Source organism: Microtus oregoni, unplaced genomic scaffold, assembly GCF_018167655.1.
Source record: "Microtus oregoni isolate MIOR12 unplaced genomic scaffold, Mior012 000116F_ref0000321, whole genome shotgun sequence".
NCBI classification, from domain to species: Eukaryota; Metazoa; Chordata; class Mammalia; order Rodentia; family Cricetidae; genus Microtus; species Microtus oregoni.
Genome location: NW_024544745.1, coordinates 162255 through 306433, shown reverse-complemented (window position 1 = coordinate 306433; position 144179 = coordinate 162255). Strand labels below are relative to the sequence as shown.

Here is a 144179-nt window from a genome sequence, read left to right as displayed (position 1 = left end):
CAAGCCTGCGTATATTTTTAAACACACTGTAAACCATTTAGAGGTTTTTTTTCTTTGAATCTCTCTTTACTGTATATCTCTCTTTTTCTGATTACATGAGTCTTTAAGGAGAGGGTTAAAGCAGTGGCTTTGATGACTGGATCCAGCCCATTCCTTAGCTTTTCAGCCTCATGGCAGAGGTACCGGCAGTCCATTTTTATTGCCACAACTCTATGGTGTTTCAAGGTCCTTGCCAGCAAACAAGCTGCAGCATTCTGCTCACAGACCACACTCAGTCAGACTGCCTGCCTGAAAGTGTCAGAGTTTGCTCTGGAAGGACAGACCAGAAAGCCAGCATTTTAAAACAGCACAGATTTTTCCTGCTATGGCTGAAAAATGGAAAGCACGTGTTCAGCTTTTCATCAACACCGTTTAAGTGTTTCATGGCAGGACCTCTTAAAAGAGCTGCAGGGTTTTGCAGCTAAAGCTGATTCAGGAAGCCTCTCTTAGATGAGAGCACTTGGTTGCCTCTAGCAAGCAGAGCAGACCCAAGAAATTGCTTTTACCAAGAAAACATGCTTTCCTCTATTTGTTCCCAAGCTTTCTTAGGCTTTCTGTGGATTCAGTTATCTATGTCTGGGCGCCATTTGTAGTGAGGAGCTGTGGGCAGGCCTGCTTTTTGCCCCCCCCCCCCGGCTCTCTCACTGCTAGCTTTACACCCAAATTAACAACACACAAATTGTATTCTTTTAAACACTGCTTGGCCCATTAGCTCAAGCCTCTTACTGGCTAACTCTCACATCTTGGTTAACCTATTTCTATTAATGTGTGTAGCACCACGAGGTAGTAGCTTACCAGGAAGAGTCTATCCTACTTCCATCTTGGGCGGGAGCTCATGGCGTCTGCCTGAGGCGTCTGCTTCATTGCCTTCTTCCCAGCATTCTGTTCTGTTTTCCCCACCTACCTATGTTCTGACCTATCAGGCCAAGCAGTTTTCTTTATTTATTAACCAATGAAAGCAACATATAGATAGGAGACCCATCTACATCAAATAACCAGCACAGAATACTAGTGTGATTAATCCACTTTTCAGTCAACATTGAACATGTATTAATCTCTTGTTCTATTTTTGTGAAGAGCTATCATGACCACAACTACTCTTATAAATGAAGCCACTTAACTGTGAGCTTGCTTACAGTTTCAAAGGTTTATTCCATTATCATGGTGGAGATCATGGCAGCATGTATGGTGCTGGAGCAGGAGCTGAGAGCTACCTCATGATCCACAGGCTGAAGGAAAGGTAGACACTGGGTTTGACTTGGGCTTTTGAAGCCTCAAAGCTCACCCCCAGTGGCACACTACCTCAAACAAGACCATACTACTCCAACAAAGCCAAACATCTCAGTTCTTCACAAATAGTGCCACTCTCTAATGAGCGCACATTTCAATATGTCAGCTGAGCTTATGTGGGATATTCTTATTTCAGCCACCACAGGATCCTCTTTTAAGCTTCTATGGTTGATCCAGAATTCACTTGCACTGCTGCTGCTTCCTTTTGGTTGTTTGATTCCGTTGCTCACTTGTCAATTGTGCTGGAGAGTCTCTCATGTACTATACAGACCAGCTATATTTCTTGTACCCATGACCCCTATGCTTAGAGTAATTAGAATTCTGGCTAACATAAAGAGCCCTTTTCAACTTTTTGAGGGAAAAACAAACAGGTACTCTCAGTTTTATACTGAAGCTTTATAACATATACTAGTGAGCTAATAACATAGCCAGTAGGAAAATAAAGGGACTCTTCTTATAGTGCTGAATTCCACACATATAAAAACTACTTCTAGTAACTGAATCCATAGGTATTTCATAAGGGGCCTTGAGAAAAGGAATTTTAAATGTCATTGATTATTAACTGTTGTCCAAAGTTAAGCTTAGTATTCAGTATAAATAGCTTTTGTCATTTCTGAAGTATAATTTTGATAACATGTAAATAAAATATTAAGACCACCTAATCTAAAACTGCATTTCTAGGCCTAATCTCTTTCCCAGAAATACCTGCAACCTTATTTCATACCTCCTGAATCAGAATTCCTTGGCTGAGGTCCAATTATCTATATTTTTCTTTGTGTCCTAATTAATGAATTTAATGACATATAGGAATCAATGACTTGGAAATAAGTGTGCATGTATAGTAATGTACTTGAGAAATAGATTTACTCAGATACAATATTCTAAATAATTTTCATGTATACCCAGGGTGTGATATATCAGTGAGTGATATTCATACAGAGATTTAGTCCCAATCCAGGAGCCCCGGGGTTTTGATTTTGTTCCTGAGATAGATTTCATACAGAACTTGAAATACCTTGCTCATGTTTGAACAGATGTTATTTTGCATATTGCCTTAGTCGGAGTTCTATGACTGTGAAGGGACATCATGACCATGACAACTCTCATACAGGCTAGCATTTAATTGGAAATTGCTTATAATTTTAGAGGTTTAGTCCATTGTCATTATGGCAAGAAGCATGGCAACACGTGGACATCCATACTACTGGAGGAATAGCTGAGAGTTCTCTATCCAGATCCACCGACAGCATGGAGACACTGAGACTATTGAGACTACCTTGAGATTTTTAAAGTCCAAAGCCTACCCCAGTAACACAGTTCCTCCAATAAGGCTACACCTATTCGAAAAGGCCACACCCAGGTCTTCTCAAGGAATAGCACTCCATGATGACCAAGCATTCAAATATATGAGCCAGTAGGTGCCATTCTTTTTCACAACACCACACATGTGAAGAAGTCACAAGTGTCAAATTTTTTATTCTACTGTTATTGCCTCTGTGCAGTCAAATGAAAACTGATAAGAAAACATAGTTGGCCTCCTTATTGGAAACTTCAATTTTGAGGAGTTTTGGGGTCTTGGTCTTATTGACCTCACATAAAAATAATTTCTTCCTCAGTGGAGTGAGAACAGTGCCTCTAGGTGTTCTGGCATATTTCGTTGCAACATAAAGCTCATATGACCTTTATATGATTTCCATTTATGTAGTATAAAATAAACTTTTAAAATACTTAAATTTGAACAAATCCCATAGGAGTGGGACTGAAACAGCCACCTTGGCTTGAGAAAGCAAGATCTGGTGCAGGATAATTGTGTGTATTCTGTCAATTATATTTTAAATAAATGCTGATTGGCCAGACAGGAAGTATAGGTGGGTCAACCAGACAGGAAGTAGAGGCAGGGTGATGAGAACATGAGAATTCTGGGAAGAAGGAAGCCCATTCCTCCCAGTCCTGCCCAGACCACCAAAGAAGCAGGATGTGACCTGCTCTGCTGAGAAAGGTACCAAGCCATGTGGCTAACATAGATAAGAATAATGGGTTAATATAAGCTACAAGAGCTAATAAGAAGCGTGAGCTAATTGGCCAATCAATTAGCTGAGAATAATAGGTATAGAAAAAGGATCAGTTTAACTCAAAAGCACAGAAAATATATTTAACAGAATCATAGAAGAAAACTTTCCCAACCTAAAGAAAGATATGCCTATGAAGATACAAGAAGCTTACAAAAAACCCTGGCCTGGGTCTGGAAAAGCCTGGGATAAAACCGGACTCTCTGAACATAGCGGACAATGAGGACTACTGAGAACTCAAGAACAATGACAATGGGTTTCTGATCCTACTGCATGCACTGGCTTTGTGGGAGCCTAGGCAGTTTGGATGCTCAACTTACTAGACCTGGATGGAGGTGGGGGTTCCTTGGACTTCCCACAGGACAGGGACCCCTGATTGCTTTTCGGGCTGAGGGGGGGGGACTTATTTGGGGGAGGGGGAGGGAAATGGGAGGTGGTGATGGGGAAGAGACAGAAATCTTTAATAAATAAATAAATTAAAAAATTAAAAAAAAATTAAAAAAGGAAAAAAAAACAAATAGTACGGATCAAAAAAAAAAAAAACTTCCCTTGCCTCATAATAATCAAAACACTAAATTTACAAAGTAAAGAAAGAATATTAAGAGCTGAAAAGAAAAAAGGCCAGGTAACATATAAAGGCAGAACTATCAGAATTATACCCGACTTTTCACAATGAAAGCCAGACATTAAGCATCATGCAGACATTAAGAGATCATGGATGTCAGGCCAGACTACTATACACGACAAAACTTTCAATCACCATAGAAGGACAAAACAAGATATTCCATGACAAAACCAGATTTAACAAATACATAGACACAAACCCAGCCCTACACAAAATACTAAAAGGAAAACTCCAACCCAAGGAAGTTGGCTACATCAACAAAAACATAGACTATTGATTGTCTCATAGCAGCAAATCCGAAAGAAGAGAGAAATGAACATTACTAACTATAAAAACTTAATTAACAGGAGATAGCAATCACTGGTCATTAATACCCCTTCATATAAAAGGACTCAACTCACCTATAAAAAGTCACAAGCTAACAGATTGGATATGAAAACAGAAGCCATCCTTCTTTTGCATAAAACAAACACACCTCAAAATCAAAGACAGACATCACCTCGGAGTAAAGGGTTGGGAAAAATATTCCAATTAAATGTACCCAAGAAACAACTGGGTGTAGCTTTCCTAATATCTAACAAAATAGACGTCAAACTAAAATCAATCAAAAGAGACAAAGAAGGACATTTCATATTAGTCACAGAAAAATCCACCAAGAGGAAATTTCAATACTGAACATCTATGCCCCAAATCAAGGGCACCCTCATATGTAAAAGAAACACTTCTAAAGCTTAAATAATACATTAAACCCTATATGCTAATAGTGGGAATCTTCAACACCCCCCTATCACTACTGAACAGGTCAGTCAGACAAAAAAAATGAACATAGAAATAAGGAAACTAACAAATGTTATGACTCAAATGGACTTATCAGACACCTATAGAACATTCCATTCATACATAAAAGAATATATCTTCTTGTCAGCACCTCATGGAAACTTTTCAAAAATTGACCACATACTCGGTAACAAAACAAACATTAACAAATAGAAAATAATGGGAATCACTTCATGTATCTTATCATATCACCATGGTTTAAAACTAGAATTCAACAGCATTACTAATTACAGAAATCCCACAAACACATGAAAATTAAACAATGCTCACCTGAATCATCAGTGGATCAAGGAAGAAATAAAGAAAGAAATTAAAGACTTCCTAAAATTCAATGAAAATGACCACACAACATAACCAAATTTATGACACCATAAAAGCAGTGTGAAGAGGAAAGTTCATAACACTAAATGCCTACATAAAGAAGCTGGAAAAATCAGAAACTAGTGAATTAACAGAACATTAGAAAACTTTATAACAAAAAGAAGCAAACTCATCCAAGAGAACTAGATGGCAGGAAATAATCAAATTGAGACCTGAAATCAACAAAATAGAAAGAGAGGAAGCAATGCAAAGAATCAATGAGACAAAGAGTTGATTGAGAAAATCAACAAAATGGAAAAAGCTTTATCCAAACTAACCAAAAGGCAGAGAGAGAATAACCAAATTAACAAAATGAGAAATGAAAAGGGGGACATAAAAACAGACATGGAGGAAATTCAATCATCAAGCCATACTTCAAAAACCTATACTCCACAAAATTGGAAAACTTAGAGGAAATGGACAACTTTCTGGATAAATATCACTTACCAAAATTAAATCAAGACCAGATAAGCAAATTAAACAAACCTATAACTGCTGAAGAAATGGAAACAGTCATCAAAAAACAAAAACAAAACAAAACAACAACAAAAAAAGCCCAGGGACAGATGGTTTTAACTCAGAATTCTATAAGATTTTTTTTGGGTCTCAAAATTCTGTGACAGATTTTTGGTCAAGTTGTTTCCATTAAAAAGTACTGATTTTGAAAACTAATAACATAAAACTGCCACACACAAAAAAATGGTCCACAAAACATTCTCCTTTCCTTCTGAAAGTTTTACGATGCATTGTTATCATTAACCAGTCTTTAAGAACTAGTACCAATACTCCTTAAATTATTCCATGTAATAGAAACTGAAGGAACATTGCCAAAGTCTTTTTATGAGGCTACAATTACCCTGATTTCTAAACCACAGAAAGACATTACAAAGAAAGAGAATTACAAACCATTCTCACTCAGGAACATTGATGCAAATATACAAAAAAAAATACTGATAATTTGAGTACAAGAACATATCAGAACCATCATCAACCATGATCAAGTCAGCTTCATCCCAGAGATACAGTGATGATTCAACATACTAAAATCTGTCAATGTAACTCACCATATAAACAAAATTAAAACCACATGACCATCTCATTAGATGCCAAAGAAGCTTTTGACAAAATACAACATTCCTTCATGATAAAGGTCTTAGAGAGAGCAGGGATACAAGAAACATACCTAAACATAAGACAATATACAGCAAGCCAACAGCTAACATCAAACTAAATGGAGAGAAACTCCCAGCGATTCCACTGAAATCAGAAGCAAGACAAGATTGTCCACACTCTCCATATCTATTCAATATAGTTCTTGAGTTCCTAGCTAGAGCAATAAGACATCAAACAGAGTTGAAGGGGATACAAATCAGAAAAGAAGTCAAGCTCTCACTATTTGCTGATGATATGATAGTTTACATAAGAGACCCCAAAAATTCTACCAAAGAACACTTTCAGGAATGTAGCAGGATACAAGATTAACTAAAAAAAAATTAGTAGCCATCCTGTACATAGATGATGAAAGGGCTGGAAAAGAAATTAGTGAAACATCACCCTTCACAATAGCCACAAATTGCCATAAAATATCTCGGAGTAACTCGAACCAAAAAGTGGATGACTTGTATGACAAGAACTTTAAATTGTGGTAGAAAGAAATTGAAGAAGACACCGGAAAGTGGAAAGATCTCCCATGGTTTTGGTTAGTAAAAATGGCAATCTTACCAAAAGCAATCTACAGATTCAATGCAATGCCCATCAAAACCTCAGCAAAATTCTTCAGAGACCTCAAAAGAATGGTAGTCAACTTCAAATGGAAAAGCAAAAAACCCAGAATAGCCAAAACAATCCTGTAAAATAAAAGAATTTCTGGAGACATCACAATCCCCGACTTCAAACTCTACTACAGTACTGAATACAGCCTGGCATTGGCATAAATACAGACAGGGGGACCAATGGAAGCAAATCGGGGACCTGGATATTAATTCACAAAACTATAAACACCTGATTCTTGACGAAGAAGCAAAAAATATCTAATGGAAACAAGAAAGCATATTTATCAAATGGTGCTGGCATAACTGGATATCAATATGCAGAAGAATGTAAAATAGATCCATATCTATCACCATGCACAAAACTCAAGTCCAAGTGGATCAAAGACCTCAACATAAAGCCAGCCACACTGAACCTTATAGAAGAGAAAGTGGAAAATACACTTGAACTCATTGGCACTGGATACCACTTCCTAAATATAACCCCAGTATCATAGACACTGAGAGAAAAAATTAATAAAGAGACCTCTTGAAACTGAAAAGCTCTGTAAAGCAAAGGACAGGGTCAACAAGACAAAACAACAACCTACAGAATGGGAAAATATCTTCACTAACCCCACATCAGACAGAGGTCTGATCTCCAAAATATACAAAGAAATCAAGAAATTGGTCATCAAAAGAATAAATAATCCAATAAAAAAATGGAGTTCAGACCTAAACAGAATACTCTCAACAGAGGAATCTAAAATGGCTGAAAGACACTTAAGGAAATGTTCAACATCCTCAGTCATCAGAAAAATGCAAATCAAAACAACTCTGAGACTCCATCTTACATTTGTAAGAAAGGTCAAGATAAAAAACACTGATGACAACTTATGCTGGAGAGGTTGTGGAGAAAAGGGAACAGTTCTGCATTGCTGGTGGGAATGCAAGCTGGTACAACCCCTTTGGATGTCAGTGTGGCAATTTCTCAGAAAATTAGGAAACAATCTTCCTCAAGACCTAGTAATACCACTTTGGGGTATATATCCAAAGGATGCTTAATTGTGCCACAAGGACATGTGCTCAACTATGTTCATAGCAGCTTTGTTTGTGATAGCCAAAACCTGAAAATAACCTAAATGCCCCTCGACTGAAGAACAGATAAGGAAAATGTGGTACATTTACACAATGGCGTACTACACACAGAAAAATTACGGCATCTTAAATTTTGCAGGAAAATGGATAGAGCTAGAAAACATCATTTTGAGTGAGGTAACCCAGACACAGAAAGACAATGATCACATGTACTCACTCATAGGTGGTTTTTAAACATAAAGAGACGAAACCAGCCTACAAACCACAATCCCAGAGAACTTAGACAACAATGAAGACACTAAGAGAGACATACATAGATGTAATCTACATGGAAAGTAGAAAAAGACAAGATCTCCTGAGTAAATTGGGACCATGGGGACCTTGGGGGAGGGTTGAATCAGGGAGGGGAGAGGCAGGGAGGGGAACAGAGAAAAATGTAGAGCTCAATAAAAATCAATAATAAAAAAAGACAAGGAAGTTGAGACTCAAAAAATTATCGAATGGTTTATTTAAATGGGCAGAATTAATATTTTAATTATACTTAAGTAAACATTTTTTTAAAATTCAGATTCCTAGGTCCTGAGTCAGACCCACTACCCCAAAAGTTCTTGGTTTTGAAATTCTTAAAGTTGTGTCACCTTAGCCTCCTGCAAAAATTCCAGTTCTCACTGAATAACATATCTGGCAGAGCAGAAGAATTGTATGATTATGCGAGTGAAGGGAAAAGGAAGAATAGTGAGCTAGATAACATGAATATTTTGTAAACCTATACAGACAAAAGATTAAGCATTGCTTACTTTATGACCGTAAGCAAATATGTAGGACAAAGACAGAAAATAGAGATCCTTAGGAACAGATTCTTTACCAGGTCTCTGGCACATCAAAGTCCTACCTTTGAACTTGCCAAGGAGTGAAATGAATATCTTGGCTGTTTTATCAACTTCCACTGTCTACTCTTAGACATGACTTTGGTCATGGTATATATCTGTGGCAGGCAATGGCTTACAAGCACTGCACTTCCTGTTCTACCTCGGACTTTGGTCCACAAAAGCTCAGAATGAAGAAATTCAAACTGGCTGCTGTAGTGAATACCAGAGGAGAAATAAAGGACTTAGATCTCAGATTCAGTTGAGCTAATTCTCTACTGATTGCTTTGATGTCTCAAAAAAAGTTTCAGAATTAAAAAAAACTTTCAGTCTCTGAGTTGTTTATAGAAAAATTCAGGGCAATTAGCAACAGGAAGCGTATGCTAAGAATAGGCAATTAAGTTCATTGGATTATTTTTTATGTCTAACCTTCCTAAGCACAAAACATTAAATCCAGTAACTCACACCTTCATCAGCATTTAAGAATTTCACTGTTGGTTCTCAAAGTGTACAAATGTACCAGTTACATTGGTAAGTTATCTTGGAACTTCTAGAAATGTCAATTTGGGACCTTTATTTGAAATTCTCTAAATGGCATCTCAGAGGATGGTGCCTAGAGATGTTGATATTAGCATGTCTTCTGTGGGCTTCTGAACATGGAACTACTGAGCCCCTGCTCTTAGATTTGAACAGTGAGTGAGCTCAGCCAATACTATTGCCTCACACAGATGTTACCTGGGGAAATGAGTGACCTTCAAATCAAACAAGAAAGACATTCCATCAAGAATTCCAAGAATGGGATGTTTTCAAAAGGTCTACCTTTATTTTTTTTAAAAAAAATAAAAGACTGCTACACTCACTTGTCATATAACCACCCACTACCACAGCTCCTCTATATTCTAACACCTTCCAAAATTCATTTTCACAATTCACTGCCGGTCCTTTTATTCAGAAGGGAAAGCGGTCCATCAGTTAATACTTGTTCTGCATAGTTGTTCCATGTAAAATTATACTAAGGATATCAGTAACTGTACGGTTTTGCCTATTAAGAAAAGCAAGCCAAGGATTTTCTCATTCTTGTCCCCCATAACCACTCACAACACTTACTTGCACACAAACACACATCTTAGGACACATACCCAGGCTCCCTCACCCTTTTCTTCACCTCCTCACTCTCATTTGGGTAAATGATTAGCAAATAATACTCGAAAAAGTATCAAGACTACATATTTGATACATAACATTATATATCAGGACACAAGTTTAATTATTACAAGGACAAGACAAACGAATATTGTGAATTTTGTAATAGAAAACATGAAACCAAGCCTCCATGAAAACAAAAAAATCTGTAGTACGGTTGGCTGATGCTCAGGTCCAATGGACTATATGGAGATGTTGATACTTCATTATTGTTTGTTTGTTTGTTTTTACAATTGTTTGTCTTATTTAAATCTACTATATAATGAAAGCCACGGTAAATATTTCAGCATAGGAGTCATCTAGTTTGGATTTCTGCTTTACACTGAGTCACACAGCTTCTACTATAAAACATTGGCTGTCTTCAGTCAAACCCATGTATATACCTTACTTTCCAAACAATCTTCAATTATGTTGTGCAATCTGCATGTAAAAGCTACCTATTAAAAGACCTGTAATAGCTGATGATGTAGCTTAGTGGCTGAGCATTTGTTTAGAATGCAAGGGTCCCTGTATTTACTCCCCAGCACTCTATTGGCAAAAATGACAGTAAGAGGCTTGGATTTAGAAAACGGGGCTGCTCTGTGTAGAATCAAACACTGTGATTTCCTCCCTTCATGTCTGGTTGTGAAGTACTCATAAGTCAATGAGAAATAAGAGTAGGTAGATGTAGTAATAGGGGCGGCGGCACCCTGCTGCCTGCTCGGCTAGCTTATGCCCGAAATAACAACACACAAACTGTATTCATTTAAACACTGCTTGGCCCATTCTCTTCTAGGCTAATTCTCACATATTAATTTAGCCCATTTCTAATCATCTGTGTGTAGCACCCCAAGGTGCGCTTACCGGGAAGATTCTAGCCTATGTTCATCCTGGGTCGGAACTTCATCCCGGGAGCAGGGCATGGCATCTCTCTCAGGCGTCTGCTCCAGAGAGGAGAGCTGTCGAGACTGACCTCACTTCCTCTTCCTCCCGGCATTCTGTACTGTTTACTCCACCTACCTATGTCCTAACCAATAAAATGGACCAAGGCAGTTCCTTTATTAGCCAATGACCTTCCTCCATCAGGTAGATTGCTTCTTCCTGAACTTCTTCATCTCAGCCTAGTTTTTGCATAACTGTTCACACTCTGGTTTTTCTTACACAGGGAAAATGCCACTAGTTACAAAATTAGGTAATTTTACAAGCAAATATACAAACTGTATGTCAAAAGATATTAGGGATAAACTAAAATGCAATGAAACAACGTTATATACCTAACAGATAACTAAAACTCAAAAGGACAGACACAATCAGTCATGGGCAGGATGCAGAATAACTGGAATTTCCGTATTCTGCTTTTGGAATTGTAAATTACTTCAGTTGCTCTGGAAGCAGTTTGATATTCTCTGGTAAAGTACAAATTTGCCTATTGTAAGGCCCAGCCATTTTGATGCTAGATATTTACTTAAGAGAAATGAACACATATATCAAGAATTGTAGTGAATTGTAATTCCATTCTATTTATAAAAAATCAAAACTCACATCCTTGGTCATACTCTCCCTCTTTCTGCTCTTCAACTGGACCTTGGGAGCTCAGTCCAGCACTCCCATGTGGGTCTCTCTATCTCCATCTGTCGCTGGATGAAGTTTTTATGCTGATATTCAAGATATTCATCAGTGTGGCTATAGAATAAGGCCAGTTCAAGCACCCTCTCCTCCACTGCCCAGGGTCCTAGCTGGGGTCATCCCTGTGGACATCTGGGACCCCCTTTAGAGTCAAGCCTTTTGCCAACCCAGAATGCCTCCTTTAATTAATATCTGTCCTTTCCCCATCTTAACCATTCCACTCAGTGGTTGATCCACCCACTGAGACAGTGTGCCTAATCTAATGGTAGCTCATCAAAGCCAGCTGGACTGGGACTAAACGAGCATGGGATCAAACTGGACCCTCTGAATGTAGCTGATATTTGGGGCAGGCTGAGAAGCCAATGATAATGGCACTGGGATTTGAATCTACTGCACGTACTGGCTTTTGGGGATCCTATTCTACTTGGATGCATACCTTCCTAAGCTTGGTTGGAGAGTGAGGGCCTTGGATTTCCCACAGGTCAGGGTACCCTGCCCTCTCTTAGGACTGGAGGCAGAGGGAAGGCATGAGTGGAAGTGGAAATTTGCATTCCTATTATTTAAAAAGTAATAAAAAATCAGAGGAAAAATAAACTATAATATTTATAAAATAGAAAAAATCAAAATTCAAAAATCTAGCCATACTATGGAGAACAATGCATGAATATATATAAATATATATGAATATATTTAGTATGTATATGTGTATATATAGCATGTATATATACATATATGTGTATGTATATAGTATATATGTGTAGTATTTATGTATGTACAATACATACATATATATCCATACATAGTAGAATGCAGAATTTTTAAGTAACTAATAAACTTCAAACTGTGGGATAACCTAAAAACATTACATGAAGCAAAAAACAATATAGCAGAGTATAAACTGAATGATTTCATTTGTATAAAGTTCAAGACCATGCTAAATTCAGTTTGTTGTTAGAGAAATAAAAGTCATGGTTAGCTCAAGGGAAACTTTTGGGGTGCTATCCGTATCCTCTGTCTTGATTGAAGTGGTGCTTCTAAGAGTGTACATTTTTGTCAAAACTTATTTTAGAATATTATGGTTTTTAAAATATATCTCAAGAGTAAGAGAATATAGAAAATATCAGCTAAGAAAAAAAGTTCAATACACGTAGTATAAAAGGTTATGTACGGGACATATAAAAAATCCCTGCTTTAAAAGTAAATGTCAACAGTAAAAGTACTCAGGAAATGTCAAAGGAAATAGAAAACTATATTATAATAAATTTAAATTAAAACTATTGTTGGGATCATAGAAAAATGTTAACTGTTTTGTTTACCATGTTTAGATTAGTTACAATAAGCACAAAATATTTTTAATTAAAACCACTAAAGTTAAATATAAATTTCCCCCAAATAAAAATTAAAATGAAGTCATACCAATCACATGGAACTTCAACTACATTGAAGTGTTACTGCAGACTCAAGATCAAGGGCAAGTTAATAGTTCAGTTTGAGCTGGGGGATGATAAAAGCATATATCTCAGTAGAAAGCTAGTCAGATAAAAGATTGTCTTACTCAAGGGTCACTCAGCCTTTTTGTTCTATATAGACCTTCAGCTCATTGATGTATACCCCCGACATTAGAGAAAGAAATCTTTTCTACAACATGGACCAATGCAAATATTCATCGAAGGAACATTCCTAGAAACACCTACCATATTATCTGACCAAATGTCTGGGTAATCTACAGTCCAGTCAAGTGGACACATAAAATTAAATAGAGACCATGTAGCCACATTTTTAAAAGTAGTTTGTATTCTGAAGTCTTTCTAGGATAAATAGACTGAGTCAAACAAGTAAGGCATGATATTGATAATAATAAAACTGTATTATTATGTATTATTCAACTGTCTTGGATAAGTTATTGCAATTTGGTAGACTTCAGTTTTTTATCATCTATAAAATGGTTCATAATCTTCAGGACTGTGGTAAATATTGGTAAGTATAAGAGTTGATTTACACAAAACCTTTAAAATGAGACCTGGCATGTGATGTAGTATTTGCTTGTTAAATAATGTGCTAATAATGATTATTAATTAAAATGTAAATTTCAAGAACAGAGAACACAGGAATTTTGACCTATTTTTCTCTGAAATGACTATCAAAAGTACTTAAAAGTTTTTTGCATATAGAAGGTGCTGAAACATTTGTAGCAGCAATTAAATTATACAATAGTTTATGCATTTCAAAGAAAAAACATTTCTTATTTGAGGCACCTGTACATTTTTCTCAAGTCTTTTTTTTAAAATTTTTTTTTATTGAGAAAAGAAGAAAAAAACAAATAAAAAACAAGTTTCCACCTCCTCCCAGCCTCCCATTTCCCTCCGGCTCCTCCCACCCTTCTCCCCCTCCTCCCACCCTTCTCCCCCTCCCCCCACTCCTCTCCCCCTCCCTCTCCAGTCCACAGAGCAGTCAGGGTTCCCTGCCCTGTGGTAAGTCCTAGGTCCTCCCCCCTCCGTCCATATCTAGGAAGGTGAACATCCAAACTGGCTAGGCTCCCACCAAGCCAGCACATTAAGTAGGATCAAAACCCCATGCCATTGTCCTTGGTGTCTCATCAGCCCTCATTGTCCGCCGTGTTCAGAGAGTCCTGTTTTATCCCATGCTTTTTCGGTCACAGTCCAGCTGGCCTTGGTGAGCTCCCCATAGATCAGCTCCACTGTCTCAGTGGGTGAATGCACGCCTCGTGGTCCCGACTTCATTGCTCATGTTCTCCCTCCTTCTGCTCCTCATTGGGACCTTGGGAGCTCAGTCCAGTGCTCCTGTGTGGGTCTCTGTCTCTATCTCTATACATCAACAGATGAAGATTCTTAGCCAAGAGGAAAACTATATGTTTTTCCTTGGGTTCACCTTCTTACTTAGCTTCTTTAGGTTCACCTATTGTAGACTCCGTGGCCCTTATTTATGGTTAGAAACCAATTGTGAGTGAGTACATCCCATTTTCATCTTTTTGGGTCTGGGACACCTCACTCAGGATAGTGTTTTCTATTTCCATCCATTTGCATGCAAAATTCGAGAAGTCATTGTTTTTTACTGCAGCGTAGTACTCTAATGTGTATATATTCCGTACTTTCTTCATCCATTCTTCCATTGAAGGGCATCTAGGTTGTTTCCAGGTTCTGGCTATTACAAATAATACTGCTATGAACATAGTTGAACAAATGCTTTTGTCATATGATAGTGCATCTCTTCGGTATATTCCCAAGAGTGGTATTGCTGGGTCCTGAGAAACCGAAACACTGACTTCCACAGTGGTTGCACAAGATCGCATTCCCACCAGCAATGGATGAGGGTACCCCTTCCTCCACAGCCTCTCCAGCAAAGGTTATCCTTGGTGTTTTTGACTTTAGCCATTCTGACAGGTGTAAGATGATATCTCATTGTTGTTTTGATTTGCATTTCCCTGATTGCTAAGGAAGTTGAGCACGACCTTAAGTGTCTTTTGGCCATTTGAAGTTCTTCTGTTGAGAATTCTCTGTTCAGTTCAGTGCCCCATTTTTTAATTGGGTTAATTAGCATTTTAAAGTCTAGTGTCTTGAGTTCTCTATATATTTTGGAGATCAGACCTTTGTCTGTTGCGGGGTTGGTGAAGATCTCCCAGTCAGTTGGTTGCCTTTGTGTCTTAGTGACAATGTCCTTTGCTTTACAGAAGCTTCTCAGTTTAAGTAGGTCCCATTTATTCAATGTTGCCCTTAATGACTGTGCTGCTGGGGTTATACATAGGGAGCGATCTCCTGTGCCCATCTGTTGTAGGGTATTTCCCACCTTCTCTTCTATCAGGTTCAGTGTGTTCGGGCTGATATTGAGATCTTTAATCCATTTGGACTTGAGTTTTGTGCACAGTGATAGATATGGGTTTAATTTCATTCTTCTACAGGTTGACATCCAGTTGTGCCAGCACCATTTGTTGAAGATGCTTTCTTTCTTCCCTTGTATACTTTTAGCTCCTTTATCAAAAATGAGGTGTTCATAGGTTTGTGGGTTAAAATCCGGGTCTTCTATACGATTCCATTGGTTGACTTCTCTGTTTTTATGCCAGTACCACACTGTTTTCATTACTGTGGCTCTGTAATAGAGTTTGAAGTCAGGGATGGTAATGCCTCCAGAAGATCCTTTATTGTATAGGATTGTTTTGGCTATCCTGGGTTTTTTGTTTTTCCATATAAAGTTGATTATTGTCCTCTCCAGATCTGTGAAGAATTTTGATGGGATCTTGATGGGGATTGCATTGAATCTATAAATTGCATTTGGTAGAATTGCTATTTTTACTATGTTGATCCTCCCAATCCAAGAGCAAGGTAGATCCATCCATTTTTTGGTATCCTCTTCAATTTCTTTCTTCAATGCCTTAAAGTTCTTGTCAAATAGATCTTTCACTTCCTTGGTTAGATTTACCCCAAGATATTTTATGCTGTTTGTGGCTATCGTGAATGGTGAAGCTTCTCTGATTTCCCTCTCTGCTTCCATATCCTTTGTGTATAAGAGGGCGACTGATTTTTTGGAGTTGATCTTGTATCCTGCCACATTACTAAAGCTGTTTATCAGCTGTATAAGTTCTTTGGTGGAGTTTTGGGGGTCGCTTATGTACACTATCATATCATCTGCAAATAACAAAAGTTTAACTTCTTCCTTTCCAATTCGAATCCCCTTGATCCCCTTATGTTGTCTTATTGCTATTGCTAGAACTTCAAGCACTATATTGAAGAGGTATGGCGAGAGTGGACAGCCTTGTCGTGTTCCTGAGTTAAGTGGGATGGCTTTGAGTTTCTCTCCGTTTAATTTGATGTTAGCTGTCGGCTTGCTGTATATAGCTTTTATTATATTTAGGTATGACCCTTGTATCCCTAATCTCTCCAAGACTTTTAACATAAATGGATGTTGAATTTTGTCAAATGCTTTTTCAGCATCTAATGAAATGATCATATGGTTTTTTTCTTTCAGTTTATTTATATGCTGGATTACATTGATAGATTTTCGCATGTTGAACCAGCCCTGCATCTCAGGAATGAAGCCTACTTGATCATAATGGATAATTTTTCGGATGTGTTCTTGGATTCGATTTGCCAGTATTTTGTTGAGGATTTTTGCGTCGATATTCATGAGTGAGATTGGCCTGTAGTTCTCTTTCCTGGTTGAGTCTTTGAGTGGTTTTGGTATCAGAGTAATTGTGGCTTCATAAAAGGAATTTGGTAATGACCCTTCTGTTTCTATATTGTGGAATACATTAAGGAGTATAGGTATTAGGTCTTCTTGGAAGTTCTGGTAGAATTCTGCATTGAAACCATCTGGTCCTGGGATTTTTTTGGCAGGGAGGTTTTTGATAACAGCTTCTAATTCTTCGCGACTGACACGTCTGTTTAGATTGTTCACCTGGTCCTGGTTTAGTTTTGTAAATGGTATTTATCTAAAAAAGCGTCCATTTCCTTTACATTTTCCAGTTTTGTGGCATACATGCTTTTGTAGTAAGATCTAATGACTCTCTGAATTTCCTCTGTGTCTGTGGTTATGTCCCCCTTTTCATTTCTGATCTTATTAATTTGCGTGTTCTCTCTCTGTCGTTTGATTAGTTTGGATAGGGGTTTATCAATCTTGTTGATTTTCTCCAGGAACCAGCTTTTTGTTTCATTGATTCTTTGGATTGTTTTCTGTGTTTCTATTTTGTTGATTTCAGCCCTCAGTTTGATTATTTCCAGTCTTCTACTCCTCCTAGATGAGTCTGCTTGTTTTTTTTTTTTCTAGAGCTTTCAAGTGGGCTGTTAAGTCTCCAATATGTGCTTTCTCTGTTTTCTTTAGGTGGGCACTTAGTGCTATGAACTTTCCTCTTAGGACTGCTTTCATAGTGTCCCATAAGTTCGAGTATGTTGTTTCTTTATTTTCATTGAATTCAAGGAAGACTTTAATTTCTTTCTTTATTTCTTCCTTAATCCAGGTATGTTTCAGTAGTTGACTGTTCAGTTTCCATGAGTTTGTAGGTTTCTGGGGGTAGCATTGTTGTTGAATTCTAACTTTAATCCATGGTGATCTGATAAGACACAGGTGGTTACTAATATTTTTTTGTAACTGTGTAAGTTATCTTTGTTACCGAGTATGTGGTTAATTTTCAAGAAGGTTCCATGAGCAGCAGAGAAGAAGTTATATTCTTTCCTCTTTGGGTGGAATAATCTATAGATGTCTGTTAAGTCCATTTGATTCATTACCTCCATTAATTCTCTAATTTCTCTGTTAGGTTTCTGTCTGATTGACCTGTCCATTGGTGAGAGAGGAGTGTTGAAGTCTCCTACTATTAGTGTGTGCGGTTTGATGGCTGCCTTGAGTTTTAGTAATGTTTCTTTTATGTACGTGGGTGCTTTTATATTAGGGGCATACATATTCAGGATTGAGACTTCATCCTGAAGATTTGTTCCTGTTATGAGTATAAAATGTCCCTCTCCATCTCTTCTGATTGATTTAAGTTTGAAGTCAACTTTGTTAGAAATTAGTATGGCCACACCTGCTTGTTTCTTAGGTCCATTTGCTTGATAAGCCTTTTCCCAGCCCTTTACTCTGAGTAGGTGCCTGTCTTTGTGGTTGAGGTGTGTTTCTTGTAAACAGCAGAATGTTGGATCCTGTTTTCGTATCCAATCTCTTAGCCTGTGCCTTTTAATAGGTGAGTTGAGTCCATTGACATTAAGTGATATTAATGACCAGTGGTCGTTAACTCCGGTCATTTTTTTAGTAGTAGAGTTTGTGTGTTTCCCTTCTTTGATTTGTGTTGTTGAAGGGTCTCTAGATGTCTCTAGATGTCTGAGATATTGTGGTCATTGTTGGACTCATTGGTTAGTGATTTTCCTTCTATTACTTTCTGTAAGGCTGGATTTGTGGCTACGTATTAATTAAATTTGTTTTTATCCTGGAAAATTTTATTTTCTCCATTTATAGTGAATGAAAGCTTGGCTGGGTATAGTAATCTGGGCTTGCATCCATGGTCTCTCAGTTTCTGCAGTACATCTATCCAGGACCTTCTGGCTTTCATGGTTTCCATAGAGAAGTCAGGTGTAAGTCTGATAGGTTTACCTTTATAAGTAACTTGGCCTTTTTCCTTTGCAGCTCTTAATATTCTTTCTTTATTCTGTATATTTTGTGTTTTGATTATTATATGGCGAGGGAATGTTTTTTTTTTTTTGATCCAGCCTATTCGGTGTTCTGTATGCTTCTTGAACCTTCATAGGTATATCTTTCTTCAGGTTGGGAAAGTTTTCTTCTATAATTTTATTAAATATATTTTCTTGACCATTGAGCTGCACTTCTCCTTCTTCTACTCCAATTATTTTTAGGTTTGGTTTTTTTATTGTGTCCCATATTTCCTGAATGTTTTGTGATGAGAGTTTGTTGGACTTGCTGTTTTCTTTGATCAGTGTGTTTATTTTCTCTATGGTATCTTCAGAATCTGAGATTCTTTCTTCTAACTCTTGTATTCTGTTGGTTATGCTTGTTTCTGTAGACTCTGTTTGTTTACTTAAATTTTCCATGTCCAGCCGGCCCTCTGTTCATGTTTTCTTCTTTGTCTCCATTTCAGTTTTCAAGTCATGAACTGTTTCCATTATCTGCTTGATTGTTTTTCCTTAGTTTCCTAGGGTATCATTCACTGATTTACTCAATTCCTCGAACTTTCTGTTATACTTCTCATCCATTTCTATAAGGGCGTTTTTTATATGCTGTTGAAGGGTGTCAATCACTTTCATGAATTCTGTTTTTTCTACTTCTTCTTGATTAAGGTGTTCATGTCCTCCTGTTGTGAAGTCACTGGCTTCTGGTGGCTTCGTGTTGTTTTTCAGATTGTTGGAAGAATTCCTGCATTGGCGTCTGCCCATCTCTTCCTCCCAATACTCCCCTTCGGATCTTCTTTTACAGGATCAGGTCTTCTTGCCCACTGATGTACCTTCCCAGTGATGTCACTCCCCAGAGATGTTTCTCCACAGTGATGTTTCACTTGGGGCCCAGATCGAAACTCCTCGCTGCTTGGTTAGCTAGCGAACAAAGGGCCCACCCTGCTCGCTGCGGGCAGGCTATGGGAACAAAGGAGCTACCTGCCACCCCTTTGTCCTCCCGGTTCGGGTTCGGTCCCAGCGCCCTAGCAGGCTGAGCAGGGAGGCGCTATGCCCCAAAGAAGGGAGGGCTTTCTCAAGTCTTTATCTGGAAAAACTCCTCTTAGTCTTGTAAAAATGGGAAGGGGTGTTAATGCATATTTTAATATCAGGACAGGAAGAAGTCTGACTGCAAATACCATAGATATAACATCAAAGTGTAGAGATAAAACTAGGTGAAAGATTGAGAAGTCAGGTCTTGCTAGGATATGATCCTTGGGATTCTCTACTCACTATTGCTTTATGCACATGTTCCTGCTAAAGCCAACCCATTCTTCTATGGAAGCAAAGACAGGTATTGATCTTACAGGAGCTACTAGAGCTCCTTACACTTTTATGCAGTGGCCAAGAGAAATGTGGCTTCCTTTACAGGATCAGCTTTTGGATCTGTGTAGTTATAGAAGGGAATAGATCACAAGTGTCTAATGAACAAAGTTACAACTGGGAAAGCCATCCAGAGCCAATATCACAATATTTTCTCAAGATTTGGTAAAAGACATTGATTCCTAGACATTGTCACAAGAAAGCAAAGCAGTCCAGATACCATGTCACAAACCAACCACAGTAGCTACCTGGCTCCTTCATTCTATGCTCTGTTTATAACTATGTCTATGAGAAAACAGTATGATAGAAATAATTAGTGAGTCTAGTGATGGGGAGGAAATGAGTAATTTCAAGGCATAGTAAAATTTTAATTGTTATAGCAGACATTCTTATTTTCATGAAATATCCAAATATATATTTTAAAATGCACAGTTTGGTTCACGTTTAGACCAGCATCCAATTTGTAAGATAAATTTGTCTAGAAAGGATATCTTTGAGAACATACTTAAAATACTGCATTTCATGTAATGCCAGTATTTTACACCCATCAATGGGCTCAATGGAATATCTCAAAGAAGTTTGTTGTCTTCCTTCAATCACAAGTATGTGGAAGATCAGGAAGTGATGTAATTCAAGGATCATAGCTCTCCTTCCCCTCAGAAACAATTATCTGTGAAGGAGAAGGCCTTTGTTAAAATATCAAAGTAGTGTACAAAACTGAGAAAGTGCACATTAAGAAAGGGAAGAGAGCTGGGCAGTGGTAGTGCACGCCTTTAATCCCAGCACTCGGGTGACAGAGGCAGGCAGATCTCTGTGAGTTCGAGGCCAGCCTGGTTTACAAGAGCTAGTTCCAGGACAGGCTCCAAAGCTACAGAGAAACCCGGTCTCGAAAAACAAACGAAAAAAAAAAAAAAGAAAGAAAGAAAGAAAGAAAGAAAGAAAGAAAGAAAGAAAGAAAGAAAGAAAGAAAGAAAGAAAGAGAAAGATTCCCCTTGCCATTCCCACAAACTGGCACAATACAGTTTTAAACACAATAAAGTTGGCCTGCACTTTCTGCGATGGGGGAAACAGAGAATAAGGTATGCATGTAACCTCTCTGGCATTTTTGGTACACATTGTTCAAGAATCCTACTTCTGTCTCACCTCACAAGGAATACTAGAGGTACTGGGGTGGACACCCACCTAAGATAACTAAGAAAAAGAACAACAAAATGTGTGAGAAGTACTAGGAGTACAAGTATCACCACTGAAGGAAAATCCATAGGAAAACCTAAAATATCAAAATACTATCATGATGGCACATAAGTCAACTTATTATGTGTAATGATGATCACAGAAAATTAATTAAAGTACAGTATAATAATAAATAAATATAAGCAACATAAACTGTGTTGTGGCTAGAGAGACAAAGCATTTTTAAATGTAATTGAAGTTATGTAACGGTAAACAAATTCACAAGAGAAGACTTGTAGTAGACACACAAAGGATTAGCAAAAAATAGAGTATCAATAAACAAACCACAAAGAAAGATTATATGGACAGTTTAAAGTGTTATAAAACAGACTTAAAATTAACAAAATAAAAAAGCAAGTCTTCACCAAAAGATAATTATGTTCAGTATAAATTGGTTATATTTCCCATTGAAAAAGTAACTGAATGGGATGAAGAGTGAAAATATATATTATTTACAACAAATTTCACCTTAAATATAAAGACATACATAAAGGTAAAAGGATAGTAGAAATATTCTGTTCATCTATTATGCAAGAGAGGGCTGGGTAACTATATTTACATTATACAAAGTCTAATTAAAGTAAAAACATGGCAAGAGACAAGATGTTAACAAAATTATAACGTGTCAACTGATCAAAATGTGTAACAATTATAAATATATGTACAGTGAACTATATAAAACACACAGTGACACAATTAAATGGGAAACAGTGATACAATAGTGACAGAGAATTCTATACCCTAATTTCAATAACAGATTATCTAGTCAAACATTAATAAGAAATAAATATGCATAATACTTTATATAGAATAGTCCAAACAAAATAGAGAAAGCATTCTTTAAATAAGAATAATATACACATTTCTTTGATGAGTACACAAAACATTATCTAGAATAAATCACTTGCTATGATTAAAAATTAACATTAAATTATTTCAATATAAAACTAATATATGAACAACTACTCTTGAGCTTGAATATCTGTTCTATCATCATATGTTAACTCAAAAAAGTGTTTTGCTGTTTACCTCATCACATATATGATTTTTCTTATATCTTGTACCTCTTTAGTCAATACCTACTTTTATTCGTTTTAAGTAATTTACTATTACAAATAGGAGTAGTATATAACTTGTAAAATAATATAAACATGATGGGAAGTGGCAGCACACACTTTTAATATTGACACTCAGGATGCAGAGGTAGGCGGATCTCTGTAAGTTTGAGGTTAGCCTCACCTAAAGAACAAGTTCCAGGACAGCTAGGACTGTTACACAGAGAAACCTCCTTCAAAAAATAAAACACAAGCATATAGCATTCTAAATACCTTTTTGCAAGCAAATGTTACTGAAAACTCCTAAACTGGCAGAATAGAGGAGGGAATATGGGGGGGACGGATAGCAAACCGTAAAGGCCATTTGAAAAGCCATATGAAAACATACTACTACAGAAGCTTCGTAAAATAATACACATATAAAAGCAGTTTAAATAGAGTTGCCATATAAAGGGGGAGGGAGTAGCTATACCCCCAAAACATCATATGCTGCCACATAAAACCACCATTACCAGGAATAGGTATGTCTTTCTGAGTCATTGGCCAAAGGGGATCCCGTAGACTCCCCCAAATATTTTGGGCTATTGCTAATGTTATTGGTTACCATCTACAACAGTAAGATCCTGTTGTTGAAGACATTAACATTACACATTTGGAACACAAAAAATGTCTAGCTAGTACTCAAGGGGATGTTTTGCACCTACTGGCATTCATTGGACTGGAAAGTGCTACATACACTACCAGAAACAGCAATTATCAGTCTTGCTCAACTATAATTGTTGCAGCTACATTAATGGCATGCCTGCAAGATATGCTCAATGCTGCAATAGTGTGACAATTATTATGGGAGTAGCCAACAGCCTTTTCATTGGATTTAAGGCCTGCACCATGATGTGGTAGCCTCTTCCTGACTCTGTTAATGAAGCCAACAAGAACCTGAGAGTAGATAATCCATGATCCCTACAAGAAAGCCTAATATTATTATTATTCTAAAGGAATGTAGCAATAAAATGACTCCAAATGACCTGTTGCTATACCCATAGGTCCGTGCATTATTAGTGAACTCTCATCAGAGAAGATTCTTCCTGTAGATATAAATTAACACAGATACCTGTAAGGGAGTGACCAGTGAAACCACTAAACTAGACCACTCTCTTGATAGAAAGAAAGATTTATTGGGAAATTCAAATATCCAGGGCTGTGTTTAGGATGGGCTGGTGGAGGGGGCACAAAAAACTGGTAACTTCTTGTCAGTTGTAAGAGTAGGTATGTTGCTGCAAATGGGGTGGTGGGTGGCATGTTAGCCACCCTGGAACTAGCATAAAGACTTTGATTTCTTGCACGCTTGTTTGAGTTAATAAGGAAGCAGAAGCCCCATTGGCTATAGACGGTGGGTGAGGGAAATAATGGCTTTTTCTGAATAACAGAAACCCACTTCACAGTGTTTCTGAGGAACATAGCGCTTAGGCTTTTGTTTATTTGTTAGCAATTCTTCTGTTTCACTGGTTATAATACAGTCTGAGCTGAGCTTAGAAGGTTAGTGGGTACATTGTCAACAGCACTGCCATTTTGGTGTGACCCACTTTGGTCCTAATGATACCTGCAACTAGACAATATGGAAAGAGTGAGAGACCTTGAAGTACTCAGTCCTAAATTGGATGTCTCCATCAAGCACCTCTCCCAACGCTCAGGACCAATTTACAAGAGGAAATGAGAAAATTGTGCAAGCCAGAGGTAATGAATGACTCCAAGGAAACAATGTCTTCCAGATGCAGCAGGACTGACATACGTTTGAAGTCAAAGACTGTGGCAATATACAACCCGCACAGGTTCAAGCCAAACAGGGCTAAGTAGTGAAAGGAGGAAGTGGACACAGGGTTCCACCCCTAACCAAGAGGTTATTGCAATTGATAGATGCTGGGAGAGGTAAAATCAATTTTCATCAATTCAGTGACACTAGGCAGATCAAGCATACTCCAGAGCAAGCCACTTACTCAGAAGCAGTAGGTGAACACATGACAAGTTTAATGGGTTTTGTGAATATTTTTAAGAGAGGGTAAGTTGGCTGGGTGGATAGGTGGAGGAAGGTCAGGAAAGACTTGGGTGAGAAGAAAGAATATGATCAAAATACACAGTATGCAAATCTCAAAGAAGAAATAAATACAGGTCAAGACTAATTCCTCAAATTAATTTTTTATATGGGGGATTGGGATGTATAGCAAAAGATGACCTCAAACTCATTATGTTGCCTATGCTGGCCTTAAACTCAACTCGCATCCTATCTTGCCCTCCCTACTTTTAGGGTTATAAATATGTACTCCCATATTTTCCTAAATATCATTCTTTTGTTAGAGAAACTGACATGCATTAATATGTCAGCAGTAGAAGGATTGTAAACCATGTTAGCACTAAAAATAACTTCTATTGGGTTGAAGGGAACAATCAGCAGTTTAGTAAAGCAGTTATTGCTCTCTCAGAACACCTAATTCAGGTCCCAGCAAACACATGGCAACACAAAACTGTCTGTAGCTCCAGTTCCACAGGATCTAATGCTGTCTTCCAAGCTCCAGAGACACAGGGCACACGCATGGTTTGAATACACATGTGCAGGCTAAACACTCAAGCACACCAAATAAAAATGCATCAATGTGAAAATAATTTTAAACGGCATGAATATAGATACAACTTCAAGGACTGGAACTGCAAATCAATGACAGAACAATTTCACAACATACACACAGTCCTGGATCCAATCCCCAGAAAACAAAAACATTAAAAAAAAACAGAGAGAGAATCTGAGAACTCTTTTGTTAGCCAAGATTACAGAAATTGAAGTCTTCATTATACAATTTTGTGTAATTATTTTAATATATGTGTTATATGTAAGAATCATATATATGTCTGTAGAAGGAGCTGCTGGCAGCCCTGCTTTTCATCCTGCCTGGCTCCCACATGGGTAGCTTAGCCCTGGAAATACCAACATGGAAATTGTATTCTTTTTCTTTTCTTTTTTTTTATTGAAAAAAAAATTTCTGCCTCCTCCCAGCCTCCCATTTCCCTCCCCCTCCTCCCACTCTTTCCCCCTCCCCCCACTCCTCTCCCTCTCCCTCTCTAGTCTGAAGAGCAGTCAGGGTTCCCTGCCCTGTGGAAAGTCCAAGGTCCTCCCCCCTCCATCCAGGTCTAGGAAGGTAAGCATCCAGACTGGCTAGGCTCCCACAAAGCCAGAACATGACCAAACAGTGCCTGGCCCATTATATCTAGCCTCTTACTGGCTAATTCTCACATCTTGACTAACCCATTTCTAATAATCTGTGTAGCACCACGAGGTGGTGGCTTACCGGGAAAGATTCAGCATGTCTGACCTGGCGGCTGGCTCCATGGCGGCTCTGTCTCACTTTCCTTCTTCCCAGCATTCTGTTCTGTCTACTCCGCCTACCTAATTTTCTGTCCTATCAAAGGGCCAGGCAGTTTCTTTATTAATCAATGAAAGTAGAAGGCCCACCTACATCATATGTCTATATTATAGACATTCTTTGGAATAATCGGTGAAGTGCTATAACTAAAGTATATCCTCAGTTTAGAAAAAGCAAATATTTTAAACCGTTGGATTTGCAAATGAAATTCTCTCTCAATTATTAGAGACCCCAACAATCAAAGCTAGAAAATTTTGAGAAACAAAATAAAACACATGAATTTAGTAATTTCTTTGTATTTTGACTTTGTTTTGTTGGGTTTTTGGTTGCTTTATTATTTGTTTTAGACAGCAACAGAGAGAGGGAGAGAAAGAGTGTGAAGTTTGGTGGAAAAGGAGGTAAAGGGATGTGGGAGGTCTTTGGAGAGGGAAAAGAATATGAATTGGAATAAAAAACTGAAACATTATAACTTTGATAGTAAAAAATTAACTTTCTAGAAAGTAGTAAATAATGAAAAATAGCAAATTCACATTATAATGTAATAATTCTATCAGATTTTTGAAATATGTGAAATTTTCAATTTAATAAATTCTTTTTTATAATTGTTTCCAACTATATATACTATCTAAAATATCACCATATAATACGTTTTGTGCGTGGTTTTTCAAGACAGGGTTTCTTTTTGTAACAGCCTTGACTGTCCTGTAACAGCCTGTGCACCAGGTTGCCCTTCAAAACTCACAGAGATTCATGTGCCTCTGCCTCCCAAGTACAGGATTTAAAGATGTGTGCTATCACACTATGCCTATATAACACATTTTAGGCAAGGAAATGTGGTAAGTCTTGTGTTTTCCATCAACTTTATATTTTGAAATAGTTTTAGACAACCAAAAATTTTGCAAATTTGATATAGTTTCTATGTATAACTCACCCAGTTTCTCACTGTAGTATTTACATTACAATAGTGCATATATCTTTTGCTTTCTAAAATAAGTGTTTGTTCTCCAAGATACCAGATTCCTACTGAGATCTGAAAATATAACACATTTGGTACTATTTGGTACTCATGCATTTGGAGCTAGACTGAAACTATGTACAGCTTTTCTCACAGCTTACTGACAACAGTCTATAGGACTTCTTTGCTTATGTAATCACATGAGTTAGTCCCTTATATAAATGGAGAAAAAATCTTTCTAAATGCCTGTTTATAACCTATTAGAGAACTATGATGAATACAATATGTATTAATTTCAAAAGGTTATTGGTAATGAATACAAGCTAGCTACATTTTATACATATAAAATGTTATAGTAAAACACATCACTTTATACAGTTGACATGCTAATAAAATGTTAGATGCCTTTTCTCTCAGCACTTGGGAGGTAGAAGAAGCAGCCGGATCTCTGTGTTTGAGACTAGCCTGGTCTAGCGAGCAAGTTCCATGACAACCAGGGCTGCACAGAAAAACCCTGTCTCTAAAATACCTATAAAACAAAGAAAACAAACAAAGATAGTGATTTAAAGCAAACTAAAGAACTGGAATTGATGCATTTGAAATTCTTCTGTGAATATAGATATATAAATACAGAGACATATACACATGGGATATCTTGTAGAATTGCCTTTAAATTTCATCCTAGACAAAGGTAAAGATACCTGACAATTATTATGCACAAATATATTAGTAATTATCTTTTATTGTTTAGTACCATTCCACATAATTACACATTTGTCATAATTAGTGCAGAGAATCACTTGAGTGGGAAACTTTCCCACTCATCAATTAAACTGGTTTTCTAGAGTTCTGGGCAGCAACATTCTCAGTAGTAACTTAGAAACCTTTTGTCCTACACTTTTACATAAATGCATGTTCTGCTTTTATGACGGCATTTATTTTCTCTTTGGGGAAACTAACAACTCAGGAAGAGAAACTGCAGAGCCATCGGCAGGTGAGAGGATGACAAAACTTTACCAGTGCTCTCTCTCTTTTACTCTCATAGGATGCTTCCTCAGCAACACTGTGATTACTTTTTAATATTAGTAAAATGAAAGACAACAACATTGTAAAGTTCGCAATCCATGTGTTGCTTTCTGTAGTATATCTGGTAATGGTGCTGTGAAGGAGATAACCGAATAGGGAAACTTGTAGAGGCCACCTTTGCTTCATCTATGTACATGGGGAGAGAATTTTTAAGAATTGATACAGGCAGAAATGAAAACAGTGTTAGCAATTGAGTCTCTTAGTTGCTCACTATTCTTGAATTTTGCTGAGGAGATCATGCACTCCTTTTTGGAGAAGAATGCTGTTGGTCTATGGTGGATTCAAGATCTGAGAATGTTCTGTCAATTCTTTGCATTTTGTAGTAGCTTCATTATAGACAGTAATTGTGATTTTATAATTGTATGAGTATTACTAAGATTATGTTAGTCATCATAATGCTTACATTGCATAGCACTTTGTGGTTATCAAATTCTCTTATATATGCGACTTCTTATCATTCTAGCTTGGCCTTATTTATACTGAAAACAATGCCTGGAAAGGCACATATTGTATTGCAGAAGTGATTCCAGGAAACAGGAGAATGGCTTAGCAAAATACCATGGGAAAAGAGGAAAATTAAATGCATCCAAGAAATTATTATTTTGAGAATCTCTATGGTTGACTGAGACAGTGATGAACCTAAAGGAGCATGTCTCAAAACTGTCAGCCCGGAGGAGAATGGAGGCATTTATGCCTCAGGTCTGGCTTCCATTGATGAAGGGTAGGCTGAAAGACAGCAAGTTTGATGGTATTGCTGAAATCACAGGATCAAGAGATAGATACACTGAGTTAGGGGTAAAGCACTGTTGGCAAAATGGGTGAGTGTATGAAAAGAAGTAATTTGGGCATTATTTGCTGGACAATGATGTAAGTTCTATGATTTGAAGTGACTAAAGAACTATTGTATGTATGCCCTCATAGCAGCACTGTGAAACATGGAAATAATATTTTTTTCTTTTATTTTGTTTTATTACTTTAAAAAATACCAATCCAAATTCCTACTCCCTCCACTCCTCCCACTCCCTCCACACACCCAAACCTCCTCCAATCCTAAGAGAGGGCAAAACACCCTGACCTGTGGGAAGTCCAAGGCCCTCCCAACTACATCTAGGTTGAGCAAGGTATCCATCCAAAGAGAATAGGATCCCCAAAAGCCAGTACATTCAGTAGAGACAAATCCCAGTGCCATTGTCATTGGCCCCTCAGTCTGCCCCAACTGTCAACCACAGTCAGAGGGACGAGTTTGATCCCATGCTCATTCATTCCCAGTCCAGTTGGAGTCATATTTGGGGGAAAACAACTGTACAAATAATTGTTATACTGTTTTAATAGCTAATATGAAGCCCCCCCCTACTTTCTTTGTATGGAAAATGTAGGGTTCAATACCATTTATCCCCTCTATTATGAAAATTGAAAATAATTGAATACCTTCAAAATGTTTTGATAGCCCAGAAGAATGCAGCTGTGTAAATACAGGACTGCTGCTGAGGTTTTGCTTCCATTTGAAAGCAAAATGAGACTTTCATCATTTTGAAACATTGAATTCTACATCGTGCAAAGTTGAAAAATAAATGGAGGACCAATTTTATCTCTCATTCCTCATGCACATCTCCCGCAACTTTAAAGAGTTTGGCACTCCTCATGTATGCATAATTACACAGCGTAATGATAAAATTCCATATTTTAGTTCATGTATAATGAGCCTCAAAAGCCAACAATGAACTAAAAATATTCGTAGAAAATATTATTTTCTAATTTTAAAATTGGTAATTCAAAGCTGTTTCTGTTTATTTTATGCACCAAGACAAAGTACTGGTCTGATTCCCTTGCAGAATACTTTGCCCCCACCCATCAGGATCCTGCATTTCTAGTGTTCTTTGAAAAAACTCATGTTAAACCTCCATTGTATCCAGAGCCCTGTGAGACACCATGCTCTGTTAATACACCCATTCCACCTAAGAGGAGCTTTTTTTCTCAAGTGACGTTTGTGAATATGGATAGTATAAAAATGCCGAACTGGTAGGCTGCTACTTGTTCATGATCTAGGCCCGGGGGAAAGTAATTTCTTGGAATGATTTGTTTTCTCCCAATGAATAGACAAGATTTTGATTTACCAGCTGAACAATGGACACAATATTAGGAATGAAACCCCAGATCATCACATTCATCGAAGAAATCAGGTGTGATATTATTAATTATGTTAGTCTTTGTCTTATTTTTATTTTATTTTTTTGCTTTTTTGTGTTTTGTTTTCTATGTTTTGTTCTCTCACTTGTTGCACTCCGACCATGGGTTTCCCTCCCTCCTCTCCTCCCAGTCCTTCACCTCACCTCACTTCTCCCCCAGATCCACTGTTCCTTTGTTTCACTTCAGAAAAGAGCAGGCCTCTGAAGACTATTAACTAAACTTGACATAACACGTTACAGTAAGACTGGGCACAAACCCTCGTATCAAGCCTGGATGAGGCCACTTGGTAGAAGGAAAGTGATCTCAAGAGCAAGCAGAAGATTCAAAGAGAATAAGCCCCCTACCTTAAATGTCTCATTGTCAGGGATTCTGTCTCAGAAATAAGAAAAGTTACTAATATAAAACCCAATATATTGGGGTTCAGAGACGTCCAGAAAGCTGAAAACGTGGAGGTTCATAAAAGGTGAATCACCAGGAGAGGACAAAGAAATTCTGTGTTTTGTCCTCATATATCAGCCTTCGCATATCTCAAAGTATATCCTTTGTAATATCCTTTATAATAAAGCAGTAAACATAATTCCCTGAGTCCTAGGAACCATTGCAACCCATTAATCAAACCAAGGGAAGGGATATAAAAACTGATTTACAATCAGCTAATGAAAAGCACAAGTATACAGCTTAGGGTTTGTGATTGGTATGTAAAATGTGGGTGACAGATAGTCTTGGAGACCTCAATTTATGGGCTCTAATGCTTTAATCAGGCAGACAGAGCTGGACTGTGTTAGAAAACTCAGCTGGCATCTACTGCAGAACTGATTGCTTACCTGCTGGCAGGAAAAAAAAAATCCTCATATCTCTTGAGGACACGAAAATAATCTGTGTTTTCAGAGTGTGAGGAGAGAAGAAAAACTGTTTTGTCCTACACAGCAGGTCAAGGTAATCACACAAAGAGAAAGACAGACAATCCCAAGGCTGCATAAACAGTTGACAGCTCACATCTTTTCCTTTTCTTTCTCCCTCTCCCTTGTCGTCTCCCTTTTATTCATCGCATGTGCAAATTGTGTGATAAGTTCTCCTCAATGTGCAATATTGTCATACACTTTACTAATGAGAACCCTCATAGTCGGGTAGATAAAATAAATTATTCAAACTCGTCCAGTGTCTTAGTGTTTCTTTTGCTATGATAAAACACCATGACCAAATGCAACTTGTGGAGTAATGACTTTATGTCTGCTTAGATTCGGGTCATATTTCATCACTGGGGGAAGTCGGGGCACAGACTGAAGGCAAGAACCTGAGTGCAGAAACCTAAGCAGTGTCTATGGAGGAATGATGTTAACCAGATTGTTACTCACAGCTTATCCAGCCTCCAGTCTTATACAACTTAGGACAAGTTGGCCAGGGCTGGCACCCTCCCTAGGCTGGTTCCGCCAACATCAATCATTACTCACGAAAATGTCCTACAGACTTCCCTATAAGTATTTTGATGGACACATTTTCTCAATTAAGGTTCCTCTTCACAAATAATTCAAGCCTGTGTCAGGTTGACAAAAAAAAAAAGAAACAACAACAACAAAAAAAAACAACAACAAAAAACCTGACTAGCATGCAAGATTCTGAGTGTTTGAGCTATATTCAAACCACACATTCTGGTAGTATTCTGATTCTGATGAAGAAAACTGTGGGTTTTTTTTTTGTATTTAGGATTCTAATTTGTTATTAACAGTTTTCTTATTGATTTGGTCCATACACAGCACCATTCTGGTTCTCACTATGGTCCTTGGACACAGTACCAGGTTTCGACTCCATCCTGGAAACATGTCTAATTCAATAGCCCTTGACATCGCAGTCTAGAGTTCAGAAACTTCATAGTTTAAAGTGTTTTATAGACACATCAAGAATCCTTCTCTGCTTATTCATCTATTAAACCATTTTTTTTTCTGATGCAATATGCCAGAAACTAGAAATTCAGTAACAAATTATTTCTTGTTGGGGGAGAAAAGATTTATTTCAGCTCACAATGGCATGTCACAGTCTGTCATTGAGGGAAGTTAAGGCAGAAACAGATTTAGAGACCTTGGAGGAGTGCTGCTTACTGGCTTTCTCTCAAAGGCTTGCTCAGCCTGCTTTCTTTTTTCTTTCTTTTTTTAATAAAAGAAAACAAACTATCTTTTTTTTCATTTTACATACCAATCCCAGTTCCCACCCCCTCCCCTCGTCCCATCCCCTCCACTGTAGCGGCGTAAACGAATGCAGACAGAGTGTAAAAAAAATATATATATATAGCTTTAATGTAGAAATAGACTTACAGAACCACCATTCCCGCGGAGACCAGGAAAGCAGAAGCGAGAGCTGGGAGCTTGCTCGCCAAATTTATACGCAGACATTAGCCCGAGGCGAACACGCCCCTTAAGGGGCGGGACTTATCCCTACATCTCCCCTTTTTGTCTAAATAAGACAGAACTAAACCAAATACAACTACATACAATAACAACAAATAATAAATACAACAAACAATATTGAGAACAAAAGCTTTGCTAAACATTCTATCTCAAGAAGTCCAAATAATGTAAAGAGTAACTACAATTATATAATCTTCAACTCAGTCAAAGATCTGAGAAGGGAATAAACACTACTCAACAAACGAGAAATATCCAAAATGTGCAACAATTGACAGAGACAACTGACTACCTGGGCAATCACCCAAAGTCTCGTTTGCAACGTTGAGTCAACCAATTTTGGCTAAGGCCTAACATAACTGACATACCATTATTAAAGGCAAGGAACTTTTCAAAACTATCTTACCCTGTCTTGGCAGGATATGACAGTCCTGTTTTATCCATTGATGCACACTCTGTATCTGTGTCAGTGGTTGAGGTATGGGCATTTCTTTGCCCCAAGGCCAGTTCTGCCAAATAGAAAGGCTCCAGATGGAGTGTTTTTGGTGCTCAACATTCTCTCGGGAATAGAGCGGTGTTGCCAGGAGCAATTGTGTCTCACTATCACGAAACTCTGAGTTAGATTAAAGGCCATTTTCTACAGCTCTTTGAAGAGGTTGAAGATTATCTATCTATACTGAGTATAATCTCTATATATCTAGAGAACCTGATTAGTCTAATTATAAATGACAAACTTAGATGACAATTAGTCTATATAATTCTCAATATCTATCTAACTTAAAGACTAAGACAATAAACGACTGTGAAACAAATGAGGACAATGACCTCCAAATATAAACTATGTACAAATATACATTGCAGTAGGTAAATATATATCAATACACAAATATTATATAAGTATCTTAATCAGAGGTAGAAATGTACACTGCAATATGGTAAATATATACTATATATATATATATATATATCAATACAATATATGTCAATACATAAAAATGTTTTAAACAGAGGTAGAAACATGCATGCGTACAATAGTCAATATAATTTAACTTTGTATCAATATACAAGAATCTATACCAATATATTTGTCTATTATCCCATCATCCCTCTTTTTTTTTTTCAAAATGATCCCTGAGCTTATAAAATTCCTCCCCCAACCCTCAATCATATACTAATTATAATCAACCCCTAAATGATGTCCCTAAACCCAAGGGCAAACTTTACTGGGAGAGGGGACGTCGTTCTCTAGAATTACTTCCAGCTGTCATAGTGGCGACGTTCTTTCTGGGGGATCCTGTGAAAGTAAAATGATGGTTAAATTTCAAGATAATGTCTTTTAAAATTGCAAATAGTCTCTGAGTATTTTCGTGCAGGTCTGGCCAAAATGTTGTATAAGATGTGCACCATTTCAGCTAACCAAGTTGGAACTGTCTTGTGCAGCTGGTACCCAAAGCAGGTCTTGTAGTAGCGCTATCAGTATCATGACGTCATATCAACCAGATGGAGTTGTTGTTATGGGGCCCCATCTTCTTCCTGGAAACTTCAAATGTCACTTCAGGAAAAACTCATTGTTCATTATGAAAAACTTAAACATTAATCATATAGACATATATAGACATATATATATATATTCAATGAAAGACATGATAGATATATTCAATGAAAAGTATGATAGATATGAAGAAATGCAAAGATGTTTTCTAAACTCATATTTCTTTCTGTCCCATATCATGGCTCTTGACATGAGACAGAAACTCCAGAAACTCTGGGTTTTTCTCTTACTAACAGGCTTGGAATTGGAGAGGGACTGAGCCAGAGTCCAACTTCAAAACCAGCTTTATAAATTTAGAAATATGGTTTAATATTACTTACACAACTCATTCAGTTGTCTTGATATTTCCTATTGGGCAGGTATTTTTCCATCTGTCAGTATCCAAACATCCAGGGTCCCTTGAATTTCTCAAAGATGAGTGTTTTCCTGTGGAGATAAGAACAGAACCCTGCCCCCATTCTATATGTTTTTCTTACCACCTGTATGAATATCATCGTTGTGGATGAGTTGTCATTTCTCCTTTCTAAGAGGTTTCTCCTCTTCAAATCGAAACTTTATTAATTTTGATGGTATCCACAAATTTTCTTCTCCTGTGGAAACAAGAGCAAAACCCCTTCCCCAACGTAGCACATCTCCTGGCTTCCACTGAGAGGTCAGCACATCTTTGAAATAAATCGGTTGATTTAGTTCAGCAGACTTTTCCATTATCCAATGTCTTTCTGCTGCTGTCGTACCTTTCTCATTAGCGTTAAGAAAATTCAAGGTTAATAAAGCATTATGTAATCTATTTCTGGGGGTATTTTCAGTCCCTTTCTGTTTGTTCAGCATATCCTTTATAGTACGATTTGATCTTTCTATAACTGCCTGACCTGTAGGATTATTTGGTATACCTGTAATGTGTTTTATATTATAATAATCAAAAAAGCGTTTCATTTTCTTAGATACATATGCTGGACCATTATCTGTCTTTATTTGCGCAGGTATTCCCATGATGGCCATAACTTCCAATAAATGTGTGATTACTGAATCAGCCTTTTCTGAGCTCAGGGCAGTAGCCCATTGAAAACCTGAATATGTGTCTATGGTGTGGTGTACATATTTTAATTTGCCAAATTCTGCAAAGTGGAACACATCCATCTGCCAGATTTCATTCCTTTTGGTGCCCTTTGGATTAGCCCCTGCAGGCAGTGGCGTTTGGTTATAGAAAGAGCAAGTAGGGCATTTCTTTACAATCTCCTTAGCTTGTTGCCATGTAATTGAAAACTCTTTCTTCAAACCTTTGCTATTAACATGATATTTTTTATGAAATTCAGAGGCTTGTAGCACACTACCAATCAATAATTGATCAATTTCTGCATTACCTTTTGCTAGAGGACCTGGCAGACCCGTATGGGATCGGATGTGTGTTATGTACATAGGGCAAAGCCTGTTCCTGATCAAATCTTGAACCTGGAGGAACAATGAGGTTAGTTCAGTATCATCAGGTATAAATTCAGCAGTTTCAATATGTAAAATAACTCTTTCTGCGTATTGTGAATCTGTAACTATATTAATAGGTTCTTTAAAATCCCTTAGCACCATAAGAATGGCATATAATTCCGCCTTCTGGACAGAAGTATACGGACTTTGTTCCACCTTATCCAAGTCTTCTGATTTGTAACCTGCCTTCCCTGATTTATTGGCATCAGTATAGAATGTACGGGCTCCAGTTATTGGAGCATCACGGACGATTCGAGGAAGAATCCAAGAAGTTCTCTTTATGAAGTTAAGCCGCTTGCTTTTTGGATAGTTGTTATTAATGTCTCCCAAAAAATTAGCACAAGCTCTTTGCCATGGTTCATTATCTTCCCATAATTTCTTTAGTTCATCAGCAGTGAAAGGCACTATAATTTCTGCTGGGTCTATGCCTGCTAGTTGACGAAGTCTCAGCTTGCCTTTTATAATTAACTCAGAGACTTTTTCCACATAAGTTTTCAGTTTCTTACTTGGTTTATGTGGTAAAAAGATCCATTCCAAAATAATATCATCTCTCTGCATTAAAATTCCTGTAGGAGAAATTTTTGATGGTAGTATGACGAGAATACAATCGAGCTCTGGATTCACCCTGTCCACATGTGCCTGTTGTGATTTTTCCTCAATCATTGTCAGTTCCTTTTCTGCTTCAGCTGTTAATTCTCTGGGACTGTTTAAATCCTTATCACCATCCAAGGTTTTGTTCAAATGAATTATTAGATCAGGTGTTATTCCAATAGCTGGTCGTAGACTGGAAATGTCTCCTAACAGTCTTTGAAAGTCATTAAGAGTCCGTAGGCGATCTCTCCTAATTTGTGCTTTTTGTGTCTTAATTTTATGCAAACCTATTTTATAACCTAAATAATTAACAGAATCTCCCTTCTGAATCTTTTCAGGAGCTATTTGCAATCCCCATTTAGGTAAAAGTATCTTTATTTCTTCAAACAGTCTGTTCAAGGTATCCATGTTTGAATCGGATAACAAGATGTCGTCCATGTAATGGTATACTATAGATTTGGGAAATTTCTTGCGTATTATTTGCAATGGTTGGTTCACAAAATATTGGCACAGGGAGGGGCTATTTAACATACCCTGGGGGAGAACGGTCCAGTGGTACCTCCTCGAAGGTTGAGAATTGTTATAAGTAGGCACTGTGAAGGCAAATTTTTCTCTATCTTCTTTTTGCAAAGGTATAGTGAAAAAACAATCCTTTAAATCAATAACTATGAGAGGCCATCCTTTTGGTAATAAAGAGGGCAAAGGAATTCCAGATTGCAGAGGGCCCATAGGTTGAATAACCTTGTTGATGGCCCTGAGATCTGTCACCATTCTCCATTTACCTGATTTTTTCTTAACCACAAATACAGGAGAATTCCAAGGGCTGGTAGATTCTTCTATATGTCCAGCATCTAATTGTTCTTGTACCAGCTGTTCTAAAGCCTGTAACTTTTCCTCAGCTAAAGGCCATTGCTTTGTCCATATTGGTTTCTCAGTCAACCATTTTAGAGGCAAGGCTGTTGGTATCTCTGAAGGGACATCAATTGCTTGTTCTTTTACAGCCCGAATGGCCGGTTTTCTCAGTTTGTAATATCTTTTAATATTATTCTCAGAAATATAGGCTCTAGATTTAGCAGGAATGTTAATTTCAGTATTCCATTGTTGTAATAGGTCACGACCCCATAAATTCATTGCGATATTGGCTACATATGGCTTTAATTTTCCTATTTGTCCCTCTGGCCCTATACATTCAACCCATCTCGTGCTCTGCCTTACTCGAGATAGGGTTCCAATTCCCAGGAGCTGAACATTTACATTCTGAAGAGGCCAATACGGATGCCAAGATTCTGGGGTAATGATACTTACATCAGCACCTGTGTCCAGCAGGCCAGTAATAAAAATGCCATTTACACACACTCTCAGTTTAGGTCTTTGATCATTTATAGAAGTTTGCCAAAACACACGTAACTTATCTTTCTGATCATTATTGCTTGTAACAGTAGGCATGGGGCTTCCTAATTGTCCTGATGAGGCACGTTCTCTGCAGAAACTGGATATGACTGAACCATGTTTGCCATGGGGGCCTGTGAGGCCCCCCCTCTCACGTTTCCCGGCTGTATCAGGTTGCCTTGTCTATCTCTTGTAGACCTGCATTCATTCGTCCAATGTCTGCCCTTTCCACATCTTCTACATAAACCTGAAGGCTGAGTCCTCCTATTTCTGTTATTTCTAGAAGATGCATTATTATTATTATTTCTGAAAGATGCATTATTATTATTATTATTATTATTATTATTTCTGAAAATCCGTTGTCTACAATTCCTTTTAATATGACCCATTTTTCCACAATTAAAACATTTGGTATTCTGGTGTCTCCTTTTACCATTGGAAATTGCTTCTTCTACCCATGCTTCAGTGCCATAATCAAATGTATCAACATTGAGTGTATGCAAGACCCATTCTTCCAACGGTGCTGATCTGAGCTTTAAAGGACCCAAAATCCTTTTGCATTCCACATTTGCATTTTCATAAGCCAAAGACTCAATCATTATACGTCTTGCTTCTGGGTCAGATATTCCTATTTGTACAGCCTTAGTTAATCTTTGTAAAAAGTCACTAAAGGGTTCTCTCTGACCCTGTTTAACTCTGACAAATGATTCCATTCTCTGTCCTGGGTCTTGTACCCTGTCCCAAGCCCTTAAGGCTGCTGTAGTACACATGGAGAGTGTGTTTTCATCCAAATTAGCTTGTTCCTGAGGATCGGAAAAGGGCCCTTCACCTAGAATTTGATCTAGGGAAATGTCAATTCCCTTCGCTTTTTCCTGCTGTTCTAAGAGTCTAGCCTCTTGCCTGAATAAGCATTTCCATTTCAATTGCGGTCCACTCTCGAGTACCACAGAGCTCAGCTGGAGCCAGTCTGAGGGGGTTGCTCTGCTTGTCGTGGCCCAAGATCTTAGCATCTCTTTAACAAAAGAGGCTTGCATCCCAAAAGTCATGACAGCCTGTTTTATTTCCTTGAGATCATTCATACGCACAGGCTCCCATGTATCCTCCTTGATGACCCTAGGGTTTTTGGAACCAATCACCTTCTCTGTTGTTATTACTGGAAAGGCAGGTAGAGCTGTAGGTAGAGCTTTGTGGAAATTGTCCCGGAGAGACTTACCCACAGATGTAGTTAAAATTTGCCTTTCTACCCTTTGCTCTTCTTCATCAGAATTTAGAAATTCCTCAATCTTTTCAATTCTATTCACCATTGCCTTCTGCAATGTCTGAATCTCCTGTCCAGAATTATGTTTCAAAGCCTTCATTGAGGATTCTAAAGTATGAAGTTTGTCCGTTAGAGATAACATCTCATCTTTGGACATAATTTTTATGGCATAAACCGTGCCTTCTTGTATTGACAATCTTTCCGTCAATCTGTCATAAGCTTTAGACAAAATCCGATTGTCACATTCAGCAGTTTTGATTCTCTCAGTTAATGTTTCATTTCCTACAGAAAGGGACTGAATCTTATGGTCCAGATCAGCTGTTCCCTCTTCCATACTAATGAATTTCTCCTTAACATCAGCCTGAAGAACTTCAACCTGATTCTTGAGAAGATTGTTATCAGCCTGGAGAACTTCAAACTGATTCTTGAGAAGATTGTTATCATTCTCAATTGTTTTTAAGCGTTCAATCTCTACCTTAAGAATCCTGGATTCGTCTCGTAAAGACTTTATCATATTTCTATTATCAAACCATTTGGTGCCAATGAAAACTACGAATCCCAGAAGGATCCATATATGTGGGGTGATAGACACCTCTTGTAAAATCTCCCACATGGTACAATTAAAAAAATCATTAAATTCTTGAACAGTAATGTGTTCAGACATTTTATTTATAAAAGAAAATTTTTTTACCTGCAAAGATCGGTTCCTGCCAGTGGTGGTCTCTGTGTTTTTGGAGCCTGTCCTAGAACTAGCTCTTGTAGACCCTGCTGGCCTTGAACTCACAGAGATCCGCTTGTCTCTGCCTCCCAAGTGCTGGGATTGAAGGTGTGCACTACCAAGGCCTGGCACGCCTCAAACTCACAGAGATCTGCCTGCCTCTGCTTCCCAAGTGCTGGGATTAAAGGCGTGCTCTACCACTGCCTGGCCGGCCTCAAACTTGTGATCCTCCTGCCTCTGCCTCCTTCAGCAAATCCTACCGGCGTGGGCCACCACAACTGGCCAAGTCACTTTGTAACAGACCAAATCTGACGCTGTGGCAGCTTTTGTTGCAAAACCGCAAGTACTTGAGCTTCTGCTAATTCAGGCAGTGGGGTTCCGCTGCAAAACTTAGCCAAGGCACGCAGAATGGGCCTGTGTCGCCGAGTGTGTCTCGGACTCAGCACTGGGGCCGGAGTCACGAACTGAAAAACAGCACCGGGGAGGGTGCTGTGTTAGCTAGCGGGCTACCCGCTTGAGTCGGGGGCAAAATAGCCCGACGTTGGACGCCAAAATGTAGCGGCGTAAACGAATGCAGACAGAGTGTAAAAATATATATATATATAGCTTTAATGTAGAAATAGACTTACAGAACCACTGTTCCCGCGGAGACCAGGAAAGCAGAAGCGAGAGCTCGGAGCTTGCTTGCCAAATTTATAGGCAGACATTAGCCCGAGGCGAACACGCCCCTTAAGGGGCGGGACTTATCCCTACACTCCACCTACTCCCAATCCTCCTCCCCATCCACTCCTCAGAGAGGGTAAGGCACATTGCTTTGTGGAAGGTCCAAGGCCCTCCCCACTACATCTAGACTGAGAAAAGTATCCATCCAAAGAGAATAGGTTCCTAAAATGCCAAAACAAACAGCAGGGATAATTAAATCCTGGCGCCTCTTTCAGTGGCTTCTCAATCTGCCCCAACCATGCAACTGTCAACCACATTCAGAGGGAGTAGTTTGGACCTATGTTGGTTCCTTCCCTGTCTGGCCAGAGGTTTTGAGCTCCCATTAGCTCAGGTAAACTCTTTCAGTGGGTGTGCCCATCACGGTCTTGACCTCATTGCTCATATTCTTACTCCTACCCCTCTTCAACTGGACTCTGGGAGTTCAGCAAATAATTAAAGATGTTTCTCAAACATTTATGTAACTTATAACATGTATTCTAATGGAAGACACAAAAATACAAGCTGAATCATACACATGTACACTGCCATTTTGTACACAAATGAGTGAAATTGTTTTAATTTTGATAAGTATGGAAAATGAAATTCATAGGGTTTCATGTGACAAAAAATATAGTCATTTAGACAGTGAATCAATATCCCTTCTATCATTTGAATAAGTGTCTAACCAAAAAGGCCTATGTATTGTAGACTTTATGGCCACTTCTTTAGGAAGCTGTAGAATTGTCAGGAGCTGGAGACCAAGGACACCCTTGGTCTTTGTGAGGTTGGCATTAAAGGGGACATTTGGACCACAGGTCCTTGCTCACTCTCTCATATTCTTCTTAGTCATGAGGTGAATGATTCTGTGACAGAGTACTTCAAGAGTCTGCTGCCTTGCCGCAGACCAAAGGCAAAGAAAAAAAAAACCATTCTCTGAAACTTATAAAACTGTGAGCCCAGGTTTTGATCTGGGCACCAGGAGAGCCATCACTGGGGTGAGTGAGTGCAGCGGCAGTGGGGATCAGGGAACTCAGACGTTCCTCATCCCTCCTCCACTTCCTGGTCATCCTGCAGGGGCTATACTGCCCGATAACTCCTCTCTCTTTCTATCCAACCCAGCTTACATCCAGAACCCCCAACCCCATGTCTCCCTCCCTCCCTCCACTCTTTGGCGGCATAACACCTCCCAGCTCAGCCTGCTCAGGCGCTGGGACCGAACCCAAATCTGGAGGGCAAAAGGAAGGGTGATAGTTCCTTTGTCTCCATAGCCTGCATGCAGCAGGCAGGGTGGGCCCTTGGTTTGCGAGCTACCCAAGCAGCTTGGAGATCCGATCTGGACACCAAGAGAACCATTTCTGGAGAGTGACATCACTGGGAAGGTACATCAGTGGGCAAGAAGACCTGATCCTGTAAAAGAAGATCCATAGGGGAGTATTCGGAGCTTCGAAGAGATGGGCAGGCACCAATGCAAGAATTCACCCAACAATCTGAAAAACAACATGAAACCACCAGAACCCAGCGACCTCAAAACAGGAGGACATGAACACCTTAATCAAGAAGAAGTAGAAAAAACTGACTTCATGAACGTGATTGACACCCTTAAACAGCATATAAAAAACGCCCTTATAGAAATGGATGAGAGGTATAACAGAAAGTTTGAGGAATTGAGTAAATCAGTGAATGATACCCTAGGAAACCAAGGAAAAACAATCAAGCAGATAATGGAAACAGTTCAAGACTTGAAAACTGAAATGGAGGCAAAGAAGAAAACACAAACAGAGGGCCAGCTGGACATGGAAAATCTAGGTAAACGAATAGAGACTACAGAAACAAGCATAACCAGCAGAATACAAGAAATAGAAGAAAAAAATCTCAGATTCTGAGGATAACATAGAGAAAATAAACTCACTGATCAAGGAAAACAGAAAGTCCAACAAACTCTCATCACAAAACATTCAGGAAATATGGGACACAATAAAAAGACCAAACCTAAGAATAATTGGAGTAGAAGAAGGAGAAGAAGTGCAGATCAACAGTCCAGAAAATATTCTTAATAAAATTATAGAAGAAAACTTTCCCAACCTGAAGAAAGATGTACCTATGAAGATTCAAGAAGCATATAGAACACTGAATAGGCTGGATCAAAAAAAAATCCCCTCGCTATATAATAATCAAAACACAAAGCATACAGAATAAAGAAAGAATATTAAGAGCCGAAAAGAAAGAAGGCCAAGTTACTTATAAAGGTAAACCTATCAGACTTACACCTGACTTCTCTATGGAAACCATGAAAGCCAGAAGGTCCTGGATAGATGTACTACAAAAACTAAGAGACCATGGATGCAAGCCCAGACTACTATACCCAGCCAAGCTTTCGTTCACTATAAATGGAGAAAACAAAATTTTCCAAGATAAAAACAAATTTAAACAATACGTAGCCACAAATCCAGCCTTGCAGAAAATAATAGAAGGAAAATCACTAACCAAGGAGTCCAACAACGACCACAATAACTCAGACACCTAGAGACCCTTCACCAGCGCAACTCAAAGAAGGGAATCACAAAAACCCTACTACTAAAAAAGTGACCGGAGTTAACAACCACTGGTCATTAATATCACTTAATGTCAATGGGCTCAACTCACCTATAAAAAGGCACAGGCTAAGAGATTGGATACGAAAACAGGATCCAACATTCTGCTGTTTACAAGAAACACACCTCAACCACAAAGACAGGCACCTACTCAGAGTAAAGGGCTGGGAAAAGGCTTATCAAGCAAATGGACCTAAGAAACAAGCAGGTGTGGCCATACTAATTTCTAACAAAGTTGACTTCAAACTTAAATCAATCAGAAGAGATGGAGAGGGATATTTTATACTCATAACAGGAACAATTCATCAGGATGAAGTCTCAATCCTGAATATGTATGCCCCTAATATAAAAGCACCCACGTACGTAAAAGAAACATTAATAAAACTCAAGGCAGCCATCAAACCGCACACACTAATAGTAGGAGACTTCAACACTCCTCTCTCACCAATGGACAGGTCAATCAGACAGAAACCTAACAGAGAAATTAGAGAATTAAAGGAGGTAATGAATCAAATGGACTTAACAGACATCTATAGATTATTCCACCCAAAGAGGAAAGAATATACCTTCTTCTCTGCTGCTCATGGAACCTTCTCGAAAAATGACCACATACTCGGTAACAAAGCTAACTTACACAGTTACAAAAAATATTAGTAACCACCTGTGTCTTATCAGATCACCATGGATTAAAGTTAGAATTCAACAACAATGCTACCTCCAGAAAGCATTCATACTCATGGAAACTGAACAGTCAACTACTGAATCATACTTGGATTAAGGAAGAAATAAAGAAAGAAATTAAAGTCTTCCTTGAATTCAATGAAAATAAAGAAACAACATACTCGAACTTATGGGACACTATGAAAGCAGTCCTAAGAGGAAAGTTCATAGCACTAAGTGCCCACTTAAAGAAAACAGAGAAAGCACATATTGGAGACTTAACAGCCCACCTGAAAGCTCTTGAAAAAAACAAGCAGACTCACCTAGGAGAAGTAGAAGACTGGAAATAATCAAAATGAGGGCTGAAATCAACAAAATAGTAACACAAAAAAACAATCCAAAGAATCAATGAAACAAAAAGCTGGTTCCTGGAGAAAATCAACAAGATTGATAAACCCCTATACAAACTAATCAAACGGCAGAGAGAGAACACACAAATTAATAAGATCAGAAATGAAAAGGGGGACATAACCACAGATACAGAGGAAAATCAGAGAATCATTAGATCTTCCTACAAAAGCCTCTATACCACAAAACTGGAAAGTGTAAAAGAAATGGACACTTTTTAAAATAAATTCCATATACCAAAGTTAAATCAGGACCAGGTGAACAATCTAAACAGACCTGTCAGTCGCTAAGGATTAGAAGCTGTTATCAAAAATCTCCCTACCAAAAAAAGCCCAGGACCAGATGGTTGCAATGCGGAATTCTACCAGAACTTCCAAGAAGAGCTAATACCTATACTCCTTAATGTATTCCACAATATAGAAACAGAAGGGTCATTACCAAATTTCTTCTATGAAGCTACAGTTACTCTGATACAAAAACCACACAAAGACTCAACCAGGAAAGAGAATTACAGGCCAATCTCACTCATGAACATCGACGCAAAAATCCTCAACAACATACTGGCAAACCGAATCCAAGAAGACATTAGAAAAATTATCCATTATGATCAAGTAGGCTTCATCCCAGAGATGCAGGGCTGGTTCAACCTATGAAAATCTATCAATGTAATCCATCATATAAACAAACTGAAAGAAAAAAAACCATATGATCATTTCATTAGATGCTGAAAAAGCTTTTGACTAAATTCAACATCCCTTTATGATAAAAGTATTAGAGTGATTAGGGATACAAGGGTCATACCTAAATATAATAAAAGCTATATACAGCAAGCCGACAGTTAACATCAAATGAAATGGAGAGAAACACAAAGCCATCCCGCTAAACTCAGGAACACGACAAGGCTGTCCACTCTCGCCATACCTCTTCAATATAGTGCTTGAAGTTCTAGCAATAGCAATAAGACAACATAATGGGATCAAGGGGATTCGAATTGGAAAGGAAGAAGTTAAACTTTCCTAATTTGCAGATGATATGATAGTGTACATAAGCGACCGCCAAAACTCCACCAAAGAACTTTTACAGCTGATAAACAGGTTTAGTAATGTGGCAGGATACAAGATCAACTCCAAAAAATCAGTCGCCCTCTTATACACAAAGGATATGGAAGCAGAGAGGAAAATCAGAGAAGCTTCACCTTTCACGATAGCCACAAACAGCATAAAATATCTTGGGGTAACTCTAACCAAGGAAGTGACAAGAACTATAAGGCATTGAAGAAAGAAATTGAAGAGGATACCACAAAATGGAAGGACCTCCCTTGCTCTTGGATTGGGAGGATCAACATTGTAAAAATGGCAATTCTACCAAAGGCAATTTATAGATTCATTGCAATCCCCATCAAGATCCCATCAAAATTCTTCACAGATCTGGAGAGGACAATAATCAAATTTATATGGAAAAAAAAATCCAGGATAGCCAAAACAATCCTATACAATAAAGGATCTTCTGGAGGCATTACCATCCCTGACTTTAAACTGTATTACAGAGCTACAGTAATGAAAACAGTGTGGTACTGGCATAAAAACAGAGAAGTCGACCAATGGAATCGAATAGAAGACCCGGATTTTAACCCACAAACCTATGAACACCTCAATTTTGATAAAGGAGCTAAAAGTATACAATGGAAGAAAGAAATCATCTTTAACAAATGGTGCTGGCACAACTGGATGTCAACCTGTAGAAGAATGAAAATAGACCCATACTATCACCATGCACAAAACTCAAGTCCAAATGGATTAAAGACCTCAATATCAGCCTGAACACACTGAACCTGATAGAAGAGAAATTGGGAAGTACCCTACAACAGATGGGCACAGGAGATCACTTCCTATGTATATCCCCAGCAGCACAGACATAAAGGGCAACATTGAATAAATGGGACCTACTAAAACTGAGAAGGTTCTGTAAAGCAAAGGACACTGTCACTAAGATAAAAAGGCAACCTAATGACTGGGAGAAGATCTTCACCAACCCCGCAACAGACAAAGGTCTGATCTCCAAAATATAGAGAGAACTCAAGAAACTAGACTTTAAAATGCTAATTAACCCAATTAAAAAATGGGGCACTGAACTGAACAGAGAATTCTCAACAGAAGAAGTTCAAATGGCCAAAAGACACTTAAGGTCATGCTCAACCTCCTTAGTGATCAGGGAAATGCAAATCAAAACAATTTTGAGATATCATCTTACACCAGTTAGAATGGCTAATGTCAAAAATACCAAGGATAGCCTTTGCTGGAGAGGCTGTGGAGGAAGGGGTACCCTCATCAATTGCTGGTGGGAATGCAATCTTGTGCAACCTCTGTGGAAATCAGTGTTTCGGTTTCTCAGGAAATTCGGGATCAACTTACCCCTGGACCCAGCAATACCACTCTTGGGAATATACCCAAGAGATGCCCTATCATATGACAAAAGCATTTGTTCAATTATGTTCATAGCAGTATTATTTGTAATAGCCAGAACCTGGAAACAACCTAGATGCCCTTCAATGGAAGAATGGATGAAGAAAGTACGGAATATATACACATTAGAGTACTACACTGCAGTAAAAAACAATGACTTCTCTAATTTTGCATGCAAATGGATGGAAATAGAAAACACTATCCTGAGTGAGGTATCCCAGACCCAAAAAGATGAACATGGGATGTACTCACTCATAATTGGTTTCTAGCCATAAATAAGGGTCACGGAGACTACAATTGGTGAACCTAAAGAAGCTAAATAAGAAGGTGAACCCAAGGAAAAACATATAGTTATCCTCTTGGCTATGGGAAGTAGACAAAATTGCCGGGGAGAAAACTGGGATTTGGGGGTGGGGTGGGATGGGGGTAAGGTGAGATGGGGAGAGAAATGTGAGAAGGGAAGGAGGTGGGAACTTGGGGAAACAGGAGGATTGGGACAAAGGAAGGTTGGATAGGGGATCACGGAAGCACAATTCTTAGTTAAGGGATCCACCTTAGGGTTGGCAAGAGACTTGACCCTAGAGTGGCTCCCAGGAGCTCATGGTGATGTCCCCAGTTAGTCCCTTGGGCAGCTGAGGATAGGGAACCTGAAATGATCCTATCCTATAGCAATATTGATGAATATCGTGCATATCACCGTAGAACCTTCATCTGGTGATGGATGGAGATAGAGACAGAGACCCACACTGGAGCACCAGACTTAGCTCCCAAGGTCCCAATGAGGAGCAGAAGGAGGGAGAACATGAGCAAGGAAGTCCGAACCACGAGGGGTGCACCCACCCACTGAGACAATGGGGCTGATCTATTGGGAGCTCTCCAAGGGCAGCTGGACTGTGACCGAAAAATCATGGGATAAAACTGAACTCTCTGAACATGGCGAACAATGAGGACTGATGCGAAGCCAAGGACAATGGCACTGGGTTTTGACCCTACTTCATGTTCTGGCTTTGTGGAAGCCTAGCCAGTTTGGATGTTCACCTTCCTAGACATGGACGGAGGGGGGCGGACCATGGACTTTCCACAGGGCAGGGAACCCTGACTGCTCTTTGGACTGGAGAGGGAGGGGGAGAGGAGTTTGGGGGAAGGGGAGAAGTTTGGGAGGAGGGGGAGGAAAATGGGAGGCTGGGAGGGGGTGGATACTTTTTTTCCTTGTCTCAATAAAAAAAAAAAACCAACTGTGACCCCAAACAAAAATATTCTGAGATTATTTACAATAGGAAGATAGGTAGAAACTAGCTCTGTGTAAAGCCAGAGAATCAATAATCCAATCAGAGGTAGTAAAAATGCCAAAGAGAGGGGGTTGTATTGAGCTTGGTTTGGTTTAACCAATGGTAAGGCCAGTACCTTGAACATAGGGAGCAAGAGAGTGATTTAGGGGAAAATGCTGGAAATTTTGTGTTTGTTCTTAAAAATTTGCCTTCACATTCATAAATCACGTAATCATGGAATTGGCCTACATTTTAAGTAAGAAAAATTGTGAGCTGAGGCACATCGTGTAAAGTTATTCTGGCTGCTAGTGGAAAACTGATTTCCACAAAGAAAAAAGTAAAGTTAGGAGTGTCTCGCAGTTTTCAATTAAGAGTTGATAAACTGGAATTATGGGGAGGAGCAGAGACAGGAAAGGGATGGGGAAGAATGCTGAGAAACAATATGTGTTATGATGGTGGAACTGATAAGATTTACTGAAAATGAAGACAGGAAAGAGAATAATCAGTGGTGATTTCTAGGCCTTGACCTGAGCAACAAAAGGATTTGGCTGCACTTAGCAAAATAAATGAGGCAGAGAATAAAACAAGATAGAGCTCTACTTTACCATTTTATCTTACCCCGGTTAGAGTAGTTAAAATTTAGAAACAAAGACAGCAAAGGCTGGCATGGATGTGAGGAAGGGGGTACATTTATTCACTCCTGGTGGGAGTACAAACTGATATAGCCATGAATGGAGGTTCCTCAAAAATCTTCAAATGAATCTATCACATGACCTAGCTATCCTACTTGAGCATCTATCCAAAGGACTTCATATCCTAATATAGAAATAACTGTTTTTCTATGTTCATTGCTGAAAAATTCACAATAACCAAGAGATAAAAATAGTTTAGATATCCACCAGTTAATTAATAGATGATAAAAATATGGTATATGTAGTAATTAGGGGCAACGGGGCTGCATTCCCAGAACCCCGGCTGCCTGCTCGGCTAGCTTATGCTCCGAAATAACAACACACAAACTGTATTCATTTAAATACTGCTTGGCCCTTTAGTTTTAGCCCTTACAGGCTAATTCTCACATCCTGATCAACCCATCTGTAATAATCTGTGAGCACCGGTCTTACCGGGAAAGATTCAGCATGTCTAACCTGGCGGCTTGCTTCATCACGTGCGTCTGCCTGGGAGAGCAGAGCATGGCATCTCTCTGAGGCGTCTGCTCCCGAGAGGAGAGCTGTGGAGTCTGAGCTCACTTCCTCTTCCTCCCAGCGTTCTGTTCTGTTTACTCCTCCCACCTATCTTCTAACCAATGAGGGCCAAGCAGTTTCTTTTTATTTAACCAATGACCTTCCTCCATCAGGTATAGTTACACAATGTAAAATTATTTAATTATTTATATAATTTTCATGTAAATTGATGGGGCTGGAAAAAGGATTTCTCTGTGAGCTAACTCAGACCCAAAAAGACGAACATCACTTGTTTTCTCTTATTTGTGGATATTGGCTTTGAGTCTTCAGATATGTGTGTTTCTTTTGAAGGACTCACAGAGATCAGGAAATTACTAGACGGCCATGAGGGGCAGCCTTCAAGCGAAGAGAGATAGAATGTACTGCTTAAGAGGGAGTAAGTGGAAAAGAATGGATTAAATTTGGGTAGAGGAAGGATGAAGACCATGATAAAGGAGGGAATATGAGGAGATATAAATAACACTAAAATTCCTTTGAAAAAGCAATTTGGAAATCTACCTAAAACTTACTTAGAAGCTTCCTAATATATGTGTGTGTTGTGTGTCTGTGTCTGTGTGTCTGTCTGTATAATACATATATCAAAAGAGTTAAAGTTGAGTTACTCTATAATAGGGCTACAGTTTCTCCACTAGCACCACTGACTAATGCATGGGCTACTTCATTTAGAGTTGTCAGTTACTGAGGCCTCACACACAGCCCCCTCAAACATTACAGGCTATTGTTAGTGCTGTTAGGTGCTCTTCAGAATTCAGAATTAAACCCTACTGATGAAGATATCAAGTACTTGGGTCATATAACACTGAGAAATCAAGCAGATAATTATCTGAAAGTGTCATCACTGTTGGTGAGCTTTTGTAGTACTAGAAGGTGTTAAGAATGCTAACAAAGAAGAAAAGTAATCATCAATATAACCATCAATTTTAGCCAGCTGTGTACTCTGTGAATTAAAATAATGGCAAGCCTAGTAAGACATCCCCCCTGGTATGATAATGACATGGACCTCATGGGAATAACCTATCAATTTCTGATTGAATTCAAGTCCTGATCCACAAGACAAAACACATACCTGGTACCATTATCAGGCCAAGAACCTGTGGCAACATAGGTCATAGCCCTAGAAGAGAACATATTACTATTATTTTCTTAAATCAACCAATTCCTAACGACTTGTAGATTAATGTGCCTCTTAATCCTCATCAAAGAAGCTTCTATTTGTAGTAGACACTGAGTAACAGAGACTCACAACTGAACAAGGCACAGGAAATAAGGGACTAGGGAATTCTCAGTCCTAATCAGAACATATATACTATACCTGCTCTTTCCAAGGCTATGGGGTCATTGTGGAAAAGAGAATGCAAAAGGACAAGGGGTAAAGATGTTGGATGACTATAAGCAAACAATCTTTTTAGGGCATAACAAACAGCTGTACCCATGAACTCACAGCATTTGTGATATCATACATAGGACCTTTGCAAATCTGATCCATACCAAATTTCGTCATGGAGATGGGAAATGGGCATGAAATCTAACATCTAGCCATGGAGCTACTGGGAAAAGAAGGGATGGTTTAATCTAAAGAGTGTGGTACTTGTTAACTCAACCAGTCTGCTGGTAGATTATATATCCAAGAATATAAGGACAGCATAAATTGGTTTTGATAGGTTTGAAAAGTGGGACATAGAGTTTGGGTAAATTGGGAAATGGGGGTAGATATTGGAAGAGTTTGGGAGATGAATGTGAACAAAACACCTTGCACAAAATTTTCAAATATCATATAAAATGAATGAAAAGAGAAATGTTCTGGTCACAATAAAACTTGTTACAAGTGGATAAAAAAAACGAGTGAGTGAATCCTGGGGAGACTTGGAGTTGGTATCTATAAATTTATGAATCAGAACATGAATGAGGAACAAAACCATAAAGCTAAATGAGATAATTCTTTTTTTATAACTTTTTAAGTTTTAAAATTAAAGTGTGTGTGTGTGTGTGTGTGTGTGTGTGTGTGTGTGTGTGTGTATTAAAGTGAGTGTAAGTACCCTTGGCCTTGGAGATGAGAAGAAAGTTGTCTGTTCAAACTGAAGTTGTAAGCAATTGTAAGCCACCTGACACAAGTTCAGGTAACTAACCTCTAATCTTCTGCAAAAGCAGTAGATAGTCTTAACTGCTTAGACATTTCTCCAGCCCCTATATTTCTTGTTGCAAGCCTCTCTGTTGGCTCATGCCTAGAATGAATGTTTCATTATTACAAGATGTTGTGTTAACCATCAATTCTCTGGTGTCTCTTCATTTAACATGTACAGTAGGATCTTGTAAATTTCTCATTAACACATATATCTCTTACTATTGTTGGGAGAATCCCCCATATCAAAGTCTACAGATACTCAAACCCTTATATAAAATAGTGGATTATCTATATACAAACTGTGCACATTCTCCTCTATACTTCAAATCATCTCTAGATTGCTCATACAAAACAAAACATAGGCTATGCAAAGAGTTTTTATGCTATATTGTTTAGGCACTTAGCCCTATACCCTTTACACTTTCTTATTGATCTGAAAAAGAGGCATAGTCATTCAAAATAATTCTTTCATAGTTTCAGGAGCCCATGAATCTTCTTAGCCAGTCACATCTGATTCACCGAATACACACCTTTCTCTGTACTTTTACATTTGGGAGGGGAAGGCTATGCCTTTTAAACCTTCTGCTTGGAACCAACTTTACTCCTTGTCCTAATACTGTAAAGTAGACATGACAGCAAAAACTCTACATGGGGATATCTGAACCATGGCCAGGCTGAAAACTTCCAAAGGTAACATATAGCAACAAAAAGACAAATTATAAGGTATACAGGGATAGCAAATTTGATCACATTCCTTGAAGTAAATGTAACTCATTGCTTATGTACAAACTATGACATTTAAAGCCATTTTCAAGGGCTTTGAATTCTGAGAAATAGACTCACAAACCTTCCAGCCCAATTGTAATGTATAATTATGTTCACATAATTTAGAACAAGTACTCAATGTATGCACAGTTCAGGAGCCCCCAGCATGAAGGCCACACTAAGTTGATGTCTTAAATTGAACCTGTGTTGACTTAAGGCAAAATTGAGTCACAACCCGGTGAGAAGATACATTTATTGAACTTTCTCTATACCAGAAATATACTTATCACCCTGGACTCGTCACATGGCTGGAGTTCTTGTAGAGAAAGGCAACTGCTTTCTTTAACATTTGGTTGAATTTACACAGGACAGTCTGCCATACAGTCATGCAATACAAATAGCACTTTTCAGCATGTTCTCTTAACCATTGGGCCATCTCTTAGCTCCAGAAAAAAGTTATAGTTTTCAATTGTATTTCGAGAAAGTAAGTTTCTAAATGGCTATTTGATATACTTTTTTTTAATTTATCTATTTATTAAGGATTTCTGCCTCGTCCCCACAACCGCTTCCCATTTCCCTCCCCCTCCCCCGATCAAGTCCCCCCCCTCATCTGCTCGAAGAGCAATCAGGGTTCCCTGACCTGTGGGAAGCCCAAGGACTGCCCACCAATATCCAGGTCTCGTAAGGTGAGCATTCAAACTGCCTAGGCTCCCACAAAGCCAGTACGTGCAGTAGGATCAAAAATCCACTGCAATTGTTCTTGAATTCTCAGTATTCCTCATTGTCCGCTTTGATATACTTTTTATTGTGATTAATACTCCCTGAAATAACAAACTACCACACAAATTGTGACCACTGATGCAATATTGGCATAACTATAATGGGCATAACCAATCATTTTCTGATGAAATTTAAGGCCTGATTTACAGGATGAAATTCATACCTGGTGCTATAAACTTGATCGAAAGTCCATTACTAGGAGGAGGGGTGGGTGTCATAGGCCCTAGGGATAAATCCACTATTGCTTTGCTAAAAGACATCACATTTGTAACATGAAGACCTGGTTGTTGGGGTTTCTGTCCCATCCAGTACCCCACACCCAGCAAGCCCCAAAGAAAATCACACAGAGATCTCGATAGGTTATAAAGCTAATTGGCCCATTAGGTCAGGCTACTTATTAGCTCTTGTAGCTTATATTAACCCATTATTCTGATCTATGTTAGCCATGTGGCTCAGTACCTTTCACAGCCGGGCAGGTCACATGTTGCCTCTTTGGTGGCCTGGGCTGGAATGGGAGGAATGGGCTTCCTCCTTTCCAGCATTCTCCTGTTCTCATCTCCCTGCCTCTACTTCCTGTCTGGTTGACCCACCTATACTTCCTACCTGGCAAATCAGTGTTAATTTAAAACATAATTGATAGAATACAGACAATTCTCTCACACCACACATTGTCAAAGTGTTGTCTGAATCTGTGCAAATCTGAACCTTGCACAGAGGAGCATCTGCTGAAGTTGGCAACAATTAATGCAGAAGCTCATAACTGGCCAAAGTACTGAGAATAAGTGACTGTTGATTACTCAGTCCTAAACTTTGCATCAAAATCACACACTTTTCCATGGTACAGGGGATACCACGAAAGATCACACAGAATGTAGGAGCCAGAGGGTGAGAACAAGTGTTGCTTAATGTCTTCTGGGAAGTCATGGCCATTGCATGTATGAACTCACAGCAGCTTTGACTACGTAAACAAGACCTACGTGGTAAACAAAAAATCCAGCATGGTAGAGAAACTCACTACGCCCTACCCCTACCTGAGGAGTTTATGGGCAGTTGATGGCTACTGGGGAATACTGAATTCTGTGCAGATACCATACCCTAGGATACTGGCTAAGAATAACATAAGCTCAAAATATCCCCAGTGGACCTTACTGCCTGTCAACTCCCTATTTACCTCTGTCTATAATTGGTTGAAGAGGCAGGTACACAACTGGTCTCTGAGCCCTGAAATAACATTGACAATAGAAATAAATCTCTTTGATGGGTTAGGGTTCATCAAAGCAGAAGAATTAGATGCTTTTCACTCTGTTACTTAGTTGTACTTCAATGCTCTGGTATTACCAGCCAAGCATCGGGGGGATAACACATTCGTTTGAATAATAGCAATGGGGAAATGCCAGAAAAGATAGCTGGATTTAGTAACAGGGGCATGGCAAGGAGAATTGTGCTCACAATCTGGGAACTTTGTTTTGATATAGGTCCCTGGTCCTTATACATTCCTAAACATTTAAACTCTCTGAATGTACAATAGCCAAGAAATGCAAGCCTAAGGGGAAACAAAAAGCACGGAGGATCAGGTTTGTCTCTGATCATAAAAAGTACAACTCTATTCTACCTCCTTCAGAGATAGGGACAGGCCTTTAAGTGACTACAGAGAAGCAGGTGAAAACATTGGCGCTCACTAATCAACTCTTTTCTGATAAACAATCTCAAATAGAACTGAAGGTCCCCACTGAGAACTACCTAGGTTCTTCTCAACTTTCATCTCAGAAGAAGAATTTACCTCTTACTTAGCAACTGATTCTAGAAACACAAGATGAATTAAATTGTGTCTACTTATGGGAAAGATATGGGGTACTGTTTTTCTCTCATTACTTGAAGAATTACTGATAACAGGACATAGGATACATAGGTATATAAGATTAGCAGACTTTCAGAATAATAGATTTTAAATGGCCTGCAGGAGAAAAGCCAGATTTTCTAGAGCTTGTTATTCTTAACAACTGACATTTTCAGCTCTTGATAAATAGCTTTCCATTTCCCTCTCACTCCTGATTATAATCCCTCTAGTTTATTATGTGAGTTTGATTATTTTTGCTACCCCACATAAATAAAATCCCTGAGTCAGTTATATTTTACTGAGATTAAAATTTGTTTGAATCTCATCCTCTTTTCCCCTACCATAATAAAACCACAAAATAAAAATACCAAAGATTCTCAACAGCAGCATGGAGCAAAGCAGAAGAGTATAGAAAAATTACCAAAGTTATAATTATCCCCACCTTGAACCTGATATTCTTAAATTAGCAAGTCATTCTTATTAATTTCCTAATTCACTGAAGAGGCAACAATGGCCCAGATAAGTAACATGACCTACTAAAGGTCACCCAGCTGAGAGTCATGCCAGAATCTGCCAGGCTCTTCAAGCGCTGACACACCCATTACTTAGCCTACTTAAAGGTTTGAGCAAGAGCGACAGTGATTTAAAGCAATCCAGCATAAGGCAGAGGCTTCTCTGTGTGTGTTGGTCTGATCAGGCTGCTGCAGCACAGTACTGCAGTCTAGGGGATTAACAGCATCTATGTGTCACAGCCTTGGCAGCTGGAAGTCCAAGAACAAGCAGTTGACACATTGTATTTCTCCTGTGGCTTTTCTTCTTGGCCTTCAGAGTGCTCCCTTCTAACTGCGTCCTCATTTGGCCTTTCTCCTGTGGAGCTGTCTCTATCTCTTTAACTTCTTTTAAGAATATCAATCATACTTAATTAGATCCTCACATTTATGCCATTTTTAACATTAGGTAATTTTTGTGTGGTTAGAAAATAGCATCCAAGCAAGGGTTCCTTGACTGACCTACACCCCCATCACTGAGGTTACTGACCTTGGTTAAAGCCCTGTATCCAAAACGAACTCACACCTTGAGGTTCCAGGAGTCAGGATTTCAACATATGAATTTGGGTAAAGGGTGCAGTTTAGTGCATATCAAAATGAAAATTATTATAAACATCAATAATGAACACACAACACAGTCTGCATCCATAAAACATTTCATTCTTCCTTCCCAAAATCAAGGCATAAATAATTTCCTTCCATATCTCTGATGAACTCCCACTAAGTCATTTGTCTTCTCTATTTTCCTCCAACCCTATTACACCGAATCTCTGTAGGTTTTTCCAATAATCCTGTGGTTACTCCTGTCGTCTTCATGCCTTTTTCATATGTGAATCTAATGTTCTCCAACAACCTCTTTACTCATTCAAAGACAAAATCTTCCCCCCAAACAGGCAAAATATATTTAGATACAATGACCCCCTATATTGAAGTACCTTTATGCTGTTTAATGGCATGAAATGACAGTAAATGTCATGGTAGCCCAGAACTGTTGACTGAGCACTGTCAAGGGACAGAAACAGGGTCACTTCATTCTCCTCTCTGTCCCCCTTTCACAGTCTTTTTCAAACACCATGGAAAAGGTCTTGCTCTCTGTTTCTGTTAGACTGTTCTATTTTCTACCCTTACACTCTAAGCAGTGAGAAACTCAAATAAGAATAAAGGGCATTTATCTCACTTTGAGAGGCTGGTCTTTTATTTTCAGTGCTGCTTTGGAACTCTCACTCTCCAAACTAAACAGCTCTGAAAAGGTATATAAAGGAAGCCATGAAATTAGGGATAAAGAGCAGAAGAGCAGAAGGAGGAAGAATGGAGGTGGAAGGTAAGCATGGCCAAAGATTACAGTGGCTACTGGTGGCCCCTTTTCTGAGAATGGGAAAGAATCTGGCTGTATTTTGTAGAGCATACATAAAGATAGCTTTTCTCTGGACAAAGACCCTAATGGAAACTGAAAGAAGACGCTCATCTTTTCTACTCTCACAGTTGTATTAAAAGTATAATTTCATCATCTGGCTCCCAATCAGCCCAAGAATGAGGTCAGCAAGTGCCTAGTGGTTTATTTTTATTTCTGATATCATCTTCCTGATCCCAGAGGGAGCCCAGCATGGCTTATTTAAGACCACTAGATGTGGCTGTTAAACTCGTGTGTGTCTGAGGGACCTTTTCTACCCATTGTAGGGAGAAGAGAGAAGCAAAGCTGAATACGGCATCTCCATGGCCTTCTTCCACATTGAGCAATTGCTTCTCATTCATCATTTAGCAGTTGTGGAATACTAGCTAGACACCAAGACTTTGCATGGGGGTGCTGTAGACCTACGCCATAGAGAACTAAGCTATCATTCCAAAATCTCCATGATCTTAGGACAAGGCGAATCAAGAATATATTTTATTGCTTTTTAACCAATCACAACAAATGTAGCTCAAAATGGTACCCATGTATTAGCTCATAGTTCTCAGTCCAAAAGTGCAGGATAAAAATTGAAAAACAACAGTAGAAATGAAGGTAAGGAAAGCAGAAATTTTCAGAGAAAAAAGATGGAAAAAACCTGGACTCATAAGGGCTCACAGAAGCTGAACCAACAACCAGAGAACTTCCATAGGATTGACCTCGGCACTCTACATATATATTACAGTTGCTTAGCTTGGCCTTCTTGTGGGACTTCTAACAGCAGGAACAGGAACTGCCTCTGATGCTTTTACAGGCTTTTGGGAACCAACCCATCATACTGGGTCCCTTTGCCCAGCCTTAATACAAGGGGATGTGCCTAGCCTTACTGCAACTTGATATGCCATGGTTTTTTTGTGTTGATATTCATGGGAGACCTGCCATTTTCTGAACAGAAATGGAGAAGAAGTGGATTGGATGTGGGAACAGAGAGATGAGGGAGGACTGGTAGAAGAGGAGGGAGGAGAAACCAGGGCTGGGATACAAAATAAATAAATAAATAAATAAATAAATAAATAAATAAATAAATAAATATATTTTAAAAATGAAGTACATAAAAATTATCACAGTAAAATGTGCAGCTCTGCTGAGTATACTGGAAGGGCAGAATCGAATTATCAGCAGAGCTGCGTTTTCATTGGAAGGCCTGGCGTTCTTTAAGGCTCCGAAGATTAGGCGTGAGGGAATTCAGTTTCTTCCACGTGCAGCATTTCTTTGCTGGCTGTCGGCCAATCGGCCACTCTCAGATTTCAGAGGCCAGCAACATTTTTTCTCATATAAACTCCTCCATATTCAAACTGGTAACAGCACTTTATGTCCTTCCCATTTTGTAAAGTTGATTTACTGCATCTGCTTCCCTTTTCTGCCACCAGAAAGTGTTTTCAGGGTTTGTGTGATTAGATTAGACCACCTGGAATAGTATTCCTAGTTCAAAATCAACGGTGCTCTATAACTATTGAAGTAATAGTTTAGAATATTATGGGGCACCATTTGTCCAGGAGTATGAAGGTGCATTTTTAGATTTCTACCACAAGTAATAAAAGAAACTTGCATAAATGCATGTATGTAAGCTTGCACAGTCTTTAGCCTTTCCAAGTGAGAATTATCCCCAATATCTCATTTTTTGGTAATGATTCTGGAAATCATAATAACAGTAAGCCATAAGTCTTACTGTTCCCATCATTTCAGAAACCAGGTTTGCCCTTAATTTAAAACACAAGAATAACTGCATTACAACTGAGGCAGAACGCTATTTTAAGAACACATCCCCCTTAGTTGTTCAAATAATTTTAAAAAACATTTTTGTTTGGTTTTTGTGAAATTGTTCAACCATACATACTGCTAGTATGTTATTCATTTATGCATGGTAAACTGTCTGTAATCCCAAATCTTTTTCAGTTGCCCACATTTCAATTTATCAACATGGTCATTATTTTCCAGTAATTTAGGAATAAATTAAATCCTGAGTATGGTCTCACTTGATAGTCTAAAATATCAATGTAAGGAGATGATGACAGTATTCATGGCTGAAGATACCAATTAAGATAGGGTAGAGGTAGTGACATGACTGAAAATGAAAGTCTGTAGGGACTAAAATTTATGCACTCTGATGACAAGTTACAGGAGAATAAAAGGTATGGCTTATTCTTCCAAACCTAAGATGCAAAATAAATATGACGATGCTTGTGCAGTCATATGAAAATTGGATTAATGAGAATCCTTGCCATTTCCTTTCCAAAAGGAAAGGAATGAATCATAGAATCTGACCTCTGCTAGACGTCCACCCTCTATTTGCATTGTGCATTATACACATAGCACAATGTTAGAGAGGAAGATTGTGAGTTTAGTCCAGTCTTCCTCAAAAAAAGATGGGGAGTGGGCTGATGAGGAAGAGGAAAATAAGGAAGGGGAGGAAGAAGATGAAAGGTGAGGAAGAAGAAGTGGAACAAACGGTAATGGAGGATGTGTACATTTTATGGACTCCTTGGAGCTTCTCCTCTAGGTTATAAAAAGAACGATAATGCAAATTTAAAACAATCTCTTTCCAAATTTGCTAATTGAAAACAACCTAGTTTGGCAAGAGTTTAAAGTAAAGAAAGATAATTGCACTGTTAATGAGTTAATGATCTACACAGCCGCTGACTCAGACGTAAAAAGATAGCACTAGAGGACCATGTGCTAGCTCTGGCTTGGGATACAGAAGTATGAAAGAGCTCAGAGACCTGAAGGGAAGCCGAGTGTCAGAGAAGAGGAAAGCTTCCATAACCATGAGAAAGGGCCCTTTGCCAAGGTTGTGTGCCAAAGGCTCAGAGCTTGCTTCAGGATCCTGGAATGCTACTGAGTCAGAATTCTGTACAAATAATGAGAGCATGTCTGACCTAGAAATGAAAAGTGAATTACACAAAGTTCAGACAAAAAGGACTTTGCCTTCACGGGAACAGTGTCAATGAGACAAGAGTTGTAACACGTGGGGAGGGCACACAAGGAAACTTCAAGAAGAAAGGAAAACTGTTAGGACATTAGCATATCTCAAACTACAGTAGGCTGAAGGTAAACTACTAATCAAGTGCCTTTAATTTAATTAATGGCATTTACCTTGGACATTCTTATTGAGAAAAGAAGTACAATTTGAATCTTGAATGGTGACACACTTCTTTAATCCCAGAATTTGGAGGACTGAAATAGGAGAATTACTAGTTCTAGTTTAGACTGCCTCAAAGAAAAAGAAAAAGAAGGAAATGAAGGAAGGGAGAAAGAGAGAGAATGAAAGAAGGTAGCAAGAGAAGAAGAGAGGGATTGAGGGAGGGAGGAAGGGAGAAGAGGGAGAGAAAAAGGAAGTGAAATAGGTGTGCGCTGTAATAATCTGCCAGTTGTATATATATATATATATATATATATATATATATATATATATATCCCATAGCCCAAAATCCTTTGGGAAGATTACTAAAATACTGATTTCTAGGAGGTGCTATAGACCTATGAGTTGGAACTCCCACAAACATTCTTTAACAGAAGCACCATTGAAACTGAAAGAAGAGCTGAGCCCCTCAGGAGCATGGTTTTCCAAGAGGCAGAAAACTCAGGAACATAGAAAATAAGCACTACTTTAGAAGAGAGGCTTTGAAGCAGTTCAGGGGAGGCCGGCTAGTCACTCATTTTCAAAGGCAGATAGCGTTGGTTTTCTTTTCAAGAAATAAAGCAAAGACACAGATTGATTGAGAAGTATAACCAAAGCCATATCTAATCAATGAGAACCAGAGTAGTTCACTGCCATTCTGGAAAGGCATTTACATTTGTAGACCCACTATCTTGGGTATATATTTGTTTTGTTTTTATAATTTCATTTCTTCAATTTTTTAAAAAGAGAACAATCTTTTATCATTTTACATACCAATTCCAGTTCGAACTCTCTCCCTTCCTCCCATTCCTTTCACCTACCCCACTCCACCCCCATCCACTTTTCATCAATACTTTACAATAAAATATACTCAAGATACATGGAACTTCCCTAAAGCAATGTATTTTGAGTATACCTTATTGTAAAACATTGATAAGAACATTAAAGGAGAAGGAAAGAGACTCCTCCATTAAGTTTGTCAGACATACTACATGTAGTGGATAAATTAGTGATCCAAGTCATTGGATTTATTGAGTTTGGTAGTTTTGATGGATGGTTAATATTGATTGTTAATTTGCTCTAGATTCATCATGGAAACAAAACTCTGGTCATATATGAGTATTGTCTACACTGAGTTAATTAAGGTAGAAATTATACCTACCATAAATGAGGGTGGCAGCAATCCTCTGGCTGGATTCTAGGACTGGAATAAAACTGAGAAGACTGAGCACCAGCATCCCTCACTCTGTTTCCTGACTGTGGATGCAAGGTGGCCACCTGCCCCAAGCTTTCACCCCTTGTCTTTCTTCCTGGGAAGGATTAAGTCTGAATTATGAGAGGGAAGTGCACCCTTCCCTTAAGTTACTTTTGCCAGGCATTTTGTCTCCTCAGTATATGAAGTATCTAATACAGAAAATGGGTACAGAAAGTGGTGCCTCTATTGTGATAAACATAGACATGTGATTCTTAGGCTTTTGGACCTTGTTTATGGGAGGAATGTGTAAAAGTTTGAACCATCAAGCTAAAATGCTCTTGAATATGGCAGCAAACCTTAATAGGCCATTCTGGTAGAAGATTGGAAGGTCCGAATGCTGAAACAATAAAGGCCTGCCTCATGAAGTTATAGAAGGTAATGGAATCCTCTTCAATTTCTTTCTTCAATGCCTTAAAGTTCTTGTCAAATAGATCTTTCACTTCCTTGGTTAGAGTTACCCCAAGATATTTTATGCTGTTTGTGGCTATCGTGAAAGGTGATGCTTCTCTGATTTCCCTCTCTGCTTCCATATCCTTTGTGTGTAAGAGGGCGACTGATTTTTTTGTAGTTGATTTTGTATCCTGCCTCATTACTAAAGCTGTTTATCAGCTGTAAAAGTTCTTTGGTGGAGTTTTTGGGGTCGCTTATGTACACTATCATATCATCTGCAAATAACGAAAGTTTAACTTCTTTCTTTCCAATTCGAATCCCCTTGATCCCCTTATGTTGTCTTATTGCTATTGCTAGAACTTCAAGCACTATATGGAAGAGGTATGGAGAGAGTGGACAGCCTTGTCGTGTTCCTGATTTTAGTGGGATGGCTTTGAGTTTCTCTCCATTTCATTTGATGTTAGCTGTCGGCTTGCTGTATATAGCTTTTATTATATTTAGGTATGGCCCTTGTATCCCTAATCGCTCCAATACTTTTATCATAAAGGGATGTTGAATTTTGTCAAAAGCTTTTTCAGCATCTAATGAAACGATCATATGTTTTTTTTTCTTTCAGTTTGTTTATATGATGGATTACATAGATAGATTTTCATATGTTGAACCAGCCCTGCATCTCTGGGATGAAGCCTACTTGATCATAATGGATAATTTTTCTAATGTCTTCTTGGATTCGGTTTGCCAGTATTTTGTTGAGGATTTTTGCGTCGATGTTCATGAGTGAGATTGGCCTGTAATTCTCTTTCTTGGTTTTGCATGCAAATGGATGGAAATAGAAAACACTATCCTGAGTGAGGTAACCCAGACCCAAAAAGATGAACATGGGATGTACTCACTCATAATTGGTTTCTAGCCATAAATAAAGGTCACTGAGTCTATAATTTGTGATCCTAAAGAAGCTAAAAAAGAAGGTGAACCCAAAGAAAAACATATAGTTATCCTCTTGCCTATGGGAAGTAGACAAAATTGCGGGGCAAAAAATTGGGATCTTGGGGGTGGGTTGGGATGGGGGTAAGGGGAGATGGTGAGAGAAATGTGAAAAGGGGAGGATGGGGGGAACTTGGGGAAACAGGATGATTGGGATATAGGGAGGTTGGATAGGGGAGCAAGGAAGCACATATCTTAGTTAAGGGAGCTACCTCAGGGTTGGTAAGAGACTTGAACCTAGAGTGTCTCCCGGGTGCCCAAGGCGATGTCCCCAGTTAGTTCCTTGGGCAGCTGAGGATAGGGAACCTGAAATGTCCCTATCCTATAGCAATACTGATGAATATCTTTCATATCACCATAGAACCTTCATCTGGCGATGGATGGAGATAGAGACAGAGACCCACATTGGAGCACCAGACTTATCTCCCAAGGTTCAAATGAGAAGCAGAAGGAGGGAGAACATGAGCAAGGAAGTCAGGACCACGAGGGGTGCACCCACCCCCTGAGACTGTGGGGCTGATCTATTGGGAGCTCACCAAGGCCAGCTGGACTGTGACTAAAAATCCATGGGATAAAACCAGACTCTCTGAACATGGCGAACAATGAGGGCTGATGAGAAGCCAAGGACAGTGGCACTGGGTTTTGATCCTACTGCATGTTCTGGCTTTGTGGGAGCCTAGCCAGTTTGGATGTTCACCTTCCTAGACCTGAATGGAGGGGGGAGGACCTTGGACTTTCCACAGGGCAGGGAACCCTGACTGCTCTTTGGAGTGGAGAGGGAGGATGAGAGGAGTGGGGAGAGGGGGAGGGAAATGGGAGGCTGGGAGGAGGCAGAAACTTTTTTTTTCTCAATAAAAAATTTAAAAAAAAAGAAGGTAATGGAGACTCTACTGGTGACTGAGGTCAAGGCCATTCTTGCTACACTCCATCAAAGATCCCTGTTGCAATCTGCTAGCATCCTTAGAAGTCATGTGAGGGTAAATGAAACATTAATGGACTATTTTCTTGAGCATTTAGGCTGTGACAGAGCAACAGCTCAGAATCATATCTCTGGTACGAAAGAAAAAATAAAATGAAAATGTGATGCCTAATGAGGAAAGTTATGTGAGAAACTTTTAAATCTGGGACAAGAAGAGTGCGGAAGAAAAGTATCTGAGCACTCCACTGTGTCTTACTCTCTATGTGGTGTTCAGTTGTGTGGGACTCTTTTTGAATTCTCGTCTAATGTCAGAAGAAGCTCCTCTGGTGGTGGCTGAGCCAGACACCACTCTGTAGGTAAAGCATTCTATTATAAAGAGTCATTTTATGGAAATTGTTCAAAAGAAAATTCACCCTTTTCATTGGGACAGTGGAAATGATACCTTGAAGAGTAGAGGATATAAATTAAAGCCTTGATAAAACAGAAATTTGTTTGAAGGGAGAAAGTCTGAACTTAAATGTCACTGCAGAGGTTGCCTGCTTGAAAACATCAGCTAAAACAAGGGAATTTCAGAGTTACAGAAAACCACAACCAATCAGAAGGCAGAGTTGTGGAGGACAGTTCCAATAGATGCATGTACCTAAAACACTTCTGCACCTAAGGCTCCAGGAAGACAGCAAAAGAGGGGTCGAAAACCAAAAAAAAAAAAAAAAAAAAAAAAAAAAAAAAAAAAAAAAAAAAAAAGAGGGGTCAGAAAGGCTCTAAAGAGACAGAGGATGGAGGAGTTTGCTGTGAGAGTCTACTAACAAAGGAAGCCACACCTATAAAAATCTCTCCGGATGGGGAAAAGCCCACAAAGCCTCAACTCAACACAAGCTGTTATAGGCAACTTAGGAGAGCAGAGAAGGGAGATATGTTCTTCACGAGACAAGAGCACACCAACTGCTTGTCCAGTGTCAATCAATCAACCCTGGAAACGTACACCCAACTAACAGTATATTAAATAAACATGCTATATAGGAATATATGCATATATATATAGGTATGCAATAGCAATGAAAAACGGCAAAGAATTTGAAGGAGAGTGGAGAAGGACATATGGGTGATTTTGGAGGGAGGTAAGGGAGGGGAGAAATATTGTAATTAGATTACAACCTCAAAAAAGTTTAAAAATCAGAATTAAAGTACATATTTTTTCTTTTATTTAAATTTAAATTTTATCATGCAATATATTTTGATCATATTCTTTTCCTTCTCGAAACTTTTACTTGATACTCTATATTCTCTCTCTTAAAAAATACCACAAAAATGAAAATAAAAATTAAAAAAATACAAAAACAACCCCCCCACACACAAAAAAAATAATTGGGGTCCTTTTGCAGTTGGCTAACTATTCTTAGGCATGGAACCTGCCTTGGAATGTGGTTGATATATCCAGTGACACTTCATTGTAGAAAATGGCTTTCCTTTTTCCAACAAATATCAATTACAAATCGATTCTGGGTTAGGGGTAGGACGTTATGTTCACTTCCTCCTCTCGGTGCTGGGATTTTGTCTGATTTGAACCTGTGCAGTCTTGTTATTGCTGGCACAATCTTTGTAAGTTCATATGTGGTTTTAGTTTTTTTTTAGTCAATCATGCATGAGCATTCTTATGTACTTCTGTGATGTTTACGAATCAGTCAGAATTATTCTCAGGAAAATATGCAGCCTTATAATCATGAGAAATATATTATAGCATTCCCTAGCCTAAGAACACATGATGCTAATAATACCTGTATAGTCTTTGAGTTTGATATCTAATGACAGGTCTAACAAGATTGGATGAGATGATTGTGTCTAGAAGAGTTAAACATAGCCCTCAGAACTTGGAACACTGAAGACCCCAATTACTACAGAAAGCATGACTAGAGCTTCCCTTACTAAAACGATCTTCAAATATTCTTTTTTTATTTTCATGTATATGTTTGTTGGTGTGTTTCCTCTTACGTACACGTCTGTGGCTTCTTTTCTTTTTAATGTTAGCTTTCTCTATTGAACCAGTATCAATAACATCACCAAATAATCTTGTCTCTTAAGTTTTATAATATTATTTTGTTATAACATAATAAAATTATATAATATAATAAAATTATATTTTATTATTCCAATAAAAGTGGTGAGATGATACACAACTATTCTGAAAAAATAAAATATATGACTAACAAAAAAATATTTTTATATATTTCCAAACTTCGTGTAAAAGGTACACAGAAGCCATTCTGCAAGTTACCTTGGCGAAAATGTTTATTGCTACCCCAACATGTGACTTCAAGTAATTTGTTTCTAACTTTCCTCAAATATTATATCCAATTTACTTTCTCATTTCTTTAACTATATATTTGATAGCTCCATCTTAAAAATTAATAACATTGCCAATAACTATTTCATATGGTTTTGACCTCTGCTACTAATTATTCTACAGCATGTTTATGAACATAAAACTTCCAGATTTAGGTATATTTATACCTACATTTTCAACTTACAGTACTGACCTTTTTCCTGTGGAAGGTCCATGGCAATTGTTAGTTTTTGCAATTAACTTGACACAGTCTAGAGTCACCTGCTTTCGCAAATCAGTCTGGCCTGAAACATATTCATGAGGGAGTTTGATTGTCCACTAATGTGGACGTGCCCAGCGCATTGTAGGTCTTAGGCTGCATAAGGATAACTAAGCATGAGTCTGTAAGTCAGGAAACAGTACTACTCCAAGTTTCTGCTTTGACTTCCCTCACTGAATGACTTTACCTGAACAAATAAGGCGAATAAAACCTCTCTTCCCTAACTTGCTTCTGGTTGCAGTATTTTACCATAGAAGAGAAGAGAAAAGAGAAAACCAATTTATATTCCAACTAACTTGGATAATTCTTAAAGTAATAATATCACTATATTATTACTAATATCACTATATTTTCACCAATATAACAAATGAATGATTATAAAATAATGTTTCCTTGCATTTAAATCATTTACACTGCTCACTGAATTACTTTTACATTGATTTGGATTTCCTGAGTTTTAGCCAGTTAAGCAACTTATGAGGTTTTCTCAACGCTAAAGAACTTGATCATATCTTTCGCTTGCACTTTTAATTGAATTGTTCATCTTTCCTTGTCGGTATGGAATTCTTTAAATACTGTAGGTTGGTAAACCTTTGTGGTAAAGATCTTCTTTACAAATATCTTCTTTCCAGTCTTGGGTTGGCCCTTTCTTTTTGTTTATGAATATGCAGTACTGTTCGGCCAGAAGCACTCCTCTATCTCATCCTCATTGCCTCAGGCTGCCTTAAGCAGAATGCTGCTTAGCAACGTGGGAGAATGGGAAGAAAGCTTTGCAAGGACTCATACTGGCAAAAAAAAAAATGCAAACACTTAACTTTGGAAGTGGCATATGTCACAATTCCTCACAGCACACTGGCCAGAACTAATCACGTTTTCTGCCTCACCACAGAGACCAGGAAAAAAATCAATCAGATGTTTTCACTGAAGAGACTTTTATTATTTATTTAAAAGAATAGGTATATTGGTCCTTAGATACACAGCTTTTGCCTTTTGTGTCTTTTTCGGAAATTATTTTCTACTAACCATTATAAAAATATTTTCTTTTCTATTTAGTGATCTGTTTGTGTATGTACTTGTCTTTGTGTGTTTTCCTGTGCACTTGTGTATATAGGTCAGAATTCTGGACATGGAGTGTCTCCTTTAATTGTTCTTCATCTTAGTTTTGAGATTGATTTCCTACTGAACTTGTAATTTAGTCATTCAGTTAAACTGGCTGATCAGCTGCCCTCCTCTTTCCAACTGCCCAGGACTGGGGTTGCAGGTGCACACCCCTGTGCCCAAATTCAGACCCTCATCATGCCTGTAAAATTTGGGCATGGTGGTGGGCATCTGCCATCCAGTGCTGAGGGTCTGGGAAGACAGTCCAGTTGGGAAACTGTCTGCTGAACTGTCTTCCCAGAACCTTATAAACCCATTTGCATATATTTTCTCTGTAAATTGAGGATTATTTTCATTTGAGTTGTTAAATCGTTAGAACTGGTGACCATCATGTCAAACAAAATAAAACAGACTCAAAACGACACATTTCTAATATGTTCTCTCATATATATTTATTATATATATAAATTATATATAATTTATTTATATATATTATTTTATTTTCCAAATGAATAACATTCCAGTATAATTTGTTGATTTGTCTACCCTTCTTTCACTAACTTAAACTATTTTTCTTATAGATCTATTTTTTCTTTAATTGTGAGTCTGTTTCCTGATCCCCTAATCTCTTCATCTATTTGTTCATCCCTGGGTCAATATTACACTTGCGAATCATTAACCCTTTATGTAGTCTTGATATCTGAAGACAAATACAGAGATTATAATGTAAATACACAGAACAAAAAATGGGTGTTTATTGAAACAAAATTTAAGTAACAAATTCCTTTGAAAATAACTAATATGCTGTCAAACCTTTCCATTTTAAAGCCTCCTCTTTATCTTTAATATTTTCTAAGTTTTGCTGCATTTTTGTGTAAAATTTACCCTTCAGGGTCTTAGGATTCTGGTAGCTATTGTAAATGGAATTTTTTTCTTGCCTTGTCTCTTATTCAAATTAAAATATTTCTAAAATTGTATTTTTTAGTCTGATATTTCCTGAAGCTCGAAAGATATGTTTTATCAGGATAGAATACTCCATTTGAGTCTGAGCTCTGCTAAGACCTCTTTTTATCACTCATGTCTTAGACTGGTAGTAGTACAGATTAGAGAAATAGGCAGATAAGAAATATATCTTGAAAGAAAAATTGATAGACTTTCTTGTGGATAGGAGGTAGGAGCCTAGGAAATGGAGGATCATAAATTCCTCCCAGCATTTTTAAATTGAGAATTTTATAGATACATATAATGTGTTTTAATGAAATTCACCCCATTGCCTCCACTATAATTCTTCTGTCTCACTACTTTCCCCTCCTTGCTTCATTTGATTTCTTTCTTTAAAAAACAACCAACTGAATCAATTTAGGGACTCTTGTGTGTACATGGATGTAGGGCAATCTGCCAGAGCATGAAGATCACAATCATTGAATACTTACCTCCTGTCTTAAAATTTCTACTCCTGCAATGAACACTTGGACTGAAGGCAAGGTGGAGAAGAAAGGGTTTATAAGGCTTATATTTCTGTATATATCACTGAAGGAAGTCAGGACAGGAACCCAAACAGGGCAGAAACCTGGAGGAAGGAGCTGATGCAGAGGTCATGAAGGAGAGCCATTTACTGGCTTGCTCTTCATGGCTTGCACAGTCTGTCTTATAGAACCCAGGACCAACAGTCCAGGAGTGGCACCATCCACAGTGGGTCTATTCTTTCCCCCATCAATCACTAATTAAGAAAATGCCATACAGCTGGATCTTATGGAGGCATTTTCTCAATTGAGGTTCTCCCCTTTCAGACCACTCTAGTTTCTGTATCAAGTTAACATAAAACTAGCCAGCACAACTGACCCCTTGTCAACTTGACACACAAACATACCACTATTAAGCTACTACCTTTCCTTTCTTATTCATCACAATGTTCTCACATCAAAAACATAAATAAGTTTAATAAAATGTCTCATAGGTTTTACAGATTCAAGTACATTAAAATTTCAGTCTCTTTAAAATGTCCTATCTCTCCAAATCTAAAATCTCTTGTCTTTCAGCTGTAGACTCCTGTGAAAAATTAAAATTAAATTAAATTGCTTCTTATTTCAAGAGGGAAAATCAGGCACAATTACAATCTCAACAAAGTAAAACAAAACCCCAGCAGTATAAAGAACTCAACATCCAATGTTGGGCATTCCCTCATGATCTTTCTAGGCTCCTCCAAAGAGTGTGGCTCCACGCTCTGTAACACACACAACCTGTCTTTTAGGCTCTGGCTGGCTTCACTCCATTGCTGTTGCTGTCTATGGTGGTCACCCCACAGTACTGGCATCTCCAAAATGTTAGTGTCTTCTATTGGAAGTAGACTGTACTTTTACCAATCGCCTCTCCTTGACAATCTTCATGGTACAAAGCCTCAACTTTTATCCATGACCCCTTCAATCCTGAGGCTCTCACTGCTACTTTGGCTGTACCTTCCCCAATGTCTTCCCCTGGCCTTTCACAATGCCAAGTCTCACATGCTCTCCATGACCCCTTTCATGTCTTCAAAACCAGTACCACTGGGCTGGCATTTATACTAACAAGTAAAGCTGCCTCTGGAGCACAGTATCTGTGTGCTGACTCTCAGGAAACACTGCTCAGGAAATTTCATCTTCACAACGCTGGTCTCTTCTTAATCACAGCTAAATTCTCAGCTCCAGCTGTACAGCATGGAGTAGCTCAGCAAAGCAAATGATTCACTTTAGTAATTCTGGTATCTTGATATACTTGACAGAATCTTAAAGCAAAATTGCAAATGGCTATGATAGAGTCTTTAAAGTTTCCTCTGAATCTTCTCAAGCCAGTCTCCATCCTCTACACTGCTCTCAACATTCTTATCTTCCAGGATCCCTCAGAACATTCCACTGAGCTCTCAACACTCAATGGCTTTTCTAGCTCCAAAGTTCCAAACTCTTTCCATGGTCAGGCCAGTCATACCTTCTCTCCCACCACAGCCATTAATTGCTAAAAGCTTCTTGAAAAGGGATGGGACTCCTTAAACCTTCCCTTTATTCATGCTGGGATTTTGTGTATTTTGATCTTGTGCTTTTTGTCTCATTTCTGTGACTTTATGTATACAAAGGCCCTGTCTTGCCTAGCAAATAATGTTTTCCTACAGTTGTCCACTCCCTCTGTGCCCTGTTCTTTGATCATGACTGATCCTCAGGTTTCGTAGGGGTGGGTGTTAATTTAGTTATCCAATTTAGAGCTTTACACTCCAAGGTCTCCTCCTCTTTGCACACTGACCAGTCATGGATCTCTGTATTAGTCTCCAGCTACTGTAAAATGTTTGATAAGGCAGGAGAAATGCCCTAATCGAAGTGTATGTTGATAATGGCTTTGGGGATACTTAAATGATGGGTCCATTTAATAGAACAATGGTATGAGGTTTTCTCTTAAGGCCTACAACCTATCTATTCAGTCATAGCTTTTGTACCCAGTTAATACTATCAGACATGAGTTCTGTCCTGTGGTACAGAATCAGAAAGTGGTTGGTTACGCCTACAACACTCATGCCACTATGGAGCCGATGAAGATATCTTGCCAACTTAGTCATTATTGTAGCTTATAGCTGGATATGACTTATGACATTTCTCCCCAGTAGTGCACACAGCATTTTCCAGAACTCTCAAATCTATCCAGTAGTGATGAAGCTTCCTGGTAGGTACAAGCTTAATTTCTCCATGTTCTGTTTCTCAAGTGTTTGCTATCTTCAGCAGCAGACTCTTTCTATCATGTCTCTGAGGACAACCAAGAACAATGGCAGTATCCTGTAATATTGGAGTGGTTTGCTATGGGACCTTTGTTGGTTAAGTTTTTGTCCACTTCATGCAACCTAGAGTCATCTATAAAGAGAGAACTTCAACTGAGACTACACCTCTATCAGATTTGTCTATAAGGAAATCTATAGGCATATTTTCTTGATTAATGACTGATGAAGAAGGGCCCAGCACACTGTGAGCAATGCCTCTCCTGGGCATGTGTTCCTGGACTATATAATAAAGCAAGCTAAGCAAGTTAAGGAGAACAAACCAATAAGCAGCATTACTTTATGGTCTGTACTGCAGTTTGTGCCTCTAGGTTATTGCCCTACTTGAGTTTTTGCATAGGCTTGCCTCAGTGATGGACTGTAATCAGAATATTTAAGCTAAATACACACAGAACTAAGAAATATTTCAGATTAAAACTATTTCTGTCTGACTAAAACCTGAGCTATGTTCACTTTGCCCTGTTGCCTAAGAAGAAAGTATTTTTTAATTTTAAATTTTTTATTCATTTGACATACCAACCACAGTTCCCCCTCCCTCCCCTCCTCCTACTCTCCTCACCCCTTCCTACCTCTATCCACTACCCAGAAAGAATAATGCCTCCCCATGGGGAGTCAAAAAAGTCTGTCATATCAAGTTGAGGCAAGTCCAAGCCCCTCGGCCTCTGCATCAAGGCTGAGTAAGATATCCTTCATTGGGAATATGCTCCAAATAGTCAGCTCATGTACCAGGGACAGATCCTGGTCCCACTGTCAGGGCTCTCACAAACAGACCAAGCCACACTACTGTCACCCACATGCAGAAGGCCTAGTTTGGTTCCAGGCAGTCTCCCCAGATGTCTGTCTAGAGTTCATGAGCTACCACAAGCTCTGGTCAGCTGTCTCTGTGGGATAGAGGACAGTCCTTTAATGCACACAGTACCAAGAGATACCTTATTAAGAAAACTGCCCAAATGTCATTCTAGGAGAAAAGAGTTGGAGGCAGCACTGCATTTTTATGAAAGGAAGATGTTTAGTTCTTCATTTACCCTATTTTATTCTTCCTGAGCTTTTTCTGCTTCCTATCTACAACTGTTCAGCACCTCTTAAGAGTAGAGGGACTCTATATAAAAGCGGGCCAGGACCAGGGTGCTTCCCATATGCATGCAGCCAGGTATCAACGTTTCCCATTCCAAATACTGTCCTCTAGGGCTTCCTTTTGGAGAAGGAGAAGGCAAAGCATATACTGCTGCAGTCAAAACCAGAGAAACATTTTGTCTCCTCCTACTTCTGCCTCCTTACATATCAGCAGCTCTGTATAATGAAAGTCTAAATCATTTGTGTGCACACATAGCAACTGTTTATTTGCTGTTAGCTTTGAGGACTCAGTGGGGGTTTGATGCGTTTAGAAAAGAGATCAACCCTGGGAGAGTCTAATCTCATAAGTAGACAAAAAGAAAATTGAAGCGGAAAATGCTTCTCCCTATATCTGAGGGACAGGCCAGGGATAAATTATCCTTTAGCTCTACCCCCTCCAGTTCTGAAAAATAGAGTGGAGATGACTCTTTGGAAGGATCCTGCTTACTTGGCCTGGTTGGAGATTGATTGTGAGTTCTAGAAATAGCATATCTTTCCCCCCCACCCCAGGCCACCAAGTAGTATATCTTTCACCACTTGTAAAATGCACCCAGGATTATTGTTTTTGAAACTTCTTTTTTTTTCCTCACCACTAAGCTGTCGTGGCATAAAATCAATCTGGAAACTGATATACATTTGTATTTCTATGAAGAGTGAATCCTAGACTCTAAAGAAAACATTTGCCGTGGTTAAGATGTGGTTTTTCTCTCAACTAAAGGCCCATGAATGGAGAACTTAGTTTAGGGAGGAGGGGTCTTTTAATGGGTTGGACCTATCAGGATATTCTTGGGTGTTGTGATATATATATAATCTTGGAAAGAATTAAAATAGTTTCCTTGCAGGTCTCATGAGAGTAAAGTATTATAAAAACCTGAGTTCAAACTTTGAGTCTCTAGATCCTGTAACAATGTATACACTAAGTTTAATTGTTGCCATCCATCTTCATATGATACCGCCCATAGAGCCTTGGCTAGAGCTGAGCCAATGCAAGCATCATGACCTTGAACTTTGGCAACTGTGAGCTAAATATCTTTCCTTAACTAAAAGTCAGGCTTAGACATCTTACCATAGAGACAAAATGTTGGCTACTACTCTATCCCTGGAACAAGTGTCCTCTATAGTGAGGCTCCGTTGGCCTCCTTTGTGAAATGACTGATTGGCAGAAGCCTTGCTCAAACTATGGGGTCTCTGAGATCCCCTTTTTGCTCATTTAGAATCTCACAAAACCTATGTATTTTTTTTCCTTTCTACACCATTGTAGCCAGAAGACACAAATTTAGTATCCAAGAGTGTAATCTGACCATAGGGCAGGGGTAAGAGGTAGGGAGAATCTAGGCTAGTCCAACACTTATGACAAAACAAGGCTTGGTGGGATGGAGCCAGAAATATGGAGGGAAATTTTAAATTCATACTGAAAATGTGGTTGTTCAGGATTGACAGCTTCAGAAGAGGAAAATTCTCTTCTCACATGGTCCCATTTTCCTGAAAACAAAGGTAGTCTTCTACCTACAAATCATTTTTAAAATGTCTCTTTTTTTTATTTTGTCTTCAATACAACTCAACTGCAGTTTCCTGTTCTTCCACTCCTTATAGTCCCCCCTCCTTGATGTTCTTTCAAATTAATATCCTCCTTCTTAGCCCCTCCCCTAATCATTACCTTAGTCAGTGCAACTATTTTACTGTGTTTGGCTATCTGGGCTGAAAGGGCAGCAAAACAGACCATCTCTGGAAGCAGTGCAATAGGAAATGTCAGTTGGGGAAGTAGAAACCACTCATAGAGCTGTTATTTTCCTTTTACCCACATATCACCAAGCACCATACTTTGACCTTACCTGCCACGATCTGTACCAAAGGAAGTTAACTTCAGTAGACAAGAGCAAAGATTTCCTTACCAGCTAGCATCTGGTTGAATCGGGCTAATGGTGAGCACTGGATGAATATCAGAGAGCAGGAAGAGAGTGAGACATGTATTCATACCCTATCTCCTTCCCTTTGTCCTTCATTTAGGCGGCAACTGCATGGTGCTATCTCAAGCCACAACTCCTATCAGATGGCACCTTCCTTTTCTTCCAATACAGTTACTGCTGGATTCCAATAATGACATTTCTTCCCTTTGCCCCTTCCATCTTAAAAATGGGTGTGGCTACCCTTCTATAAAACCCTAGAGGTTTTATGCCTGTCAACTTTATTGCTGGTAGGTGCCCTTTACCCTACACATACCATCATAAATGATTCTTTCATTGCACTTGTCCCACTTAAACTCCTTGTGTATTGCTGGTGTTTGCCCCCAGGATACTAGTGTACACATTCACCTGCACAAATTCTGTCCTATACAACTCCAGAAAGTTCCATAGCTTGAAATATGAGATTACCTAGTTGAGTTACCTTTCCTAAGAGAGTGATCTGCCTTTTCCTGACCATTTAACATGTTCTCCATGGACTACCTTCTCTTAAATTGAGAGTGCATTGCAATGTTTATAAAATAAACATGAGGAATGAGTTGGTTACAGATTTGTTTTAGCTATACTGAGTCAACTTACTTGGCTAAGTGGATACTATGAACTCAAGATACACTGCTTTCCAGAAAGTTCTGTCAAGATACTTTACCTTATACATTTAATCAATCTGTGTCCTAGGAATAATCCATATTTAACATGAATTTGAACATGAGTTGTTTATGGTCCATAATACCCATTTTGATATTACCCATGTACTACAGTGATTATTCTAAACTGTTACCTGGACTTACCTACATATGTTGACAAAGAACTGACTTTCTAGGCACAGAATTGAGCATCTCTTATTCAAAATGCTTGGCATTGTAAGTGTTCCTCCTTTCAATTGAAAAAGTTATATATTAAACAACTTAAATCCAACTAAAAGTGTATTTAAAAGACTAGCACTATTAAGATCCCTTTGGAAATTTTGACTTTGGGAACAAAAACTTAGTCACATGTTTTAGTGACATGGTAAATCATAGAAAAAACAGACAACCATATAAAATGTTGAAATATGAAATCAAATTACTGTACCTATGTTTTAAGATGTTACTAGTATACTTCAATGAGAGCCAAATTGCCTATGCCCACAATAATAAACAATAAAATAAACATACCTGTTTAAGGTATCCTATTTTGTTTGGTAGAGTAATGTTTGTTATTTTGCTTTTTTGAGGCAAATGCTCATGTATCTCACGCTGGTCTTGAACTCACTACACAACTGGGTCTGGCTTTGATTTGTCAAAGTTGTTTGGGTTTGTAATGTTGGCATAGATTATATAAGTTGCTTGTTATTAAGCCAAAATAAAAAAAAATTAAATGGAAATGCTCTGGAACATCTTTTTGAGGACAACAATCTTAAATTACTTTAGATTTGGAAGCATTTTGAAGTAGAAAGTATCAATCTATATCTTTCTAGTATTCACCCCCCTTTCCATTCTTATTCCCAGTGTATTCACTTTGTACCTAGATTATGTAACCTTTTCTATCCTCTCCCCATCCTCTTTAACTCTTTGCTGTAGACTTTGAAGAACACAAATGCACTCATGTCATGTACTCTTCATTGGCCATCCATCCTTTAGCTTAAAATTCAAACTCATTACTTTGGGCTGCAGAGAATCTGACTACTGTTTTCTAACAGTGTTGTCTTCGTCCATTTGTTTTCAAGCTTGGCTTCCATCCTCACTCTGTCCCCGTACTTTTGTTCCTGTGCACTTCTTACCTTTGATGATTAGCTCCAGCTCTTCATATTTCAAACCCATCTTAGTCATCGCTTTTTTTAAAAAAAACAAACTTTCCTGCGATTCCTTAAGTCACCAATTGAGTTTTGTGAGTGTTCTGTGATCCTTTAGGCCCTCTTCACCCACCTTCAATTTCCTAGCACTTAGCACATTGGCAATTATTTATTGGCATGCCTGTTGATAACTCCTCACTATTCATTTTAGGCTGAGAAACTGTTTTCATCATTTAAGGCTAGTGCTGGGAACAGAATGATGAATGTTTTAGAAATGTTTCCTAAATGAAGGACTAAACAAGTTAATTATGAGTGATTATGAATGGAATATATGAATTCAGTTGCATACATGAGGCAAGTATAAGAACTCTGACTATGGGGTGGTCTACAATTAATCAAGCCAGCTTTGTTAGGTTTTCCCCCTCTAGATGGACAAAATCCATGATAGAAGGTTTAGGAATAGAAACAGATGCGCTGGCTTGCTGCATCACAGTCCTTCTCTAGTCCCTAAAACTAGAGTTATGGAATAATAGCACTGGACTTAATTAGCTGAGGGAAGGGGTGAGGCTAATTTCCCCTAGGGAGAAACCAAATTCTACACCATCCATCCGCCTTGATCACAGATGGGATAGAAGTCAGGCCTAAAAATACTTCAGCCCTAGGTGACATCATGGCTGTATGCTTTCAGATCTAACTCACCCCAGATGGAAGTGAGAAGATTTGAAGAGCAGTCTTTATAGCAGACAAGGAAACTTATATCACACTACAGATGATTACTAAGACAAATGTTATTGCAGACTTCCTAGTCACATAATAAACTCAGATAAAATTTTCAAGGAGAATAGAACAAAGAACATCCTTGCCTTCATCACTGTGATTATATATTTATTGAACACCTCACAAATGTTAGACTTTACTCAAAATATTCAATGGGCAATATTTCTTTATCTAGAAGGGGTTGGAGAGCAATTATAATATTTTGATACCAAATGCCCAGAAAGAGTAGAAAATTAAGTCCTATGAATATTCTAAAGCATAATGTGGAAAGTGCCCCAGATTATATGCAAACAAACATGATTAATGTTTTCCCCCACTGGAAGTTACCGTTTCACCAAATTTCCCCATGCTTGAGAGAGAAAAATGGGACCAAGCATAGCCCTAAGAAAGTCACAAATTATTTACCTATTGATACTCAAAATATGTTTGTGGCAACAATAAATATTAGAGGGAAAGCCATGGAAATGAATGTATGGAAATCAGCTTAGTCCATCTTCTAGTATCTCTGAGTAAAACTGCTCCTGAAATCTCTCTGAGGTTTAAAGTTAATGGGAAGTGTTACAGAACTCTGAGGGGTTTCTCACTTATATAGTTAACCTCCAAGTGAGAATCGTATTTTGTATAAAGGTCTCAATGGGACTTGGGTGGTCAGTGGAAACTCTGTTCAGTGAGTATTTGAGAGCATCATTGTGCCTGATGAATTGTATAAATAGGTAAGGACTTAGAGCTTTATGGGGATGTGAAAATGAATGAGAAGTGGTTACAAAGCATGCAAGCACTAGGCTACACTACCAGTAGGTGGCTGCCTTAGCATAGTACCTCTTTTCAAGGCTTGTTTCCCTCCCATTCCCACCCTCTTCAGATGATCTTCGTCAAGGCTTAAGGTTTGAGGCAGTGATCAAGCTCCATGGTGTAAGAATTGGTATTCCTCATGATACTCTCCACCAACATGACTGGCTTGGGATTTCTTCCAGCAAAACAAGAGAGCCAGGTACAGATCAACATGGCTGCAGCAGCTCCACCCCCAGCACAGTAATAGGCCCAGCCAAGTCTACAGGTTCCTGTGGAAAGAGGGATAGAGGTATAAATGTTGATTTGTCTTTTTCTATATCCTTTTTGCAATAAACTGTAAACATAACCTTTAAAAGTATATTTAAATTAAAATATAATTATGCTATAGAGATTTGCATTGGTACGGATTTTGGTTTATTGATACAAATTTAAGGTCAATTTTGTTATACTATGTATTTCTGATCTTGATTAAGGTATTGTATTTGTCCAGCTCATTTATAAATGTAATATATAATTAGAAACTATAGGTTAGTAGATAATCGTCTATAATAGTCAGGCTTGTAGTCATGTTAGTTAGATTTTCTACATGTACAGAGATATATTTCAGATGGATAGGCATTCTTCAGACTTTTCAAAGACTACAGAATACAGCATTTAAAATGTTTAAGAATTTATGACTTTTAATGACAATGAGACACATCTGTTCCTGGCTGCACCAATCTACTTCAAGAGGAAGATGGGCATCGAAACGGCTCCTTATGGGGATCGTTAGTCATTTGGGCATGAAACTGTGCATGCCTGGACTGCTTGATGAACAGGATATGCAGGACCCACAGAAAAATGACTGCTTAACTTGCCTAAAAATGATATGGTCCTTTGGGATTCCTGCTTCATGAAAGAGTCTGCTAGACATTCTGCAGGACACAGAAAAAAATTACTAAAAACTGCCAATATAGGTGGAACTGTCTTTATAATTTCCTGCTTCATGGAAAAGTCTGCTGGATACTATGGCCCTGTAGGCTGAAGATAGATGCCCCCAATGTTAGAGAAGAACTTAGGGTCGCTGTCCAAGCAATAAGATGTCTCTGTCAATTTAAGAGATTTGGAAGTTGCTTACAATGCACTTTCTATTTACTTAAGTAATATTATATCCTTCTGGAGTCTTTGATGGAGTTGAAGAATTTATAGTTATAGTTTTCTTTAGTTATAATAAAAGATAAACTATATATAACTGTAATTCTTGTTTGATAACTGTTTTATGTAATTTTACTATGTTAAAGTTACAACTTTCCTTTTCTTTTTAAACAGAAAAAAGAGGTGCTGTGGGATTTCCCCCTGTATGCTGTGATTACCATTAATGAATAAATAAACTGCTTTGGACCTATAGCAGGGCAGAACTTAGCTAGGCAGGGAAAACTAAACTGAATGTTGGGAGAAAGAAGGGCAGAGTCTGACAGAAGCCATGTAGCCCTGCTGGAGCACAGCCACGTGGCGATACACAGATTTATAGAAATGGGTTAAATTAATATGTAAGAGTTATCCAGTAAGAAGCTAGAGCTAATAGACCGAGCAGTGATTTAAGTAATATAGTTTTCTATGTGGTTATTTTAGGTATGAGCTGCCAAGGAGCCGGGAATAAAGCAAGTGGCCTCCTACAACATAATTATATAATTTTCCTCCATTACCTATTACCTTTCCTTTCTCCCAAGCTCTACTTCTCTCTTCCCTAGCTTCTACCCATGTGTGTGTACATGTGTGTGTGTGTGTGTGTGTGTACGTGCACATGTACGTGCGTGCACATGCACGTGCATGTATGTGTGTCTGTGTACATGATTTCAGGGCTGACCACTTGAAATTGAATAACAAACTAGGGGATTCCTCCATGGGAGAAGACTATTTCTCCTCTACCCTCAACACCCCTTAGTTCTCTGTAGGTCTTTATCTACGAGTGGGGCCCCATGAGTTTTTCTCCTTATAAAAGTATATTCTTGACACATCTTCTTTGAGATGTGATGGTTAAAGTAAGGAAAGAAAAAAGATATGAAAGCTAAGTTTTCTCTTTCCTCCTTCCCTCCTTTTTGTTTGCTTGTCCATGTTTTAGCAAGACCTTATAAAACCATATTTTCTATTAGAGTAGGAACCGGGGAATGGTGCAGGTGGTGACACTGCAGCAATAATAATTGCAATGATGACAGGAGAAAGCTAGTAAAATATCCAACAGTATACTAAGTTCTTTACACATAGACCTCATTGATCATCACAGCAACCTCCTGACCCAGATACTCTTGTTATCTTATAAATGATGTGACAGACATGGTACATGCTGTGAACACTTATACAGCTAGAAAGCGGTAGAGTTGGACTACAGACCATGCTTAAAGATGTTTCACAAGCACTTCATTTTTAACCAAAGAGATATATTACTGTACATCTGCTTCTCCAAAAGATCCTTGTCCTGAATCAACAGGAGCTGACACTGCTGAAATCAAGTCCCTTACTTCTTACTATACTATATGTCTCTATTTTAACCTGACCTCTCAGTACTTATTAGAAAGTATACATTGTAATCAAAGTTAAGTTTTAAATGGAGTAGCTTCCATTTGAAAGGTAAGAAAAAAGTGCCATGTGCTTAAACACCTCCTTCCATTTTATAAAAGTAGGTCACCTTTTTTTGACAGATCTATGCTTTTAGTAAAAATCCTTCAGGAAATATTAACTCCCAGAGAAAGAGCTATTATTTAATGAGTTATTAGAATGACGAACTGCTAAAATGAAGTGTTTGAGCTGGTAGAATTCTGGAAATGGTGATAGGTGCCTAACTATACAAATTTGGTCCTGACAAGAGAAATAGGCAGTGATCTTTCTCTATACTACAGTCTTGCAGAAGGCTAATTGTCATCAAAGATACCAGTAGTAATGTTTATAAAAAACTTTTATTTTCAAATCTCCTACATTTGAACAAATACCAATTAGTTTTGTTCACATGGTACTCAGTAAATCTTAAATTTCACATCAAAATTGCTGATGTGTCATGGAAAGATTCAGATGGGTTCAAGTTATGATGCTTTGCTTTTCCATTTTTTGCCTTTTAGTTTATACCAAATGTCCCACCTCAGTAGTCTATACAATACTAAGTCAATGCTTGTACTGGCTAGTTTTGTGCCAACTTTACACAAACTAGACTCATCATAGAGGAAGAAGACTCAACTGAAGAAATGCCTCCATGAGATTCCGTTATAATGCTTTTTCTCAATTGTCGATCAATGGCAGATGACCCAGCCTATGGTGTATGGTGCTACCTCTGGGCTGCTGGTCCTGGGTTCTATAAGAAAGCAGGCTGAGCAAGCCATGGAGAGCAATCCAGTAAGCTTCACTTCCCCATGGCTTCTGCATCAACTCCTGCTCCAGGTTCCAGCCCTGTTTGAGTTTCTGTCCTGAATTCCTTCTATGATGAACAGAGGTATAGAAATATAAGCCTAATAAACCCTTTCTTCCCCAAATTGCTTTTTGGTCACGGTGTTCCATTACCACAAAAGAAACCCTAACTAAGAGAGCACTCACGTTATCTCTCCTGAGAAAAATAGCACCTTCTATCCTCTTGTACACTGATTCATATCTTACACAGAATACTGTTCAGAACTTGGCACCTACTGGAAACAAGTCATCCCAACCAATAAAGATCCAGGAATCCATCTGAGCATCTCATATATGGCTACAGCTGTTGGAGAAAATATTGGGAAGAAACTTTACGTTCCACATAGTTTGTAATCTGACAGTTCCTCCCTTCACAGTAAGGGGACTTTGATACATTTTTGTTGATGATTTCAGTGTTTTTGAACATAGTGGATATAATTTCACTATGTCAGATTTACTCTGGCAGTATTTTGAATCTTGGTGTACTTTCACTTTCACACATCAACGCAAAACACTCTCATCTAAATTTTCAACCGAGTTTGAAAACCCAAAGTAATAATCTATTGATGTCTTGAATGTCCCCATGGCCCTTTTACTATAAAACATATGCATATTATGGTTCCTCTGCCTAAAATGCTTCCTTCTTGTGAATCTGTATGTATACATACACTTCCCATCACAATCCCTGTATATCAGTGTTCTATGATTCATATGATCTCATTAATTACTTCTAGGATTTTCTTCCTGAACTACCTAAGTCAAATTCTCTCACAAGAGGATGTCAAACTACCACCATTCCTTTCTTTTGTCCTTGAATAACCACTTCCTTATCTCCTATCCTGACTTGTGCCCGAATGTCAGTCATTCCAAGGAGTACTATTTTGCCAATAGACATAGGCAACGGAAAGTAAACAGAAGTTTCTCTGTCCCACTCAGTCTTATAGCTGTTTCTAAATAATCACTTGGAGGCTAATACTATTAATGCTTGACCAAAAGCTCAGGCATATTACCAGCTACCACCTACACTTAAATTAACCAATATTTATATCAATATTTATATTTTTGCCATGTGTCTCGTGGCTTGTTACCTCATCTTCTACACTCCCGGCTTGTTTGGTGACTGGCTAGTCAGTATCTCTCTCGACTCTGCTCCCCCTCATCTGAGTTCTCAGTTTGATTGTTCGCCTAACCTTATCCTGTCTGGCTATTGATCAAAGAGCTTTTATTATTAACCAATGAGAGGAATACTTATTCACCATGTACAGAAAGATTATCTGTTAGCAATGGAACTTTTCCTAAACTCCTGTGGACCAAGGCAAAATAATAATGAAAATTAGGTTACCAATGCTATCAGAGAGAAGAGAGAGAATTTTTAAACACTTTTTAAATTGCTATTTTAAATTATCTTTTGTTTCTCTTTAGCTTACATCAGAATCCTGGGACTTAGTGTCTTAAGGAGGGTGTTTGCGAGAGGAAATTCAGAATGCATTATGGTGGTTTGAATGTCATGGCCACCATATGCTCATATATTTCAATGCTTTGTCTATAGGTGGTAGAACTGTTTGGGAATGATTGGGATGCAAATATTTACATGCAAAATAATTGTTTTTATTATATTTTCATACATACATATCATTATGCTTTGTTCCAATTTGTACACATACCCCATTACCTTCCCCAATGCTCCCTGTCTTGATAGGACATAGTTTTAATAGAGATGACTCCTTAGATAAAAGAATGCATCTAATTCCAAAGTGGTTTCAACATGATAAAAAAAATGGTATAGTGTGGGTAGAGTATATGGCAGTCTATTTTGAAGTAATTCACAAATATTTCTATATTATTTCTTACCTTAGTTTTCCATAGATATGAGAGGGTAGCTTTTCCCAATTCGTCTATACATTCTAAACAAATGCTTGAGAAATTACATTAAAAATGGAGTTGGAAACCTTATTCAGCAATCATTATATTACATAAATTATTCTAACCATTTTACAGACTGGAATATACGGCTTAGAAATAAACAAAAGTCTTAGGAATTGTCCTAGATTCCTAAGGCAGAGGCAGGAATTTAAACTAAATCTCTAACCCCCAGTCTCATATGTTACCTCTTATGACTTGATCAGTTCTAAAGAGGAAACCCTGGAATCAACTTGCAAAATACTCCTAGTGAACCTCTCTTCTTGCTTCACCAATTAAAACATGCTAACATTGCAGAATAGGCACGAGCCATTGCTGAGATGGAGCCATCCCTGAGGTATACCCTTTGCTAAGCAACTTCGTGCCCCTCAGCTTTGCCTTATCTAGCATAGAAAGGGCATCACACTTCCATTTCTTCTTTCTTCTACCAGGTCATCCCCTCATTAGAGCAGCAGGAATAATTTATTAGGTAAATGCACTCTGGGACCAGAAAAAGATTTGTTGCTTTAGATGAAAAGAATATATGCATAGCATGACCTTACCCCGAAGCCCTAATCAGGAAGCAAACAGCCAGTGTGAACAGCTCCACCAGGTAAAGGGATGTCAATAAAGACCTAAGTAAGCCTTTCAAAGGGAAGAAGCAGTTACCACTGTGTGAGAAGCCAATGTGCCCCTGAAGCCATCCCAAGTGCATTCTGAATTTCCTCTCGCAAACACCCTCCTTAAGACACTAAGTCCCAGGATTCTGATGTAAGCTAAAGAGAAACAAAAGACGTAGAGCTTTCATCCCATACCCTACTCACAGCCCTGCATGGTTTCTACTTGAGGGAACAGAGGAGCTGTAAATCTGGTATTACCAAAAGAAAACAAGCAATATATATATATATATATATATATATATATATATATATAGAAATATAATTCCACTTTAATAATCACTACCAATCACTCCAGCTAGTGCTTGGACAATGATAGAAGAGTCTGACATGGAAAGATGAAGAAACAGGGAGCAATAGCAATGTGATGCCACTCTTCACTTCTAACTACTTCTAAGGAAGTCCACCAGACTGTCATCAACTCCTCAACATCAGATGTAATGACTGTTGGTACTCAGAGTCTGTTCACAAATATTTACCTAATAGCAACTATGCATCAACTTTTTAAAGACATGATCTCTCTTCGTTGCCCATACTGGATCCAAACCCTTTATGTAGACCAGGCTTGCCTCTAACTTGCAATTCTCATAGGAATACACTATCAGCCCTAGATAGAACCCAATATTTTGAGTACTGCAATTTCACTTGATTCTCACAGCTATCATATTTATCTTTGTTCAAGTGAGTTTCAGGAAGGCAAATGACTTGACCAATATAAAACCTTCAGAGGCATGGTGTTAAGGCCAGAGCTGATTTAAAATTCCACAGATGCCTTCCATTTATATCAAGAGAAAAAAAGTTAGGCAATACAAATTACTATTATCTAAATTTTTAGGAAGGAACAATCAATCATGTCACGTTTTGGGGCCCCAGTACCACACCCCTTGTGTTGTGGTGTGTGTCTGTCTGTTTCTCTCTCTCTCTCTCTCTCTCTCTCTCTCTCTCTCTCTCTCTCTCTCTCTCTCTGTGTGTGTGTGTGTGTGTGTGTGTGTGTGTGCACGCGCGCGTGCGTGCGTGTGCAAACACAAAAGTGAGAGTTGATGCCAGAAGTCAACATAGATGTCTTCCTCAATCATTTGCCATGGAACCTGGAATTCATCAGTTTGGAAAGATCTAGAGATCCTTCTGTTTCTATCTGCTCCATCTAGTGGGAAGTAAGCACTTTAGGCACAGAAAGCAAAGTTACATGAGTCAAAACAATATGTGTTTAGAAGTATTTTTACCACTCAGACATAAGGTAAAATTTCAAATACTATTCAGTTATAGATTAAACAGGACTGGGTGTGTGTGGTCCCCAAGTTATGGTGCTATTTTGAAGAATGTGATATCTTTCAGAGGTCTGCCTGGCCAAATTACCATTAATGGCAGGATTTTGAAGGCTCTCACACCTAGTTCCTGCTTGTTCTGCCTGATTTCTAGTCTTGGACAGTTTAATAGTTGGCATAGGCATAGCAACTGTACTTTCCCAACATGAGGGACCAAATCTGTGAGCCAAAATAGACATCTATTCCCTTAACTTGTTTCTGTCTTGTATCTTGGTTACATCAAGGCAAAGTAACTAGTATGATAAGGTAAATCTACATTAGAAGAGAAGATAGCTCTTATCCTTTCTCACAAATAGTGTGAAACAATGGACTATTTTGTTGTCAGTGGTGGTGGTGGTGGTGGGTTTTTTTTAACCAAGTGGTGTGGGAAGTCCTTTTGTATATGTATTGTTTTCATTGGTTAATGAATAAAGAAGCTGTTTTGGCCAACGGCTTAGCAGAATAATGATAGGCAGGGAAAAATAAACCGAATGCTGAAAACTAAACTGAATGCTGGGAGAAAGAAGGCAGAGTCAGGGAGATGCCATGGAGCTGCCAGAGGGAAAGACGTGAGGTGTCAGCTGGAGCCTTGCTGGTAGGCCACATCCTTGTGGTAAAATATAAAATAATAGAAATGCTTTAACCAATAAGACACTAGAGCTAATAGGCCTAGCAGTGATTTAAATGATATAGTTTTTGTGTGATTATATCGGGAGTCTGGGTGACCAGGAAATGAACAAGCAGCCTTCCAACAGCAACCAAGGGATGATTTGAAAGAACAAGATTTGTCAATGATATTTTATATTTATATTTCAGGGTGAACAATTTTTTTGTTTAGAGTGGGAATGTTTAGAGAGTGGTTATTCTAATAATTGTATCTCTCTGGCTTCTGTCTATTAGTTGTACAGAATAACTTTTGACTTACCCTACTCCAGTTTCAAAATCAAATATATCTGTATAGATTTACATATATTTGTACATACATGTACAGAAATATATTTACATATATATCTGTAAATATACATTTGTATACACACATATATTTACAGTTATAAGTAGGGGAGAAGAGTGTTGCTTTCCATTGAGATCCATTATGTTAAAAGCATAGTTTGGGAACCTTAAACTTCTATGGAAAGGATTTAAGTGTCTGGTGACTTCAGAAGAGAATAACTACTAACCTACACAGTCAAGCATGCTGTACACACATATCTAACAATACACAAATCCATTTTCTATGACAAAAAATGGTCTAACCAAAATATTGTTATCAAGTCTGAAGAACCTTTACCTAGGCAAATAGCAGATGTTTACTATTTAAGTTTTCTTCAAAATGTATCTTGATATCTCAGGAGTTAGCCCAACAAGAGATGTTCTCAGTTCTGAATGGCTATGCATCACTCCTTCTTGACTTAGGAAGTAACTGCGCAAAAAGGAAGTCTGGGAAACCTCAAGTAAAGAAATTTCTAAAGGTATTTAGGGAAAAATACCAATTTCCTTGGAGCTTGGAGACTGTAGAGTTAGGAAAATACCTCTTAAATTCACAGGTGTAAACTCTCCATTAAGACGGGGAAATGAAATTAAGAAGCTCCCCAAAGGTGGAACTCCGGAACCAGATCTGTTCTTAAAATCTCTTGAGAAGCAGTACTGTTCCTTGTAAGTTCCAGTAAGAACATTTAAAATTCCTTGTCCTTAAATCAAATGTGCTGCTTCTGAACCTCTGTTCTAAACTTGTTCCAGGGCCTCTATCCTCAGAAGCAACTCTAGTGAGTCGGCATCACACCTAGAGATTTCCCGCACATCCATACATGGGTGTCTGTGAAGAGGAAGCTTGGGTGACAGGATAGGGGAAGAGTATCGACTCTTATTGCAAATTAGCTTTATGCAAAATTTCTGGATGAGCACTAAGTCTGTTCCTTTCTGTGTGCTCCTGCATCAGTTCTAACACCCTTTCTGAGTCATTCTATTCCAGTCTTGAATTTGCTGTGACAGAATCCCTCATAAAAGTTATTAAATCATCACTCAGCAATGGGCCTGACATTTAAATCAAGACATGTTGCTTTTATTCCAAGTCGCAAATCAATTTGAATTGGAGTTTGTGACTGTTTCCTTTGATTCAGCATTAAGTTGTTTCTGTCTACTGTGAATGGATGGGAGGGAGGCAGTGAGTGCCACTTAAACTGGTCATCCTCTGTAAAGCACAAGTCCTATGCTCTTTAGGAGAATGATGCCAGACAGTAGCCACAGAATTGTGATGAGCCCCTCAGAGAAGTTAGCCCCAATCTAATGCTTGTATTATGGATTAGCAGTGGATACTGTGGGTTAGTGGTGGGTACTGTGGATTAGCATTAGGTACTGTGAATTAGCAGTGGGAACTGTAGATTAGCAAGGTACTTTGGATTAACTGTAGGTACTATAGATTACCAGTGGGTACTGCGGATTAGTAGTGGGTGCTGTGGATTAGCAGTGGGTACTGTAGATTAGCAGTGAGTACTGTGGAGTAGAAGTGGGTATTGTGGATTAGTGGTGTGGGCATCAGACTTTGTAATAAGAACAAGGCAGAGTCTGAGAAAAAGTCTACACCTTTAAAGGGCCAAATTCAGAATGTCAATTTAGTATGAAAAATAATTCTCTAGAACTTGCTCAAAGAAAAATGTCTTTAGAGGGAGAAAGGAAGTATGATGATGGTTACAGACATACAAGTTGATCAAGGTAAGTCTGTCTTTTGAGTTCTCTGTGTCTTCTCTTGAAGAAAATTATCTGATGCTATTTCAAGTCTCTGGAAGTCTGGAGGAATAGCTGCAGAAGCAGGAATGTTGCAGGTACATATTAACTAAATTGTACAAACTACTAGGGCTACGAGGTATACAAAACTTTCAGCTGGATAAAAGTTTGACTAGATTTAAGTGTTACTAAGAGTCAAGCTCTGAGCATGACTACTATAGGAAAAACCATGATGGTGCCCAAACATTAGAGGTAAGGTATCCCAGGTATCAGTGGGCAGAAGGATAAGATTGTAATGGAGATTGGAGCTCCAGAATAGGACAAGAAGGCATAAAGCTGTGGGAAGAATGTGAATAATTTAGGAATGTACAGAGCAATCTGTTTCTCTACAGAGGAAATCTATCTTGGTGTGGTGGCGCATACCTTTAATCCTAGGAGTAGGGTAACAGAAGTAGACAGATCTCTCTGAGTTGGAGGCCAACCTGGTCTACATTGAGAGTTCCGGGATAGCCAATGTTACAGAGTAAGACATTCTCTCAAAAATAGAAATGAAATAAAACAAAACAAAAAAGACGAAATCCAAACTGTAAGGATTCTTGACATTAGAAGAATGAGGAAATGGTTCAGGTAGAATGCTGAGAACAAAATTGACGTCTTTTTCCCATTTAGTATGTGCAAAAGACTGGAAATGGAAGAGGCTGTGTTTTAGCTTGAGATGAACAAGAAAGAGGAAGAAAGTATAGAGTAAAAACAAATTACATATCTGCTTTACCCTCATTTCCACTATAAAGAAGAGAGACAGATAAATAGAATTTTGTTTGTCAGCCAACTCAGGTAGCTTTACAGTGTCCCCCATGTCAAACTGGGTTGTTGATATTGATCCCAAGAAGATGCTCCCTACAAAAAGATACCTATACATCCCATGGGAATCAATGAAGTAGAAGGTGAGGAGAAGAACTTGAAAGGGATCAAAGCCTAGGAAGAGACTAAAGAGGGCAGTTGAGGCAAGCAGAAGAGTGTTAGAACACCATCCATGACATGGTACAAAGAAGGGAGAACTGAGCTCTACACCAGACCTCTTCCTAATGACTACATTATTTCTCCAAAGCCAGTTCAGTTAAGGAAAGCTAACTGCTCTTCCCATCACTGTGGCTCACCTAAATTTATGACGCTTGGTCACAACCTCTCTTCCAAGCTGCTATTGGTGCATAACATGAGAATGAGAAAGACAAAGACTTACCATTTTCTAGTTTGCTATACTTTTGCCACAATTGCCTGACTCCTTTTTAATTAATTTATTTATTAGATTAAAAACACCAATTTTAGCTTATGATGGAGAGGATGGGGAGTAAGGAGAACACTCATCCATTGCTGATGGAAATGCAAACCTGTAGAACCACTTTGGAAATCAGTATTGTGGTTTCACAGAAAATTGGGAATCAACCTACCTCAGAATCCAGAAATAGCACTTTTAGGCATATACCCAAAAGATGCTTAATCATACTACAAAAGCATTTGTTCAACTATGTTCTTAGCAGCATTATTTGTAATAGCCAGAACCTGGGAACAAAATAGATGCTCCTCAACTGAAGAATAGATATAGAAAATGTGGCACATTTACACATTAGAGTACTACTCAGTGGTAAAAAACAATGACATCTTGAATTTTGCATGCAAATGAATGGAATTAAAAAACACTATCCTGAGTGAGGTAACCCAGACCCAAAAAGATATATATATGGTATGTACTCATTCATAAGTGAATACTAGATATAAACAAAGGACACTGAGTCTATAGTTCATGATTTTAGAGAAGCTAAGTAATGAGGTGAACCCAAACAAAAACATATCTAAATCCACCTAGAAATTGGAAACAGACAAGATCACCTAACTCTTAAGGCAACAGAAGCTGTGGGGTTTTGGAAGAAGACAGTGGTCTCATTTGTCTTATGATGGCTATAGATTTTAGACTTTCAGGGCTTCTATAGGAAGCAACATAAGGAGATTTGTCAATGGAACAAAAGGTAAATGAACAGAGAACTTTCTGTACTAGGTTTGAGCAGAGACAGATCTTCAAAGAGAAAGCAAAGTCAATGAATTCAAGAACAATTGCCAAACATATTACCTCTCCACCACAGCCCCCAGTAAAAAGACAGCCAAGCCTATGAAAACATCTCTTTACTCACACTCCAAGCTGGCTATGTATGTCACCAACAGCCCAGATTGGAGGCCCAGAACCCAGTGAATATTCCAGAATTCTGCCAAGCTCTCTTGGCAGAGGGGGGAAAATGCAGAAAATTTCAGTTGTTTAGGTGAGCACATTATTGTTGATAGTACTAACTTTAACCCAATCAGATCGGCTAAAGATGAAGGCATTCTAGGCTCACAAACTCATCTTGATCCAACCCAGTGCTCTGAATGGGAGAAAAGACCAGACCTGTGGCATTTGCAAAAATGTCAAATCTTCATGAAGAAAGAAATGTCCTTGTTTGTCTGATTTTTCTCTCTCAGACACACATTTCAGCCCAGCAAATTGATTCCTAATGAAATCTCTCTTGCCAACCTGCATTTCCTTTTATTTGATTTCCTATATAGTTATCATTCTTAGCAGTCTTTGCTTATCTTTTTCTTCAGAGGGGAGAAGCCTGCCTCAGATCAATTATCACTGTGTTTCTCTGTCTTTCTTCAGACTGACCCCCCCATCCCTTCAAAATTGCCCATATCATCATGTTGCCCTTTGTACATCCCATTAATTATACCTAGAGCAGCTTCTTACAATAGCTTTGGACATCCTCCCTAAGGAGAGAAGTCAAAAACTAGCTAAGCAAATATTGGACTGCATTCATTCAGCATGAGCTCTCTAGGACACTTGGCTTCTATTGGTCCCTCTCCTCTCATATCTGCTCAATAGCCCTCTGCTTGCAACCTCTTGAACTTTCTTAGCATAAGCCAGTAACTGAAACAGAAGTTGTTAATATCTGTCAAATACTTCCACATGCCAGGCACTGTAGTAAGTTCTTTGAACAAGTTGCTCTCTCATAGGTAAGGTCAAAACCAGGAAGTGGCATGAGGAAATGGTCTAGTAATTTGGCAAGTGCTATGATGCAGTCATACAAGGATGCAGACAGGCAAGCGTATCCAGTTCAAAGGGGAAAAGACTTTCAAGTGAATTAAGAATTTAGTCATATCAGAAAGGGAAAAGTGACATTCTTAGGGAACAAAGTGAGAACTGCAAAATTACAACAGTGGGAAGGACCCGGTGTTTTTAGGCTAGCTAGGCAAGAGTGGAAATCCTGAGTGTGGTCCATGCAGGCCTTGTTGTGGAGTCTAGACTCCATCCTGAAAGTAATGTGGAAGACACAATCAGTAAAGAAGAAGCGTGACATTAGATTTGCATCTCATAAATATCACTTGACCCAAAGAGTGAGAGAAATCAAGGAAATTGTTTGCAGGATATTTAGGAATCTAAAGGCATGGAAGAAAAAGAGGAAGATGAAGAAAGAGGAGGGGGGAAAGAAAGAGAGGTCTCCAGTAAGCCAAGTGAGAGTAGATATTAAGACAAGGAAGACACGATTCTAGAGTTCCCTTTGTGTGCTTTTAGCATGGCCACATTTGTTGCTGCTAATGTCATACATTTGGATTAACATCATCATCCGTTATTAGTTCTATGCCTGCATGGTTTGTCTCCCCAAACAAATTACAAGCTCTTTGGTCTCTGCATTTTATAGTGATTTATTCAAAATTTTATATATATAGTGAACATGCAAGATATAAGGAAGTATTACCTCTATTTTGACACATCTTTAAATACTAAGAATGCTAAAGGGCCAGAGCCAGAAATTAGAACTATCACAGGAATCAGGAATGAGTGAATGCTTATTCAAGCAATTTCCTGGGACTTATCCTGGAAAAGCCAGCTTTAAGCAATATATATATATATATATATATATATATATATATATATATATATACACACATACATATATGTTTGTGGAGACAGCGTTTCTCTGTGTAGCTTTGGAGCCTGTCCTGGAGCTCACTCTATCAACCAGGCTGGCTGGCCTTGAACTCACAGAGATCTGCCTCCCGAGTGCTGGGATTAAAGGCATGCACCACCACTGCCTGACAGCACTGGCTGTTTTTATCCAGTCTTTATCACCTAACAGAAATGTGTCAATCAGCCCCCAAAGAAGTGAAGAAGTAAACTATGCCCCCTGCAATGCTGAAGCACGCATGGGCAGTCTGTTTATATTGGGTTTCATGGTCTGAGTTGATGAGAATGACTGACCAGGTATCTTCCTCAAAGAACAGGTTCCACTGAGATACGAACACTGGATTGAGAGTTTAGAGCATTAACCATGACACCACAGGATCTGGTGCCTATCAGTCCCAAACCCCTCAGCCATAACACATTCCTCAACTTATACCATCCAATGTGAGTACAGTGCTTCCTAATTGACAATGTATCTTTTCCTCCCACTATTCCAGTCAATCTTGTTTCCTGAGTTTTATCCATTCACTAAGTCATAGCTATTGGCAGGAATATTATTCCCCAAGAAGGAATTAACAGAGAGATGAAGTGGCTCTCAAAGTCCCCGACTTAGTCAGGAGGTATAGCGACTGAGATTATGCAGTTTTGGAACTGGAGAGTCAGTGTGGTTCAAGGAGAACCACCAGCATGGCAGTTATAGGGAACTGCATTTGAAAGCATGCCCTGCCCCTTCCAAACTGGATGGCCACGGGCAAGTCATCTAGCCTTTCCGAGCTTCTCTTTCTCATGGGGAAAACAGAAGCGGCATTATTTGCTTTACAGCACAACTGAGGGGATAACTATGATGGCACATTAAAAAAAAAAAAACTCTAAAACAAAAATAACATTTAGTGCAGAGCCTAGCATGAGTAGTTTGCAGCTCCTCTCTCTCAGTCACAGTCCCTCCAAATACTTGAGACAACATCAAGATGTGATGGAGGAGGGTCATCTTTCTATCTGTTGTTTCATTGGTTAAGTAATAAAGAAACTGCTTGGCCTCTGATAGGACAGAAAATTAGGTAGGCGGAGTAGACAGAACAGAATGCTGGGAGAAAGAAGCTGAGTCAGTGAGTCACCATGATTCTCCCACCCGACACAGCCGCAGGTTAAGATCTTTCCTGGTAAGCCTGTGTGGGATACACAGATTATTAGAAATGGGTTAGATCAATATGCAAGAGCTAGCCAATAAGAGGCTGGAACTAATGGGCCAGGCAGTGTTTAAAAGAATACAGTTTCCGTGTAATTATTTCAGGGCATAAGAGTGGATATCTCTCGTTTGTTAAATAATATTAATTCCCTTTTCAGATCTTTGATGGAGTTGAAGATTATATAATTGTAGTTACTCTCTACATTATTTAGACTCCTTGAGATAGAATGTTTAGCAAAACTTTTGTTATATGTTTCTTGCTCAATATTGATTGTTATATTTATTATTTGTTACTATTGTATATAGTTGTATTTGGTTTAGTTCTGTCTTATTTAGACAAAAAGGGGAGATGTAGGGGAAACTCCGCCCAATGGGGGCGTGTTCACCTCAGGCTAATGTTTACATATAATTCTGGCGGCATGAGCCCCGCTGCTCTCTTTTTTTTATCTCCTGCTCATTGCTGTTTCCCTGGTGTTGTAAGCTATTCCTTCATTAAAATTTGCTGTTTCATATTAAGCTAGCCTGGTTATTATGCCGACTACAAAGATGCAGACGTCCAGGCTCCTTTACAGATTCCTTGAACCTGTATCATTGGGGAAGAATCCGAGGATTCTTAGGTCCAGCTCACTGGGCCTGATGTAGGGTGTATCATTAGCCCATGAAAGAAAACGTTAAAAGGAATCCATTTTATTTAGAATTTACCCTATTTTGGTGCTGTGCTAGGGGCTTTCACTTGAGAGATAAATTTTTATCTTTCTCACCAATTCTTACAATTCACTTAGATGAGGTTTCATGACAGTTGCACAGGAAACTACATGACATAACCCTAACATATCCTTTTGCCCCTGTAACTGTCACCTCATCAGGGAATTGCTCCGAGGAGTGTGGTAGTGTTTGCTTTTCTTCTTTGCAAGCCGTTTCACTTTGATAATCAACCTTGTGGGTTAGTCTGACCTATAACAAAAATAATCTTAGTCCTCCCTGTGCCCATTTTCCTTTGCAAGGAGTGGGCTCTGCACTGAACTTCATTTGTACATTATCTCACTCCATCCTCCTGTCAGCGTCCTATGACTGGGTGCTGCCGTGTTAACATCTACTCTTAAAAATAGAGTCTGAGGTTCTGCTTTTAAACAAAGGCTGAAGATAGAGTTTCATCCTACAGTAGAATGGAAAAGACTAGGACACAATAAAGGTGAAAGAGGAAGCGGAAATTGGCATTGAAGCTTACAGAAGCAACTCCAGGGCAGGAAATGGAAGCAGAGAAATTGTGAGTCACAATCTGCAAAGTGAAGCGCTGTTGTGCTAAACAAAGTGAATTTGCCTTGCTTTACTGCCATCGTGTGGTTGTATGATGTATAACAACCATTTCATAGACCTGTGCCTAGGAGGCCCTCAGAAAAGACAACAGGAAATAAGAACAAGCAGAGGATTTGCCCTTCAGGCATTTGTGAGTGCCTTCTCTTCCTCTGGAGTTGCAGAACTGGAACTGGAACAAGCAGTTAATTCAGGGCTGAACACCGTTTCTCAGGCAGACTATTTCAGGAAGGAGAAAACTGCTTATAAGCACCTTTGTTACTTTTCCTAGTCAGAACAAAAATAGCCTCATGTTCCCTGGGATGCGTAGGGTGTCGTTGCTTTAAATGTCTCATTATGTTGAATCTAGAAGATGATCAGTGAGATCTAACAGATCAGCTTTCTAATTCTCACCCCTCACTCACAAACATAGTGTTTCAAAACTTCTCTGCCCAATTTTCTGATGCAGAACCATTTCTGAAGGTAATTGATATCTCTCATTGTCTATAGGAAAATAGGCTTAAAGAAAAGAAATGGGTCATCCATGGCACAGAGAATAAGATGAGGGTACAGCCATTGCACTATGTAAAAGTTTGTTAGGCACCAGAGATAAGCAGTTAAATGAAGTTGTTCCCTCACCCATTGATTTCCCCTGCCTCCTCCAGCATAGCCCAGTTTCTCCCCAATGGAGACACATCCCTGTGGTCGTTAGTGCAGACAGCAATGCGATTTTCAGCAATGTCTGAGCCTCATATTTTCAAGGACTGTCAACTTCCAGCTAATGCTACCCCAAAGGATAATGGCTCCAGGCAATGCCCTTGGCTAAATCCATCTCTCTCACAGGCAACTACCGGCAGTGTCCTTGAAGTATCCGTGCTTATAAGAGGATTATCCTAAATACATATTTTTGCTGTATGGTTTGATGTATATGACATGATATTTTGATCTTTCTGTAATAAAATAATTACTTGTCAAACAAATGAACACATTCATCTCCCGCTATATATAGTTTTATGTATGCTAAAATCACTTGAAAATCTATTTTTCTCTTGGAGAACAAAAAAGACAATCATGGAATTAATTGTGATTAATGGAAAGCAAATCCCAAGAGGGAGCTGAATAGGCATATAACGCCTTTGATTTTCTGAAGGCAGAGAAACGTTCAGACCCACAGCCAGGCTTTGTTACTGGAGCTGGTAGCATAGTTATCTACCCTTCTAGTTCAGGGCTCTCTGTATAAAAACAGGGAAATCAGGTCTCAGACAGGGATGTACCCTATCAAGCTTAGGAAAATTGCAAGCAGCATAAGCAGGTAGGCTGGTGAGGCTGATTTCTCCCACACTCTGCTGCCCCACTGTGGACATGAAGATGGTTGCTAAGTTGCCTGATTGTGCTATGGTGAGCACAAGACAAAAACTGTCCACACAAAAGGAAACTGACAGAAAGGAAAGGTTAGCAGGAAATACCTGGAAACTGAACTCACAAAAAAAATCTCCATAAAAGGCTTTGAACTGGCAAGAATGAACGGAAATTTTGAGAGAGCAAAGGAAATGAATCCCAGAAAAGGAAATTCAAGGAATGTAAGAAACACATATGTGGCCTTTGGTTAGCCTCTATGACAAGCTTTTGCCAAGTTGGATAGGTCCTTCCTTGCTTTCCTCCTTTCCGAAAACCAAGTCTGGGCCATCCCATCCAAAGGGACTCTGTGACAACTGGATCAACTGTCCACTAATGTTATACTAATGCAACACTGTGCTTTGTATGTAACTATTACTTTCTCCTATCATCTCGATAATCTCACGAGGATATACTACTACCAATCTCCATTAAGGGAGATACTGAGAGATTAAGGAGTGTGGCCAGATCTGCATCTAGTAAGTTGCAGGACTCACATTGGAACACCAGTCTTGTACTCTTAACCTGTGCATTTATTCTTCATGCTATATAGGTCACAGATTCTAAAACTGTTGGTCATCATCCTATGGGGTCATATAAAAATTATAGGAGGGAAATGAAAACTTAATAACAGCAACTTGTTTTTGAATTCACAATGCACACAAATTAATTCAAAATCAAACATTCAATGAATCCAAGATGTTTCTGGCATCACTTTGCCCAAGCTGCATTGTGCAACTTCACTGCAGTCATGGTTCTGAATTTAAAACATGGTACATTTAGCCTGTCCATGACCTCACCTCACACCATGTGATGGCACTAAGCACAGCCTGAAACATGGGCTCGGATTTAGTACTGTAGCTTGTTATAAACTGCAGGGAGTTTATTATATAAGCAATGTTTCCTGATGATGCAAAAACTGTGGTTTAATTAAGCAAAACAGAATCTTTTAATGTTTTCTGACCTATTTAATATGTTCTTTAGCATGTAACCATCAAAGTAGTATATCTATGGATTATATTGTGTTAGTAAAGTTTGATTTTAAAAACTGCTGCTTTGTGCTTGGGATCTACAGATGTCGAAGCCAAATGAGGTCCCAGCACTGAGAACAGAACTGGAAATGAGGCCCCATCCCTAATCAAGAAGCTATTTAATTGACAGTTTCTCACAATGGAAAAAAAGTTTTCTCCAATGGCATCACAGAGGGTATACAAACCACACTTAAGGCCAGGTTGCCTGCCCAGCCAACACAAAAGAAACTCAGTGGTATGTATCTTTAGAGACGTTTTGTCTCATAATGTTTTGTTTGGGCATTTTTTTAAGCATAGCCATCTTTTGTTTATCTATTATAGTTTGCAATTTTGCCTTCTTAAGGAATCTGTGTGAGTGCATATGTGTCTCTATATGTGTATGTGCTACTCTAACTTTTTCCCTGCTTGTTTGCTTTGTTTTCTTTATGGTTTGCTTAGTCCTTTTGTATTTGTCTGTTTGCTATCTGAAGAGAGAGAGAAAGAAAACATGTATGGGTGGGATGATGACAAGAATAGTCTTGGATGAGATAAGGAAGGAAACACCATGTTCAGAATATACTGTTTGAAAAAAAATTTTAAATAAAAATTTTGAAAAATATGTTTTAAGTAAAAATTTGATATAGCAAGAAAATAAAGATATAAGCTACTACTTGAGTTGCTTAATTGAATTTCAGAAAAAGGCACTGTATTTGACTTGGTGTTAGAACAGAATTCCCAACAGCTTTTAACATGGCCCTGAACACACTTTGCTATTTTGTGCTACATATTTATGTGGAGTTGTACTCCAAGCATTTATAATTATGAAACTAAAATACCAATCAAATGAAAACTGTGGAAGATGCTATAAGTCCTTTCATATTTAATATTCAACTAAAACTTATTTTTTATGTAAAAGCAAACACATCCTTTCATTAGTGTGCAAATTTGTTTCATCTGTAATAAATGGTAAAAATCATATATCAAGGTTGTTTTAAAATAAATTGATTTATTATTTATCATCAGTAATTTGACTTATATATCTACTTTTATATCTGAATACTTGGGGTTGTATGAAAGTTTCTTCAGTGAAATGGTTCATAAGTAAAAAATTTAAGAAGTCCTATATATAATTGTTTTTTCTGAAAACTAAAGCATGATATATTAGGGTATTTTGTCATTACTGTGGACAAATACCTGAAAGAAAGTACTACAGAAGAAGAAAGAAGTTTTTGGGCTCATGGTTTAGTGAGCATAGTCCCTCGGGGCAGGGAAGGCATGGCAGCAGGCAACTTGCTCACAGCTAGGACACAGAAAAAAGAATGCTGGTATTATTTACTAATGCTAGCTTACTCTTTTCTTCTTTTTCTTTTTATTCTGGCCAGGATCCCAGTCTGTGACACTGTTCTACTACATTCAGAGTGAGTTTTCCTCCCTCAGTTTAACTTCTCTGAAACACCCCACAGATGTGCACAGATGTGTCTCCTAGGTGATTCTAAATTCAGTCAAGTTGGTAATAAGTGTTAACTACCACACATGAGAATACTTTCATTTTAAAATTGGCATCAGTGTAATGATAATGATGACATCACACAGCAAATATTGACAGATTACTACATGCCAAACACTGTACTGAGTGTATTTCATAATTGACTTTATATAACCTTCACAAAACCTATATAATAATGAGCTTATGATTATTGAAAAATTTGCCCCATGTCACATATTTGTCCATTTTTATTGTGGAAAACAGAAACAAAAACAGTCACTTAAAAAATATATTTCTTTTTTATGTGTTTGGTTGTTTTGACTCCATGCATGCCTATTTACCATATGTGTGCCTGGTACCCATGAAGGCCAAAAGAAGGCATTTGGATCCTCTGAAACTGGAGTCATGGATTGTTGTGAGCAACCATGCAGGTACTAGGAATTGAACCTGGGTCCTATGGTGATGGAGGAGGACATCTGTCTATGTGTTACTTTCATTGGTTAATAAAGAAACTGCCTTGGCTTTTTGATAGGAGAGCAGCTTAGATAGGCAGAGTAGACCTAACAGAATGCTGGGAAGAAGGGAAGTGAATCAGTCGCCATGATTCTCCTACCAGAGATGGACATAGGCTAGAATCTTTCCTGGTAAGCCGCAATCTCGTGGTGCTACACAGATTATTAGAAATGGGTTAGTCAAGATGTGAGAGTTACCCAAGAAGAGGGTAAATATAATGGGCCAGGCAGTATTTAAAAGAATACAATTTGTGTGTTATTATTTGGGGGGTAAGCTAGCTGGGATCTGGGCGGCAACGCAGCCCGCAGCTCTCACTATACTGTGGAAGAGCAGTCAATACTCTTCACCGTGGGGCCATTAGTCTAGCCACTTCCAGCCTCCAAAATTAACATTGTTAACTTTAACCAATCAATATTCATCCATCTTCCTCATAGTTCTGGTCTGTTCCTTGCTTCCTACTGCTTTTGGTGTCAATTCAAGCCAAGATGAAGAATAACTGGAGAGGGCAGATAAATAGATTATTTTAGCATTAGAGTTTTAGACATTCTTCTTTGTGAGATCAATTCCATAAGCTCCATTTAATGGTAAGAGTACAATTAGCAGCAAACCACTTTCCTTGGTTTTCATTTAATTGATAAAATAATGATAGAGAAAGAAATTGTACTTGACAAAGTTGTTGTTTGGAGCTTTTACTTGCCTTCCCTCTTATTAATGAATGAATAATTTCCTCAACTTCCAGATACTGGATCACCATTGAACAGGATGACAGGGAACAATCAGGGAGCTAGTTTCAAGTCGTTAGTCACTTAAAATCTCATCTGCTTTTACTATGACTCAATAGCTGCAACAATTGATCTGGAAGGTGGATTCCACCTTGTGCTTCAGTGCAAATTCAGCTATTGTTTGTTGATTTTGTGCTTTAAATATTTGATTTTTTTCCTTTTTAATGAAGAAAAGAAGAAAGAGATAGTTTCCTAAACCGTTTGATCAAAGACATTGATGAGAAAGAGTCAGTAGAGTGGGTTTAGTGCAGACACTGTAGACTATTGGAACATCAAGGGTATTGGTAGAATAGGAAACATTCCAAGATAAAATCTTAGAAGCAGGAAAAGCAGTAGGCAGAACTCAAATGTAAATGACGAGGTTTGACACTCCCTTTGCATTGTGTGACACTTTTGTATTTTGTTTAGTTTGATTGATTTTTGAGACATGTCTACCTCTGTAACTCAGGATTACCTGAAATTCAGTCTTCCTGTTCCTTCTACCTAAGTACTGGAACTGTATGTACATACCACTATACCTAGCTAGCAATAGCACACTTTCGTCTTTGGGGGCTGTCCTTGTACAACACTTCTCTAATCATTTATCAGGGCCACCCTTACATTCATCCACTTTATCACTTTTTTTTTTTTTCGGAAAGAAGACTGAGACAAGGAAGGCATAAGTAGATATTCCAAAAGATCAGAGTAAGTTCCAGAAAGACTGTGTTTGTATAAAATTAGATAGAGCAGAACAGTTGGGCAGTGGTGGTGCATGCCTTTAATCCCAGCACTTGGGAGACAGAGGCAGGTGGATTTCTGCGAGTTCGAGGTATGCCTGGTCGACAAGAGCTAATTCCTGGACAGGCTCCAAGGCAACACAAAAACCCTATATCGAAAAACCAAAAAAAAAAAAAAAAATGTGTGGAACATAAAAATTTATATGTGTCTTTTTTATGAAATTTATCAGTATAATTTGGGCAGGAATCCCATCCACTGGGTGTTTGAAAGTTTCCAGTAAATATCTATTCCACTGGTACTCTCTTCCAACAACCTTTGGTTGTTTATTTTTCTTTGGTTATACTAAAAGATTGACATGAGACTGAGTTTGAAAGTAGGTTTGGAGAGACATGAGGCAGAACTGGGTACTTTCCATATTTTACATAACTATTGATAAAAACAATAAATTCTCAAGTGTTTCAATATATGTCTTCAGCAGTGTACAGGAAAAATGGCCATCATAGTGTGGATAGGACAGTGCATTAGCAAATAAACTCTAGTCAGTCTTCTGCCTTTACATTCCCGAATAACTTTATGTAGTGATATATTATATGTATTTTAATAAATAAATCCTTCCAGGTCAGACATGCTGAATCTTTCCCGGTAAGACTGGTGCTATACAGATTACTAAATATGGGCTAGGCAACGTAAGTCACCACCTCGTGGTGCTACACACATTAATAGAAATGGGCCAAGCAGTGTTTATATGAATACAGTTTGTGTGTTGTTATTTCAGGTAAAGCTAGCCCGTGACTGGGAGCCGGGAGACAGGAACGCAGCCTGCAGCTCCTTACTACATTTTTCTGTTTCTCTACAATGTCTTGACACATTCAGACACTAATATTTTTCAAAGTTGAATATTTTGTCTTTATACATTGTCCAGTAATGAGAGATTGCTATAATAACACAAGATAGTCTAAGACACAGGCTGATAATCCTTTCCTAGCAGATTGATGTAAAGGTTGGTTATGTGCATAGTGAATGCCACACAGGAGTTTGTATTTGCTAATTTTATGTGTTGAGAATTTCCAAGACTTCAACTTAACCTTTCTTTTTACTCATTTCCATAGCTAAACAGATCTTGTAAAAGTAACTTCAACTGTTTGTAAATCTCACCTTCACAACGTGATAGTCATTATTAACACAATCATTTATCCTAATAACTATATCATATATATGCTAAGAACTCCCAGTTTCTAGACTTGAGACTGGATTCCTCAGTGAGACTCAGACCACATGCTTGACATTAGCATTTAAGCTACACAGAGACATCTCATCTCACAAACAGCTGAACTGTGTTTCCTGTTTTCCTCCTCCCATTTCAAGCACAGCTGTTTCTCCTCTTGTCTTCCTACTTCTTGTCTTCTCTTACCCTCATCAAACATAATACCTCCTACAATCCATTGAGCATTTTAAAATACACATCTGTCCCTCACTATTTACTGGAGATTGGGTCTAGCAACCCACACAAAATTTGAAAAAAATTCAAGTCCCTGATATAAAATGGCATTGTAGTTGCATAAGAATTATAAATTCATTGTATATTTCAGTAATTTCTATGGTATTTATTTAATAGAATGTGAGTTTTTGTAAACAGTTTGCTATACTGCATTATTTACAGACAAGTGACCAAAAATGTGCATTTGTAGTACAAGTACAATGTGTATCAAATTTAATTTTCCATAGTTGGTTGAATCAAAAAATATAAACGCTAACCCAAGGTTGCAATGGACAACTGTGGTTTTTTTTCATTAAAATATTTGGGCTGATGAGGGAGGGGGACTTGATCGGGGGAGGGGGAGGGAAATGGGAGGCGGTGGCAGGGAGGAGGCAGAAATCTTTAATAAATAAATTTTTAAAAAATTAAGTTAACTGTCAAAAAAAAGAAAAGGCATTGGGAGATATAATTAGGACAGAATATGTAAAACAACTGTTTAAGTGTCCTTTCCTTTTATTATTATTTATTTAATATTTAATCTAATAGTTTTCACTGTGACCCTTTCTAATGTCAATATACTTTGTACTTAATCTTCTTATCCACTGTCTTCCTCTGACCCCTATCGGCTCTGTGAGTACTCCGTCTCCCTGCCAGTCATTCTGTTCCTGGTTTCATGTTACAGTCCATTATCTTTTCTTTCACTTTTCTCATCCCTTTTAGACCTCCTCTTCTCCTCTCAAAATCCTCTCTTTTTTTGTTTTCTGTTCTATTCAAACAGACGTAGCAACACCTAAATTTAAATCTAAGCTCTGCATAAGGGAGAAATATATGATATGTGTCTTTGTAAGTTTGACTTAATTCACTTAGTATAATTATTTCCAGTTCCAGCCATTTTCCTGAAAATGTCAAAATTTTGTTCTATTTTCATGGCTGAAAAGCTCCGTTGTGTTTCCATGCCACATTTTCTTGTTTTTTTTAAAAATCATTTTGATCTACATATTCATTTTGTACATAATCTTCACTGTTTATTCTTATGGTGAAGAAAATTAGGTTGATTCTATTTTTTCTCTTTTACGAATAGTACAGCAACAAACATATATGAACTTCAATTAAATCATGATTCTGTTAGCTAAAAGTTATATGCCCATGGGCAAGTTAAAACCACCTTTTACCTATTTCCTCTGCATTGTCTTCCTAGGTTATAATATAATGCACAAAATAAAATAAATTCTCAAAAGCATCTCAATCGTTATCAACATTGCTTTTATTCTCCTCTACCCACACAAAGGTAAACTAGAAAAGAGTTTAAACCCTGGGAATCATTGTCTCATTGTCTGTCTCATTCTTTTAAATTCCTCCTCAGGTAAATGATAAAAAAATAACACATATCAAAAATTAATCTGCATGCCAAATAATTTAAATTTCTTTATAGTTAGTTTCTCTACACTGGCCAAAAGACCCTGATGAAATGCATCAATCACATATAGAGAGAATTAAAGAAACAGAATTTTAAATCCAAAGCTTATAAATTTAAAAGGATAAAGGAACCCAGACAAACCTATTGCCTCCTACAAGTTTACAAGATGACAGATATAGGCAAGGGTAATTTAGTCACAGAGGACTCTCCAAGACATTAACATTTGAAGCTACTTTTCCCATAAACCATCACTACCATTCTGGCCATACTACCTTACCTAACTGAAATTGATTGGAGACATTCCCACATGTTTGCATTACCTCCGGACTGTTCCATCCTAAAGGATATAATGCACAGCCTGAGCTTATCAGCAGCCCTGGAAAGAAAAGCACACACACAAGTAATAAAATAGAGCAGTTTTTGATCATCCTAGCAACTTTCCTGGACTGCTTCACATTAAATTCTGCCTCCTCTATTCAAGCCTGACACTTATCTCTAAAATACAATATTTCTATTATATTGTAAATTCAATTACAGTGTCATAGATAGATAGAAAGATAGATAGATAGATAGATAGATAGATAGATAGATAGATAGATAGATAGATAGATAGATAGATAGATAGATAGATAAGTAGACAACTCATAAAGACAGAATGAAGTTAAGATAGGTCAATAACATACTTACAGCCACTTTTTCTTTCTTGGTCACAGACAGTCTCACTATGAGGCCTATTCTGACATCAAACTCTCTGTGAAACTACTGAACTACAGACTTCATACATGTTGAGGATACTTTGCATGGTAAACAGGATATTATACTCCTTCTTCTTCAAAATATTATTTCAACCAAATTCCGAGCCTTCATTGACTTCTAACAATTTCTTTGACCTGTCATGATTAACTTTGACTGTCACCATGGTGGGATTGATATTAACCTAAGAGACACACCCCTGGGCATGTCTGTCTGTGTGACCCTTTTTCTAGGGAGGTTTGACTAGGATGGAAAGAACTAGTCTGGATGTAGGTCATACCATTAATTCCGTGCCTTAGTGTTCTAGTCTGAAAAAAAGACAAGAAAGTATGTGCAGCAGCGTTCATCTCCCTCTGCTTCCTGACTGCAGATACCACGTGACCTCATGCTCCAGCCGCCACTTCTTTTTTTTTTTTTTAATTTTTTTTATTAAGAAAAGAAGAAAAAAAACATAAACAAAAAACAAGTTTCCACCTCCTCCCAGCCTCCCATTTCCCTCCCCCTCCTCCCACCCTTCTCCCCCTCCTCCCACCCTTCTACCCCTCCCCCCACTCCTCTCCCCCTCCCTCTCCAGTCCACAGAGCAGTCCTGGTTCCCTGCCCTGTGGTAAGTCCTAGGTCCTCCCCCCTCCGTCCATATCTAGGAAGGTGAACATCCAAACTGGCTAGGCTTCCACAAAGCCAGCACATTAAGTAGGATCAAAACCCCGTGCCATTGTCCTTGGCGTCTCATCAGCCCTCATTGTTCGCCATGTTCAGAGAGTCCGGTTTTATCCCATGCTTTTTCGGTCACAGTCCAGCTGGCCTTGGTGAGCTCCCAGTAGATCAGCTCCACTGTCTCAGTGGGTGGGTGCACGCCTCGTGGTCCCGACTTCTTTGCTCATGTTCTCCCTCCTTCTGCTCCTCATTGGGACCTTGGGAGCTCAGTCCAGTGCTCCAGTGTGGGTCTCTGTCTCTGTCTCCATCCATCACCAGATGAAGGTTCTATGATGATATGCAAGATATTCGTCAGTATTGCTCTAGGATAGGGTCATTTCAGGTTCCCAATCCTCAGCTGCCCAAGGAACTAACTGGGAACCTCATGTTGGGCACTTGGGAGCCCCTCTAGGGTCAAATCTCTTGCTCACCCTAAAGTGGTTCCCTTAACTAAGAATTGTGGTTCCGTGCTCCCCTATCCACCTTTCCTTTATCCCAATTCTCCTGATTCCCCAAGTCCCCCCTCCTTCCCTTCTACCTTTTCTCTCCCCATCTCCCCTTACCCCCATCCCACCCCACCCCCAAGATCCTAATTTTCTCCCCGGCAATTTGGTCTACTTCCCTTAGCCAAGAGGATAACTATATGTTTTTCCTTGGGTTCACCTTCTTACTTAGCTTCTTTAGGTTCACCTATTGTAGACTCCGTGGCCCTAATTTATGGCTAGAAACCAATTATGAGCGAGTACATCCCATGTTCATCTTTTTGGGTCTGGGACACCTCACTCAGGATAGTGTTTTCTATTTCCATCCATTTGCATGCAAAATTCGAGAAGTCATTGTTTTTTATCGCAGCGTAGTACTCTAGCGTGTATATATTCCATACTTTCTTCATCCATTCTTCCATTGAAGGGCATCTAGGTTGTTTCCAGGTTCTGGCTATTACAAATAATACTGCTATGAACATAGTTGAACAAATGCTTTTGTCATATGATAGAGCATCTCTTGGGTATATTCCCAGGAGTGGTATTGCTGGGTCCAGGGGTAAGTTGATCCCGAATTTCCTGAGAAACCGAAACACTGACTTCCACAGTGGTTGCACAAGATTGCATTCCCACCAGCAATGGATGAGGGTACCCGTTCCTCCACAGCCTCTCCAGCAAAGGTTATCCTTGGTGTTTTTGACTTTAGCCATTCTGACAGGTGTAAGATGATATCTCAAAGTTGTTTTGATTTGCATTTCCCTGATTGCTAAGGAAGTTGAGCACGACTTTAAGTGTCTTTTGGCCATTTGAACTTCCTCTGCTGAGAATTCTCTGTTCAGTTCAGTGCCCCATTTTTTAATTGGGTTAATTAGCATTTTAAAGTCTAGTTTCTTGAGTTCTTTATATATTTTGGAGATCAGACCTTTGTCTGTTGTGGGGTTGGTGAAGATCTTCTCCCAATCAGTAGGTTGCCTTTGTGTCTTATTGACTATGTCCTTTGCTTTACAGAAGCTTCTCAGTTTCAGTAGGTCCCATTTATTCAATGTTGCCCTTAATGTCTGTGCTTCTGGGGTTATACATAGGAAGCGATCTCCCGTGCCCAGCTCCTGTAGGGTACTTCCCACTTTCTCTTCTATCAGGTTCAGTGTGTTCGGGCTGATATTGAGGTCTTTAATCCATTTGGACTTGAGTTTTGTGCACGGTGATAGATAAGGGTCTATTTTCATTCTTCTACAAGATGACATCCAGTTGTGCCAGCACCATTTGTTGAAGATGCTTTCTTTCTTCCATTGTATACTTTTAGCTCCTTTATCGAAAATCAGGTGTTCATAGGTTTGTGGGATAAAATCCGGGTCTTCTATACGATTCCATTGGTCGACTTCTCTGTTTTTATGCCAGTACCACACTGTTTTCATTACTGTAGCTCTGTAATAGAGTTTGAAGTCAGGGATGGTAATGCCTCCAGAAGATCCTTTATTGTATAGGATTGTTTTGGCTATCCTGGGTTTTTTGTTTTTCCATATAAAGTTGATTATTTTCCTCTCCAGATCTGTGAAGAATTTTGATGGGATCTTGATGGGGATTGCAATGAATCTATAAATAGCCTTTGGTAGAATTGCCATTTTTACTATGTTGATCCTCCCAATCCAAGAGCAAGGGAGGTCCATCCATTTTTTGGTATCCTCTTCAATTTCTTTCTTCAATGCCTTAAAGTTCTTGTCAAATAGATCTTTCACTTCCTTGGTTAGATGTACCCCAAGATATTTTATGCTGTTTTTGGCTATTGTGAATGGTGAAGCTTCTCTGATTTCCCTCTCTGCTTCCATATCCTTTGTGTATAAGAGGGCGACTGATTTTTTGGAGTTGATCTTGTATCCTGCCACATTACTAAAGCTGTTTATCAGCTGTAGGAGTTCTTTGGTGGAGTTTTTGGGGTCGCTTATGTACACTATCATATCATCTGCAAATAACGAAAGTTTAACTTCTTCCTTTCCAATTCGAATCCCCTTGATTCCATTATGTTGTCTTATTGCTATTGCTAGAACTTCAAGCACTATATTGAAGAGGTATGGGGAGAGTGGACAGCCTTGTCGTGTTCCTGAGTTAAGTGGGATGGCTTTGAGTTTCTCTCCGTTTAATTTGATGTTAGCTGTCGGCTTGCTGTATATAGCTTTTATTATATTTAGGTATGACCCTTGTATCCCTAATCTCTCCAAGACTTTTAACATAAATGGATGTTGAATTTTGTCAAATGCTTTTTCAGCATCTAATGAAATGATCATATGGTTTTTTTCTTTCAGCTTATTTATATGCTGGATTACATTTATAGATTTTCGTATGTTGAACCAGCCCTGCATCTCAGGAATGAAGCCTACTTGATCATAATGGATAATTTTTCGGATGTGTTCTTGGATTCGATTTGCCAGTATTTTGTTGAGGATTTTTGCGTCGATATTCATGAGTGAGATTGGCCTGTAGTTCTCTTTCCTGGTTGAGTCTTTGAGTGGTTTTGGTATCAGAGTAATTGTGGCTTCATAAAAGGAGTTTGGTAATGACCCTTCTGTTTCTATCTTGTGGAATACATTAAGGAGTATAGGTATTAGATCTTCTTGGAAGATCTGGTAGAATTCCGCATTGAAACCATCTGGTCCTGGGCTTTTTTTGGTAGGGAGGTTTTTGATAACCTCTTCTAATTCTTCGCGACTAACAGGTCTATTTAGATTGTTCACCAGGTCCTGATTTAACTTTGGTATATGATATTTATCTAAAAAAGTATCCATTTCCTTTACATTTTCCAATTTTGTGGCATATAGGCTTTTGTAGTAAGATCTAATGATTCTCTGAATTTCCTCTGTGTCTGTGGTTATGTCCCCCTTTTCATTTCTGATCTTATTAATTTGCAAATTCTCTCTCTGCCGTTTGATTAGCTTGGATAGTGGTTTGTCAATCTTGTTGATTTTCTCCAAGAACCAGCTTTTTGTTTCATTGATTTTTTGTATTGTTTTCTGTGTTTCTATTTTGTTGATTTCAGCCCTCATTTTGATTATTTCCAGTCTTCTACTCCTCCTAGGTGAGTCTGCTTCTTTTTTTTCTAGAGCTTTCAGGTGGGCTGTTAAGTCTCCAATGTGAGCTTTCTCTGTTTTCTTTAAGTGGGCACTTAGTGCTATGAACTTTCCTCTTAGGACTGCTTTCATAGTGTCCCATAAGTTCGAGTATGTTGTTTCTTTATTTTCACTGAATTCCAGGAAGACTTTAATTTCTTTCTTTATTTCTTCCTTAATCCAGGTATGGTACAATAGTTGACTGTTCAGTTTCCATGACTTTGTATGCTTTCTGGGGGTAGCATTATTGTTGAATTCTAACTTTAATCCATGGTGATCTGATAAGACACAGGTGGTTACTAATATTTTTTTGTAACTGTGGATGTTTGCTTTGTTACCGACTATGTGGTCGATTTTCGAGAAGGTTCCATGAGCTGCAGAGAAGAAGGTATATTCTTTCCTATTTGGATGGAATGTTCTATAGATGTCTGTTAAGTCCATTTGATTCATTACCTCCATTAATTCTCTTATTTCTCTGTTAGATTCCTGTCTGATTGACCTGTCCATTGGTGAGAGAGGAGTGTTGAAGTCTCCTACTATTAGTGTGTGCGGTTTGATGGCTGCCTTGAATTTTAGCAATGTTTCTTTTATGTACGTGGGTGCTTTTATATTAGGGGCATAGATGTTCAGGATTGAGACTTCATCCTGATGAACTGTTCCTGTTATGAGTATAAAATGCCCCTCTCCATCTCTTCTGATTGATTTAAGTTTAAAGTCAACTTTGTTAGAGATTAGTATGGCCACACCTGCCTGTTTCTTAGGTCCATTTGCTTGATAGGCCTTTTCCCAGCCCTTTACTCTGAGTAGGTGCCTGTCTTTGTGGTTGAGGTGTGTTTCTTGTAAACAGCAGAATGTTGGATCCTGTTTTCTTATCCAATCTCTTAGCCTGTGTCTTTTTATAGGTGAGTTGAGTCCATTGACATTAAGTGATATTAATGACCAGTGGTTGTTAACTCCGGTCATTTTTTTTTTAGTCGTAGAGTTTGTGTGTTTCCCTTCTTTGTTTTGTGTTGGTGAAGGGTCTCTAGATGTCTGAGTTATTGTGGTCATTGTTGGACTCCTTGGTTAGTGATTTTCCTTCAATTACTTTCTGTAAGGCTGGATTTGTGGCTGCGTATTGTTTAAATTTGTTTTTATCCTGGAAAATTTTATTTTCTCCATTTATAGTGAATGAAAGCTTGGCTGGGTATAGTAATCTGGGCTTGCACCCATGGTCTCTCAGTTTCTGCAGTACATCTATCCAGGACCTTCTGGCTTTCATGGTTTCCATGGAGAAGTCAGGTGTAAGTCTGATAGGTTTACCTTTATAAGTAATTTGGCCTTTTTCCTTTGCAGCTCTTAATATTCTTTCCTTATTCTGTATGCTTTGTGTTTTGATAATGATATGGCGAGGGGATGTTTTTTTTTGATCCAGCCTATTCGGTGTTCTGTATGCTTCTTGCACCTTCATAGGAAAATCTTTCCTTAGGTTGGGAAAGTTTTCTTCTATAATTTTATTAAATATATTTTCTGGACCATTGAGCTGCCCTTCTTCTCCTTCTTCTACTCCTATTATTCTTAGGTTTGGTTTTTTTATTGTGTCCCATATTTCCTGAATGTTTTGTGATGAGAGTTTGTTGGACTTGCTGTTTTCTTTGATCAGTGTGTTTATTTTCTCTATGGTATCTTCAGAATCCGAGAGTCTTTCTTCTATCTCTTGTATTCTGCTGGTTATGCTTGTTTCTGTAGTCTCTATTCGTTTACCTAGATTTTCCATGTCCAGACGGCCCTCTGATTGTGTTTTCTTCTTTGCCTCCATTTAAGTTTTCAGGTCTTGAACTGTTTCCATTATCTGTTTGATTGTTTTTCCTTGGTTTTCTAGGGTATCATTCACTGATTTATTCAATTCTTCAAACTTTCTGTTATATTTCTCATCCATTTCTATAAGGGCGTTTTTTACATGCTGTTTAAGGGTGTCAATCACTTTCATGAAGTCAGTCTTTTCTCCTTCCTCTTGATTAAGGGGTTCTTGTCCTCCCGTTGTGAGGTCGCTTGTTTCTGGTAGCTTCATGTTGCTTTTCAGCTTGTTGGGCGAATTCTTGCCTTGACGTCGGCCCATCTCTTCTTCCAAATGCTCCCTATGGATCTTCTTTTACCGGATTAGGTCTCCTTGCCTACCAAACGCTGTCTCTCCCCAATGTTGGCTCTCCCAATGCTGGGTCTCCTGGCGCCAAAAGATCAGGCCTCCGTGCTGGTTGGGCAGCTCGCAGACAAAGCGCCTACCCCGCTTGGTGCAGGCAGGCCACAGAAACAAAGGAACTGCTGCCCGCCCGGGAGCCCCGGATACTCGGACCCAGCGCCCAGATAGGCTGGGCTGGGCGATGCCACGCGCCAAAAGAGGGCAGTGGGGGCGAAGTGGGGAGGGCTCTGCTCCAGCCGCCACTTCTAGGGAACCTTTCGGTGCCACAACGTCTAATTGAAAGCCAAGTGAACTTCCTTAAAGTTTCATAAGGTATTTCTTCCCAGAAACACCAAATGGAACTAGTAAAGCCCCATTCACTTATCTCCATTGGCTTAGGCCTCTTGGTCATGATCGGGGAACACTGTGGCACTTTAATAAAAACCTTACTCTTCAAACCACAGCTATTTGTCTGGGTTTACTTGCCACCATAGTGTCCTAGGAGTTTCTGACTCATTTTTACAACCCGCGACCCTACCAGGCCTTTAGATACAGTAATTTAGAACAAACATTGGTACCTGACACTAAACGAAACCAAATTCATTGACTATCTAGTAATGAGTGCCATCATAGCCAGACCTCAGGAAATCAACAGCACTAGATTTTGACTTATGAAACTTTTAAATAATGTATAGTGGCATGTAATGGTAATCTAGGTACTTTCAGAACCTAAGGTAGGAGAATTATGCTACAGGCTGGGTTGCTTGGCATGTGCAAAGGATTAGTCAAGATTATGTAGAGCCTGTACTGACATGAAAAGAAAGGACAAACAGGCAACAAAACAAAACAAAGCATGGAACTGCTGTCATAATTCACAGAGAGCACCAGCATTGAAAAAAAAAGTTGAGGAGGTAGATCCAAGTCTCTATAACGCTAAAGCTACAGTTTAGAATTGAAATCTGAGAAAGTAGGCAAAGCAATTGGTGGAGCAAGTAACAAGGTAGAATAGTGACATGAATCAGACACATCATGAGATAAATCCCTTTCTGCTGATGGCATTTAAAACATAGAAAGCAGAAGCTGCTTCTTTTTGTTAAGTGTCTGGTCCTGATTTCCTAATATAGATGTATTTTCCTTTTTCCCTGAGAAGACTCAAGTGAATCTGTGTATTTTAAACCAAAATGTCTTGATTTCAAGACTCTGTATGCCACATCTAAGAGACAAGGAAAGGACACACCTGTAAAGATTGCACTGAAAGGAAGCAGCGGACATGTAGAACAAAGGAGCAGATGAGTGAACTGTGGTGACTAATTGGCAAGCTTGCAAGTCCCACAGTGCTGGTGTCAGTCAGACAGGGAAAGTAAGGCTGATTTTCACTTTTCATTCTTCACTCATAGGTTCCCGAAGGCGTTCAAGAAGCCCACTTTGCATAAAGAAGGTCTTAAATTGAGCAAGTGAGTTTGTCTGGCATATGGCTATTGGCTTTTCCCCATCCCCAGTGAAGCTATGGGAGAAAGGAAGGATCTTAACATATAGAAAAAATAGTTTAAATGTGGAAAGAGGAAGAATGTTCCTGACTGGCAGTGAGAAGTTTGTAACATAAAGAGAGATCGAATTAAGTCTTGAATCCTTCTTCAATAGACAGCTAAAAATTAGAGAGTATCCTTATCTGTCTTGTTGTCTTCCAGGAAATGAAACTTGTCACTCAGAGACCTTTCTAGACTTTGGAATTTCTCCAGTGACAATGGAACAATACACTTTTATTCTAGCCAAACTAAAATTCTGTAATATGAGACAGTTCAGAGTACCCACAATGGGTAGAGACAAAAGTAGAAAGGAAAATTGAACCCTTTCTTGTTGTGATAGAAATAGTGACTAAAAACTGAGACATTGGGTGTGGTAGCTTTTCATAACCCTAGCACTTTGGAGGCTGAGACAGGAAGATCATCATGATGACATAGCTTAGGCCACATAAGAAGTTCCAGGCCAGGGATAGCTACAGTATAAGGTCCTATCTCAAGGAAAACAAACATGAGGAAGAAAGAACAAGAAAGGAAAGAAGGAAGGATGGAAAAATGGATAAAGGGGGAAAGGAAAGGAAGGAAAACAGGTAGACAGGCAAACAGAGAAAAGAAAAACAGAGTTTTCCCATTTTCTCTAAGGGTAGCCTTCTGAAGGAATTTCCTCAGCTAGATTGGGAGATAATTCTGGATATCTTGTATAGTCAATAGCATCTTTTCTATTCTAAGACATTATGTTTATTTTTAAATTTTTTCGGTATTTTTAGCTTGAAAATTTCATAAATGGGTACTATATTGACATAATTTCCCACCTCAATTTCCTCCCTCCAACTGTTCCTATCATAGAATAAGAATAGGAAAAGACCTTTAGATATTTTGCCTGTATTCATAAGATTGTGCAGCTGGTCATTGACAGGACACTTGTAATCTAAAACTGATCAACCATTAGAGTCTCTTTTGTTCTAGAGTTCACTTTTCAAGAGTGACTACTTTCGGGGAAGACAAGTTCTATCAGGCCTTAGGTATTTCACAAGCATGAAATCTGGACAAACCACAAAACATGACACTTTAAGAGAACAAGCTCTAGAATATTCCTAGACCTCAGTTGAAAGTTCACCTGACCTCAGACAAGCTACTTGATGTCTCTCTCTGTCTTAATTCCCTTCATTTTAAAATGGAAATAATAACAATACCATATCCTATGCAGACATTTGATGTGGGAGCCCCCTCTGTATTCTGTAACTACTGCTGATTAATAAAGAAGCTACTTTCAGCCAATGACTTATGACTTAACAGAATATAGCCAGTCTGGAAGATATATATAGAGAGAGAGAGAGAGAGAGTATGCAGAGTCAGAGACACTATGTACCTGCCAGAGGAGATGAATGCCAGAAGTGATAAACCATGAGCCTCATTGTGATGCACAGATTAATAGAAATGGGTTAATTTGAGATGTAAGAGGTAGCTAGAAATATGCATATGTTAATAGGCTGAGCAGTGTTTTAATTAATGCAGTTTCTGTGTGGTTATTTCGAGTCTAGGCAGCCGGGAAACAAACGAGCAGTCTCCGCCTACAGACATTTCAATAGCCAACAAGATTAATAAATATCAAGTGACAGATACTTAAAGTACTCAACTAAGATTTGTTGTTATTAAACAACTGCTTTTCCCCATGGCTTGACTCCCAATTTCTAACCATATTCCTCTGTTAATTGTTTCCTCACTTTGCCTTCACAACAAACAGCTGAAAAGCCAAAAGTTGAACAGTACTTCATTCAAAAGCTGCCAAATTGAAGTCATTATTTTGCGATTTTTCAGGGGTACCTAGTGACAGGCAGGGGCTCCCTTTGAGGCATAGGTCCTGTCTAACACACATACAATCATGCTCTATTCCAACTCTCCCCAAATGCCCGTCTCCCCTACTGTCTTGTAGATGGTAAGTACACTAGAGTGTAAACACACTTCATGCACATATTTCCCTTGTGACTAACAGTCTCAATACATTTTATCATAGCTGTAAAATTTTGTCCTAGGAAGACACATTAAAAAGGAAAAATGAAATCACAGGGTAATTCTTCCTCAGTTAGATATGTCCCCACCAGTTCTCCTTCTCTATTTGGAATTGTTACTAGCAACCTGAAGTTGAGTGGGTAGGGAGTTGGGAAAGATCTAGAAAGAACTGGGAAAGGGGAAAATATGGTCAAAATATATTGTGTATAAATGTTTAAAATAATAATTTAAATTAAAGAAAATAAAATAAGTAAAAATGTGCATTTGTATCTATACATAAAGGACTCTAAATCAGCATACCACAGAGACATCTACAAACCCATGGTTAGTTTCAGCACTATTTACAATAGCTAATATATGAAAGCATATATATGTTTATCAATAGATGAATGGATCAGAAACATAACACATGTGCACACAATGGAATTTTATTCACTCATAAAGAGAAACAAAATCATGAGACTTGAACGAAAATGGAAGTGGAGATCATTAGGATAAACCAAATAAACTTGACTCAGAAAGACAGATACATTTCTTTTTCTTCATATAAAGTACCTATTTTTTTAAGCGTATATGTAGAACAAAATGCAGGTGGGCATCTATGTCAGTGAATGAAAGGATCTAAATATCAGAGAAACAAGGTAGGGAAATGAGTGAAAATCATAGCAAAACCCATTATTTTCCATTCTGTTTTATATAAAGTAACTTTAAAGTTACTAGCAGTAAAAACATAGATTCTTGGGTTTTATCACCAGGTATTTAGATGCATACCAGGAATATGCATTGTTAAAACTCCCTGTGTGTAGATGTATCTGCTTCTTGTAGCAACACTAAATAAAAACACAATCATATTCACAAAAGCAGGTGATCTGCTATTGGGGGAAAACTAGTTTAAAATCCTAGCCCTGCCACATATGAGTTGTAGCTCTGGTTTGTATTACCACGGTGTGTTCTTGCTAACACCTACTTTTACTGCCTTTCTAACCACAAGACATCTGAACCTACTGGGTATGGTGGTGATCATGTTTAATCCCAGCACTCAGTAGGCAGAGGCAGAACCAGAGGCTGAAAGTTCTCTATGAATTCAAGGCCTTCCTGTTCTACGTAGCAAGTGCCAGGACAGTAAGTACTATGCACTGGTAACATATCAAGAAGAAGAAAGATAAGAAGAAGAAGGAGGAGGAAGAAGGAAAAAGACAGATGAAGAAGGGGAAAGAAGAAGTTGTCTATCCAACTTAGTTTCACTTGCCAGTAAGAAGGCAATGAACACCTTCTGGAGGGTATTGCTATACTTCCTCTCTTCTTCTGGGCAAAGCAGATGTCCAATGGGCCACCACCACACCATCTCGTATCCCTTCACCTCATCCCCTTCTAGTGTAGTGGCTAACACAAAGGCAAATGTATTACTGTAGTTTGAATTCCCTGTGCTGACCACACAGAGGCCTGGGGTGATGAGCTTCAGACATTGCAGCAACCTCCATATCAAAACAACCCTCTCGGGAGGTAAAAAATCTAAAACAACATGAAACCCTCCCTTTAATTAACTTACTGCTGCCCCAGGCCCTCAGTCACCCAGAACAATTATTTCCCATAGTCCACCAGCAGCTGTATTATTCTCCCTCCAACACATATCCCCAATAGGTTTATGCCTGATTTTTATTTATGGGAAGTACTAGCCCTCTTACTGGGTATTACAGCCTGTAACATCCTTCCTCTCCATCCATAAGTGAGCAGCAATTTTGTTAATTCCACACCACTACCACCAAGTCCCCTACCTTTCTAATCAAGATCGGTAAGGTAGGCTCGAATGTACTTTCCTGGACAGAAGCATAGTAGGTGTTAAAGATTTTTAACTTGCTCAGTTCTTTCTCTTACAAAAATCTCAAGTAAAATGTAACTGGAAAATTGACAAGTCTGCATTCTGGGTATATGTTTTCCTTCTAGTTCACTTCCATTCATTAGACCTGACATCCTCTTTCAGAGCCATAGTATAGCTTATATCTCCTAGTGATGGTAAAATGCCAATGGAAACTTTACATACAGACATTGAATTGGAACTGGCATTTGAGCAATGAGTAAATATTTACAGGCAGAGATAATTGCAGAAAGATGCAATTTCATGAACAGAAGTGAGACGGTTTCCTTCAACACTTTTAGTGTATTCTGAAATCTTTCTCAGAACCTTTGCAGGAGAGACCTGGGAATGCAATTAGAGTATGTAAAATGCTTCAACTACACTGTACTATTGTGGTTCTGGCGTGTGAATATGTATAAAACATTTTATAGTATGTTAAAAGTAAACCAGCCTGTGAGGCTGTGTGAAAACCAGATAACCAGGGCCCTGGTCAGCGCTGTGACAACCAGAATCTGAATTAACAAACACCACAGGTACTTTGTATGCGCTCATGGTCCACTTCACAAATCAATATCCTAGCATTGATTTCTGAAAGGGAAGCAAGGAAAAATTAAAAACATCTGCAAAATTCTGAGATGGTGCAAGAGGAAAAGGTATATGATGCCAGGCCTATCGACCTCAGTTCAATGCCCAGGACTCACGTGGTGGAAGGAGGGAACCAAGGGAACTGAATTCTTTAAGCTGTACACACACACACACACACACACACACACACACAGAGAGAGAGAGAGAGAGAGAGAGAGAGAGAGAGAGAGAGAGAGAGAGAGAGAGAAAGAGAGAGAGAGAAAGAGAGAGAGAAAGGCAGAGAGAAACAGATAAACAAAATAATAGAGTGTGAAATGTTCTTTAAGATCCCAAACTGGAAGTTAGAAAAATCTAACTCCCTTTGCTACTTGACTCTTGGCTGGTAGGTAAACCTCCTTTATTATCTTACAAACTCATGTCAACTTTTAAAATCCTTTCTCACATAGGAAGAATAAATGGCATGAAGTCTGGTAAACATCAGAAGAAATTCATAATTTTAAGAAAGGTTAATAATTTTCTTTTCACTTCTATGGAATTAATTCATGGCGTTGCAGTTAGCCTAGATTCTGACTATTTATGGTAGTGTTGCAACAAGCTAACAATACATGTAATAACTATACTTTATGTTTCAAAATAAGTAAAAATGTCTTCAACCCCAGTAACTGATAAAAGGATTGAGATGGTGGAAATGCTCATTGCTCTGATTTGGTTATTACACAATGTGCACACATATTGAAGATAACAGTTTTCGGAAAGACAGTATCATTCCTGAAATCAAGTTCTCTGTTATCTCTCTTCAGTGCCAACATTTATCCAGCTGGAATCATCTAATACTGTGGGTTTACACACAAAAGTGCACTGGTGACTGTCAGATGTATAAAAGGCTCCCCTTAACAAAAAGTATATTTTCAAGGCAATGGGTTGCTTTTGGGTTTGGGAAAGGCTCCATATCAGAGACGCTGAGGATTTTTTTTAAAAAAAAAAACACAGAGCTTTCCACCTGTTTCTGTGTATATCAGAATGGAAAAATAAACTGGAGAGTTGGAGAGTTCATGTTCTTTTAAGCATTCCAGGTGATTCCAATACATTTTCTGTTCTAGAAAGATTTTTGGCTTACTTCGAGTAACATGATCCAACATCTTACACTTTTTTTCCTGCCAAGAAGTTCCTTATGTTTACTTCTCACCTATTCTTTCTTTGTTTAGTTCTCACTGAAAGAGAAAGGATAATTCATAAACATCTTACATATGTATACACCAGGGAATGTGAATAATGATAGTTTTCTTGGGGACCGAGGGCAAGCTAGTTGGAAACCTCAGCATCCCCCAGTGTTGAAATAATCTCCTGACCAGATGTTTCCTTCACGGTTTGGAACAGGGCACAGAGGTCCCAGTGGAAGACTCTCTGGACCCTAGCTTGGCCAGCTGGATCAGCTGCAGGTGGAGCAAATGGGACCCAAGGGCCCCATCAGGTCACCTTGCTGAGTATGAGTCAGGCCAGCAGCTCTTTATTTCTTCCTGTCTCCCCCACTTCCCACCACTCATCTCTGTGGGCAGCTGCCAGAGCAGGGAACAAGAGTCAGGGAGGGAGAGGAGGGATTTCTTAATGGATCCTCCATCTCTTCAGTGGTTTGGGGTCTGGCAGAGATAATCCAGACCTGAACCAAATTGGCTCCTCCCCTGATGGATTTCGGTTAATGCAATAGCTGCCGAGAAGCAAGGCGATCTCAGGGAAACAAAATCAATTTCTCCTAGCTGCACGAGAAGCACAGATCAAACGCCCACATATCTTTTTTCTTATTTATTTATTTGTTTATTTACTTATTTTTTTATCTGTCTGCTAGCCATGGAGTTCTAATTGCTGCTCATGGTTGGCTTCCTGCCACTGAGGAAGCCTCTCTCTTAGTGTCTGACCTTTGAAGAGACATAGGAGTGGTCAAATGCCAAGTGACTCCTCGAAACTCTGGTGATCCAAAACACTCTTCCCTAGCCCTTCATATGAAATACAACTTAACAGTCACAAGAGTCAGCAAAGGAGGCCTGGCTGTCTGTTATCTGGCTGGTTACAGACAGGGAAACAGCAGAAATCTAGCAGTCTATTGCAATATCATTCCACTGTCGGGGGATAATCCTGATAACACATCCTTGCTTCTTTTTCCATAAACTAGCATACAACATATTCCATTTCATTCTGTCGTCATCATATGCAATTGGTGTTGATCTTTGTAGACTATTTTTCACCACCGACTCCTAGCCTTGTATCCTTCCACCTCCAATATTCTGTTTACTTACCTGTCACACTCATTCAGTTGCCTTTTGCACCTCTTTTCTACTCCTTTCCTTCTTGTCATCTTCTTGCACATTTCATTGTCTGCATCCACACTCAAACTCATACATGTGTGTGTGATGTGTGTGCACGCACATATGTGTATAGATATGCATTAAAATTTAGGATCTGCATATGAGAGTTTATACGGCATTTGTTTTCTGAATTTGGGCTTTCTTGCTTAATATAAATTCAAGATCTGTCTATTTTGGGGAATTTTCATTGTTTCATTTTTCTTCACAGTGAAATAAATTTTTGTGTTTATACACCCATATTTTCATTAAGACTTCATATGTTGATTCTACGTTGATTTTGTTTTCTTGATATCATGAAGACCAGGAACAAGCAAGGATGTATATATGTCTCTGTGGTAGAAATACAGTCCTGTACATGTATACTCAATAATAGTATAGCTAGATCATATGGTATTTCTTATTATTAATTTTTGAGAAAATTCTAAGCTTATTTCCAGAGTGGTCTCAGTGGTCTGAATTCCTATGAGCCGAGAATAAGACATCTTTCTCCACATCTTCATCAACATTTATTATTATGTGTTTCCTTGATGATAGCCTTTATCACTGGGGTGAGATGGGCTCACAAATCAATTTAACTTGCATTTTCTAATGGCTAAGGATGTCGACCACTTTAAAATATTCATTGACCAGTTGTATTTCTTCTTTTGAGAACTGCCTGGTCATTTCATTAGGCTATTTATTGGTTGACAGTTTATTGGTGAGCAGGTATGTGTTGCTTTTTTAATTCTTCATATAGTCTAGATATTAACTCCTTGTCTGAAGAATAACTGGCAAAGAATTTTCTCCCATTCTATAAGATTTCTAATCACTCCAATGACAGGATTTTTTAGCTGTGCAGAAAAATTTAAAAAATCTTATCTATCCTAAGGCTGTTGTAGATGCCACTTTATTTGTGATTTTAAAGATACTCAACTAGATACAAACACTGCAAGTATATTCCGATGAACAAGGACCCTAGGGAATATAAGGTGACAGAGTCATCTGAGTGCCAAATGATAACTGTCACCAAGCCAAAGTTTTATTCCAGACATCTTGGGAAATGTCAAAGTCCCCATTATCATTCCATATTTCACCGCAAAAGTTTTCTTCAAGTTTCTAGATCTTGTAGATGAGATCAATGGATGGGCATTATATAGAGAAGCCTGAATGTTGTAAAAGTCTCAGTTGGGCTCCAAAGAGGAAGCAAGCGTAGAGGACAAGGAGCTAATAATGCCCTTTTGTAGAGGCTATTGCTACAGTCCTTCTTGTTTCTGCCACTTGCAGCCTCCTAACTTTCAGCTTGGTGCTCTCAGAGATGCAAATGGAGCTAAACTATCACTCTCCTGTAAGAAGAGATGGCTATTCCGGGCATAAAAGGCATAAATAAAAGTCTAGAAAATAGCCAGGCGATGGTGGTTTTTGCCTGTTATCTCAGCACTCGAGAGACAGAGGCAGGTGTGTCTCTGTGAGCTGAAGGCCAGCCTGGTCTACAGAGTGAGTTTCAGGACAGCCAGGGCTGTTACACAGAGAAACCCTGTCTTGAAAAACAAAACAAACAAGCAAAATGTCTATAAAAGAATGAACAGATGGAAACTAACCCAAGTCTCACATGTTCACATTATCCCAGAAGACAGCAATAGCCCTCTCTTATCAGTCAACTTTCACTTGCTGAGGAAATATATTGAAGGAAATGTTGGGTTAACTTTAACATGTCCACAAATGTAGGTGAAAAGCTAGCCAAAGGCTGATTTGTGATACTCATGGAACTCTCCAAGAGAAATCAAGTAGCTGGTTTCTAGCAATATTAGCAACATGTTTGCTATCATGGCATTCAGGAGGAATCGAATTCTACTTTTGATTTTTCTAGAAAACCTTTTAGCTGCAAAAAAGTAGAAAAATTAAGGCATATGAGAAAATAGAATGATAATACATATGTGAAAGATTTACAGTGAATCTGAATAAAGAAGGAACTAGAAAGCCAAGAGCTTCTCAGAGGCACATTTTTTTTCTGAGTTTTAATAACCAAAATTTCTCCAGACAAAGCTAAATACCCTCTGTGGAAAAGAAGATACAGAACCAAGTCTCACCCATCACTATTCCATTGAGAATATTTGCCTAAGTTCACGACCATCTTACTCCAAGACCACCTAAATGCAGTCTGTCATTGGAGAGAAAAATAAAATGCATATATGTATCATATTTCCAGGGAATATATTCAATGGAAGTGAAATACCAAAAAAAAAAATATATCATTTGCATAGGTAGGCACAGGTCAATGTCATACACAACTGGAATCCGAGCATCCTGACTTTTCTTACCACGCTATGATACTAGTAGAAAAAATGGTGTTAATGCAGTGTATGAAAACTCCAAAACTTGTACCAACAAACGTCAGCAGTGTAGTCAGCAGTAGTTTTTCCAGTGCCCCATGGAAACATACAAAATAGTACAAATATTACATACATTTGCCTATCTAAATTGAGTTTTTATTCTTGGTTCAAATTAAGCTAGTCTCACCATCTTCTTGCAATCTTCAAGCTTTGCATTTTTTCTTCTTTTTTAGACCACTATCCAGCTACCTGCAACCTAGGATGACTGCACTAAAATTAAGGGAAGCTTGAATAAGGCAAAGAACAAAATAGGGTATGTCGAGGCCACAAGAAATATGGGTAAATTTATTTAATGGCTACCAAATGGTGTTAACTTTGGATATAGACCAAAAAGTATTTATGACTGTCTAGAAAATAAATAACATTTACTACTAATAGAGGTATTTTTTTGGTGGGGATAATTGATATTTAGCAAGTGTGTAAATGTCTATCTGATCATTGTCCTCTAAAGTAACTACCAAAAAGGCTCATAGAGATCACCTTTATTAAGGAGCACTGATATTATACTGGACTATTATGCTGTTATTGAAAGTCAGAATGGATAAAAGTCTTAAAAATTTTATTACATTCAGAAGTGTTCTATGGTATAGACTTTAACTGTGTACTATTTATTTTTAATTGGCACATGCTAGAAGCACTAAGGCTCTTCTCATTCCAGTTTATAGATTTAGAACATATATAATAAAGAACTGTTGACTACTGTCTCCATACTTACCTATAGAAACAGAATGAATTCTTCCTATGCAACTGTATTTTGGTACCCATTATTCAATCTCAACTGCTCTACCTCTATTGATCACTGTTCTTTTCTGTTATACTTTGATGTCTATTTTAGACAATATTTTTAAGTGGACACCCTGTAAGTGAGAAAAAGGAGACAAAGCTATTGATAGCAACCCTGTCTACTACCTCAATTTTCTGTGAATTCTTAATGAATTTCAAGGAAATCTCATTCATAGCTTCAGATTAAGAGTAGAAGAGGTGAGAGTGTATTTTCCCATACTCCCATTTTCCTCACTTCCATCACCCCAAATCTCCATAACCAACTCAATCCCTGAGATAGTCTTACCTCCTACAAACTGTGCAGCTCCCATGCAACGCCCCAACATTCTAGAGATGAGTTCCTCCATGCAGCATCCTAAGACAGCAGCCAGTGCCACCAGGAGTAGCAGCGCACAGCCGGCACCTGTCACCACTGTACACATCTGCCATGCCAGGCTTGGTATGGCAGTGAAGCTGGCATAGCGCCCACATTCTTCCACCATGATCAGATTGTGCCCGTCTCCCCTCACAGGATAGTTGCATCTCCTGAATGTGCTGAAAGAGACTGGCTTCCCTAGCTGTGATCCAAACAGCCAATAAGGAAGGAAGTAACTGGTAGAACTCGCCACAGCAGTAACTAGGGATAGAAAGGCCCAGAAGGTGCCTACCAGGGTGAGGCTGCTCCTCATGGTCTCAGGTTTCTCTGAAAGGATGGGAAGATGAGATGGTTCACAGCAGCAAAAGCAACAAGTCACGATGTAGGCTCCACTGGCCTGTTTTCATCAGGTTGGCAGGTCCTGGGACTCACAGGTGTGCCATGTGGCTCTTGCCTCTGGAGGAGATCATTCTCTCAAGTGTCATTTGGGTCTTTGTGGGATGTTGCTTTCCATCATCCTTTTCTTCTGCCTACTTCAGAGTTCTATGGTCGCTAGGCTGCAGTGGAAGAGTCACAGAACTGAATTAGTGACTGCTATGGTAATGCGAATGGAGCCTGATTAGTCAGCGTATTACTCTTGTCACACAATATGGAACCAATCATGAGAAGAGAATATGAAAGTAAGGCTGTCGCAAGACTCCCTGGGGATTTTAGTTAGATGAGTTTTTGACACGGTTTTTCAGAAAATAAAGAGGAACAAAAGTCACGCGTCTGCCCCTATTTTAGAGGTAAGAGGGCATTGTAAGATGTTCCATTTTGACTTAGAGTGTCCAACAATGTGTATGCTTTTCACACAAATATCAAAGCTAAACTGATAAGATAAAATAAATGTTGCCTTGTTTTGTATTGTATAACTATTACTGGGTCACGTCCCACACAAGAACTGAGCAGCAACCTGCCAGCCAGCAGCGCTTACGCCTAGACTACCAAGAAAATCATCCACATCCTATGCTTTTAATAAAGTTAATAAAGCTTCTCATCTCCCAGAAACATATCAAGATCAGGATTTCTCCAGGGAAAGAACATATATGTACAGCTGCATGGGACTTTCAAGATTCCCTTTGGAACAAGTAAGCTCAGTTTCAGGATACTGGCTTTCCAGTGCTAGTAGCCTCAGCTCAGCTCACAAATTGCTTTCCAGACTCTCCTCTGTCAAAAATCAACGACTTCCTTTCCAATCCATTAACCTGCCATTGCTTTCTGGCTAGTTTCTCCACTAACTCAGCTAGAGACCACACTGTAGCTTGATGAAAGCTCTGTAAATGTCTCTAGCAGGCAGATGGTAGAATGTTTCTGAAACTTCTCTCCGATTCACCACCACTTCTTAGAATTTTAAGTTGTAGTGATATTGGAAAAGGCGAGGGCAAAACACAAGGAGTATAGGGACTAGCTGTATGAAGCCACCATAATGTCACTTTGGGAGATCAACAGGAACAAACCCTACCTGTATCTAGGGTGTCAGGATCTAGCTGTATGCGATTTGTAAGCATCATCAGATACTGCTTGGACAAGGCATGCAGTACAATTCATATTTGCTTAATGAACTTTTAAAAAAGATCATCCAATTCCCAGACTGGCTGAGACTTTAATGAATCACCTACTTCAGCCTTCTTGCTTTACATATGGGTGAGTTTGGCTCAGCAAAGCAGGAAGTGATATTTTTTTTCAGTCACAGTTAGTAACCAGACACAACGGAACCAGAAACTTGAACTGTAGTTTACTAGTCCAGAGTTTGGAGACCACCACACAGTGCTAACCTGCCCTTGCCTATCGTTTTACAGATGTGAATCTGTGGAGGAAGTTCTTTACCCAAGAGGGAAAAGCTAGAGGGGTACACAGAACAAACTAGGGTCCAATGGTTTGTTCCCCAGTATTATACTCTCTTTCCACTCCATCACAATTCCTTCTTGAAACATATGTGTTTTGTGCAGGAAGGGAGCCGAGACCATAAATTGTAGGTGCTTGCTTTGGAATGTTAAGGTTTGCAAAGAAAGTACCATGATCTGGTCCCCTGAGGATGAAGCTTTCTGCCTGAGAGTTGGGAAAATGAAAGAAAGATGTGGTGAGGGATTGGAGGCCAACAGGGGAAGGAGTGGAACTGGTTTGAGTAATTGCTTTTAGAAGGCAGCTATCCTTTGCCACAATGAGGTAATGCTTCTGCGTGTTATGTTGGCGTTTGTAAGAATATGAAACTTCTTACAGAGACCAGATGGGGAGAAAGAGAAAGCTAGTAAACAGCTACTGGCATCATCATTAATACCTTTTCTCAACCTATCATTTCATGTGCTGTGCTCAGAAATCTTCTTGGGTTTGTAAGTTATTAGCTCTCCAATTCCAAATAAGCAAACTGGGGGTCAGACAGTCAAATGATTTTCACAATGATACATGATGACTCAATAACAAAGTTATCATTTCTCTCTCTCCTACCTACAACCTTCTCTTCTTGCATAGTGTTACCCCAATAGAATTATAGTATCACCCTGTAATATTACACTTAAAAGTCTTCATGGTGTCATATCCACAAAAGTACTTCAGAATGGGTCAAAAATTACAAGCCAAGACAGAGAAGTTGAGAGGAATGTCCATTTTTCAAGACATATAACAAGAGTGTTGACCGCTTCAAGCCCAACACTTGTAGCCGGACGTCATCACCTTGAGCTCATCCAGCATGATGACTAGGAAGAATGGCAGAAAATATAGGGCAGAGGAAGACAGTAGCATCAGTGAGTAATAGACTGTGGTGGAAGGGAAACCCAGCATTGTAGAGTCCGCACCTAAACTCACAAGTGCTGGAGAGGGAAAGGCAGGGGGATTGAGAGCTTAAGGCCATCCTGGGCTACACAGCCTGGCACTTTCTCAGATATGTGCAACTAGGGGAGATTCTAATGGAACATTGATCTAATCAGTGAAAACAAATGCTGTTACTTGAAGTATAATACTACCAAACATTGCCACCATGATTACAAATATGGAATTGTGAAACCAGGATGTAGGAAATTAGAACTTAAATTTTAGTATGAATATATCTAACTAAAGAAAACTCATTGTTTTAGAACTTAAATAATTTAAACTTTGGTAAAAAAATGAATTTCCTTATTTTCATTGAGATTTTAGTAAACAACAAAAGCTGCCTGGAACTGAAGGATTTTCTGTAAGTAATGTGGGCTTGTCTGTGACAAATTCAGAAAAGACCAAAGCCACCTGGGGTGAGACGGTCACCATATGTAGAATTGGAGATGTCTTTAGCCAGCATCATCAGTGGGCAGCAGGTTGAGAATCACTGCCATCGATACCTCTCTAACGAGCTCTCTCCATGACTCAAAAGATATGAAGTTAAAACTGGCCAAGAAAGCCAACATTGAAAAGATGAAATGTATACATTTTGCCTCATGCCTCTCTCAATCATGGACCCTTGGCCTTATAAGATTAATGCTTAGGTTGTGGGGGTTTGGTTGCTTATTATTCCTGGAGCACATAGTGAGAGTGAGCCTACCTTTCCATAGCTGGACAGAGAAACAGAAGTATACGTGGAGTCTATGCACCCACATTGCTGCATGTTCCCAGTTGTTGGGTAGTGAAGCACAGTTTAGCAACTGCTTTTAGTTACATCACCTGGAACGGAGTAAACCCCTTGATGGCAGCCTTCTAAAGCAATCCGAGTTCATTCCCAGAAACTGGTTCAGTCATTTTATTCTCACTTCAATAAATATCACAAACAATGCTGTCCTTCATTGTACCCTAATGTCCCATACATTTCGTATTACACCACCTCTGTTTCCCTGTCCTGCAATGTCTAGCTATGCAGATACACTGCATTTTAGAAATCTAGACATCACCACTGTGTTTCTATTAGCCAAGCATTGGTTGGTAGAGATTTCACTTTGGTATGATGTGTTCCTTTATTAGTATATTTTTCCATCCCTCAAAAGGAATACTCCCCTTCTCTCTATAGCAAGTATTGTCATAGGTTTTTCTTCGGTTTTGCTATCACATGTATCTACTCTGATGTGATCACTTAATATCAATTAAATTAGAGACATTTGTGCTTATGTTTTGCATAAGGGAATAGGTAAGGGGACATTTTCACCTCTCTCACCTCTTCCCCAGTCCTGGTAGTCACAAATCTTTTCATTCCCACTGGAGTGCATTGCATAAATTCTGAGTTAAAAATAAATAAAACAGTTCCCGAGGGCAACAGGATTCACACAAAAGAGACTGTGAGCTGCAGGTACTAAGGCAAAAATGACTGCAAGCATGCTTATATGACAAGTAGGTTTATTGGCATTAGTGTGAGTAAAAGATATGGACAAATCTTTCTCCTCAACCCCTGGGCAGTGTGTACTGGCTACCTGCCAATCCTGCTACATGTATATCTTCTTCAGTATTGACACGTTACGGGAAATGAGCAAGACGTGCAGACATGTATGTCTAATAGGTGAAGTTCTCTTGTATCGGGCTAACTATATAGTCAGTCTACCCATTCTAGACCCTTCTCATTTAAACAGTACCTCAATAAAGTCTACCATGTCTCAATCATTTTCTGACTACCTTTTTCTGCCTCCTACACTCTCAGAAGTGTCTCCTCTATAATAACAAGAGTTCCAAGGCCTTCTGTGCTTGACTCCCTCTCAAGAAAATGTCACTCAATGGGTTTTATTTTCTACTGGTACCTTTGTGACTCTTAAGAACATCTTAATATTGTTTTACTTCAGTTTTCAAGATTGCTGGAACTTCTTTCAGGCTGCCTGCCCCAGCCATCCCCGCTCTTTTTATCTGGCATGGAAAGAGTTGCAAAAGCAGCTGTGTTGGGTTAGTTTGTTTATTTGCCTGTACATAAACATCCTTACGTACAGATCTCTGAGACTAAAACTTGAGAATAAATCCAGGAAGCAAGACAGTAAGTGGATACAGAGAACCACCTGAGCAACCAAATATCTAGAAAATTGAGGTTGTTGTTCTGATACAGCCATGCTCTCTGAACCTTTGCAGTACAATCAATTAGCTTAATAAAATACCTAGAAGGTCAACTCTAAATAATAGAGTTAACCATACATTGTTAGGGGGAAAAACACAGAAAAACTCCACATATACTAAGCCGTTCTCCTTCTCAAGAGTTTGAGGTTGAAAATGTGGGTACTAGAATGACTTCCCAAATTTCATGTGAGTGTCTCCTGACTCTGACGTCTACTTCCTGAACACCCATCTCTCTAATGCTTTGTCAACCAGCAAGAATAATATCTAGGCAGAAGGCCAGTACCCCATCTTCAATGATCAAATGGTAGACATTTGGCTCATTCAAAACTGCCCCTCAGTTGCTCTTTCAAAATAAGGATAAACCCTATCAAGGGAATGGCTAGCAAAGCATGCATTCTCTCCTTCACCTTTCGGTTCATAATGGCAGCCTTCTATTGCTGTACAATAAAAATTTTTACATGTCCTCAGACAGAATAAAATGCCACCACATCTGAACAGAAGGCAGGCTAATTGGTTTTCTGTTTAGTTCAGAATAGTTGGGATGCAGCATGGTATACTGACAAGTCTCTAATATTAGGGAGCTCTAACTCTCCTGCATCCGGATCACTCTAGATGCTCTTTCAAAGATCTCTCTCTCTCTCTCTCTCTCTCTCTCTCTCTCTCTCTCTCTCTCTCTCTCTAAGAGCCACTGAATTCTATTTAATGAGAATCTGCAATTTGCAATTTTTAAAAACCTCAGTCTATTCTGCCATTCTGATGGAACTCGGGACTGAGGAATACTCTTTTGGTGGAAACGAGTGAGATTTGGGAATCAAATTTGATGCAAACACCTGAGGTTTTCCCCTTAAAGGTGACATGACTATGGGAGAAATCACTTCAAACTTCTGAGTTTCTGTTTCATCTCTTCTGGAAATAATGCACAAAGTTCAAGTGAAGCACAGTTTACCTGGCACCAGAGTAGCTGTCATTCATTCTTTGTGCTGCCAGAGAATACAACATTGTCTCATACCAGAGATAACTTGATATTACTCAGAAGAACGAAATCTCTTTTATTCTCCCCCCACACGCTATCCTCCTCCCACCCTCTGCCCTCCCCCTACCCTCTGTCCTGCCCTCCACCCTCTCTCCTTGAAACCTCTCTAACAGTCGTTGCTCCTGGGCTGTTTAATTTCTCCTTTCCCACTATAAAGCAAAATTACTTGGCTGCGTGTTCTTTGTTAGTATGGCTTAGCAGTTAACTTCTTTCAGCTTCCTTGGAAATCATCCTGCTTGGCACATAGTAGGAACTCATAAACATCTTCCGAATGAATGCCGTGATTTAACGCCGGCCCTACTGCTCTCAACATCTGTGTTTCAGTTTAACCTGATCATTGTTTCAGTCCTGTAATTTCAATTGAGGCAAATCTAAGACATTGCCCTACCACATCGGGAAATCAGATCCATTTTTACTTGGATGGACAAGTCAGAACAAAATCCCTCCCTCTACTCCCAGAGCCTCTCCTCTCCTCAAGTTACCAACTCCCTTGGGGGAAAGCAGCTAGCTCTTAACCCTTAGGCCTTCAAACCTTGTCTATATGAAATAGGAATCCAGCACTGATCCCGCTTATACTGTGCAAACAACCAACTATGAGGAAAGAAAAATCCACCAGGCTGCCCTTGGGAAGAAAGACAGCTTCTCTGAGCTTTGACATGAAAGGACAGGAAGCCTAAGAAAGGAAGCGGCAAAGAAGAGCTGAGCAAAGGGAGCAAAGCAGGGGGTTTTGTCCAGCTGCTTCAGTTGCATTTGGCTGAGATGCATATTTACCTTCTAACCATGAAGGCTGATTGACTTGTTCCCTTTCTTCTGATTCAGATTTGAGAAGAAAGAAAAAAAATAAAACTTCTCACAGCTTGTCAGACAGGGATGGGAATCCCAGTTGCTCTTTGCAGTGCCGCCTGAAAACCTAGCTGTACCTTTGGGAGAGAGGGGCGGAGTCCGGTGTAATGGGAATTAACTCCAACTATGCTGGCAGCTTCAAACTCAGCCTCTGACATGCAGACACTTGAAGTAGAAACCAGCTCAGCGGGCACTAAGCTCTCAGCTCTCACTCTTACCTCCCAGCTGCTGAAGTCATCTCTCTCGCTCTCTCTCTCTCTCTCTCTCTCTCTCTCTCTCTCTCTCTCTCTCTCTTTTCTCTCATCTCTTCCCCCTTGTGTGAGTGTGTGTGTGTGTGTGTGTGTGTGTGTGTGTGTGTGTGTGTGTGTGTGTGTGTCTATACTCACTCTTAAACTGCATTTCAACGTCTCAGTTCCTCACCTACTGAGAACCGAGGTTCTCCCTAACTTTTTCTCCAAAGCTCAGAATAATCTCTACCACAGGGATTAAATAGTTGGAAAATGAAAAACTGAGAGAACATACTCACTCTTAAGCAGAATTTTCCTTTAAACTGATGTCAATTATTTTGGGGAAAATAATACTCCAATAAAGAAATCTTGGACTATGTGATGATGCAACCTAACTTCTAAGAAAAATACTGCGGACTAGAGAGATGAGCTCATGTGTAAAAATGCTTGCTGCCCAAACCAGAAGATCTGTGTTTGATCCTCAGAATCTATTGTAGGAGAGAAGAGACTCTGGATAGTCGTGTTCGGAACTCCACATGCATGAGGTGGCACAAACATATATGCAATCACAGCCCCACAACACCCACACAAACAGTAATAGCAATGTATAGAATTAAAACGTCAAAAGATGAAATCGTGAGGAGCCAGATGTGCTGGCACACAACTCTAATCCCAGTATGCCAGAAACTGAGGCAGGGCGATCACAAGTCCAAGGCTTACTTAAGCCATACATTAAAAGAGTTGTAATACCTTCTGAAACAATAGTAGCACCAAACATCAGTGTCTAACGTATCTAAGAACACAAGGAAGTTCTCTTTTCTCTTTGGGAAAAAAACCCAGTGATGTGTAGATGACTAACTTCCCTGAAGCCCTGCTCCAGCCTGACGCCATCTCTCTCATCTCTGAGCATCCCTGGCACACTGCATTTATTTTCGGAAACTTGTCAACATCCCTCTTGTACTCTTGTGCATATGGATCTTATTTCACCTTCTATCTAGACGCCTTGTGAACAAAAAATTTGGCTCAAAATGAGCTATAAGGAGGAAGGCTTAGCAAAGTACCCTTAAATGATCTAAAGGTGCCTCTACAATGACTCATTTACCTTCAAAAAGATGCTCTTAAAGCTGTCAGTCTTGTTTTTCTGCATCTTACAGCAAAAGTACAAAAGGCAAAGGTAAATGAATTAGTAGCTTGATATATTCATTGTACTATAATTATTTAATGAGCCTACTAAACTGTCTGCCTGGATACATGCATAAATCCTGCCCTGTCTTTTATCATCTATATTCATGCACACATTCATTTATCAAGCTATTTCCTGTCAGCAATTTTTAACCATATTTTTTCTTCCTCAACCCCCTATAAACCACAGTCCCATCTTTTTTTTTTGAGTTTTTTTTTATTTTCTTTATTGAGAAAAGGAGAAAAAAAAAACAAGTTTCCACCTCCTCCCAGCCTCCCATTTCCCTCCCCCTCCTCCCCCCCTACGCCCCCTCCTCCCACCCTTCTCCCCCTCCCCCCACTCCTTTCCCCCTCCCTCTCCAGTCCAAAGAGCAGTCAGGGTTTTCTGCCCTGTGGTAAGACCTAGGACCTCCCACCTCCGTCCATATCTAGGAAGGTGAACATCCAAACTGGCTGGGCTCCCACAAAGCCATCACATTACGTAGGATCAAACCCCCGTGCCATTGTCCTTTGCGTCTCATCAGCCCTCATAGTTCGCCATGTTCAGAGAGTCCAGTTTTATCCCATGCTTTTTCAGTCACAGTCCAGCTGGTCTTGGTGAGCTCTCAATAGATCAGCTCCACTGTCTCAGTGGGTGGGTGCATCCCTCGTGGTCCCGACTTCTTTGCTCATGTTCTCCCTCCTTCTGCTCCTCATTGGGACTTTGGGAGCTCAGTCCAGTGCTCCAGTGTGGGTCTCTGTCTCTATCTCCATCCATCACCAGATGAAGGTTCTATGATGATATGCAAGATATTCGTCAGTATTGCTCAAGGATAGGGTCATTTCAGTTTCCCTATTCTCAACTGCCCAAGGAACTAACTGGGGACCTCAGCTTGGGCACCTGGGAGCCCCTCTAGGGTCAGGTCTCTTGCCAACCCTAAAGTGGTTCTCTTAACTAAGAATTGTGGTTCCGTGCTCCCCTGTCCAACCTTCCTTTATCCCAATCCTCCTGCTTTCCCAAGGCCCGACCTCCTTCCCTTCTAACTTTTCTCTGAGAAGCTTCACCATTCACGATAGCCACAAACAGCACCAACCCCACAGTCCCATCTTTAATAAGAGCTTACTGAGGCACTTCCTGCAGGGAGGTACAGCTGACTTCTCGCATAGAATGCCTGACTTTTGGCAGTGTAAACTCATCTGAAATTTTCAACAATCTCCCAGTTGTTACCTGCCTAGGAGTCACTGATTTAGACATAGGACCATGTAGAGCAGTGGTTCTCAACCTGTAGGTCGAGACCCCTTTGGGGGTCAAACGACCCTTTCACAGGGGTCTCGTATTAGATATGTATATAACGATTCATAACAGTAGCAAAATTAAAGTTAGCAAGTAGCAGCCACACAATTTTATTGTTGGAGGTCACCACAGCATGAGGAACTGTATTAAAAGGTCAGAGCATTAGCACACTTGAGAACCTCTGGTGTAAAGAGAAGTGTATGCCTTCTTGCATTAAAACAAGTCAATATGTGCAGACACATAGAACCTGTGAAAGATATGGCTGAAAACTTTGGCAGGCGCAAAATAGTTGGTTCTACTCTGAACCCTGTATATATTATTTTGTATTTAATAAGTACACCCATCATTTGGAAAATTGTCACTATTTGGAACTCAGAGAAGGCTGCCTTTTTTACTTCCCTTTTTTTAATCTTTTTCTATTGGGCCTCCAGTTCTCTTGAATGGGAAAGTAGAGATACTTACGTACATACTGAATAATGATAATGTTTATTTTTCTTATTTTTAACCTAACAGTTGAAAAACTGACTCAGAAAGAAATACTTTTGATCTTGTGGGACTGGATTTCTGTTAATTTAAGTATGCTATTTAGCTGACATGAAACTCACACCTATAATCCTAGAGCTCTGGAGCCTAACACAGGAAGATCCCAAGTTTCTTACCAATCTGGCCTGCATAGCAAGAATTTACCTCAAAAACAAGGCGAAACAAAGGAAAACAAAATAAACGACTTTCAGCCATGCTTCCATAAGACATTTAAGACAAATTGAGAAGTATACACTTCTTATATTTAAACAATAAGATGTTGAACAGTGGTTATAATAATGTTAAAATTCCTACTGACCATGGAACATCTAAATTTTCTATCTAAAATATACAAAGAGAACACATGGCTGATGGGTGATTCTAATTCACATGGCCATCCCTATCCCTAGTTTCTCATACATTGCTTTATACATACTTTAGCATTTCCCAAGCAAGAGTAATACTCCCACAACATTTTGTTGTCTAGACAAGGAGTCAACAAGCCAGAACCCATGCATGCCAAATCTAGTAGGCTGTCTCTTTGTCTAAAGCTTTATGGGCACACAGCCATAGCATATTCATTTCTGTATTTATTATCTATGGCGCTTTCATGCTACCATGGGAGATTTGAGCAGTTATAAAAGAGATCTTATGGTGCACAGAGACTGAAGATTTATTATCTGGCTTTTTACTGAAAAAAAAATGTGTTAACTCCTGGTATAGACTCATGACCTATAGATTATAGCAGAGACACAGTGCTAATTGTAAGGAGAAAGAGGTAAAAATGGAAGAGGAGAAAGTGCAAAAAGCAGAAAAGCCATTTGGTTCCAGCTGTGGTATATTGCCAACCAATCCATACCATTTCTTTAATTTCTACCAGCTAAGAGTCAACAATACTCTAGTGTTCACTATAAGCCAGAAAGCTAGTGGTGCTGTGAAACATTCTCTGTTAACTAATCCTTTGAATTTCTATCCAGATTTCTCACATTTCAACTTTTGCTTTTGAGTTAGAGCAGCTTATTCTTCCATGTTCTTGTTTGGGGTTTTGTAAAATGTATTGCGATTATATGTGTTCCAAGAAGAGCACATTTATTTTCAGGTTATTTGTAAAGTCCCATTGTCCTTGAATTGTGAGAAGTTGTCATGTAAGTGCTTTCAAAATTTAAAAACACACAGACTCCATGATCTGTCATGCATGGGGATCAATATGTAGGCCAGTGGAAAAGTTTCAGTTCTTAGAGCTGAGAAAGTGAGTTGGTTGATAAAGTGTTTGCCACACAAGCATCAACACCTTGTGTGAATGCTAGCAGTCAGGTAAAAAGCCTAGTAGGGTGGTGTGTGCTTAGAAGCCCAGGGCTAAGGCTATGAAAACGCTTGAATTCCTGGAGCTTGCTGGCCACACACACCATAGAATATTTCCCCCAAAGTATTAGCTCTGTTCTAAAAACCTAGAAATTAAACTTATGGTCTTATTGTATATGAATATCAGAAATGGGGACTATGGAGCTTGCTCAATGAGTAAATGTTCTTGCCACCAACCCTGACAACTTGAGTTCAATTCCTGGAACCCATATGATGAAGGGAAAAAATTAATCCCTGCAAGTTGTTCTCTGACCTCCACTTGTATATGTTCATATATGCGTATGTTCATATATAGTATATGTTCATACATGTGTGTACACATACCTACATTTATAATAAATGCAAAAATGTTTTAAAAATCAGAAATAATAATTTCTTTACTCAATTTCATTATCAATTCAGCAGGTGAATGGATGGTGTTAGCCATAAGCTGAATCAGCTACTGTCTCATTGCTGTAATTAGATACATTTTATCATGAATTTAATAACATGTATTTACATTGCCTTTATCAGCAACCTAAGGATGAAAGATTTATTTTGGTTTAGAATTTGGCTTATACAATTGATTATGGTAAGGAGTGAATGACTGATACAATCAAATGTGGTAGGGAGTATATGGCAATGGGAATTTGCTTATACCTACATGTATCAAGAAGCAGAGTGCTCATCTGATTTTCTCCATTTCTTTCTTTCTCCCATGTGTATGTGTGTGCAGTATGTGTTCTTGTGTATGGGCATGTGCATATGGAGGCATGAAGTTGATGCAGAGAGTCTTCTTTGATCACTCTCTACATTATATACTGAGACAGGGAGCCTCTGTGAGCCAAGAGCTTGCTGACAGACATTTAGTCTGTTAGTTAACTTATTCCACTGATCCTTCATCTACATTCTGAGGACCCATCCATCCTTCACATGGGTTCTGAGTATCCAAACTCTGGTCTTCATGCTTGCACAGGAAAGGTTTTAACCACTCGTGGAATGGTACCAACCATATTCAAGTACATCACTATATACATCTAGCCAGGTTAAAGATGAACAATAACCTAGCGCTGGAGAGATGTTTCAGAGGTTAAGAGCATTGCCTGCTCTTCCAGAGGTCCTGAGTTCAATTCTCAGCAACCACATGGTGGCTCACAACCATCTGTAACGAAAACTGGTGCCCTCTTCTGGTGTATAGGAACACATGCAGGCAGACACTGTATACATAATATATGTAGATGTTTAATAATTTCCTTTAGAGTCGGAAGACAAGGTGCAATAAAGCTCCGACTTTTGACAACACTGATTCGTATAGTCCAGTCACATCAAATTTCAAGTTACTAGCTTGATGCTAATGAGGATGATATTGAGAAGACATAGCAGTCAACTTTAACAAGCTAGTATAAATTAGCTCCAACACACCACAGGAACTGAGAGTTTGAAAAACTGTCACACACACACACATGTCTTGATCTATATCAATTTGTAAGCTACATACACTATTGAAATTGGATAGCTATCACTCTCATTTCATCAGGTACACATGGTTTCTGCTCCATCAAAACATTTGAAAGGTGTTTTACTGGGTACCAATTTTTAGCATGCAATTTCTGTGTTATTTGGAAGTAAATCAAAAATAAAATTGTTCGTGTTTCCTCCTGCTTGTTTTAACAGCTTTTGAAGGAAGATATTTATTATATTTATAACAGATAAAAATAAACCAGAATTCGTTTTCTAAAAACTTAACCCATGTACAAGATTGTTGATTCAATTATATAAAATAACTCAAAATAAACTGCATTATATTAACTGCTATGAATGCGTGTTTATACTGAAATGTAATTTTAGTGAAAATTTCCATTGGGCTGTTATGTTCTCTAAAAATTCTTATATGTACTGCAAGGATTTATCACTCATGTTAATTGTTGCCAAAGGCAACCAGTGAGCCATTACTTACTGCCTTCATTTGAATGTCTGTGCTCCAAATTCATGTGTTAACAATGAGTTGGTATGATATGTTGGAAGCTTTAGAAATTTATGATTATAGAAGTGGTTTAAATAGTGATAAGATCTCTGGCCTTTCCTTTTGGCAGTGTGAGGACACAATGATCCTGCCCTCTAGCCCTTCGATCTTTGTCAAGTGAAGACTGCATTCTTCTGCTCAAATATATGCAGAAATAAGGGCCAATTTCCACAGCAGAGAGTAACCTTCTCCAGAAACTCAATCATCTAATGCTTTGTAGACATCTGATCCTACAGAACTATGAGAAAATATATTCTGTCCATCACAAATAACGAGGTGAGAAATTTTGTTATATCAATACAAACCCATTAAGAGATTTGCTCATACTCAACTTACATTCAACGCTGTAGGAACTTTAGGAATCACAGGGTTAAGAAGATAGATGGGGACCCTGACCTCATAATATTTATTTTGTAACCACGTAGATGAAGAAACAAGAAAATAATTAACAAGAGAAATAGTAAGAAGCTCTATGAGCAGTTTAAATTAGCTATTTGATAATGTAATGTGGGTTAGAACCATTAGGCGAGGTTTCTCTGATGTGTCACAGAGATACAAACTCAGAGGATAAAATGGCTTGAATGTTAAATAGTCCCATAAGCTTACATTTTAAAGTCTCATTGATCTTGAATTTTTAGAACTCTGCATGTAAATGTTTCTAAAACTTAAACACAAGCTCCATGTGCCAACATCCAGGGACACTGAATATAGGAAGATTCTCATATCAATGGAAAACTTTTAGTTCTAGGGTCTAGGAAAATGACACGAGGATGAGGACCTGAGTTGGAAACCTAGAAGCCATGGAAAAAAATCTTCTATTGTGTTGTATGTTTAGAATCCCATCATGGAGGATGTGGAGACACATGCACCCCTGGAACACCCTATCAAAACACATATAGATTTTCTTTAAAATTTTTAGTTCTATTATGAAACTTATAAATTAAATATGTATTTTACATAAAAATCAGAACTGAGAACCAGCAATATTTCTCAATGAGTCAAGACTCTTGCCACCAAGCTACTATGGTCCATGACAACCAGCCTCTATCCTGAGGTAGCAGCAGACTTTGGCAATGTGATCTACATGGCAATGATTTTTCAAGAATAAAAAACCCAAGATTGAAGAAGTAATGGTACCTTAGTTTTAGAGGATTGATAAGGCCAAGTAACATGTGGTAGAGTAAGAATCCCTGCAAGGAGACCACTAAGTGCCTGAGAGACCACTGTGTGAAGTTATGAAGGTGATATTTAAGTTGTAGTGGACATCCTAAGATGCGGCAGAGAATAAAACCATGGGTTTTGTCAAACAAAGAAAGTTGTGGCACCTGGGTCCACTATCTTCTGAATGAGGCCTTGCTTTGATTGAATTTTTCCTGGCTAATTTAGAATTAGAAAGTTTAATTTCCCAGGCGGCAGCTGGTGGCGGCCAGCAGGCAGAGACAGCTCGTGGTGGGTCTTGGAAAAGCCACCCAAGCCCGAATGGCAGCGGGGTGGGCTGGTCGCTCCATGCAGTGACTAGTGGGCAGTGAGTTCACAGAGCAGCTGCAAGCCCCTCCCCAGCGGGGCAGGTGCTGGACTCCGGAGACCCTCGCAGCAGGTCCCCTGTCTGCCACCCGAGCGGTGGCGGGTTCCCAACAGCAAGTGGGCACGTGGGTAGGGACATATGACAGACACATCATTTAAATCAGAACTGGACATTTATTACTTAGAGGAGAGAGAGAGAGAGAGAGAGAGAGAGAGAGAGAGAGAGAGAGAGAGAGAGAGAGAGGAAGGAGAAGAGAAGAGAAAGAAGAAAGACAAACAGAGAGATGAGAGAAGCCGAGAGACACGCATGCTCCAAGAGAGAACAGTAAGAGAGAGATTCAAGATGGTGATGAGAGGTCAGAGGTCGCTGGGAGTGGGCATGGCTTGTCCCTTAAAGGGACCAGAGACCAAAAGAATAACAGAAAGTATACTTTATGTCATTGTATACAATTTTACAGAGCTTCACCACTAATAGATTCCCTTGTGTCTCAAAAGAGACTTTGAAATTTTGAATCGTGTTGGGACTATTAAAGACTATGATTTAAAGACTATGAATGTTGTGGAGGTTTCCATCCTGCCTGGTCCCATAATAAACACACAGAAACTATATTATTTGCAATACTGTTTGGTCAATAGCTTAAGCGTCTTTTTAGCTAGCTCATATCATAAGTTAACCCATTTTTATTATTTTATACTTTACCATAAAGCTCATGGTTTACCAGGAATGTTTTGGCACATCTGTCTCTGGCATTGGCTGCCTGACTTTCCTGACTCTGCCTTCTTTCTCCCAGCATTCAGTTTAGTTCCCCCACCCGCCCAGGCCTAGCTCTATTCTGTCCTGCTATACGCCCAAAGCAGTTTCTTTATTAATCAATAATAATTACAGCATACAGACAGGAATCCCAAATTATTATGAAGATTTTGGAAGTTAAAACTGAACATATTTTGTTTCAAAAGATAGCAGTGAGTGCATGGGGATCCCAAGTGGAATGGTATAGTTTGAATGTGAAATTTCATATATAGGCTCAAAATTTTTGAATACTTGGTCCTAAACTAGTAATGCTATTGTTAAGAAGACTGTAGATCCTTTAAGAGATGAAGTTCTCCCTGGAGTAGATGGTCCACTGGAGTGATCACTGATGCTTTATATACTGTTATCACATAGAGGTTGCCTGCTGAAGGGCTCTTGAGACCTAAGCATAGCATAGGTAGCAGCAAGTAGGACCCATGGGTCTACCCCTGTTCCTGGGGTTCATCTTGAGGACAATTTCTGGTCAGCCAGCTAAAATATTGTATTTGTTCCTGTGCTCCCTCTGTCCTACCTGGTGATTAGCTGTAGGAAATTGTGGGTGTGGCAATTTCCCACCTGCCTGGGGGGAATTCCTTGTGCAGCAGCAAGGTACACAAGGATTTTCCCAAGGTTGAATAAATGGCATTCGGCCATCTCCTTTTGAATGGCTCAGGTCTCTTGTGTGTTCTTTCAATCTCCAGGCCCTTGCCCAGCTTGTGTACAGTACACTGGCACGTGAACTGTACCGAGAGGGTAACACAGACACAGGTGGTACAATTGGAGACACCGCTGGGATATCAGGAATTACAGCAGCAGGCATTTCCCTTCACACCTTTCTCTCCCTTGCTAAACCATTAGATTCCCCTATTTAGGCACTTCCACATTCACATTGCTAGCCATGAAGATTCATTCCTTTATATGGCCACTTTCTTATGCCTGACTCATTCCTGAGGCTGATCACCAAAGTGCAACTATCAAAATAACCAAAGTTCATTAAACAAAATTCATTACATGGCTACACTTGCTATCATGTCCAACCAGGACTTATAAACTCATCCTAGCACAGATTCCCTATTTTTTCCTTAAAAACCACTTCTGCAGGGACACATTCTGTCTGATGCAGGAACAGTCCCCTCCAATGTAAATAAATCACCTTTGTGCTGAGAATTTTGTTTCTGTGCTTACTCTGAGGTCCCTTTTCTCTCAATTTCCTGAGAATGGATTCAATGTGACCCCACCTCCTCTTGCCACCATGCCTTCCCTACTATACTAGATTTCATGTCTCTCTCACTTTGGTGGACTTTATCCCTCTGAACCTGGAAGTGGGAACTAATGCTTTGTTCCTTAAGGTTTTCTGTTTTGATTTTGTTTTTGTTTTCTTGGTCAGGACTTTTATGCCATCATAATAAAAAAAGTAACTAAGAAAAAAAAAAGTAACTAAGACAGATTAGGAGCAGTAAAGAGCTAAAAGAAACCAAGAGACAATTATAAATCCAAAGACTCAAGGAAGTGAAGGGTATTGGCATGCTGAGAAATTATAAGATCAGTGGGGCTCAATCATGGTGAAATGGCCACTGGGAGTGGAAAGATAGATGACAGAGAAAACAGAGGCTGATAAAATCTTATTTTCTATTGAATGCCTGCGGGCAATCTCATTGTGGCAAAAATAATAATTTTACAAATAAATAGCTGTGTCTAAATAGGATAAACCTTTTATGGCGTAAATGAACGGCAGACAGAAATTATAATAAAATATTCAGCTTTAATAAAGAAAGGACTTACAAGACCGAGGTTCCCACGGAGAACAGGAAAACAGAAGAAGGGAAAGCGGGGAGCACACCCGCAATATTTGTAAGTAAATAATATCCTCAGGGAACCCTGCCCTACAAACAAGGTGATTGGCTGGGCTTCCCCTCCATAAATCCTAAGCTGCTGATGACATTTGTACCCTGCTCCAACCCTCAAAGCTGACCACATGACTTCTGGCATGTCTTTGTGGAAACTGGAGTAGCAACAGGAAAATATCTATCCATTTGCCCTTTCATCTTGGGGATTTCTAGGAATTTCTATTAATGTGTTTAGTTAATAATAAAAGTCATTATCCTTGGCAGTATTTGTTCTGCCTGGCTTTCAGGTATAGCATAGCTCAAACTAAAGGGCAGACACTGAGTGGCTTAAATTATTCTCTAACATATTTGGAAGCTATCTTTTTAGGAAATATAGAAAGCTGTAATATAGGCAGTTCAAGACTACATTTTCTATTTTTCAACACTTCTTTTTTTTCTTAGTGATCATCTTGCATTTAGAAGCCTTAAACTTCAGCTTTCATATCTTTTTTTGATTTCTGCATTTATGGTAGCCTATACTGAACTGGATATTAGTTTGGTTTGTCTTCAAAAAGTCAACCTTCTCTTATGCTCCAGTCAGTGAACGATTCTTTAGAACTCTATTTCTAAAGCAGCCACCTAAATCATAGTTCATAGCCGAAAGAAAATAGCTTCTCAACTTTCTCAACAACATTCTCCCTGGCATTCTTCCTCTCCCCTGGCCACTCACCAAAAATAATCTTCATATTGCTTTTTATTATTTCTTACTTTATCATTTTAAATTTAGCATGCAAAGTATTTTGTTTCATTATATTGCATCTGTAAACACATATATCATTATTTTTCATCATACTTTCTTTTGAAGCCTTTCAAACAGTACCATACATGATACAAATGCTGTAGGAGATTATTCTTCCTTTTCAATCCAATTCATTTTCTAGAAAATAATGTAATTTGATTTCAGAAAATTCTATGAAAAAGAGAGATAGCATTTCAGAAACAACTAATCATTATTTTTACCTGTGTCTCCCAAGACAAACCACAGAGCTTTGAGAATTGGGTGACCTGAATGACTCAGACAGATCTTTAGATAGCCAATCAGTTTGTAACACCTTCACTACACATTTCTGTTTTTGTTGAATGGTGTAGCTTGACAGGTTAATACACAAGTGCAGAAGAAAGAAGAGAAGGAGGAATAGAAGAATGGAGGGATACATGAATAGACAGGAGGAAGGAAGGAAAGGAGGGAGGGAAACAGATGACTAATTCTTCCATATCAATATGCATAAAACAGCCATTACCATGGTAGTAATCTGATAGTTCAGCTGACCAGCCAATAGAGACAACTCTACCAGCCAATAATTTGGCCATAAAATACCATAAAGCAACAGCTGCTGGAAACAGGCCACACAATAAGAAAAACTCTGGCCAAAGAACCTAACCTTTGTACTTTGGGTACACTTTTTAGTGCTAGATTAAGACTATTCCAGGGAACATTTGGGCAATTTGTCTAGTAACTTACAGTATAGCTCATTTTTTCTTGGCAATGTAAAGCTAAAAAAAAAAAGATAGTCAAAAACATCATTTTGTCTCTTTGTTGGTTGTATTTTTTTCTTTCTGGAGACATCATAGATTCACAAGATGTTCTAAAAATGCTGTATCTGGAAGGCCTTCCAAGAGGCTGTACCCAAGTATATTTGCTGGGAATTTTCAGCCAATGTCATCTAATGTTTATCAACAGGGCTTACCTGAGGAATCCTCTCAAATTTAAATAGTTAATTTAATCTTCAAAACAACCTTGAAAAATCACCCTTTTAGAACAAGAAACTAGGGTTTAGGAAAGTTCATCGTTTATTTGTACTTTTTATTGGCTTTTGTAAGAAAGAATGAATGTGAGATTGGGTAGGTAAAAAGGCAGCGAGGATCCAGGAGGGGCTTGTGAAGAGGAGCTAGGAGGAGTTTGGAGAGGTGAAATATGATCAAAATATATTGCATAAAATTAATAAAAGGAAAGGGTTACCAAATCCCATGGACCTCTTGGGGATCCTAAATGGTGGATTCAGAAAAGGACTTGGGAAAAGACAGGCTGAGTGAGAACATAAGGGAAATGTCAAAATGGATATGAAGAAAAGGGAAAAGTATGTACGTATGTATGTATGTATGTGTATATATATATATATATATATATATATATATATATATATATAATCCTACATTGCTTTTAGGAGATGACTTCTTAAAGGAATCCTTCTATAAAATAGAATAAAACCATATACAACAATGGCCTTGCTTCCCCATACCATCTCCTTGATAAGAAAGTAGGACCATGAGCAAAGCATTGAGTTCAACATGTATGTTAGATTCAAAATGTCTCTAAAATTTCTCAGAAGAGATGTGTAACATATATAATGTTACATGAAATTAGAAATGAAATGAAGGTTCTAAGATAAAATATCATATGCAAGATGCTAATCCTAAAAGCAGACAATATGATCAAGGTGTCTATTAAATAAAAATAGTCAATAGGCTAAGGGTGTAGCTCAGTGACAGAGTGCTTGCCCACTATGACTGAAGTGCCCAGGACCACATAAACTGTTTGAGATAAGACATGCATGAAATCCCAGGACTTGGAATGGGTAAGCAAGTTGATGAAAAAGAAGTTCATGGGAATCCTCAGCTATATAGTCAGTGAACATATCCTGAGATATGTGCAAGCTTCTCTCTTTCCACAACAAGCAAACAAAAAAAACTATGAGGACCAAAGACAGAAACAATTTTGAGGAAAACCCACAATTGAGGGATTGGTAAAAGACAAGGACTTGTAGAGGAGACAAATATTGTTCAGCCTTCTTACCATCCTATTTCTCACACACCACAGCCTCTTAAAGACAAGTGCTGGGCAGGAAGGATGTGGTAAGGTGAGGACAGAGGATTGAAGGAGACAGAACATTTAAAAATCCTTCCATTTTGAGCACTTTATCGACCAGGTGTTATCCGGAGATAACCAAGGATGAGCTGAGAAAACAGTCTCACTCATAAATGCCACTATATTTCCAACTTGTGTAAAAGCGTTTTCCATCCTTAAGAGTTTTAATGTAGCTGGTTAAAACTTGCTTTTCTTGATTGCTATCCATTAGCTCTAACTCTCTTACCACCTGGTGTGTCATCTCTCTCCCCTCCCAGACTTAGAAAAATTTTCAGGAATGAAATAAAAACCAGAAAAAAGTTCAGTATTTGTCTCCTTGACTTTTGTGGGATACCATAAGCTAAATTACTGCTGTTAGAATCACTTTAAATCCAAGACTCTTTTTTATACTTTAAGCAGTCATTTTTACCCAGAACTTAATTTTCCTATGTATTAAAAAGAAATTTAAAACATTTAAATCATTCTATTACACTGAGGAAACAGGTCATTCATTTAATTGAAAAAATAATTTAGAGAACACTTTTTACTATTACTAATACTTATGGGGACACTAAATTTGTCCTACAATGATTTCTTTAGCATCTAACTGCAGCAGGTACTGAAAAAAGATAATAAAAGACAAACTTACAGTCTAATAGTGAATACATGCAATAAAACAGATGGACCATTAGTGAAACAAGGTGGTGCATTCTTTAACAAAGACAGTATTTGATCTTCCAGTAGGATGCTGGAGGGGGAACTTTATATTAGATGGAATATTTAAGAAACACTGTGAGGTAAAATTTGATGTGAGACCCAGACATATCAGAAGGAGTTTACTGTACAGAGACTGGTGGTGAAAAAAAATTCTAAGTAGAAAAGAGCTGCAAATAAAGAGCCAACATAGTAGAAAATTATCAGAGTGGACCCTAATGATTGAATCTTATAAACTTAAAGTCCTATCTGCCCCCAAACCCTGCTATTCCCCTTTTGTGACATCAGAGGAACTCTGAAACACAGGCTATGACTGCACAGAGAGGACAAGAACAGAACAAGAAAGTGGACAAAGAAAGCAGGCCACAAGAGACCTCAGCAGTCTCCTGAGACATAGAGAGTGACAGTGCAGAGCAAAACAAGAACCGTTCTGAAAGACACAGACAACTGTAAGAGTTGGAATTAGAGGCAAAGACACTGCCTGCACCAGTTGGAGGAAGAGATTGGAAGGCACCAATGCAAGAATTCATTCAACACCATGAAAAGCAGCATGGGAATACCAGAACCCAGTGATCATACAACAGGAAAACTTGTACATCTTAACCCAGAAGAAGCAGAAGAAATTAATTTTAAATATAACTTCATAAGGATAATGAAGACCTTTAAAGAGGAAATGAAAAATTCCATTAAAGAAAAGGAAAAAACAAACAAACAAAAAATTGGATGAAATAAACCTCTTAAAGAAGCCAAAGGGGAAAAAAACTATCAAATAGGAGAAGCAAACAGTTCAACCAGTTCAAGACTTGAAAACAGAAATAGAGGCAGTAAAGAAAACACAAACAGAAGAAATTCTAGAAAGGGAAAATCTGAGTAAATGAATGGTCGCTACAGATGCAAGCATAACCAACAAAATACAAGAGATGGAAGAGAGAATCTCAGGTGTTGAAGATAGTAGAGAATAAATAGATTCATCCATCAAAGAAAATGTTAAATCTGACAAATTCTTAACACAAAACACCCAGGAAATCTAGGACACAATGATAAGACCAAACCTAAGAGTAATAGTGATAAAAGAAGGAGAAGAACTCCAGCTCAAAGGCACAGACAATATATTTAACAAAACCATAGAAGAATGATGGAGGAGGGCCATCTGATAGAGGAGGGATGCTTTCATTGGTTAATTAATAAAGAAACTGTTTGGCCTGATAGGTCAGAACATAGGTGGGTGGAGTAGACAGAACAGAATGCCGGGAGGAAGAAGGCAGTGAAGCAGATGTTATAACTCTCCTCTCCAAGATGGACACAGGTTAAGATCCTTCCCAGTAAGGCACCACCTCGTGGTGCTACACACATTAATAGAAATGGGTTAATCAAGATGTGAGAGTTAGCCAATAAGAGGCTAGAGCTAATGGGCCAAGCATTGTTTAAAAGAATACAATTTGTGTGTTGTTATTTCGGGGCATAAGCTAGCCAGGTGGCTGGGTGGCAGGAATGCAGCCCGCCATTCCTTTCTACAGAAGAAAACTTTCCCAACCTAAAGAAAGATATCATCAACTTCACATCACTATATAATAATCAAAACACAAAGCAAAAAGAATTAAACAGACCTATAACTGCTAAAAAAAATAGAAACAGTCATCAAAAGTCTCCAAACCAAAAAAAAGCCCAAAAAAACTTCTGTAAATCAA

At 38.7% G+C, this 144179-nt stretch overlaps 1 protein-coding gene across 1 annotated transcript; it reads right to left on the bottom strand.

Annotated features, from left to right (window-relative positions):
* Positions 1 to 77033: 77033 nt before the first annotated feature.
* Positions 77034 to 121627, bottom strand: LOC121444037 (LHFPL tetraspan subfamily member 1 protein). Its single transcript, XM_041645769.1, has 3 exons — positions 121186 to 121627; positions 102506 to 102604; positions 77034 to 77215 (listed from the first exon to the last, which is right to left on the bottom strand). The coding sequence occupies exons 1-3, from the start codon at positions 121565 to 121567 to the stop codon at positions 77034 to 77036; spliced, it is 663 nt and encodes a 220-aa protein (XP_041501703.1). The 5' UTR covers positions 121568 to 121627.
* Between the last annotated feature and the right edge of the window lie 22552 nt (positions 121628 to 144179).

What these genes read in the sequence shown, in the direction of transcription:
- LOC121444037 (XM_041645769.1), bottom strand. Translation starts at nt 121,567, where the DNA reads ATGAGGAGCAGCCTCACCCTGGTAGGCACCTTCTGGGCCTTTCTATCC. An exon ending in AGCTGCACAGTTTGTAGGAG is followed by an intron (nt 102,605 to 121,185) that starts GTAAGACTATCT and finishes TTTTCTTTCCAG; the next exon opens with GGCTGCTGATAAGCTCAGGC. An exon ending in CTCCAATCAATTTCAGTTAG is followed by an intron (nt 77,216 to 102,505) that starts GTAAGGTAGTAT and finishes CTCTTTCCACAG; the next exon opens with GAACCTGTAGACTTGGCTGG.